This window comes from Perca flavescens, chromosome 22 (genome assembly GCF_004354835.1).
Source record: "Perca flavescens isolate YP-PL-M2 chromosome 22, PFLA_1.0, whole genome shotgun sequence".
Taxonomy (NCBI): domain Eukaryota; kingdom Metazoa; phylum Chordata; class Actinopteri; order Perciformes; family Percidae; genus Perca; species Perca flavescens.
In genome coordinates, this window is record NC_041352.1 from 13159789 (window position 1) to 13303967 (window position 144179).

The following is a 144179-nucleotide window of genomic DNA, read 5'->3' on the forward strand; positions in this document are numbered from 1 at the left end:
GTTATTTTGTCTCCTGTCTCGCCTTTAAAAAAGCTCTCTATGTTTAAAAGGTATAGTGCGTAGTTTCTGTCGCCCCATGAGGAATTGTAAGTAATGACATGATACAAGCCTTCTGTGATGGTGCACAGCCCCCACCCCTCCTCCATGCAGTTGCTAGTAGCCAAAAAAAAAAAAAACACAATGGACTCTTCAGAAGAGGCTTATTATGTTATGGTCTTGTGTTTCTGCGCGCAAAAGTCGCCAGACAACACAATCTTCTGAACATAGCCATACTGAGAAATACAGAGAGAGTTATGTGGAGCTGATAGTCTTAATTAGCTTTGTAACAACTCATCTGGCAATGGCTTTAATGTAACAGACGTTCATTAATATCAAAAAGTTACGCACTAAAGCTTTGATTAGTTCAAAATTGCTATCATTTGGTTGTGTGCATGATGGAGTGATGAAAAAAGATGCAGCAAAAACAGATTATGCAAAGTTCAAGATAACTTGTAATAGTCACCACTATTTATGTAGGCCTAAAGAACTGAACCAAAACCCAATAAGATGAAGTCTAATAATCTATCACCACTCTCTCTCTCTCTCTCTCTCTCTGGGGGGCCTACATGTATCAAAAGCTTTTCCTCATAGCTCTTTTGGGTTCACTTTGTCTTTTCAGGTAGCCGTGAATAAGACTGTCCAAAAGGCTTAGTGAGTGATACTACATCAAGGCTACGTTTGATTCATTTATGCCCAGGACTCGAGTCGTCTTGGCATCTCTCCCGAAAACTATCAGGGTGCTGGGTTATGGATGACCATGGGGCCTCCCTGCTGCACATTCCATTAAAATCTAAACAGGGAACATTATACACCAGAGAAGGCAAAGGGAACAAGGAGGAGAGGAAGAAAGAGAAGGATGTAAGAGCAAACATAAGAATTGTGGAGCAAGGGCAGATTAGGGACTGAAGGAGGCTAAAGAGGAGTAAGAAACAGAAGAAGTAAAAAGTGAAAAATGAGTGCAAGGAGCAGGTAGGAGGGCTTCTGGGGTGGTTACTGGACGTGTAATTAGCCTGTATTCGCACAGTTGAGGCCATATATTTAAAGACACCTGGGCTAAATACATTCAAACCCAACTTTCACAACTCCACATATTTCATGTTACCATATGTTTGCGGTGTCAATAGGTCAAAGGGTATGTCCATAAAGGATAATTTCAAAAATAATAGCCAAGAAAGAAATGTATTTCAGCTTTTACTGACTAGAAGAGATGTTCAGTGGGTCAAAAGTTTAAATACACACTATTATTTGGTGATCTTGCCTTTTAATTGGTTCCATTAAATCAGCTTAGCATAGCCTTCCACAAGTTATATTGGGACAACTGTTATGTCTGATAACTAAGACAAAAACAAATAGCAATCTTAAACTGGGTTGTACTTCCTCTAAAAATCGGACAAACATTTCAGACAGGATATTATAACTGGTCTGGGGAAACCCAATGCGAAAAGTCCAGGCATCTCTAAGTTTCAATGGCAAATTTATTTATTTATTTTTGCAATTCGGGCATTTCCTGTTGCACAAATATTCCAAACAATGCTATAAATATAACTTAGATGCAACAACTGCATTGATAAAAATTTCAAAAACTGGGGCAGCGTCAAGGTTTAACAGGAAATGACTCAATTTACTTTTTAGGCAGACTTCCATTTAAATGTAGAAAAATGTGTTGACACCTTTGCCATTTATTCAGCATATTTTGCAATAACTACTAAGAAGTTTAAAGAAAAATGTCAGAGTAACCGGATGTACTGTGTGTGATTCACTGAGCGTGTTTTGGGAAGGTTCTGAATCATGGAGATTGTTTCCAGGTGTTGTGGAGAGGCAATAAAGCAGAAAGGCCCAGGGGAAGCACAATCATGATGGCTGTCTAAACCTGTGGCATAGCCCACTGAGAACAGACTCCATACAAACTGATGTTGAAGAAAGGCATTACTATTCTAGACATATCACTGAAAATGTCTAAATATATAAAACTACATTCAACTAGAACTTTAAGGGAACAATAAAAGATAAGCCTGCATAACTGAACCAGAAAACAAGTCAGTAGCATTAAGTAGTGCTCACTTAAAAAATGTGAGCTAATTAAGTATTTACTTAAAAAAAGCAAGCTTGATTAACTTACAAACCATGAGCTAATTAAGTGTCATTTACTTAAAATAAACAAGTTGTCTTCACTTAACAAGTATAAGCTTATTGAGTGTTACTTAATCAGAATAAACAAGCTGTGTTCACTTAAAAAAATTAAATTTATTAAGTATTGTTTACTCAGAACAATTAAGCTGCACTAATTTACCATTACTAAGTTCATTGAACTTACTTTTTTCAAGGCAATGAGTTTGCATACATTTTTTAAGTAAAGTCAACTTGTTAAAATTAACAGTTACTCAGTTATACTCAGAGTTATACTCAGTTATACAATTATATTAAAAATGTGAGCTAATTAAGTATTTACTTAAAAAAGCAAGCTTGATTAACTTAAAAACCATGAGTTAATTAAGTGTCATTTACTTAAAATAGACAAGTTGTCTTCACTTAATAAGTTTAAGCTTATTGAGTGTTACTTACTCAGAATAAACAAGCTGTGTTCACTTAGAAAATATAAGTTTATTAAGTATTGTTTACTCAGAACAATAAAGTTGCACTAATTTACTATTACTAAGTTCATTGAACTTACTTTTTTCAAGGCAATGAGTTTCCATACATTTTTTAAGTAAAGTCAACTTGTTAAAATTAACAGTGTAGCCAATTTTAAAAGATCAACAAAATCATGTCATGGGTGCATGTCAGCAAAATGTAAGAAGTTACAAACCACACAGAAATAGAACTATGAAGGTCATCCCAGTGATCAAATGACTCTTAAAGAGCAGCTCATCTAACCACATACTCAAATCACAATCTCAAGCAAATTAAACATTAAACGAGACCATCCTTTTCTCCCATATATCTTATGATTCATGGGACAAAAGATAGAAACTGTGAAATGTCAAGAACAAATAGTGTGCAGCACAAAGAACATCAGTGACTGACAATTTGACTTTTTGAAATGTAGGGGAAAACCAAGACCTTCGAAGAGGCTTACGTTGCTATCTGTAAATTGGTCTACTTTTTTTTTCTTCAAAGATAATTTTTTGGCCTATAATGATAGCACAGATGAATGGGCAGAAAATGGGGACGACATGCAGCAAAGGACCTCGGGTCGGACTTGAACTCAGGCCACTGCGGTAAGGACTGAGCCTCAGTGGGGCGCACGCTCAACCTGATGAGCTAAAAGGGTGCCCCAAACCAGTCTAATCCTGACTTGCTGTCTGTGTCTTTACTGATATCCGCACCAAAAAATCTCACATACATGGTTGAAATTTTACAAACTTGTTTTAAAAAAAAAAAAAAAAAAAAAAGGTCCAGTCAAACTTTCTGAATAACTGTCAAAGCTGTGACCTGCCCTGCCAGACTTGTTGTCAACTAGCTCAAACAAATATAACAAAAAAAATAAATAAGCATAACAGAAGCCTGTACCTAATCTATTAATACACATCCACACACTTGCTCAGTATTTCACTGAGAATGAGATGTAGCCTCTCATCATTCTACTCAAAGTTAAGCGACTGGCTGAAAACCACACGCCCTCTCGATTGAGCAAACAACTCCTCTGCAAAAATGTAACACAACTGTGACCTTATTTGTCTTTCTCTTACTCCGGGACCACAAACTCCACTTGGATAAAATAGGTGACAGTTCTGAGAAAAGGGCAGGACTTTCGCTTTGTGACGCACCACTCTCAGTGTGGCTGCCACTGAGCCATACAAATCTAAAGTAGTTAAAGAGGAACTACACGCTAAATTATTATTTTTTTTAAATATAAATTTTTTTTCTGCTCAAAATTAGCTTGTATGCATCTGCTTGGATATGAAAGTTTGTTTCTGCTGATTTTTCTAGCCCCACCCTAACCGTGACAAATTAGGCAAGTCTCCACGGTCTTTGACGTATGTTAAGCTATAAAAGCTGTGTAGGGCCTACAAACAGTAATGCAACTATGATAAACAGAATGGCAATGACCATGCACTCCCTCACAAAAATCACACACCGGAGAACCTCTAGTAGAAGAGCTGCTAGTCCTTTAATTTGCACGGCAGTTGTATCGTGATATCACAAGATCACACAGAAAACCATTCCATCAGGCTTCAAGTAGTCTGTTTCAACGAAGGTACATTGACACGATAAGCCTGACAAGTCGGATATCCGGTGCTTCACTTTGCCCCTCCCTTGCTGCTATCTGTATGTCAAAATTCCTTCGCTACGGGAAACAACAAAAACAACCTCCGAGCTAGCCAGCTAATGTTACTCACTGAAAATGGCAAGTTTAGATGAGAATTTGAATCGTGCAATAAGGCAGGTCTGCTTGGTTCTTTCTGTGAACAATTGTAAAGATTTAATAATAATATGTTTACGGCATTTACTATCGAACAGGGACGTTTTGGGACCGATTGGTGGGGATTGCTTTGGACGGAATACACATGGTGATACACTGGCAAGAGCAAATTACGTTTAGCCATGTATCCAGCTAATTTATAAAGCTCACGTTACTGTATTGTGTGAATGGTTAACTTAATTTAATATTTTATGTGGCGTTTTTTTAGGGGTACAAATGTTCCACCAAAACCAGTTCCTTTCTGAGACTAGTTTTGCAGAGGCACGGCCACTATGTCCAGAGACAACATAAAGCGTTCTTCCTCCTATCCTGTATAGCCAGACCTTACACCACAGTGCTGTCGAGAGATTTGGTAATGCAAGACAAGGATTCAAGTAATATATTTGTGCCCAATCAGTGTCCTGTGAGGAGTGACTCATTCAAAATAACAATGGTGTTCCATGGGACTGGTGGAGCGAGTGGTGGTCAGTCAGTGTCCCCTGCATCCCCTGCGTAGTGACAATACGTAACCACACCTCCTACAGTCATCCTGTTGCATTTCTTAAATATGCTGGGAGAGCGGGTTCTAGCAGAATTTGAGGGTGTAATTACCATTAGCTAACTTTGAACAAAGTTACTTATTGAAGCTCAGTTGAACAACATTTAAAGTTACAGCAACCGAAAATAGTTTCATAGCAAACACGAAGTCTGCCTTAGTGCAAGATGTGTGCCCAGACAGAGCAACAGAGCAACGAGACCCATCCTAAACCCTAAAAAAAAAAGTCACAAATCACAAAGGTGCAATATCTTTCCTTTAAAATGGCAAATTTTTCCAGATGGAGACAAGTTTGCTGCTATGTTACTCACTCTTTTTGCTCAGTGTACCATACTCAAGTCTCTCAGCCAACTTAAAGATATTATCTTTATTACCAAAACCTTATACAGCCATAATAAAGACATATCCTGTAGGCGCAAAACCACTTCAGTAGTTGACAGGTAGAGGATACGTTTTGAATGTAGGTTGTGTGTGTACGTGGGGGTCTGCACTTACACTCTGTCTCTCACACATCTGATGAAGGTAGGCCCTTCCTCCAACAATGACTATCTGAGCATTGCGTGGGTTGCTCAAGTATGCTGCCAGTTGTCTCTGTCTTGATCGGTACCAGCACACATAGAAGAATATCTTGATAATGATGAATATAATAACAACTCTGTAAAGGAAAGAGGAGAGGGTAAATGAGACATGATGGGCAGCTTTACACATCCATCTTAAACTCCACTTTTATCTACAAAAAGATTGGTAATTATAACTACACAAGAGGCTACTCACATGTACCAGTACAGCTCCATTTCTTGTGAGATGTGAATCAGTAAGTAGACGCTTTCATAGCTGGGGAACAACTTGCTGATCCCTGGCCAACACCACAATTTCCCCTGGAAACAGTAATAATAATAATAATAATAATAATAATAATAATAATAATAATAATAACTTTATTCAGGACACAAATGGAAGGTACGTTAAAAAAAGACTAAATGTACCATCATATAGCAATAAATATACATAGTAACAATTATGAGTAATGTTTCCGTAGAAGGCTAAATTAAATAACGTTACCTTGCGTTTTTAAAATCAATTGTAATAACATAGGTTATGATTAACACAAACGTTACATCACCTTTATAAAACCAAAGCTCAGAGCACCTTATGTTTGAGCTAGGTAACGTTAACGTTAGAGTTAAATGTTAAAGCATTTTCTGTAGCCTAACTTAAAACAGATCGTTTAGCACAACAGTTCCTCGGTTTACTTAGCTAGCTAGCTAAATACAAACACAAGAGCTGGATTTTGAACTTACTGTATCGCAACAACTCGGCCTTATGAGTTAGCTGGAAAGGTGTGCCATTCCCCTCGTTGCTTCGGATATGTGATGCGAGTAGTTTAGCTAGCTAATGTTATGCTATCGTGTAACAGTTAGCAGGCCACAAAAACAGCAACTGCCGCTAACCCTAACGTTACTCTATTTATCCACGCCCGCCACGAACAAAACAACTTAAATTGACCTGCTTTATGAACATTTCTTATACGTATTATATACAAGGTTACTCGCGAGTTAGCTAGTTGGCAAGAGTGCGCTAAGTTAGTCCGCATCCGCCGTTAAACAAGCAACTGAAGAAGAAGAAGAAGAAGCTAGTTGGCAAGATAACGTTACTCGTTAACTTAACAATAAACTAGTCCTACAGTTTTAGCTACATCCTCTTTGCGTTCAGTGCTGCCTTTGGTTTAACAGTGGGCGGTGTTCATAGGACTGTTGCCTTCAGTGCTTCCCGTAAGCTGCTCCCCCTGAACACATACATAATTATTACAATGAATTGGTTGGTTAGTTTGTACGTGCTGTCGTTGCTGTCAGAAAACGTAGCTGTATGTGTTCATAGAAAAGTGCCGCAAACATAGACTGTATCTATGGCCGCAAACAGAACAGTACAACAGTGAAAGGATTCAACATTGTAATAACAAGCTATCTGTCTCCCCAAAGATTATATTCAGCCTTCTCGCACAAAAAACTGATCTTTCTCGGGCTGACGCTGGTTATTGTTAGGGCGTTTCATTGAGGTTCTTCATACTTCCGAGGGTCATGGAAGGTAGCATAGTTTCGTCTGACAAAAGGGTAAAAATGGAACCAAATACACATTTTCATTAATAATGTATATATACAAATATATCAATGTATAAAAAAAACTTTTAATAATAGACGAGATTATCTCAACACCATTAAAATGGGTGTTTATAATATATATAATACAATCAGGCATGTGTTTTCCTGTAATAACTTAATGTGAAATGATACAAAATAATCTGAAAGGTCATATCAGGTTGTTCCTGTCTCTCGACTCTTTGCCTCCATCTAGTGGCCACTGTTTTATCATGCAATCTACCATTTTAAAAAGACAACCACATAAAGAATGCATCAAACAAAGCCGAAAAGCAGACGTTTCAGAATATACAGGAAGCGTAGCTATATGACTGACCAAATTTTTTCACAAGGAATCTGCAACATTTTTTTAAGATATCTAAAATGACAGAGACATGACAGTATAAACAAAGACTTTAAGGTTAAATATTTTGTTACAATAACTGCAAATACCATTAAACAATGCATTCAATTCCATAAAGCTGAAAGAGCAATCATAGGACCATCCATAGTTTAAACCCAACACTGTAAAAAAAAACAACACAAACTGTATTTTTTGCTGTATGCACTTTCTTGTGCAAATAATAGACCAACTTGTTTTATTACAATTTCAAAGCATCTTTTTTTCCGAAAATCAGGTCATCCTGTAGTCTTCTCAAAAAATTTGTAGCATGTGTATTATTTATAAAACAACAACACATAAGAGTCTGTGAAAGAGACTGTACTTTGCAAAGCTATTTGCCAAATGCCCCATTTTTGTGGCAATGTTAAAATCAGCCAAAATAGTTTATGTTTCACATAACTGCTTTTAATGGTGATTTAAAGTTACATTTACAGTAAATCTTCAGCTATTAATACAATAACACAAACACATTATTCACATTCCAGTCCATGCCTTATCTTTCTCATCGGTTATCCTCCACAATAATGGTTCGTCTTGGGTAGGTGTCTACTTCCACAAATATGTAACGGAATTCATATTTTCCAGTTTCAGGATTCTGTGGAATAACAAGTTGAAACAGCATCTTAATTTGGTGGATATCTGTAAAACCACTTTAAAATAACACATAATCACCTCTGTCTGTACATTCAGTATATGCTGTCACGTGGAATTACTTATGACTTTATGTATAATTCTTAAATATTGGGATTGCTAAACGTGAACAGTACTGCTTTTGTGTCACATCCATTTCATAAACTGCATTTTAACCAAGGAAAATACCAACCTCTTTTGACTCTGAGTGTACAGTTCCTTTGAGGCCCGGCTCAGAGCCTTCAATGTAAAACTTTAGTCTCATATGCTTCAGTCCGTCCTTCAGGTACTCCAGATGACTAAGGTGGACACACACACACACACACACACACACACACACACACACACACACACACACACACACACACACACACACACACACACACACACACACACACACACACACATCTATTTAAAACTCAGGAAAGAAATGTGCAATTTATTCATTACCTCATTGACTTAAAATCAACAGCTTTTTTGGACGTATTAACAATATACCCACCTGAGATGCTGCCTCCTTCCTCGACGGGTAGTCTCCCCATAACACTTGATTGGCTCCCCAAATGCACCGATCACCTACATTTTCAATAAGCAAAAGTGTTATTTTGCACTTTACTTTTCAACATGAGATGATTTCAAGAGTCACACTGAATTGAATCTAGAATAGGTAACATACAACACAATAAATGTCCCACTAAATTCATGCATTCAGTGTAACACTGCAACGTAGTTGAGTACTGTGCAGGAGATGGTGTATGTCAGAGAGGTACTAGGGCTGGTCCCTCTTAGTCGATTAGTCAACTAATCGGTCGTTTTGGTCTTAGTCAACTTAGATTTCTTTAGTCATGTTTTATGCTTTTTTCATGCTGAATGACTTATTTCCAAGAAACTTACGAGCACATCTCTGGTAAACACAAGAATTAAAGTGATGCTTTTGCATGACTCTTTGCGGAGAAACTCAGATTTACAGATCGGTCGATTAAATCAACTAATCGATTAGTCGATACAATTGAATGAGTGTTAGTCGACTAAGAATTTCTTCAATCGAGCGCCTCAGCAACCTGTGATGTCATTCTTACCTCTGGGTCTAACCTGACTTTGTTGAAGGCTTTCCCATAGACTTTATTTGGACTTGAGGAAGAAAACAGCTCCTGGAACACCACATATAACAGTCCACCTGAAACACACACACACAGAATAATACTGTAGTGTCCATATCCATTACTTGACTTGAAACGAGAAGATACATTTTCTTAAAATCTTGAGGTTGTAGTCACCTGTCACTCCAAGCCCAATGAGTACAACTATCAAGTAGGTGAAGTCTCTGCCAGCTTCTTTTACTGGAAGATATGAGGGTGAGATTTATTAGACAATCAGTAAACTGTTTGATATCAAATAACTAACAGTGTGGTACTTTATCAAGTAAAATTACCAAAAAAAATGTGTTGGTTACAGTCTCAAGAATGCAAACATGTCCTTGCTATATTCAATAAATAAATAATGCTTTATTTGGCTCCTGGACCACCATTTTTAAGACATTACATTGGACTCTGTTTACTTGTGAAACACACTAGCCAATCACTGTTTATAGTGATTGAGTCTATCAATGAAATAAATAGATTATAGCCCATGCAATATGAGTAATAAAAACGACCTTGAGCGTTTATCTACTTTGCATTTGGGGGGAACTGCTGTTTTGGAAAATATCTTGCAATTTAGTGGACTGGAATGAGAGCAAACGAGGACACAACTCATCTACAGTAAGTAGGTCACTGCTTTGCTTACCTTTTTGTGCAGCTGAAGGTTTGGGGCTCCCACTCTGGTACCTAGAAACAGACTTGTCTCTCTCTTCGGGGCTGCTTTGATTTCTGGCTGTAGAGTCGAGCGAAATACCCCGCCGTATGAAGCAGCTCAGTACTGGCATGGCAGAAGGAGCCTCGACTCTGCTGTGGAAAGTCAGTCTCGACACTGTTGACGCTGTCCTGTGTGTGTGGATGAGCAAACTGACTTGTGTGAGTTTGCATTTCTGAGCGCTGTACAGTGTCGCTGTCTGTTGTAGATTCCGCTGCAGACCTTTCAATATCTGCATGTAAGCCATGTCCTCTGCGAGTTAGCTGTAGTTGCCTTCACAGAAAGCGGAGTTAGTGTGTAATTTAGCACGACTGACAGCTAGCTAAAGCTGGTAAAACTAACATACACCTAATGCAGGCTTAAATAATATAAAGTGACTTATTATTGGTAATGAATGCACAACATACAACATAAAGTGTGCTACAGGAGCGGCAAAGTCGTGTTCAACAGGCGCATTCTTTGTCGTCACGCACCGTTTATAGGAATCATGGGAGACTGAGTTTTTAATGTTGAACTTCCGTGTCTGGACTATTACTGCATTTTATATATATATATATATATATATATATATATATATATATATATATATATATATATATATATATATATATATATATATTATAACAGTGTGCAAGTTGCTGTAATAGTGTAGTAATAATTGTTAAAGGTCCCACATGATGCTCTTTGGATGCTTTTATATAGGCCTTAGTGGTCCCCTAATACTGTATCTGAAGTCTGTTTCTCAAAATCCAGCCTTGGTGCAGAATTACAGCCACTAGAGCCAGTTCCACAATGAGCTTTCCTTAGTAGTTGCCATTTCTGTGTCTGTAGCTATTGAGGAAGGGGGGGGGGGCAAGGTGGAGGGTGGGGTGTGGCCTTGATCAACTGCTACTTTGCTCATTTAAAAGCCATGATGTCTCTTTCTAATGGGTGGGCCAAAGTCTCTGGGCGGGCAAAGCAGAGAAAGGGGAGGTAACCTTGCTCCTTATGACCTCATAAGGAGCAAGATTCCAGATCAGCCCATCTGAGCTTTCATTTTCTCAAAGGCAGAGCAGGATACCCAGGGCTCGGTTTACACCTATCACAATTTCTAGCCACTGGGGGACAATAGGCAGGCTGGGGGAACGCATATTAAAGTTAAAAAACCTCATAAAGTGACATTTTCATGCCATGGGACCTTTAATGCCAATACACTACATGTAGGTTGTATATTTGTATTCTCTACTTGTATACTCAAATACAAGTATACAGTATTTAGGCTATGTATAGATTTATGTCATGATACAGTATCTGTCAAGCAACTTTTCACAATTTAACACAATTATTGTTTAATTCTATTATGAAATCTTCCATTCAATGTTTTCTCGTGTGTATATTGATCCTTGTGTTTTTTCAAGAATGTGATTGGAGAAAAACTTTGAAATGGCTTTTCTTCTGTGTGACTTCATTCTCATGTGGACATTAAAATCATGGCTACATTCAAAATCTTTCCCACGTTTTAGTATTAGCCTTGTCACCTTGATGGATTCTCATATGTGTTAACTACAGTTGAACACTGAGTGAATCTTGTCCTGCAGGTCTTGCAAAGGTACAGCTTCTCACCTGTGTGGATTGTCACGTGGACATTAAAATCATCACTACGACTGAAATCTTTCCCACACGTTTTACAAACGCCTGTGTGGATTCTTACATGCTTAGTCAATGCTGAAAGGTCACGGAATCTTTTCCCGCAGGTCTTGGAAAGGTACGGCTTCTCCCCTGTGTGGGTTTTCATGTGGATTTTCAAGACATTGTTATATTTGAAAGCTTTACCATGTTTTGCAAGAATATGGCTTCTTAGGTGTCTCTGTAATATTGATTTGTATCTAAAAAAAAATTCCACTTGTCACACTTGAAAGACCTTTTACCTGCGTGAGTAACAAGATACATATCTGACAAGTTAGGGTTGCTTACACTGAATTATGCTTTTGTGATGTCTTTTGTGTGGTTCTGGCACTGTATTTCTAGTTAATTCCGAGTCTCCATGCTTGGCTCAAGTATGCAGCTTCTCGCCTGTATGGGTTTGACTACACATGAAACCTCTGCTGCAGTGATACAGCTTTAACCTGTGTGAGTTCTTGTGTGTGTTTTTTTAAGTTACTGCTAGATCTGAAATCTCTCCCACACAGTTTGTAAATCCATGGCCTCTCACTTACACACATACAGCTCAAGTACACACACAGAGGCTGCGGTCGGCCCTGCATACATGAAACTGTGTACAGTATTTAGCCTACATATACAGTATATATACATCAAGCAAGCAAGTTGTCAAAATGGTTTTGTTAATTCCGCAGAATGTTACACTAAGTTCTGAAATTGGAAATGAGGTAGGGTTGTTCCATTTAGAATCAACTGGCATTTCCTGGAAACTAATTTGATGATCGATTAATCATTTATCAAAAATGCTAAAAAAGGCACATACGGTAAAGGTACTTTTTTTTATTGTCATAGCGAAATTCATTCTCTGCATTTAACCCATCCGTCAAGGGAGCAGTGGACAGCCATTTACAGCGCCCGGGGACCAACTCCAGATCTGAGCCAGTGCTTTGATCAAGTAGCCTGACATGGTCATACTCAGATTCTAGTCAGAATATGGCATAAAAGGCCCGGAACCACCTGGATTCGAACCTAGAACCTTCTTGCTGTGAGGCCACAGTGCTAACCATCGGGCCACCATGCTGCCCATAATAACTGAGGTACTGTATTATTATAAATATCAAAAAGGAGGCATGTTCACCTTAATAGGATTTTTTTTAATGGTAATACAAACAGGGATGCCAGTCACTCTCAAATGTAAAATCTTACTTTCTTGCAAAGCTGTCCAGGAGGCTTCATATAGAACCATTAAATCCCACTTGACATGGACTTACTTTACACTTACATTTTTACATCGCACCTTTGTGAAAATATTTTACATTCAGTTTTCAGCTGAATGGTTTCTCCGGTGTATATTGACCCTCAGGTGTTTTTTCAAGAACGTGATTTGAGAAAAACTTTTTCCAAAAGTGTAACACGTGGCTCCTCTCTTCCTCGTGTGGATTCAAATAGAAAATGACTTGTCTGTCTGCACTCTTATATGCCTTTGAAAAGGTGCAGCTTCTCACCAGTGTGGGCTTTGCTCATATGGACCAACACTTCAGTGCTACGTCTGAAATTGTCCCCACATTTCACAAGAATACGCCTTCTCACCTGTGTGGACTCGCATATGCCTTATCAATGCTGACAAATGAGAGAATCTTTTTCCACAGGTTTTGCAAAGGTACGGCTTCTCACCTGTGTGGGTTCTCATGTGGATTTTCAAAGTATAGTTACGTCTGAAATCTTTCCCACAGATTTTACAAATATACGGCTTCCCGCCTGTGTGGATTCTCATGTGGACATTCAAATCATAGATACTTTCAAAATCTTTCCAACAGATTTTACAAGTATGCGGATTCTCACCTCTGTGGATACTCATGTGGACTTTCAAGGTACTATTACATTTGAAAGCTTTACCACATGTTTTGCAAGAATATGGCTTCTCATCTGTGTGGGTTCTCAGGTGTCGCTGTAATACTGAATTGTACTTATAAACCTTTCCACATTTATCACATTTGAAAGACCTTTTACCTGTGTCAGAAACTTTGTGAATCTCTGACAAGTTAGGGTTGTTTATAACGTTACTGTGACTTCTGCTTTTGTGATACCGCTCGCCTCTTTTATGAGCTTGGCTCTCAGTTTCATGAGAGAGGAGCAGGAGGTCAGTGTTTGGTTCTGATACTACAGACCTGTTAACTGGAATGTAGTTTAGACACTTTTCCTCCACCACACACTGAGTTTGATGGATACTCAAGTTCAGAGTCTGATCTTCACTGCGGCCACTTTCCTCATAAGTAGGAGTCAACATAAAGGCATCGGTCTCCTGCTTCAGTACAAGCTGCTCTCCCTCCTGACTGATGCAGAGTTCCTCGTGTTCCTCTTTAATCTGTGGAGGATCTGGCTCCTCTTGGTCCAGACTGGAGTTCCTCTCCTGAGTACACATCTGCTGCTGGTCAGCGAGAACCTCCTCCTCCTCCTCCTCCTCCTCACAGACATGTTGCTGTGGGAGCTCTGGAGGGACACACAACAAAATAAATAGGATATAACTTACTATTATGACACGTTATGTCTTTAATCCATTAGGATGCTCCTTTTTTTAAAGACCATTTAGACGTTTTACTCATCTATGATGTATAACTTTACTTCGGGACCACAAACAATAACGTTAACATTACCCAACAGTCTGCGCTGACGATCGATCTCTTCCTCGTACTCCACGATAGTTTTTTCAAAAACTCTGAATATTTCTTCAGCAGCAGCAGTCAGTCGCTCGTTGACAAACTGTCTCACATACTCAACTGAAGGCATTGTTGCTTAATTAAAACCGAAATAATTATCTACAATACGGCTACAGTAACGTCTTCCCACGATGGATGTATTTATACGTGGATTCAGCTAAAGCTACAACCCTTGTTGTTTACTTCCGCTGGATGTCACACTGTTAAGTTCCGACAGTGAACACACTAGAGCTTTTCTTTCCGCTTGCATCTGATGACATTTTATTCCAAACTTGTGTGTTTAACATCAGTAGCAAGGATATACATTTACCTCGCTTCATCCTACAAGGAAATGTCGTACTATTTAATCTAATTTTAACTAACGGCCATCTTTTTTGTTACATTGCAGGTAATGATATTGTATAAAAACAAACAGTGGTTAAAGAAGTATTCACAATATTTGAGCAGAAATACCAGTGTGTATTCACAGTGCATTCAAAATGTTAGTGAAGTAAAAGAACGGAAGTACTATTAGCAAAATACACATAACGTAAGAGACATTTAAACTTTATTTAGAATGGCCCCCATCAGTGCCATACAATTATATAATTTATTTACTGAGCCGATTAAGTGTAATAGTCAAGTTGGACCTTTATCTTAACCTGCAAAGTAACAATTCTTACTATAGTTATCATATAAATGTGTTGGGGTAAAAGATGGTGAAGAATTATAGTACTGCTTACATGTTAAAAATATTTCATTACACAAATTATTCTATTTTCAGTATTGACTTGTTTTCTACAATCAAACTATCTATATTAGCCTGTCAGTCTTTTGAACTGATTGCAAACTAGAACGACATTTGGCAAATGCCCTTATACACACACAACAACAACCTGTAACCCACATCACACCATTAGTTTAACAGACACTACTGTGCAAACACTGTGAAACAAAGATGCCCAAGATATAGAGGACTGGGATGTTTCCCAGAAATGCTGGCCATACTGTAATGTATATAATAAATACATGTACATGGACACACTTATTTTACGTAAACTGTGCAGTCATACATCTTTTTATTGAGCCGAAACCTCTTCCATGTTTTCTAAGTATGGAGCTTATCGCCTGTATGGTTTTGACAACACCTGAAACCTCTGCTGCAGTGAAACAACTTTAACCTGTGTGAGTTCTTGTGTGGCTTTTAAAGTTACTGATCTGAAATCTCTCCCACACGGTTTGTAAGTCCATGGTCTCTCACTTGAGTGAGTTCAGGGTGTGAACACATACAGGTGTACAGTTCAAGTACACACACAGAGGCTGTGGTCAGCCCTGCATACATTCAAGGAATGCATTTGTTTTTTACAGCATTCATATACATTTTTGTGCTGCCCTTTTGTCTGTCATAATGGTTTTACTTTCTTTTCAGACTCAGGAGAAATGATAAGTGGTATGGTATTGCATTGCACCATCACTTCAAAGTAGCACACTATTTTTTTCCATGACTTACTATGGAGCTATACATAGCACATACTGTACAATACATGGACTCTGATCCAAATCAGGACTCAAATGTAATTTAATCTGGACCCTTAACAAAATGTCAATGCAACCTGACTCAATTTAATTAAATTGCTTAATTCAACCTTTCTGGACTCATGACACTGTAGAAATTTAGCAAGTTGACGTTTAAGAGTTATATTTAAGTACCACTGATATATATCTAAAAATTAGCAGTACTCAAATACAAGTATTCAGTATTAAGACACACACACACATATACATATATATATATATTCACAATTTCCATTTAATTTAATTTATTAGATCCGCTGAATGTTACACTAAGTCCTGAAAGTGGAAATGAGGTAAGGTCTATTCCACTTACAAATATAATTGTTGCCATTTTATTCTTCGAAACAATTGGCATTAACCGGAAACTTATTTAATGATTGATTCAGCATTTGTCATTAATTGAGAAAAGAAAATGCAAAAAATATAGACAAGCACATAACTGAGGAAGTGTATTAAAAATAGCAAAAAGGAGGCATGTTCTCATTAATAGGATTTCTTTAATGGTAATATTAAACAGGGACGCGAGTCGCTCTCAAATGTAAAATCTGACTTCTTGCAAAGATATCCAGGAGGCTTCATATAGATTATACTACTTCAAGTGTACATGGATGTTATGGTCTCGTTAAACTTTAAATTACAAGTGATTCTAGCAAAAACAACTATCAAGATCACCTTCTCTATACTGTGCACTCACTGTGAAACATTTTTCCTTGAGTTGGGAGATCACGATTGTTTCAAAGAAATAATGTTGCTAACAGAAAAAAATAAGTAATAAAGTCAAATGAAGGGAAACTTTACATTAACATATTAACATCTCACCTTTGTGGGAAATATTTCACATTCAGTTACAGAGATGTAGCTATTGCAAACAGGTATTTAATTCAGTTATTAAACACATTTTAAGGAGTTTCAGCTCAACGGTGTATATTGATCCTCAGGTGTTTCTTCAAGAACGTGATTTGAGAAAAAGTGCTGCACGTGGCTACTCATGTGAGGATTAAAATAGAAAATGACTTGTCTGTATGCACTCTTATACTGTATGCCTTTAAAAAAGGTGTGGCTTCTCACCAGCGTGGGCTTTTCTCATATGGACCATCACTTCAGTGCTACGTCTGAAATTCTTCCCACAAGTTTTACAAGTATACGGCTTTTCACCTGTGTGGATTCTTATGTGGACTTTCAAATCATCGCTACGACTAAAATCTTTCCCACATGTTTTACAGGTATACGGCTTCTCACCTGTGTGGATTCTCACATGTCTTATCAATGCTGACAGGTCACAGAATCTATTCCCACATGTTTTACAAGTATATGGCTTCTCACCTGTGTGGGTTCTCATGTGGACTTTCAGAATATTATTACATTTGAAAGCTTTCCCACATGTTTTGCAAGAATATGGCTTCTCACCTGTATGGGTTCTTAGATGATACTTCAATGATGATATCTGACCATAGGTTTTCCCACATGTTTTGCAAGAATATGGCTTCTCACCTGTGTGGGTGATTAAATGATATTTCAATAAAGATATCCGATTGAAACTTCTCCCACATATTTGGCAAGAATGTTGCTTCTCATCTGTGAGGATTCTTATATCGTTACACATCTTTTTACCTGCGTGAGTATCAAGGTGAATCTCTGACAAGTTAGGGTTGTTTACACTGTTACTCTGACTTCTGCTTTTGTTTGTTTCTGGCTCTGCATTTCTAATTGATCCAGACTCTCCATGCTTGCCTCTTTTATGAGCTTGGCTCTCAGTTTCATGAGAGAGGAGCAGGAGGTCAGTGTTTGGTTCTGATACTACAGACCTGTTAACTGGAATGTAGTTTAGACGCTTTTCCTCCACCACACACTGAGTTTGATCGATACTCAAGTTCAGAGTCTGATCTTCACTGCGGCCACTTTCCTCATAAGTAGGAGTCAACATAAAGGCATCGGTCTCCTGCTTCAGTACAAGCTGCTCTCCCTCCTGACTGATGCAGAGTTCCTCGTGTTCCTCTTTAATCTGTGGAGGATCTGGCTCCTCTTGGTCCAGACTGGAGTTCCTCTCCTGAGTACACATCTGCTGCTGGTCAGCGAGAACCTCCTCCTCCTCCTCCTCCTCCTCCTCACAGACATGTTGCTGTGGGAGCTCTGGAGGGACACACAACAAAATGAATAGGATATAACTTACTGTGATGATAGACAATCACAACACGTTATGTCTTTAATCCATTAGGATGCTCCTTTTTTTAAAGACCATAAATATTGTACACACCTATGATGTGTAACTTTATTTTGGGATTCCAATCGATAACGTTACCCAACAGTCTGCGCTGACGATCGATCTCTTCCTCGTATTCCACGATAGTTTTTTCAAAAACTCTGAATATTTCTTCAGCAGCAGCAGTCAGTCGCTCGTTGACAAACTGTCTCACATACTCAACTGAAGGCATTGTTGCTTAATTGAAACTGAAATAATTATCTACAATACGGCTACAGTAACGCCTTACCTCTAGCTAATGCAGCTAAAGCTACAGGAGTGTGTTGTTGTTTACTTCCGCTAAATGTCACACTGTTAAGTTCCGACAGTAAACGTGCGAGAGCTTTTCTTTCCGCTTTTAACTGAAGGCACTTTGTTCAAAACCTGTGTTAACCAATTAGCAAGGATGTAGCCTACATCGCCCACAAGGAAATGTTGGTACTATTTTATTAACTACTTTATAACATTTTTGTCACTTCGACTACACTGTAAAACATAAATAAAAATGCTATTGAATAAACTGAAAAAAAGTACATCAAGGTAACAATGACACAGTGACTGCAACTGCCCTACCAGAGGGTGATGCAGCCGGTCAGGATCATTGTCCAGGGCAAGTAAACTCTGTGTTCGGGCTACTGGAATGCGTCATGCAGTTGTCTGACTAGGCAAGTGAAAAAATGTGATCTTATCTGGAGCAGAGCTTTTCCAGCTGATTGAGCTGCGTCTCTCTCACCGCAAAATGTTGAACAGGACTGATTATAACAAAACTGGACACAATGAGGGCTGCACTCCTGTGCATTTGTATCCCTTTTCAGGCGCTATAATCCTTGAACAGCAGTGTATTATATATATTTATATATAATAAACCCGACACTAAATGTGTTCTAGTGTTATTTTTCAATTTTTTGGTGTTTAAAAAAGTTGTTATTTTTGTTAGCCACTAGCCATTCATAACGTTTTGGTTTGAGTTTGTCGACCAATCAATCCAATGCTGTGTTCCTGACTTGTCCAATCAGAGGCTGTGTTTTTGACTGTGTGGCAGCTCTGATATCCAACAATGGCCTACATTTTATATTTTAGACAAGTAAAACATCTCAGCCACTTGCCCTGCTCTTGATGGTGCATCTGTAGAAGTTGCTGTGTATCCTGGAGTCCATGTTGAACCGTATCTGCGGAGGAAGAAGAGCTACCTGTCTTGCAGGCTTTGTGATGGTGTCAGTGCTGTGACCAGGTCAGGTCCTTTCTGATGTGAACCCAGGAACCTGATGCTGCTGACTCTCTCCATTGTAGTCCCATTGATGTTGCTTAATGTAAGCTCCTTAGTTTTGGTGACGTTGAAATGAAAGTTGTTATGGCACCAAGATGTTAGGGCTCTGACCTCCTCTCTGTAGGCCGTCTCGTTGCCATCGGTTATCAGGCCGATGACAGTCACCTTGTCTGTGGGTGTCCATGCAGTCATGTGTGAACAGAGAGTACAGGAGAGGGCTGAGAACGCAGCCCTGGGGGACTCCAGTGTTGAGTCAGGGTGCAGGATGGTGCTCAGTCAGGAAGCTCAGGATCCAATCACAGAGAGTTGTGTTGAGTCATGTCTGAGCTTGGTGACAAGCTTGGAGGGCACAATGGTGTTGAATGCTGAACTATAGTCAATGAACAACATTTTCAGCTATGTGTTCCTCTGGTCCAGGTGGGAGAGGGCAGTGAGGAGGGCTAGGTTGATAGTCTGTGATCTGTTTCGTTTATAAGGAAATTGTTGTGGGTCCAGTGAGACAGGGAGGGAGAAGCTGATCAAGATTTTGACCAACCTCTCAAAACACTTTATGATTGTGGAGGTGAGTGCTACTGGGTTGCTGTTGTCCAGAGTGCTTTGGACTTTTTTAGGACAGGGACAGTGGTGGTATTTTGTAACCATGTAGGGACTATAGACTGGAGCAGTGAGAGGTTTACAATGTCTGTGAAGACATCTGCCAGTTGTTCTGCAGTCTGCACACACCTTGAGATGAGAGGAATGCCATCAGGTCCAGGTGCATTGAAGAGGTTAATCCTTTTGAAATATTTGCACACATCTGCCCTGGATATTAGTTGACTAAAGTGGCCTTTGTACATTTTCAACCAGCCAGCCCACATTTTTCTGATGTGGCAGCCCTGCTAAGACTACAGAAAACAATTTTACTTACAAGAAGATGGCGCAATTGTCGTGTGTCCATCCTATTTGTGACGTAAATTCTGTCTACTTTAGGCTCTTTAAGAACAATCATATATCTGTGAATGCAAGTTTTCTTGATTATACGCACAAGAGAGATTGCAGATTTGCAGTTTTTGAGTTTTTTTTTTATAAATGCTCCATTGTGTTCACCAGCTAGTTGCTAACTTTGTCTGTCTGCTGTTTGGTGCTGGGCAGGTACAGTACAGTGGGTTTTTGTGTTGCTGAAAACAGCTGCCTGGTATGTCCAAAAGTGACACTTTGAGAGTAGTGAAATATGACCTGAGTATCTGCAATGCCCCAGAACAGAAGAACAGAAAATAATAAAATTAGATGCTACTGACAAAAAAAAAATCACAGTAAATGTTAGTTTATTGGAAACATTCTGTCCAGCATTTTATCAAATACATATGCAGACAAGTTAAAAAAAAAAACACAATGAAATTAGGTTTGACAAAGAGAAAGTAAGTGAATAATGCTCAGACATCAGTGAAAGTGAGAATAAATAAAAGTTACTCGATGGGTCAGTAGAATCAAATAAATGCACCCGTTTCTAAAGTTTAACATTACTTTATTTCAAACATTTACTTTTACCGTCTTGTCAACAGCTTTCTGTACTTGTTTAGATATAAAAACAACCTGATACTAAATAAATTACATCAAAAAAAGATATATAATGTGAAATCAGCAGCTAAAATATACAATTTTGTATTTAGATGGTTACATGAAAATGATTTGAAAAACCTGATTTTGTTTTTTTTTTCTCCATGAACAACTTTACATTAAAGGTACTCTACTTTTCAAAAACCAAAGTTTCCGTCCCATATCTGAAATAATCGGTGTTCCATGGCTCGTCAATCACAGCCACTTGTGGAGCACAGGTATAGGGCAAATGCACTGCGGTCCCAAAGAAGAAAAACTTGCGTACACCACAAACTTTTTTTTTTCTCATCACAAAACTCTACATTGTTAAAGCTGCTCAGGGCAACAGTTCACTCAAGATGCAAGGGAGAGAAACCTTAGCTCCAATTGCTGTCAAACTTGGCAAGATGCAGAGGAATGATGCATCTGTCTGATGTATCTGCAGAGAAATGAAAACACTATTACTTTAAGTCTGTTCTAGGCCCCACACTTTTCTCATCTGCTGCCTGGGCTGCTTGTGATCGAATTGGTTCAGACTTACCTAATTACTGAGCTGTCTGCCTCTATCTATACTAGCAGATGACTTTGTGACGTTGTGTGTGTGTGTGTGTGTGTGTGTGTGTGTGTGTGTGTGTTCCAAGAAATAGAGAGTAAAGAAGAGAGAGGAAGAGACAAGTATTTGTGTGAGCTGTTTTAAACGCTTTTTAAACATCTATAACAGAAGTGTTGGCACCATTGTAAAACAGAGAGACAAGACCCAGACATAAGCGCAGTGTGTGTACAGAAAAGAAACATTTTATTTTTTATGTGCAGAAATATGGGTCTGTGAATGATTGTGTGTATTTGGTGGAAAAGGAGAGTGGAGAGCATGGATGTAAATAATACATACATGACATTGAATATAGAAAAGAATGTACACATTGATGGTAAATTACATAAAAACTGACACAGCAAGAAGAAAATAGGAACTCGGACAATGGCAGAGTGTAAGAAAAGAAAAAAGTCATGATGTTTATGACATTGTGCTCAAAGCTCTTCTCACTTTCCATATATTGCAGCTTGTTTTTCCTACAATAGCAGCCTGCCAACAGTGAGCGTTATTAGAGTGTGAGGCTGATCGGTCCCTTCTGCAGTATATATGGGGTTAATCTCATCAGGACAAACACAAAAAGTCAATTAACTTATCTGTCAGATACCTGTGATTATATCAAACATCTAGGACTAATTTTATTGTCCTCCTTGGTGAAACAAATCCTTTTGACTTGGGTTTTCCTCTAAAGCAAATCAGCAACAACAAATAAACCAACATCTAAACATATATGAATGTGAGACATTGATAGCGTGTGCTGACTGAGACTCTAAAGGGACAGAGGAACTGCTGACCAAAAGCCAATAAAACAAAGAAAAAAGGCAAAGCTTTATTGTTATTTATTTTACAAAGCATCAGTAAATTTAAGTAACTGTAAAAACTGTCATCCTTTAAATTTATAAAAGTCTGTTTTAATACAAAAATAATAAGCTCCTAGATTAGAAGAGAGTTAGAAGACAAACAGACTTGAAGTAAATAGGTTTGCCAGAAAAAAAGGATTCTTTGTCAAAATAAAAATGCCTGTCAAAGTTAGTGAACATATTTAAAAGGGAGTTTTAAAGTGTTATGAAATGAAAATTGTGAAATTCTCTTTATCTAATGATTTGGCTAAGCAACAACATGCAATTAATTAATTTTGAAGATGCCTTTGTTTTTACTACTCTTTATGTCCTTATGACTTACAGTATGTATTAGTAGATGGGGGCTTTTCATATTTTAATGTTAGTATGTTGATGTTTTGATGGATACAAAAGAAGCATGCACAAGCCACATAACTCGCCCTTTATTCCAACAGCTTTAAATTCAATTAGGGTTAGTGATTAATTCCAATTTTCACTAATAAAATAAATCTAGATTTGAACAACTGCAAGCATCATTTCTATAAAATCATAATATGTATGCCACTCATTTGAAAGATACATGCTTAAAAATGAACTTGAAGATGTTTGATCACATTAATTTAGTTATCAGCGAGGGATCCATGACAATGACAGATATGTTTCTGACTAACACCCCAAATTTAAAGTTTAATAATGAATAATCAGTAATTGTGGTCATTTGAGGTCCATTTCTTTCCAGCGAGACAAAAAAATCTGGATTGACTACAGTGCGTACAGAGCTGACACACTTGCAGCATTTCATCTAGTCCTTTGTGTTCATCTGAATACATTTTCAATATCCTTTCGTCAAAGTGTCACTTCATCATCATCAGCATCATGCTGGTGTAAATCTCCGCTCCGCTTTTTCATATGTCAGTGAAGCCCGTTCGTACTGATCCAGGATCGCACTATTCTCAAGAAGTCTACATGATGGAGACAATGCAACATAATGTAGAACATAAGCACACACACACACACAACAGGACAGCACATTTTTCACACTAAAAGACAAAACAATGGGTAGCACTTTATGTGACTGCTCCATTATATGCATGCAGAAAGCTGCAAGCGTGAACTTCTGTAACTGCATTGAAATGTATCTTTTTGATGAAAAAGTTCCTCTCATCAATTATTTGCATCTCAAATGTATTCATCTAACTTCTTTTATATTGTGCTTATCGCAACCTCATGAAAGCACAATCCTGGAGCATACACACAAACTGTTACACACAGGCATAAACACTATGCTTCATAATTAACCAAACACAAAATCAAATATTACAAGTGACATAAATCATGCAAAACTACAGACAACTTCTGTATGTGTGTGTGATCAGTAAATTATTTAATTAGTAAATTACAAAATAGTTTATCTCAATGTGCTTTCTTTAGTGAGTGCAAAAAATCCACTGATGTAATTTAATGAAAATGTGGGCTTGTGTCTGCTTTCCAATTTGTGCTTCAACAAGTGTCTTTACATGATTGATGTGAATTATTTGCTGTAGGCCTACTGGGAGGAAAAATGCAGAGGTTAGAAGTTTGATAACAGCTTCAACTAAAGATGATGGAAAAAAGTCCATGCTAATGAATATCCACTGAATGATACAATGTATGTCCTTGGGAGGACATACAGTAAACTTGAGCATCACAAAGACTTCAAACAAACTCACTGCAAGGGCAAGATGGCTGCAAGCAAGAAAACCATCTTGGTGAAAATGAATAAATACAAAAACATAAAAAAAAAAATATATATATATATATATACATATATATTAACCCGCGCAAAAATCACAGAAAATAAAACATAAAAGTATATACGGACTGGGCAAATGATGACTACACAACAACATATAAAGATTTGGATTTTTGGATAAGGGTGCTTACCTTGAGATTGTCTCTTAGACCCTAGTTGTGTTGTACTCTGATTCATGTTTGCTCAAAGAGCCAATGAGGCAGAACCTGAAATGTCATGGCTCTTTCATTTAATATCAAACTCTTTTTGCATAGAGAGGTCAGAATGCATACTGTGCTACATAACAGCAATAAACTTCATTAGTGCTTTGCGTGTCTCTGGGAGCTTTGCATGTAGACAATGAATTAACAGTCAAGAAAACTCTGGAAAGAGCACATAGAAAGTGCATGCAGGAAAGTCTTATCTCAAAAAATTTACTAATATACCTTCACATTAGTGTTTTTTGTATACATATACTGTACATTTACTTTTCAAGCAGTCAAGGTGCAAGTACACAGTAAAATACTTTTTTTTTAAATAGAAAATCTTGTTCATGCCAAAATGTTGAGTTATATAGAATATAAGTCATATTTTCAGTATCACAGTTATAAACAGGAATAGAGATGCATATTTTATAATAATTTGCATTCATGTCAGTGAAGTTATAGTCGTCTCTATGAGGCACTGATTCAAGCCCTTGTGGTAACAGTCTAAACTGGACTGATTACAGAATTAATATCTTCTAAAAAGAGGTCTGCATTTCCTTAAAGAGCTCTGACAAACCTCAAAGTACAGTAGAGCTTATAGATGTAAGCTATAAACCACCATTGGGATGAAAACTAGCAGGGGGCGCTTGACATGTTCAAGGGTGAGCATGCAAGAGGGGGGAAAATTTAGCCCTTTGTGAAAAAAGCTTTTAATGATAGAAAGGGGAGAAAGAACAAGGATCAATGCAAAAAAAGAAGCTTCTCATAATCTAAAAAAAAATAATGAGAGAAAGTAGAAAGCTAAAATAAGAGGAAAACAAAAATAAATGTAGGCCTAAGTATCCCACACACATTTCAAACATCCCCATTGTTAACTCTACAGTTGCTGTTCTTTCCTCATCAGAAATCTAGGGATACTGACCGCTGTACTGCCTTTTCGTGGCGTGAAAGCCGGTGGCTGGTGGTGGGAACTTCTTCCAGGTCATCATCCAGGTCGCATCCATTGTCCGCTGTCTCTTGCGAGTAGCTGTGCTTCATGACCAAGATGCTCCTGCGGTTTCCAGTGGACGGCAGCAAGGGCCGCACTGCCATGGGCGGCTGTGGAAGGTCTGTGAGCAGAGTGGCGGCTGCTGTGTCTCGAGCGCTCAAGTTCCCGCGGCTTCCTCTTCCACTAAGTGACAGCTGGGATATGTGGGCGGAGCCGGGGTTGGACGAGGAGCCACAGTGGTGATCGTGGACGCAGCGCGAGGAGGCACGGCGAAGAGCGTGGTAGTTCTCAAAGTCTTCTGCCAGATCGACTAAGTCTGCTGAGGTTGCTGCGGCTGTGGTGGCGCTTCGTAAAGTACACAGCTCATAGTGAGGCGGCTCAAAGACCTCTTGGAACATGGTGGGGTCAAAGTCCTCACGCCGCAGGATGTACTTTTTACGTGGCTGCTTGATCTGGACGATGACAGAGACAATGAGGAGGATGAGGACGATGCAACAGGTTACACCAATTATGGTCCCGTTTGTGTTGTTCAGGTTGTCCAAGATGTTGGCTTTCCTCTTCTCTGTACAGTGGTAGAGAGAGAGCACAACAGAAAGGGAGATGATTTTTTTTGTGTACGTATATATGTTTAAAGAAATAACAAATTAGAACACACAACAGCGTAATGAACATCAAAGCACATTGTATTTTTGACGTGAGAGTTTCAATGCTAGAGGGCTCAGGGGTGCAGTATAGATCTCATCTCATGTACTTACACAGTCATGGGTCATGAAAAGTCAAGGAACAGAAGACTAATTAATTGGCAATATAATGCAGAGAAAACAAGCTCATCCCCAGAGTTGTAACACATCTCAGCTAATTATTGGAATAGCATCATACACCGTATGGAGATGCTGCAATAAGAAAATCTCAGTTAGGGGTGTAGATAAATTGTGAATCTGCCACAAGCAAGACACTGGGGATCAATGTATAGATCCAGTGGCTTTAAAATTCAGAATGCAGTGAGGGATCAGACTTCAGAGGAAATGAAGAAATTGACAGTATCACAAAGTCAGGAAATACATAGGTAATACTTGCCTTGAGGCATTAAAATAAGGGCACCTTCAAAGAATGAAAACAAAGACCTGGACCAAGCAAAGGATCAGTTGAGGGTGAATTCAAATTTTAACCCGGAACATAAAATCTGGCCTTCTTAATCATATAATTTATTATATTTAGTAGTAGCGCAGACAGTTTTGTTGTCATTACTTAGAATTCCTAATGTGGGTGGCAGAAACTACGCACTATAGCTTTAATATTACATAGAAAAAAACATCGACAAAGTAACTCAGATTAAGTTAACATGCTTTGTCAATCTAGGAATTTCCACTTCAAAATACTAACACGCATTATTAAAGCCCTTGAAAACTTGGCTTGGCTTTATTCATTTTTAAGTTTTTCTCTTCAACATTGTAGACTGAATCATCACCAATCACAGTAAAAAAAAGTTACCACATAACTCAAATCAAAAACAGTAGCTAAATCTTGATTGGTGCACAGACATCACTTTTTTTCAACTAAGACCCACCTACTTTAAAACCGGTGAGAAGAGCATAGAAAACAGAAATACAGAACTCTCAAAATGAAATAACCAAAACTGTTCTAACTTTGGCAGAGAATGGTGTGTTCATGTAGGATCCCATCATTATACATAGTTTAAAATGAAACAAACAAAGAAAAACAATGAAAGCAACTAGGAAAAACTAAACGTAAATGTAATCGTGATTAATGCCTGCTGCCTGATTTCACCTGGGCTGCAATATGTGTTTTAATAATAGTGCCCCTTTTAATGGCAGTACCAGTGGTGTCATAGTGTTAATAGCAGACCCTGTAGCAACACAGAAAATACTAAAAATACCTCTGTGTCACAGCACTACAAGTACAGTACTGTTTAAACCCACTCTGTTTTGCTGTCGCTCTCCGTGGTGCTGAAACACTCAAACGTAGTGTAGGGCCTTTCTTCATAATAGCTACAAAAGTAACATCTCACCTTTGCATTGGTTCTCATCCCAGGGGTAGACACAGTTCTGCATGCCATTACACACCAGCGTGTTGTTTATGCACATGTTACTGTGACAGAAGAAGGCATCTGCATCACATGGAGCTGGAAAGCACAGAGGAAATGAACACAATAGTTATTACAGAAATACAATGTAGCACTATCTTCGCTTAACTGAAACATTATCCTGTACTTAGTCACTTGTAATCTAATCAGTTGCCATAGAAACAATTGAGTAAAAAGTTAAACTACCTTTTAGTGAATTGTGTGATTGTGTAGGACACTTTAGATATGCTGCAGCACAAATGAGTAATTGAAGTACAGCTGAAGAGATGTTCTGGTGTGCCAGATTTTAAGGAAATACATTTGGATGGGCATTACTCAAATCAGACCTGTTCCCCCCAAACCCATCTGTTATTCATGAATTTTCATCCTCACCCTCCTCTTTAAATATTTGCAGAAACAACCTGTGATATGAATGAATTTCTTGGAAAATGTGTGTACTGTATGTGTGATTGTATGTGTGTGTGGTGACCAGAAAGGTAGCCATGACATTTCACAATCATCTGCACACATAACAAACCCCCAAACAAATGATTTCTATTCAAGCAGGATGTAGTTTATTTCTCCTCGATGCACAGCCCATGTCAACACAAATTTAAACCAGGCCATAAACATAAACATGTCCTCAGACCAGTGTGGTTCAAGACACAGCACCGCCTTCACATCACAAGAGGTAGAGCCACCCATCAGCAAGACATGATCGTAAAATCATTGTGGTAATGTTACAGGCTCCATCGTATATATACTGTATATATATGACAATGGAGCTACATAATTTAAACCCAGGGTGCCCTTGCTCTCAACAACCAACCATACTAATGCATATGCCAGCTCATTGGCCAATTCATTGCTTTCTACTGTCAATCACAGTGAGGAAGAGTGCCACAGCAAGCTAACCACATGCTACAGTGTATAGTGGAATTTTACAGTTACCTGCCAGATAAATGTAGTGGAGTAAAAAGGACATTCATTTGGAAATGTAGTGGGGTAAAACTATAGCCTGGCTCCGCCCTCCTACCTACTTCCGTTCACTTTTCATTTTCCTTCAGTACTCCTGAAATGTACAAGAGTCTGGTAGGACCAGGCTAGTAAAATATGAGGTAGCATAAAATAAATAAATATCAAAGCAAATATTTTGAATTTAAGTGCAATACTTGAGTAAATGTACCTAGTTACTTTTTACTATTGCAGAATTGTATTAAAGAAAACCCATGGCAAGTACTATTCATTAGTAAACATACTGTCCATTATGTGCATGGTCTTGTGGAAGGGTAAAAGTATTTTGAGATCACTTCTGAACGTTCCTAAAGTTACTCTCTCTCTCGGTCATAGTCTCTCTCTTTATCTCTCACCCTTTCTCCTTTCACACACAACACTGGCGTAGGTTCTAAAGCTGCTTGCCAGTGGTAAGGCAGAGCTGGGGACTATTTGACAGTGTACCACCATGATTTATGGCTGTTTTCATTCCAGCACTCATCCCAAGTGAATAATAACACACCAATTTAGAGTGACCTTTCTCTATCTCTCTGTATCCCATCCTGTCTGGGCCTTTGCCAGCATTTCCTGAGTCATGTTGTCTCTCAGTGTGTATGTGTGTTTTCTAGGTTTCCCTATTTTTTCATCATTTCACACACTACATGCCAAAGATTTAACAGTTTTGTTGTTGTTAATAACCAGAAGAGGGAGCCCACTTCTTCTCCTTTCTCCTCCTGTCTCCTCCACACACCACAGGATGAGACCAGACGATATAAAGAGTGAGATCCACACTAATCTGCTAAATTAATTTCAAGACATTCTGTAATAAAAGTGCCATTTTGCCCACACAGAAACATCCCCAGTCACAGCTGGAAGCATACATTAACTAAATGAGTGGCTGATGAAAATAGTCTGGGTATCTCTGCAGAGGGGGGCTCCAAGAGTGAAGAGAGGCTTCTGCAGTGAAGCTCTAGAAGCAACATATGGTTATCATGTATTTTTTTCTAATCAAATAATCATTACAAAGATGTGTTTTTGTTCCATTGGAGTGTAGTTAGGCTGATCCTACGAGATGAGGATAATGTGTCTTCATTTTGTCTAATGTCAATGCTGTTTTCCTTTTGCAATAATGATCCTTTTTTCAGCACACGCCTGCGGTCATATAATCTCTTATTTGCTCTAATTTGGAGCATTACTGTCAGTTACTGGTTATGCACTGCTGATTCTTGTTTTTAAGGGTTGTTTTATAACATTATGGCCATATATTTTTATTTTCCTGCCATCATTGTCTTAATTAATTACCATGAATATGGTTAATAATAAATACAGTCACTCTCTTTATGTGGTCATCCCTATCTTGCCTACAGCTATAACATGCACCTCACTGGTTACCAGTGAAATATACTGTAGAAAAGATTTTTTAATTATTGTTTATTACAGCATGGACTGGCACCAGCATACATCACCGATCTCCTTAGTCCCTAATTTTCTTAGTCTTTCTTGTCCCTCATTTATTACCACTTTTAAATACTACTCCAAATATTCTTAATAATAATAATAATAATAATAATAATAATAAATTTACTTGATTAAATTAATGTGTCAGCACTGCAATAGATGATATTGTATGTAGTGTAAATACAGTGGGAAAAAACAGTGGGCTTTGTCAGTTAATTAAATGGATTACATTTAAAACTTTTGTTAAATCCCAGTGCATGGAAGTTCTCCAAACTCTGGATATCCCAAAATCTACCCATCCATCATTGCTTCTTATCTTACTGTTTGTTGCTGTACAATGCCACAATCTAACCCCATACTCACACATACTCTGTTTAATCCCAAAGTAACTACAATAATGAGTGCGTAGAGATGATATAATCTGATCTAAAACCTAGCAAAGATCCATATGTTAACAGACATTAGCATACTGTGTTGTTCTCAAGCGGTTTCATGAATTCAGCGAGGAAGCTTTGCCAGAAAGAAGAAGTGATGTGTGTAGTGAAGCCAGAGCAAATTTCCATCTGAAACCCCAGAGACGGGTCTCTGTTGATGAGGCGTAACAATGCTGACAGCCGAGATGTCACACAAGCACATTTATCACCTAAGACATAATTGCTTCTTGGGTAAAGATAGGCTTCACTTTCTTATACTCCACATTGGAAATCTTACACTGTAGTACAGCATAGCATGAGAGAGAGAGAGTGTGAGAGAGAGAGAGACAGAGAGAGTGAGTGAGTCAGTGAGTGAGTGAGTCAGTGAGTGTGTGTGTGTGTGTGTGTGTGTGTGAGCGCCTGGAAACAGAGCAAGATCAGTAGTATCAGCGGGTGTGAACACAGCACAGACGATAAAGGTGGATGTTTGCGTTTGGGAATGTTGCTCTCCCCACAGGAGCATCTTGCTGGGAGTCAGCAGCTGTGAACAAACATATAAAGGCTTGGGATCTACTGTGGGGAGGGAGCACTTAGCTGCAAATCCTGACAGTGCACTTGTAACAGAGTACACACACTCACATTTAAAAGTAGTTATACATTGTCTTCCTTTCACCTGAGGACAAGACGTAATTAACTTCTTACTGTACTTCTATAGTACACGGTGCATATAGTACCTCACCTGACATTGTCCCTTCTGTCAACTGTAGTCGCCTGCTCCCCATCTTTTCTAAGTAATGATTTTTATAATTTATTTTTGAGGTTATTAACAGCACTAGCTTTCTGTTCAGCTTATGGGCAAGCCACTCTCCAACTGACTGCGCTAGTCACCAAGAAACTTTAAACACTAGACAAGGCTTGGTCTGCATTACATATTCTTTGTATTGTCACATAATGGTGTCTTTTTTTGAAGTTTTGAACAGATATTGGTAGTTGTTGGGTAGTACAGAATTATTTTGGGTGGAATTTTCCTTTAAAAACTAAATCATATAAATGTCAGGTGGCATCTTGTTCACTTAGTCGAGTCAATAAAATACTTTCCTCCCTTTAAAGTTTCTCAGGGAGCTGTAATGTAATTGACGTCTAATTATTTACTTTTTCAAACATGAACTTGTTACCACATCTGTTCAGCGTTTTGTGCATATGAGTAAAAATCGGTACATGAGATTTACATGTCATTACATCTTGTACACAAGTTTTACCCTGTGAGGAAATGACGATGTATATTGAAATCATTTGTGGCCGGGTTGGATCAGAGGGTAGAGCAGGCGCACATATATTTAGAGGTTTATGCCTCGACGCAGAAGTCCAGGGTTTGACTGCGACCTGCGACGATTTCCTGCATGTCTCTCCCCTTTCTCACCTGTCCTGTCCATTAAAGGTGGAAAAAGCCCCAAAAAATTATCTTTAAAAAAAAAGAAATAAGCTGCCTCACAGCACTTTTACAAATGTAAAGAAAAAAGAATGCTTAAAACAAGTTGGTCTGCACTAGCAGCAACACCAGGCCGTATTACTTCTTCTACTGCCTGTGGTTCCCAGTTCTCTGGTACACCTGTTAATTCACTGTTGACAGGGTTGGTGCAGTGCTGCTGAGCTGTAGTGGATGCTGCTCTAAAGGCTGAGGTCTGGCTGGGAATCGCCTGAGTGACTTAGGCAGAAGCGTTGCCTTGGCAACAGCACATCCTGGCTCTGCTTGGTGAAAAGGCCTTAGAAACGGGGACACTGACTTCACAACACAAACAACTCCGCTGCTAATGCTGCCTGTCCCCTTGTTCTGTAGAATATCACTGAATTATACACAGACAATCAAGCAATATAGACAAGTTGTAGATATGTGAGGAGTGACAACTGATTGTCCTTCAGGGTTGGATGATTGTGTGAGTGTGTGGTTCTAGTTTGTGACATTTAATAAATCCAATCAACCATGCAGCACGATGGAAAAATTAATTCAACCCCCTTATACATAACCACTGACTTTTAAATACATGCCTTTATCCATGATGCATTTTTGTTCTTCTCAATACCCATAATCCCAATATAACACAGTGGCAATAATAGAGTAATCTGAAAGGAAGCATCTGGCATGGTGTTTCCTTTTGCCATCATAAAAAATAAAGCGCAAAGCACCTCTGAAATTTCAGTGGAACTGCAAATGATGTTTAAGAAACTTGATGACCTCAATTTGTAAAAAGTGAGATTTCTGTCTTTTTTTAATTACAGTATAAAGCAGGTCGAGGTACTATATCAATACTGTAACAGTATCAAATCGGTCAACAACACATAGCCCGTATTCAGAAACTGGGCCTACAAGCCAGACTTCCGTACAGTTGTAGAACAAGCCACTACAGTGCTGTCAGTTGTTCCCCAGGTGCATTGATGATGCAGAGACTACGAGAACGCAGACGCAGAAGACCCAAGAAATGCTGACCAATCAGAGCAGACTGGGCTTTTTCAAATTTCTCTAGTACAAACCCAAAATACAAGTATGAACCTAAAAATGAGCATACTATGGGGCCTTTACTGTACATATTGTTTGTATTAGAATTATACTAAAATAAAAGAATTTTGTGCAGCCCTTTATTGTTTTCATTTATTTTTTATCTTATCCAGTTTGCTTTGAGAGAGTTCTCTTCAAGCTTCAAAAATGCAGATGCAACATTCAATCGTGCAGTTTGTGTGTGTGTGTGTGTCATTAAAAGGGGCACAATCCCATTGACATACTGTTTACTCACAAGCCTCAGACCCTCTTCATTCACCTCACTGGTGCAAAGAATGCCCTCTGCAACCCCTGTCAAACTACAAGCTCCCATCAATGAGGAGCCAGGAAGAGTTTGTGTGTTTGTGTGTGTGTGTGTGTGTGTGTGTGTGTGAATATGAATCTCTCCCAGGTGTTTGGCTAAAAGAAAATAGATTGATGTGAACATACTGTAGCTCACCTAGATATTCCTTTGTCTTTCTCTCTCTCTCTCTTTTCATTTTTCTATATCTATTAAGAACAGTACCGGTAGTGCTGTAGCAATGAGCTAAAATCCACCAATGCTGTCATATTCACAATAACCCACAGGCAATATTCCCTATAATGGAAATCGCATTCCTTGGTTTCCGGCTTGCTGCTGTTTAATGGTCATAAAACTAAATGGAAACCTCTGACAGCACGTTTTCTGTTAATGGCATCCAATATAAGTTGCCATAAAAGTGGTCACTGTGTCTCCATCTTCCCTTAATGGTTACCACTAAAGAACATACCTGTTTTATTTTAGGTGTCAATGTCGCTGTCATGGAGTAGCAGTCTGATTAATAAAGCTAATCAGTTTCCCTCAGCAGGTGGGTCATGCTGCAGTAAACATCTTTATGATAAACAGAACATGTGTGCGAGTGTAGATATCTTACGCTCGTGGTAGGTCGTGAAAAGGATGCGGAAGCGGCTTTTGCGGCTGGCTTCGTCTGCCCACATGCGAATGACACCCAGCGTGGAAACCAGCATGATGTCGTTGGCCACCGTGGAGCAGAACTTGCTCTTCAAGTCTTCCACTGAACTGAGACGAGAAAGGATGAGATAACAGTTTATTATCAAGTAACATCAACATTCGCTCTGAATCTCAATGTGAATCTCAATAATCCACATTATTTAACTGAAGCCCAGAGCAGCCATGGTTGCTCATATTATTGTAAGACACACTATCGTGTGATCACAACTCTAAGATAACAAATTAGATTGTTAGGAAGCTCATATTAAGCATATTGTCGTTAATCATTCAATGATATCCCAATCTCAAGATATTAATTATTGTTGTTGTTTTTAACATGACTTTAATATCTAATGATCTAGAGATAAAACTGTTTTACAAGTGCAGTTGCCTATAAAATAGCTGTTTGGCTGTTCTAATAAAGAAACATTTTGATATTTTGGAAAATACACTCGCTTAATCTGTTTATCAACCTTGGTACTTAGTTATCAGTGTGTTAACCATTAAGTCACGTGAGGCTAACCTGCCATGGGCAGACTATAGGGCAAAGGGACTGTATCTTGTAAAAACCATTCATTTCCTGTCTTGACATAATTAAATATTTAGCTCTTCACAAGAAAAAGTAATATTGTAAGTCATGATCCCAAAATGAAGGGCCTAAAGTTAATGAGTAACTATGGCCACCTTGAGCCTTTGTATGATTTATCAAAATGAAGGGTTAAATATGTCACACCTGCCACCATCATACACCGCCACAAAGTTGCGCTTGCATTCGTTGGAATTGGCCATCTCATAGTCAAGAAAACGCAGGTAGATCTGTGCAATGCAAGGAGGCAGAGAGAATAAGCAGAGATCAAATGAGGAAATTTAAAGATGTGGACATGACAGGGGAAAAAGGTGAACAGAAACAATTTAAGTTCCTTTCTACAATGGCCTGTGCATCTTACTAAATTATCCCAGAGCCTGATATAGCAGCTCTGTAATGAAATAAGACTGACAGACTGCAGCTTGTACAAAGTCATTACACACGCATATCAAATGAGGACTCAGAGACAGAGTCTATTTGCTTTAGACTCATCCATATCTGTTGAGATAAAGCATTACACAAAGTCTACAACCTTGTTAAACTTTAAAGGTGTCCTACCCCACGTATTGCATTACTTTGTGGTAATGTCTGAAGCTCTACCGTGGACTATATAACATTTTTTGTGGACAAAATGCCTTGGTTACCTTGTTTTAAGCCATTCTAGCGTGGTATAGAAAGCCAGCAGGAAGACTCAACTCGATGTGTGTCAGTTCTCATTAATATTCAACGAGCTAAGCTGCTTGACTCTGATTGGCTAACAGCTAGCCAATGAGAGCCTGGCTATCAACATCCTTTACCCAGCACAACTGGGCAAGCTCATGAATAGTAATGAGCTCAGGCAACACCACGTCAGACTGACCAGCTTTTGTAATTGGTCTGATTTCTCTGCTTATTTCTTTTCAGTGGCTAGAGCTGACAGAGGAGGTAGCAGTTCATTTTCACATTCACAAAATAACACAAACACATATGGACCTAACATATTTCAAAAAATACAAGTAAAAACGGTGTGGCAGGGCACCTTTAAGGAGACCTTGGACATTTTGCCATAAGCTTTGGATGTTCAGGAGAGAACATGTTACAAACTTACACTTCATTTTAGACCCCCTCTTTGAAATTCATGGACTGCAAACATATACAGTAGCTATATAACACATTTTCAAACCATGACAAATATATGGACTATTTCATTACCCTAACAATCCCTTCTTGTTAGAAATATCCACCTTGCTATCCACCTTGACTCTTTACAACAGCTATTCTAGGTGAAACTAACACTTCCATATTGCCTCCGCATCATTGTCTGTCACTCATTTATCAGGCTGAGATCGCCCAATCACAGCTATGGTTCTGGTCGGCTGGGCACAACACTCGCCATCATTACGGTTAATGAGTGGACCGCTCCCGAACTGTGACAGGAAAATGTGATGCCTCAAATTCCCAAAGACAAAAGCCGCAGATGGAGCAGGATAATGGTTCAGCTAATGAAAACTCGGCTTCAACAACATGACAAGTGAAACGGACCGGAGGGGAGAAACTAGCTAGCCAATTCCCCCAGGGATTTCATATTGGTGTCAATAATCTTCCATCTAATAAAGATTTGTCATATTCAGCCACTATTTTGGCATTTGTCACAAGAATCAGGGCATTTTTATGTCTTCCATGCTGTGATTTTGGAATTAAATACTGCTCAATGCCACTGCTGGCTTCACAATGCAGATGCAGATATGAATGTATGTATATACTGCACAGAAAATGAATGTGTATGGACTTGTGTTGATACTAATGTCTTAATCTAGAAGAGTATGGAAGAGAAGACAATTTCTTAGCAGACGTAACTGTAGAGTGCTGTTGTGATCTATCCAATTTTGGATGTATTTCCAACACAATGCCTTTTAAATGTGATCGGAATATTAAGATGGTGCATATAAAATTTGGTTTCTCAACAGGGTGGATGAACTCAGAAAGACATCATGATTAGGTCAGTGATCAGAAAAGAAACATTGCATGACATTTTAGGAAGTTAGATAAAAAATGCAATTTTTTTTTTATTCCAGAAATATGAAGTTTTAGGAGTTGAAGAAAACTGCAGTAATCACTTACTCTACAGACAAGTATATATATAAGTATATATATACAATAACAAAGCAGTTGTTATGGGTGGATGATGTTTAAAAATAGCTCCAATCATTGCGGCATGTTGCCAAGTAAGTCTGATTTTATGTATTATTGTTAAGGTTATAGTCAAGATAAAGGTTCAAGAGGTCAGTAATGGGAAAAACGTACCTAAGCATGTTAAATAGGTCACTTGGCCCAGTCATTCTATCGTCAGCTAGTAGCAGCCAAATTAAACATGACATTTTCCACCCACAGCACAAAGAATGCAGTTAATGCAACAGTCTGTAACTTATAAAAGGTAATTCAATCAGGGGAGACTAATTACAAATACAAAACTTGTTTTTTTTTTTTTTTTTTACAGTTTAGACATGAAAGAGGGGAGAGACAGGGGGAATGACATGCAGTAAAGGGCCGCGACTGCTGTGTTGAGGACTGAGCCTCTATATATGGGCGCCAGGTGAGCCCACAAATACAAAACATTTTTGATCAGGTGCACACTCAATGTTATGAATAGACTTCATCTGGTGTTAATGGCTGAATAAAGGGATGAACCTGCGATGGTTAAAGAGCATAATCCCCCAGTTTGACCATCATACAGTAACTAATTCTGGATGGAGTCATGAGGCTGGTGGTGGTGTTGGGGAAGGTGGTTGCTGGAATTTTGCTTTGCAAACAGAAATGATGAAATGAATCCTACTGACTTTGGCAGGGCCAAAATGGGATAGCAATTCAGCCCAACCCAATCTCCACACATTCACAACATGCCACGTCTTCAGTTCCAAGAGTTAAGGCCCTTTGAGAATTGTTTGACCACTCACAGCCACCATGCATGAAACATCATCATCCAAAATGGCACCTTAAAAAAGCACTTTACAACAAAACAAAGCATCCTAAGAATTTAAAGATAGATTGTGGGAGGCGATTGCAGAACAGCTTGGAATCGGGGAGCGCACTGATCACAAAACAAAGGATGTATGAAAGATTAGAAAGTAATGATTGTGCTCTAGGCAGCTAAACAATGTCATTCATTCATTTGCTCCATTTTGGATTAGCGCTATCCATGGCACCCACGTAAATCATTCAAGAAACGAGAGGACCGCAACATCATCCTTACCCCTATGCAACTCCATTTTTTTCTTGAAATGTGAATTTTTGCAATGAATAACATATTCAACACACCAGACTCAATTTGCAAGGATTCTTATTCTTTTGTTGGTTTTGGTGCAGTTGACCTTCATGTGGGTAAATAACATGTAAACTGTAATCTCGAAGACTCCCAGTTCCAGGCGCACCTGTGTCATTGCAAATGTCAGCTGCGGAGCGAAAGGGCTGGACTTTAAAGGTCCAGCTTGAAGAGGTTCACAGTAAGAACTACTACTCTACTGCAGAAGCTGAGCAAACCATTAAAGCGCTCAAAGACCAGCTTGAACAGGCCCGCAGCAATGAGACTAGGTCTAAGTCTTACGAGGAGGAAATTCACAAGCTCAAATTGGAGCTGAGTGAGGCTCGCATTTTAAAATCAACACTGTTAACGGGCTGATTATTGCTGATAAGATGATAGCAAGCCTGAATCTCAAACTGGATGAGGCCAAAAACCTGGATGAGGTCTGCTGCAGACAAGGTTATAATCGTTAACGAAAACGAACGAAATAACGAAAACTAGGTGGGAAAAAACATTGTCGTTAACTGAAATAAAAATAAAAACGAGGCATTACAAAAAAAGATAACTAAACTTAAACTGTAATTTAGTTAGTTAGTAACATAGTCTTTGTCAATGTCTTTCACAGAGCAAATAACGTTATATCTTTCAGAGCTGACATTTCCGACAATAGACCTGTTTTATTCAGTCTATGCCGTAGACATATAGTTTCCGACAGAGAACCCAGAAATTGCAACATTCCACGTTAAATTGAACACAACATGTCCGTGCCCCTCGCCCATGCCTTGGCCTGGCATCATGGCGGAACCGAAAGTTGGAAGAAAGCGGCAGAGTCCTATTTGATATGACTGTGTCAGATAAAAGCAAGTGCATCGCAATGGAAGGTGCTAAAATAAGTGGACAATTTATTAAAGGGAAAAATCCCACGAATTTGAAAGTACATTTGAGAAGCGCGCACAAGGAGGCTAACCTAGCTTACCTTAACAAGCAGTGACAGGGCAACGAGAACGCAAAGCCCCCTTTCCCCGAAACAGAAGCTAACCCCGGTACACGGCATGGATGTATGGATACAGGGCCAGGCAGCATGACGGAGACACTACGGGAAGGCTTTCACCGGCGACCCAATAGCTGCTGGTTAGTAAATACGCATGAACACTAAAAGCGGGAGGAAACGTGGGTTAATATGTGTGTTGATACTGGGATGTCTACACAAATGTGTGAGTCGATTGACTTCAAAAAGTTTAAAACACATGTCTTCTTTAGTCTGTTGGCTATTTAGTTTTTTTCCTGGCACACGCATTTTGCACTTACTGCGGCGTCTTATGTAGACTGTTTACATATTTGTGCACATCATCATATGTACATTTTATGTACTGGTGTTATTGTTGAATACATTGTGAATACATGTTTCTAAAATTGTATGATGTTTTTGTTGAGTTATTATTACACAATACTTTTTTCTGACCTTTTTGAATCTTGCCCCCGACAAATAACCCATATTACAAAAAGGACTAAAATTAATAAAAACTAAACTAAAACTAAGCATTTTCAAAAAATAAAAACTAAACTAAACTAGCAAACCTGCTTTAAAAACTAATTAAAACTAAACTGAATTTGAAAACAAAAAGTCAAAACGAAATAAAAATAAAAACTAATGAAAAATGCAAAACTATAATAACCTTGGCTGCAGAGCAGTGTGACGATAAGGTTAAGAAATGAGAGACCTCCCACCTTGAACAGCTGGAGCAGCCACAGAAGGAGAGTGACTGCACTGAAAAGAGCAGAGGAGGTTAAGGCCTCAATTCAGCAGACTCTGCAGAAGAAATATGAGGTGTGGGCTCAGGAAAACCACTATGGAAACCACGCTGGATGAACTCGAAATCAACTGGAAATTGGGTTAAAATGGATTATTTTGGGATCAGAAAAGCATCTATTAGCCTACTAGTTTGTAGAGCATAGGGATTTTGATATTGAAAGAGAAATTACTTAAGGGCCATCTAGCATTATCATCTGGTCAAAATGTGTATTTGTCTAATACTTTGATTAATGACTACCCAGTAGTCACAGAAATGTTAGCATTCTAACCCGCTAAACTAAGATGTTGAAAATGGTAAACATACCTGCTTAACATCAGCAAGCAATGTCATTGTGAGCATGTTAGCATGCTGTTAGCAGCATTTACATTGAAAGCACTTCTGTTTCTTAGGCCACGTCCACACATACCAAAACAATCTTTTTTTTGTCTTCCTTGGCATCTTTTCAAGAATGTTTGCGTCCAAACGGATCCATTTGTAAATGACTCAACACGCTACTTCATATTCCAGGCCTACAGCAAACAGCCCTAGTAACCCTAATAGGCTCAATATCTTCTCCAGCAGGAACACAAGCATGTAGTCCACCATTATTGTTGTTATGAGACGTCGTCGCGAGATAAGAGGTTGAAGGCTAGAGGTTGAGGGGTGTGGCAATGACATCATCGATACGCAAGTATGCGGCTTCATTGTCCAAACGAAGACGCAAGGGTGGCGTTTTCAAATTTTTTCACCCTGAGACCAGGTTTAAAAAAACTGCGTCTTCAGGCAGTGCGTTTACAGGATTCGTTTGGACGATCGGCCAAAAACATGTGCGTTTACACCAAAAGGCATTTCTGTGAGGATGGCCCCTTAGTATCCTCGCAGAGCCGCTAGTGTGGCATTTGACTCTTGGTCTTGTCATTATCTATGACATATTTCAGAGCTGCACACTAATGGAGGGTGCATTACTTGCTATGATTTCATACAAGACTAAACTCAATGTCTTTTCACTGCTAGTGAGCTCTACATTAACATCAATGACGCGTTGCAGTTGTTGCTGACTCCACATGTGGTTTCACAAGAAGGTAATGGGTAATAATTGTTCTAAAAAAAGATAAGAATAATTAGGACTCTCATCTTGCTGTATCATGTTACAGCTAATGGGTTTGTCCTCCACATGCTTAGTATCCTGGATGGTTTTAAATGCTCATATTATGCTTTTTGGCTTTTTCCCTTTCCTTTATTGTGTCACTTTATGTTAGCATGCTGATGTTAGCATTTAGCTAAAGTTAGCTTAAGTACAGCCTCACAGAGCCATTAGTGTGTCCTGTGTCCAAATGGGAAGCAATGTCAAGACATATAACATAAAAAAACATGAGACATCTTATCTCGTAATTATGAGTTAGCCTACTATCTCATAATTACAAGAAACAATGTCATAATTATGAGATCACAGTTAAAGTACTCATATTATGCTTTTTGGCTTTTCCCCTTTCCTTTATTGTGTTATATATCTTTTTTGTGCATGTTATAGGTTTACAAAGTGAAAAAGGCCAAAGTCCACCCCAAAGGGACTTACCATCTCCAACAGAAAACACGGTTCACAAACGGCTCCAAACAGCTCTATTGTAGTCCAGCCTTTACTTCCGTTACAACCGTGTGTCACTTTGTAACACACGTTATGACGCTCGCCTAGCTGCTAGCATGGCACGCCCTCATACTCTGCTTCTGACTGGCTTGTAGTGCTGACCTAGGTACTGCGCATGTGCTGCTCCCAACAAAGATGGAATAGAAGTGAGATGCCTCACTCTGTAGCTAAAACAGAGAGCTCAACACACAGGGTGAAAAGAGGAACTGCAGCAATGTGCAGTACAACCATAGACTGTATATTACCAGTCTGTGAGTACAACAAAAAATATGGTTTTTTTTTTTTTTTATTAAACCATGTAAACCTATTCTGGTACAGTGTCTAAATGCAATTATGAACATGAAAATGAACATAATATGAGCACTTTAAGTAGAATAAGGGTTGTGGTGCAATAGGAGAAGTACAACAGAGAGATGATCGTTTTTTATGTATTAATGCAAAGTAAACCAATCCAGCACTTGCACTAGTTGGAAAAACAGCACATCTTACTGAATCTTATTCATTGCGCCCTTTACCTAAGCACCACTGATGTACTACTGTATCTAAAAATGCAACTATGGTACTGTTGTCCTGCTGCCAGTGTGAACTGTAAAACCTAAAAACACTAGTGCAGGACAGATGGAAATGCCACTTCAGGACATGGCTAGCATTGTAAGTGTTGATAAGTTGCAGGGTAAACTTGAATGAACCAAGAAACAAAAGTATTTTCAATTATTGTTATTTGGCAGAAGGGGCCAACGAAAAGTGATAAAAGAAAAAAGCCCCTACATGCTTCCATATACACCCTTTTATGCTGTAAAAGATGACAGCTTTATTATCCTGGATCAAAAATGTATGTTTTTTATGACATGAAATGGTGTAAAAGGTATCACATACTGCAATTGTTCCCATTTCATTCATGTGCATCCTGCTCAGTTTAAGCATGAAAAAAGTATATTTGCAATTCTTCAAGCCTGTGATATCATTGCTCAACACTTGCATTTACTAAAGTAATGTTTGATCAATGCTGGTTACTAAATGTGACCATCAAGAGGGCCTCATTGTGTGAGAGAGACATGCGCAAAAAACATAAATACATAAATAAAAGCTTTTTTTTCTTCAGCTCTCGTTGCGAACTCTTCTAACTAACTAACCGACGATGAAGAAACATCTGACTGCAGATGGCATCACAAAGCCAAATGGCAGGCAATGAATCAGATAGATACAATCACCAATTTGTAAGGCGAGAGATTGGCTCCAGCAGAAAAAAATAGGCTGCCTTTTCATTGATTCTGCAGCGCCCAATAATGACGCAGAATAAATCACTGACTGATGTTCTCACTGTTGCTTAAAAGGTGCCTGTAACAGTGTATGCGCTGTTCATTACAGTCAGAAATGAATGTCCATATTTTGGCCATTATCGTCATGAAAAGATGGGGAAGGTGTCAGAGAGTGCAGGAATAGTGCGGAAAATGCAGTAACTGCTATGAGTCAAAATGAGGCAACTGAAAATATTCCTCTACAACTAACAGCTGTTAGCTGAATTCGGACAGCTGTCCAAACAGAAACACTGTTACACAGCTGATATTTTGCATATGTTTACGTGTAAAAAGAGATATTGTGTTGCACAGCTTTGTCACTAACTGCATTTTTTTTTCCCAGTTACTTGGATACCAGTAAAAACTAATTAAAATCATTTTTGTGGTAGTTTCTGCGGAATCTATTTATATGACAATAAAATTGAAATGACACATGGTGGCGTAAAGCAATCACATTATGGCATTAAAATTGGTGCAGTCTGTGCTGTCACTTCTGGCAACAACACATGGTCATTATTGTTTAGATGCAGGTATATCTTTCAGTCAGTCTCCCCCTCTTTCTTCATCTTTCACGCAACCCCTCTCTCTCTGCCATCTTTTGTCTCACCCCTAAACTTTCTCCCTAAACATTTAGATCTTTGATGAAATGCATTATTAAGTATATCTTTCCCTTATCCCCTCCTTTCCCATTTTTCCTCCTCCTCTGTCCCGCTCTCCTCTCTTCTCTCTGGAGTGCAGTCTAATTAGAGCCTCCGGTATAGGATGTCATTATCTCTCTACTGTTTCTGGCAAACTGGGTACAGTGCAGTACTGTGTCAGCATTGGGAAATGAAACCCCCCCAGCACATACACAGTGGTTACTGGGGTGGCCTGCATCCTCTGCATCCTTCACTGCAGTAATGTATGTGTGTGTTTAAGACAGAAAGTACACACTAAGTTTATATATATATATATATATATATATATATATATATATATATATATATATATATATATATATATATATATTTCATGTGTAATTGAGTGTGAACAGTGGTGGTGGAGGTGAGAGCTTCAGGACTGTGTGTGACTGAAGATAGATTTGTGCTAAAAGTTTTATTTGCTGCCTTGTCCATCAGTGCCAATGACTGTCAGCCTTTGGCCCATGACTTGCCTTGTGAGACACTCCTGCAGGGCAAAATATGACACTGATTCAGACCAAGGAAAATACATCATACTGCCAGGCTCAATCACTCTGTCGCTCTTTCATGCACATACACAGCTGTTGCCTCACACACATACACGGATGTATGCATGCCACGCTCAAAGAATTGACTTATGGTCCTCTTTGGTTCTGTAGCCGCGATGTACTGGCTGACTTACGCACTCCACTTAGAGGGACTGAGGAATCAATGCTGTTTTTTTTGCATCGATCGTAACATCTGACCAAGGCCAGCGTCCCACTTAATAACAATTTCAAAGTTACATTTATTGTATGGCTCCACGAGTGCTGATGATGAAGAGAATAGCTCTAGGTGGATGACACAGTCTTATAGTTCCTGTGGCCTTGGGGCTTGAAGTAGCTGAATTCCGAAGGACATTTCTGAAGGGAAACGAGGGCATTAACTGGAAATATGCGACCCAACGAATATGTCAGATAAGAGCTAAGCAACTACTGTGGCCATGAATCACAGTCGCACCAATATTATCAGTCAGGCATATCATATGTCAGTGTGTGTGTGTGTAACAAGAATGATGAAAAACCTGCATGAAAATGTACTGTAAAGCAAATCACAGTTTTCATCAGGGATGAAACAACTTTTAATAGCTTCCCTAATGTGGGCTGTATGACTTTAAACAGATCTCTATGGTGGCCACAAAAAGGGAAGGATAACATCGTGTAACATTAATAAGTGCTAAATTAGTGAAACCAATAGTGACACGGTTAAGCTGACATTGCAGCTGCTTTATCTCACTCCTGGGAGAACGCACACTCTGAGAACTGAACACCCCTAATAAAATCATAATAGTTAGTCACTTTTTCATATGTATTGACTTTATTTCTTTCTCCTTAAATATGGTTAATAGAGGGTTGCCTCTAAATTTTTTTATTTAAAATGTAATGGCATGTGTAAATGGCATTTTAAGCCATTACAACATAAACTGCAGGTCTGTTTTAGCTTACCATTTACTATTACAGCATTACAATGGTGACCAAACCAAACTCATAATAATTTGTGTCCTTGACTGAATTGTTCTAACCATAAAAGTCAAAGTAAAAATGTGGCCTTATTCTATTAAATCAAACCCTGCAAACGCACACATCAGAGGGCCAACACTATTTCAGTAGTAGATTTACTGCAGTCGTAGACTGGACTGTGTGTGTGCGTATGATCAAGCATTGTAGACTCATATGAGAAGTTATAGCGTTTGTAAAATGTGGCCCTTTCCTGCACTGCTGCTCTACCCTCGGGAACATTTAATCCTGTAGCATTAATGCACCAAAGGTACCTCTGGTAGATAAGGCAGCATGTCTGGTGCATGTTAGGGGATGTAGCAAAGGTGTGTATGTGTGTGGATCTATGTCAGTAATTGTATATGCATGCAGGGCGGCGTGAAGAACACTGGCAGAGAAAACAAATACAGGCTGTATGAAGCCTCAGGGTCAAACTGCATGGCAACACTATTTCATCAGCACTAATGCTCCCTCACTCTTTCTGTCTGTTCGGTCTACCCACACTCATCTCACTCTCTCTTTCTCCTTCCACCACTCTATTCCTCTTGGCAACAGCTTGCTGATTAGAAAAATGGGCATGACCCCAAGTAAACCCTTCTGCCTATCTGTCTGACCCTAGCAGAGGAACAAGTCCCCCCCGTAGCCACGAACACTCACATTGGGATACTGCTGACAGCTGCACACAAACCCACATGCAATATCAAAGCTTCCTGATGCAACCTATGTTCTTACTGCATGTCTGAAGGAATGCTGAACGGAAACAGCAAATTAATAGGAAAAAAAGAAAGTTGAAGTTGAAAGTTTCTCAAGGAATGAAGTCATTTAGAATTCGCCAAATGAACAAGTCTTGCAGCATCGAATCTTCTTGTTGTCTGACGTTACTGTGTTCTGGTGTCATCAACCCAGCTGATGGAACACAATTTCATTTCCATTTTATTCTGTGTGACATTTCAAGATTTGGCAGTAAATCTAATTCACAGTTGGATGGGAGCGTAGCTTAACGTCACTAACCTTGGAGCGCGGCGGAGCACGGATGTACCATTTACAGTCGACGGCCTCTGCGGCGCCAGCCTTCCCGTCTCTGGTGATCTGATGGGACTCAACGATACCTTCTGGACCAACCATGTCATACTGACAGGCTGAAACACATGCATATGCATAAACACACACAAGCATACACATATACACGTGTGCGGGTCAAGCAAATACACATGGACTCACGAATACCAAACAGGTACAAACACACAAACATACTAGAACACAAATAATATATACAGTATATACCAATATGTGCACATATATATATATATATATATATATATATATATATATATAAACTGGAGGAAGAACAGTTTAAATTTATTTTATTAAGATAAAAAAAAGTGAATATGAAAACAAGTGAGACAAAGACAGAAAGAGATAAAGGAAGAAACAAAGGCAGAAAGAGTGAGAAAGCGTGTGAGAGAGAGAGAGAGAGGGAGTATACCTACAGGGTAGAGGTGGGGGGACTCCCATGTCTGCAAAGTCCGGATCTGAGGAGAGAGCAGAAGAGGGGTGGGGGCATTCATTTTTAATACATGATTACAAAATCAGGATATTTGCATAGGCAAAAACCACCAGGTGTAACAATGTACTGAGGAACTTCCTGCACAGAAAACTACTGCGGCCCTCACTCCTGAATTATTTTGGCTTCCTTTCTCTCTCTAAAGCTGTTGGCATGTTGGCCATGTCATCTTCTGTCATGCCCAGAAGTCCAAACCTGTCGTAAAAAGATGTCATGAGTTTGAGATTCTTCGTTGGAACCTCCACTTATGCATGATCGTTACGCTGTTTGAAGACATCTTTGCACTACATTTTTCCAAAAATCATTCTATCCTATAACATATTTATCCCGAAAACCACAGCCAGTAAGACACATTTTAACCTCAGCATGCAAACACACACACACAATAGCAATGCTAACACACTTATGTTAAGCAGTTACAATGTTTACTTTGTTCACCACCTTAGGTTAGCATGTTAGCAAGTACAGCGTAGGCTGATGTGAATGGCATTACTTTTTCAAGTATATAGGCATAAACCAAAGCATTGGACAAGTGTAAATGTTACCCTGAGAATGGCGTTAGATTAAAAAGTCAGAGGATCACCAACGTTAACAAAACTGCTCATGAGGGAGGCATTGATCTCTAGTCTGTACCGTATTGAACGGCAATCCCTCTGATAGTTGAGATATTTGGACCACAGTGGTGGTGCTAGCATGTTACCACAGGGGTGACAATTTGCATGTGTACTCTTAATGAAATAATTAAACCCTATACTTCTTTTACCACAGTATCTCCACTCCACTAAAATTATGTAAAACGCCCTCATTAGAGCTAAAATAGTCAAAATATGAAATCAACCAAATTTACTGGCAATTAAGACTTTGCAAGCCAATTTAGAGGATCAAGGTCCAACTTCTGCAGTAGATGTTCTCTTGGGGTTTCATTCAACATGCTAATCACTAGAATATGTAGCTGTATTTTACAGCAACTTTGACAGTAATTTGGTTTCATTAAGTTAAGTAGACTGGATACATTTTCTAGACAAAGTAGCTGTCTAACTGCTGTTTGTATGTTGTTTTATAGGGGTATAACAACCGCTCAAACTAAAGGCACATGACAATAAGGTCACTGTCACTTCACTTTTGACTTATAGGACTGATTACACTGCAAGTCTCAATAAAAATACAACAAAGATAAGTATTGTTTGGACTGGCACACTAAATATGAGTAAAGACTCTGAGCTCACCAAATATTTTTTGCCTTATCTTTGTTCCCTTATGTAAGTGTTGGAACAAAACCAAACAGAAGCTTAACAGAGATAAATGGAAGAGCAAAAACATTAGAAATATCCTAAAAAAAGGTTTCAGAACATTTTAGCAGACCGTTGGAGACTAGAAATCTAATCCTTAAGCAAACTTTAACACACTGACTACGAAAAAGAAACTTTAACAAAGCTGAGGCCATATGTTTTGTCTGCTAAATAAGATTAGGGAAGCATCTGGTAAAGTTTTGAAAGTCAGCTTGAAGCAAAAAGGTTTTAAACACTTTTTGTCTGTATAATTTTGCAATGAATTACATCAACAGGCTCGGCCTCGCTGAGGTGTGTTACCTCATCTTGCTAGTAAAACATCACAGTCTTGTCTCTTATCCCCAAAGATGATACAAGACACAAGGCAGAAATTTACTCTTGAACCATCTCCACTGTTCTTTCACATCATCATGTCTGTGTGTGTGCTGTGCAGGGATGTTTGTGTGTTTTATCCACCATGCTCTGGCAGAATTTCAGATATATCATCTTCTAAAGCATAACTGACTTTAAGGTTAAGGTGAATTGTAATCATAATTCACTTTTACAAAGACAAAACAAATGACTGCACTGTTCCTGTCACTTATTTCAAACTAATTCCAAATATTTTTGTCTCAGTTTTCAACATAAACTATGTTGAAAACCCTCAAGTGGGTTAAGTGGGTTATTTCTGAGCTAGAATTCCACTATAATGGCACTGCATGTTGCCATGATTTATTACATACAATATTGTCTTTGAAGTAAAAAACACCATTTATTACATTCCATCTGATTCCATTATAATCCAGCCTAGTGTCAGAACAGTTGTGCTCTCAAAGATACGCCGCTAGCTGGGAGCTCTGGGCTGCATTCATTTGAGGACAGAGAAATAGGAAACACAAAAAAGGCTTCACATTAAATCTGATTGTTCCTTGCCAAATCGAGACATGGCAACCACTGACTGAGCTCAGTGTGGAAAATGAGGTCTGATTGCACAGCGTGAACACCTTGCCTAAATGTCACAGTTTTTTTTTGTCTGTATGTGTGCCCTAATTTTTCTGTCTAGACATGAGTCAGAGCTTCAGTGTGTGAACGCCGGACATGAGGAGCAAGTCCTGTATACCTGGAAATTATGCATGCCTGGTGATAGAACAAAACCAAAAAAAAGTCAATGGAATTGTGGGTGAGAGAGGGTGAGCATTCAGTGTGTTTGATGATGATACTTGCTGCATAAAAACTATAATCAAAGGAGAGAGATTCTTGGCCCGATTTAAGCGGTGCTCTAGTGGGGATTCAGATAAGGTGAACCTCCCGTTATGGTGGAAAGAAGAAAAGCCTGTTGAGTGCCTGTAACAAATCTAGCAAGGCTGCAGAAAAGCCTCTCTCCTTAGTGCTTTCAATACCAACTGGAAAGTAGTAATACATTCATGTGAACACAAAAGCAGTCAAGAGAGGTGCTCAGAGTCTATGTTAGAGCTTCCCCTGAGGCTTTCACTACAATTTCCTCCCCATTAATTGTTGCTTTCAACTAAGGCTCAAATGAGCTGATCTATAAAAAGCTAAATGGGGACTACCTTGCAATTTAAAAATACAGGTGGCTCCTCTGGCCTTGGATAGCTAACTGGTAGTGAACAACTTTTTTTATCCGCCTTTGGGGTAAAGCAATGCTTTGCTTGTACAATTCAAACAAATCCACCCACGTGGCCACTCCATCTGAGGTTTTGAGTTGCAAATGTTGACACAGAAAGTGATTTTTTTCTTTCAAGAGAAAAACCAGACATCAACTGTAATTTGTCATCTATTGCTTCCCACAGAAGTGAATCAAAGCTGTCCAGCCTCTTTTTTTTTTTATTCAGGCAGTATTGATGTCCCTCACTGATGAATGTGACTCATGAGTGTCATTGTTTGAACATGTGACTTGGAGTGAGACAGCACATTAGTCACTGTCATGGGGCTTCACTTAACTATTTTCATTATCAATTAATCTGCTGATTATTTTGATACCATTTGTACGGTAAATATGAAGAGCAAGGAGATAGTTAGCTTAGTTTAGCACTAAGACTGTAAATAAAGGAAAAAGTTAGTCATGTTCTGTTTGAGAGTTAGCCCTGTTTGCCCTTTCACACAGGCGCAGTGAGAATAAAGGCACTGACCGTGCTTCAACTGTGCGAGAACGACCAAACTTTGGGACATGTCAGAAATGTATCCGAACATCTGACGCCCTATCGGGAGCAGTTCATTGGTCGTCGCTCCCCCCTGTACACTACACTGCCAAGGGCATAAATCCCAGGGGGGTTGAGGGGGTCAGGACCCCCCCAATCTAAGGGTTGCCCCCCCCCCAGAAATATCATTAAAACAATGCTGTGTATTGTAAATAACATAATGATGTATACTTAAAATATCTGTGTAAGTAGTAAAACAATACAAACCCCAAACAATGCTTTTTAAGTTTAGAAACATTTTGAGTTCCCCCTCCCTTGCCTCACAGTGGTTTGGTCCACTGCCTGCTGTACGTTAGGAATCGGATCTGCACTCGACTCACAGTCACGTTGGGTCGTGACAGGAATGTAGGAAGTAGGCAGTTCAAGGCTATTTTAATTCATTCATTCACATCGGATGAAGTTTTTCTTTTCTGAAATAGAAATTATGCTGAGTAATTAATGAATTTGTCATGACAACATTTTTTGCTATGTTAGTGTAATATAATGTAACGTTACCTAGCTTGTTTAATAGCTTGTTGGATAGAAATGCACCCACTACAACTAACGTTACCACGGCGATAAGCCTAACGTTATGTGTGTGAACTGATATAAGGGTTAATATTGAAGATCTACAGTTGTGTTTTGCTCAATATGAAGTTAAGTGCCTGATCAGTTAAATATATATCCTCTGTCCCAAACGAAACCTAATATTGATGTAGAGGACGCAAGATCATTTTATAATTATAATATGACCGCGTGGTGAAGGTCTGGACTAAGGTCACTATGTCACAGGCAAAGGAGACAGAAAGAACTGAGGAACAGGGAGACCAGGGACAGTCAGGTGTAGAGTCTCAGGTAAGTGTGTTGAGCTTAGTTCATATTTTTGGAGGTGTGTGCTGTCAGGGTTAGCAGATGAGCTTTACTAGTGGCTCACTAATTTACATGATCAGCTAATTTAACAAGTGTACAAAAGTATTGTATTTCTTTTATATGGGGACACTTTCTCAAAATAAGTCTTTAGGGTTTTTTTGTGGCTTGATTGTAAACAACTTAAAAATAAATACATGGTTTTAAAGAAGATTATTTTGGTCAATTTAGTCAGTTTTTTCATTGAATCAAGAAAAACACTGAAAAGAAGGGTAATGGTACAGTCTCCATGCTACACTAATGATTGTATTAAGGCTTTCCTCTGTGTACACCTGTCCTCTACGAATATAATTGTGGCTGTATTATTTGTGTCCCCTTCAAAAATTGCTCTTCAGAAATTTATTTTAAGTTTATTGTCTATGTTTATTTATTCCATATAGTAGACAAGCCTCCTTTCTATGTCCATCCATGTTGCCTTCCACAGGATGCTTAAGTGTGTGTAGCCAGCAGGTAGGCAGGCAGGGAAGCAGACAGGAACAAGGGATGAGAAAATCAAAGTGGAAGACAGTTAATGAAACAGTGACCTTCAGGTCATCTGTGCTTGTTGCGCCAGAGATTTATTATTGGGCTTTGGCATCACTTAACCCAGCACGATCACAAGGCCAAGCAACCTCAGAGAAATAGATGCATGATGTTTGCAGGCACACACACACACACACACACACACACACACACACACACACACACACACACACACACACACACACACACACACACACACACACACACACACACACACACACACAAACACAAACACATGTATACTTTTGATAACGGCTATTCTTAACATAGCAACAAAGGTCCTAGCAAGAGGCTGCTGTGCCTATAAATGCCTCTCGTGCGACCCTTGACCTTTTAAGACGCTCTGGAAATTCAATCAGGTGAGTTCCATCCCCTCTGTCATCAATCAACCCCTCTCCTTGCTGCCGTCTTTGATTAATCGATTCAATCAATTACATGGACTGATAAAATGATTGATAACCTACATAAAGAATGTATACTCTTTACCACAGCATATAATTTAACCTTGTTATTTATAAGCTGGATGCCTCAGCTAGGTCACACAATTTACCGTAGTATATGATTACAGGGTGAACATGAAACTTCAAAAACCCCACTGTATGTTGCTACGATGAATGATAAATACTATAGTTACACACAGGTAAAAAAAAAATCACCACAGCGTACTGTATGTGCTGACATATGGCGTATGTGCTGACATTGTATTCACACTGCAGCTCTTCTATAGCGCTCGCTCTCTCCACTGCATTGTATAAATGGCTTTGCCTGACTGAGCTGAATTCAGAACACATCCACACATGGCCACACCCTCTCCTCTCTTCATAAAGCTTGACCGAGAGTGTAATCTTCTAGAGCTTACTGTATTTACCCTTTGCAAGCCAGAAAATGCTCACTTTAAATCCCGGGACACAGACTTTAAGTTGCCCCACAGCATTTTGTTCATGCACATATTGAGCTCCTCTCATCATCATCCTGACAAAAGCAACTACACTCACACCAATGCCCAGCAGGTATACACCTGTGTATGAAAGCTAGCAAAGCCGGAAAGATGCACAGAGAGAATTTACAGAAGTTATGTGCAAATGCCCCCAGAAGCAAACCTGAGCAGCTTGCAAATGCCAACTCAAATTTGCTCATCACATTGCTTCAAAAACATGTTTATAATGCTAGCAGTGCGGCAACAGTAATTCAGTTTGGCAGCCAGGCGCAAAAATAATCATTAGGAATTTGTTCTAGTAAAAAAATTTGGAACAAATGATGAGTAGGCCCTGATTAGCTCTGTGTGGCTGTGTAGTGGGAAATGTCCTTTATTGAGAATGTACACACACATACACACACACACAAAATACAGAATATCACAGAGATGACTCACAGCATCGCAGAATTGTCAGATGTAAATTCCTAGTAACTGTACAATCCCAGAAGTATTGTATTGCTTTTCATAATACAGGCACAACACTATCTTTTATTAATGAGACACACTACATCTCATTTCAATTGAACATTAGGCTCCACTGCATCCCTTCAGTATTAGCTGCTAAGCCAAATGTATGTTAAACAGCATATGAATGAGGCTTTCAGTGTATGCCAATATTCCAGGAACCAAGGGACACAAACATGCAGAGTGCACACACAAAAACTCAATTTCCCAGTGGCCTCATTTCCTCTCAGCTGCGTGGCGGTGACATTTAAATAAGCATCTGATTAATAATCTCAGCTAAAGTGGTTGATCAAGCTAATGAATGGCTGCCATTAATCACACCCGGCACAGCTGTGGATGGAGTTGGAGAGACAGACAGACAGAGGAAGAGTTAGAGAGAGGGGAAAGGAAAACATTTTCACTCTACACTATGATTACTTCCAGCCCTTTCAATCACAACTAAAGCACAATTTTGATAGAGGGGATTGTCTCTGTCATATTTTCACATTTCCTTGTATTGAGTGTGTGTCTGCAGTTTTCAATCTAGCAGGTCACCTAGGTTTCATCTCCCAAAACAAACATGCATGTTGCATTCTAGACTATTCAAAAACACTGCCAGAGCAAACAAAATGCTATTGTGATAAAAACCTCTTTTTGATCAAATGGTGCTCTAAAGATTATCTATATAGCTAATACCCGCTCGACAGGGCTTTGTTGACCCCACGGATGACAACCCGACTACACAGAACAGTAGCTGTGAAAAGATGAGGCCACAGGATCTGTCGGGGACTGATAGGATTCACCACACCCTGGGTGTCATGGTCAGTGAGCTGGGTCTGTGCCCCGAAAAGCGATTAGCAGCGATGTGTACCCCAACGCCACGCCCACAAGCAACACCAGCTACAACAATCCTGCTAAGAACTGTACTCAACTAGTCTGCAGAGGAAAAAAAGAGAAAGAACAGTGTGTGTCTCATGCTTATGGAGCACAAAGTGACATGAATAACAATTCCTGTTGTTTATCCAGGGAAGCTTAACTCACTCCGCTTCACTATCATGAAGCCTGCCCTTGACCTGTATTTATCACAGCAGCTGCCGTAACTATAATACACTGAATGCAAAAATGGTGTGTGACACAGTGGTGGGTGGGGTAGCTTAGAAATCTCAGTGGAAAAAAGCTGCTTGGTAATCCAAACCCCCATCTCAACCATTAATGGTTCAAGTGCCCTTGAGCAAGGCACTTAACCCCAATACTGTATGTCCAAGTGAAGGTGTTCAGTATCCAGAAATATCAGTTAAAAAAAATAAATAAATACAAGATCATCTGTCGGAGCTTGGAGGACGGACCGTCCCAGCATTTCAGATATAGATTACAAGAACTGTGTGATCTCTGCCCTTGTGTGCGAACTAATGATTCATGTGATACATTATTGATCTCCATAAGGGAAGCAGCTATACTGTAGGACAGATCGCAAAGCAAATAGGGATACAGTGTCTTGCTCAAGGCCAACTCAGTAGGGCAAACTTGGACACTCAGGGTCATCTTGTTCATCTCGAACCTCTAAACAGTGGTTCGCGAGCGGTTTTAGTCCAATGTAACCCCATGGCCCGGTCAGATTACTGTAATTAGTACCCCTTCATCCACACCAAATATATTTATTACAAGTGGATATGCAGTAGTTCAAAAGTGCTGTGGGGCTGATCGTATATACACAATGAGTGCAGTCAGAATTTTCTATACATTCATGTGTGAACTTAAAGCACAAGACAAGTTTGAACAATGTGAGTATTGTAATCATATCAGATTGCAATTAAACTTTGCTTTTTTTTAACATATTAGGAAAATTACACTGGCTCGAAGATGAGACTGGCTGCTGTATGTGTGTGTGTGTGTGTGTGTGTGTGTGTGTGTGTGTGTGTGTGTGTGTGTGTGTGTCTGTTTGTGTGTGTTTGTGTGGTTCAAATTAGATGGAAGAACAGGGTTGTTGCCTTGAATATAAAGTTTGAGTGTTAAAGAAAATATGGTCATTCGCCATGTAACAGCCTGGATTTGCACTCCTTAAGTAAATTAATGAGTTTCTTTTGACCTGTAAGGGTCAAAGTAAAAACAGTGCTAATGGATGAATCAGTTTAATCACAACTTGATGACAGGCAAACTTGACAAATAACACCGGAGTCCATCAATGGTCGTCGTTATGGACAGGGGACACCCAGCACCATTGAACTTTGCATTGGCACCCCTTGGGCCTTTGGCTGCAGTCATCTGTACCCTTTGACCCCCCTGCCTGACAGTGACTGTTGAAGTCAATCACAGGTTTTTATTTTTTTTTTTTTTTTTCAATTTAAAGGGTTAACTTACTTAGGTAAACATATTTAATATAAGACAAACTGGGTGCATTGATATCTATATATAAATTGCAGGAACGTCTGTCTGTCTGTCCATCTGTTATGCTATTAAGTTGCTGTGAGCTGGCAGAACATAACGTAATCCTTCACAGCGCTGTGCAATGCGAGAAAATCTCTGAGTTGAACCGGGCAGACACAGCACTTTTCATCAGACTCACCCTGGGTCAGTTAATTAAGTCTACTGCTAACTTACAACACTAATAACATTACCGTCGCCAAAATACCACCGCGAATCAAATCCATACTTTACCGTTAACCATCAAACCTCTAAACCTGTATGGACATGAGCATCTCTGCTGAAGTGTTAAATTCATTAACAATCATACGACACAAGACAAAGTCTCTCTCTCTCTCTTTTCTCTCTCTCTCTCTCTCTTGCACACACACATGCTCCTGTTCTGGTGGTTGATGAACACAGATATGTGCTGATTAGCTCTCATAACGGGCAGCATGGGTAGCACACTGCCATGAGTCCATGAGGCTAATGTCTGATTACTCCACATTTTCATTGTGATATTTTGTGATCTACAAGTTTAGTTTTAGTTTTGATTTCATTGACCAAAATGTCACTCAGCTCACTGAGCAAACTGGTGTTGCAGCAGAAAACCTCTTATCTTGTTAATGAATGAATCTGCTCATTTCATCCATTAATCCATCTCTCTGTCCACACATCCCTCTATAGTTTGTTTCTATAACATTTCTAATGTTAGGAATATGGTGCATACTGCAGTTACCTATAGACTAACAGTTTATATGCCATATACTGTAGATTGAATAAAAGTGTACATCATGATTTTAGCTTTGAGAGGACTGCAAGAAGTTTGTTTGCTGGGATGGAGTTTCACTTCATTTTGCACTTTTATTCACAGTGACGGATTTGAGAAATACATTTATGGTCTGTGTGTAGTTATGCATGTGTGAGCTCTTCCATCTCTTCTATTGGTCAAATTGTTAACTGCTTTCATTCTTCTCTTCTCCTTCCTCCCTCCCTCCCAGAATGCCTCTGGGAAACAATGACATTGGGCACAGAGCAACGCTACTCAAGCACCTTGTGAAAAAAATGTGAAATGATAAAAGTACCCCATCCTACATGAATGTGTGTGTATATGTGTTTGAGCATATACTGCAGTGGTGTAGTGGTGTCTAGCTACATGGGCATGCTGCTGCGGAGCTATTATTTTACTGTTGGGTAGTTTTATTTGCAACAGTGCATCAATAAGACATCATATGTTTTGTATGTAGTACTTTTCCATGACTGGTGTTTTCACAGACCAACAGAGGAAGGTACAGCATGCTTGTTAATAGATCTTAAAATCTTAGCAGATGTTCAGGTAAAAGTGTTATGAATGGCACTGATCACCAACACGTGTAAAATTCTGAGGTTCAGCGGCTGCTGATGTAGCGTTGTTAACCAATGTTAACGTGGGGATAATTCTTCCTATAGCTTGTGACTGTTGTTGACTTCATATTTGTAGCTGCATACCCGTCCACTAAACAGGTTATGGGACGACAGCAAGGGAAATAACTTTTGTTCCTTGTTGTTATCCAGAAGATAGTGCTTTACTGCACCTAGGGTGGTACAACTGTTGCCTGAAAGGAGGCACTGCCTCAGGTGATGTCACTTGAGTCAGAATTGGTAGGGGCTGAAGACTAGAATCTGTGGTTGTGGAGTTACGCGCCCCATCTCTACTTGAGGCTAGAAGCTACAATTGCTGCGACGAGCATAACACACCATCATGTCCCCCCGCACTGTCAGTGGTTGACAGTGTTGGGAAAGTTCACTTTCTACATGAACTAGTTCAAAGTTCAGTTCACAAATTTTAGTTTCAGTTCAGTTCATAGTTCATACTTCAAAATGTTGAACTAAGTTCATATTTCCAAAAATGAACTAGTTCATAGTTCTTTTTTTCCATATGTTGCTGCGAGCTATTATTTTTCAAAATGATTGCCACAGCCCATATAGAACCACAGACAGCAATTATTTTATCAGTTTTAACACTGAAACTATGCGTAAGATTTCATCTTCATATCCAATCAGTTCAATGTGCCGTTTCAGGTTTGCTGTGGATGTGACTGAAGTGCGGATTTTCCTTTTGAAAGCTGGCGGGCAAAGTTTGCACAGAAATGTAAGATTTTTCCATCCTCACCGACCTTGTCATAAAACTAGTTTAAATGATCATACGCCTCCTTGCTGCTTCGTCGCCTACATGCTGCTTTTTGTTTTGATGACGCATGCGGCGGTGCGACACTGGTGGCTGGTGTTGCCAGATTGGGTGTTTTTACTATTATATATTATATATTAAGGCCTGTTTACGGTGTGTTTTAGCCAGGTTTTTGCCTGGAAGGCTCTATAGAAATCTGGCACCCTATTGAATGAAGTTAAACTGAGAGAGCGTGCCGTTCACTGAAACCAGAATGAACGAGTTCACAGTAACGTTCATCAGGCAGTAATACAGTACGTTCAGTTCATGAACTATTGTTCAATGAACGTGTTCAGGCACAAAACTGGTGGTTGAATTGTATTGTGGGTAATAGGGGCATCAGATTTTGACAAGGAAGAAGAAACAAGACGATATCTCTGGTTCCGTCGCATCAATTTCAACAGTGTTATTTTTAAACTGTCCATTGTGAGCCCGACAACATTGTTGGAGTGTAGTGCTAAATCAGTGAAATACTGTTTTAATGCCATAATTATGTACATTCATATATATCTGCATATACACACCACTACACCTCTGGCATACTGTATATGCGGCTACATCTGATTGCAAGCCAATTTGTGCAAATGACGTCAAATTGTCAATGGTGTTTGGTGTTTTAAGCCCCCAATGTCATCTTCCAGGCAACGCTGCCTAGAAGGCACTAGGATTAGGCAATGGTTAGGGTTAGGTTTTTGGGTTAAAACGTAACGCCTGGGATAGGGTTAGGTGCCTTGAAGTTGATGGTCGCAGAGCTGCCTTGAAGTCGATGTTGGGGGCTTAATACACCATTGAGCTTTATCAATGCAGATTGCACGTTTTGTTTTTAGTGCTCGTGCATTTTATTGTGTATCTGTACAAACTCTTGTGTGTGTGTGTGTGTGTGTGTGTGTGTTAGATGCACTGGTGGCTCAGACGGGAACCCATTCCTGATGGAGCAGTTAGTTGTCCCTAGGCATCACAGGTGTTTCTATCTACGTGATGCCCCAATGACAGACACATTCCATCCAAGTTCCATTTGGGCAACCATGCAATAAATCAACACAACATCACCACTCTGTCACTCATTACTGTACACAGTGTCTGAGAGAGAGAGAGAGAGAGAGAGAGAGAGAGAGAGAGAGAGAGAGAGAGAGAGAGAGAGAGAGAGAGATAGATAGATACAATGACATAAAGGGAGAGAGCGAGGACAGTTCTGCTGATCTGCAAACAATGCACCCCCAAGAAAGGTAATTTGAGAGTCTGATTGCTTTCTTGAGATAGTGTTTCATTTTGCTGTCATGGAATTATGAGAGGTAGCAGAGTCCTGTTTCAATTTTCACTGCCGCTCTGCATCTGTTGCAGAGGGCCCAGGGGGGAATCAGTGGCTCACAGACTTTTCTATGCCAACCACAGGCTACAATTTGACCCAGTGGGGTGATAAACTGCAGCCATATACACTAACTAGTGGCCAATACAAACACAAGTGGATTTAAGGGAGGAATGCAGAACAAATTGTTAGCCAAGTTAGCGCAGTAACAGTTACGGTAACATGGTTTAAGATTAAAAATAAAGTGATTTTAAGGTGAAATTGTGTGTAATATTAGCCTAGACTGAATCAGTGAGCAGAGGAAAATAAAGGGTGTGTGTGGAGAAACATTAAAATATGCGGTTGTTAAGAGAGATGGAAAGACTGACAGAGGCAAATAAGAGAGAGAGAGAGAGAGAGAGAGAGAGAGAGAGAGAGATTAAGAAACAGGGAAAAAGATGTAGATTGATACTTTGGCCTCAGGGCTCCACGGTTTCGTTCACTCTTCCATCTCTAAAGTTACTGACAAATTGTTGAAAAGAACTGTAAGAGGATTTACAGTTGCATTAAGAATATGACACCACCAGTGCAGCAGTATAGCACAACAAGAGCTCCAAAGGCAGAGTAAGCTGTAAAACCTACAGTTCTGGTAACAATCACAGCTGTCAGCCGTGCTGGATACATTTCCAACATTCATGTTCCCTTTGAGAACATAATCCCTACAGCACATGAGCTACTACGACAGCTACTTCTAACATCTATTTCTGGAAAACAAGGCTGGGCGGTATGGAGTACAGTTTACTACTCCAGTACACAAGTAAGTCATTTATAGAGTAGCACATTTCCTTTGAGGAACAATCAAGATATTTGAACGTTGAGCACTTGAGAAAACAGCAGTACCCAAAACTGAGACAAAGAGGGAGATAATGTAATTAGACAGCGGCTTTGGAGAATGGCTGTTAAAATCCAATTTGACTGCATTAAGTATTTTGCACCAGTGGTGAATAAATTAATGAGTATTCTAAAGTAATTACTGAGACCAGTAGCAGCAGATTTCACTTAATATAATACACATAGGAATTTTTCAATTTACATTTAAATTTCACTGTTAATTGTATCATTTAAAGGGGGCACTTCACTGGGCCTGTTCTGACCTGGTATTAAAATGCGATCTGAGTGATCCGATCGCAAGTGGAGAGCTCTAGGTGCGTGTTTTTTAAACTGTCTGTAGAATGTGTCTCCAAATGTGAATGTTAACGCCAGGTGAAAAACAGGGTCACTAATGTTGACGAACTGACCGAAGAGCCGGTTAATTAACCCGACTCGTGTCAATGAACCGGGAGAATCGAGCGCCATACATCAATGAACCGACTCACTGTTTTTTTCTTTTACTTCATTCGTGCTACTGTGTGTGTAGTAATCTAGCTCATTAGCACCTCCACTGGACTGGAGTGGTGGTGGTAGAATCAATCAGGAAATGAGCTACCTAGACCGCGCACCAGGCTACTGAACGAGACCGAATATAACCGTGCAACCAGCCGGCCCGCTCAAGTCTAATGTAACCATGCAACCGGCCGGCCCGCTCAAGTCTAATGTAACCGTGCGACCGGCCGGCCCACTCGAGTCTAATGTAATCAAGCGGTGTCTTGGTTCTCTGCAAGTTTGAGTTATTAACCAAGTCTTGTTTCTGGTGCATCTTAGAGGATTGTGTTCATGGCAATTCACACATTATCGATGGGGAAGTACAGTACATCACCTACAATACACATCATGTTATTTTGGTAGTTATGTTAAGTTAAATGTTGCTTCGTGGTAGTTAGGCTAGGCTGTCACGAGGAGACTGCGCACCAGGCTACTGAATGAGACCGTAAAGACCGTAACCGAGGTACTGCATGAGTATATATTGAAACGGGTGTCTAGGTTCTCGGCGAGTTTGAGTTATCAACCGATCCCAGAAGCCTTTATTTCTCGTGCATCTTAGATGATTGTGTACATACAAATTCATAGACTACATTATCGATGGATATTACATACAAATGCACGTCATGTTATCTTAGTAGTTATGTTAAGTTAAATGTTTGTTACATGATAGGTAGGCTGTCACCAGGAGACTACTGAACAAGACCGTAACCGTGCCTAATACATGAGTCATGTAATCAAACGGGTGTCTAGGTTCTCGGCAAGTTTGAGTTATCAGCGATAGCAGAAGCTATGAAAATATCTTGTGCATTTGAATTGTGTTTATGGAAATTCATATGCTACATTACCAAGGGGAAAGTATTATATCACATACAAATACACGTAATGTTGTCTTGGTAGTTATGTTAAGTTAAATGTTAGAAGAGAATGTTGCTACATGGTAGTTAGACTGTTATGAGGAGACCGCCTACCAGGCTTCCAAATGTAACCGTGGCCAGTGCGTGAGTCTAGGTCAGTATGAGTGTGTAAATAGTATGTCGAGACCAAATGTAACTGCAACCGCTTGAGTCTTCCGCGGTGTCTTGGTTCCTGGCGGGGAAACGCGATCACCCCTCCCACCGAGGGCACGCGAACCGGTGACCGAATCTATTAACTCGGTAGGCCAACCAACGACCGTCCGGTTGAACCGACTCACGTAAAGAGTCGGTTGTCCCATCACTAAGGGTCACTGATCCAGAGCCAGTTTAATAGTCATAGGGAGTACTCCTTAGTTTGACAAAACAGCTAATGTCTTCTGAGGCTGTGAAAGGAGCTTAATCAATAATAATCTTTATTGATCCTTAATAATAATAATCCTTATGTCACCACAAAGATGTGGATGTTGACCAGGCAGGGAAGGTCAGTGGAAAAGAAGCTATCAAGTTGCATTATGGTGTCCAGTGATTTTGGAGCTTGACCCATTCTCAGGACTGAAATGCAGGATATCCTCTACTGCAAAAAAAAAAAAATCTGTTTGTCATGAGACCCCTGACCTAACTAATTTGTACTCTTTAAGACCTGCAAAACCATTTTTTGGTACTCTCTTTTAGCTCTATTTAGGTCTCCACCCACTCTCTTTTAGCTGCTATTCTCTAACTTTGTCTGTCTGCAGTATGGTGCTTGGCAGGTAGCATATAGAAAGATTTTAGAGCTTTTTGCTAAACACTGTGACCAAAAACTATGCCATCAGACCAGTTAGACTGAGCCACAATGCTAAAGTTGTGGCCTGGGAAGCCAAAACTAGAGATGAAAGACACTAAAACGCTCCGTAGAACTGAGTGGAACTGCGAAATATGTGAGCTCATCGCTACAAACGACCCCCATACGTACACTTAGCTGTGATCAATTGTAAAATATTGATTATAGCAGCTTTAACTAAATCCAACTGGACCTATTACTGTACATCATAATACATCAAAATGAGGCTAACATCTTGTGTGTAAGTTGGAGCCTGGTTGGAAACAGTTCCTAAGACTTCTTCCCACCTGATTAGATGTTGAGCTGCAACAACAGTTTTTAGGGACCGTTCTTCCTCAGCAGCATGGCTCACAACTAATAACCAGCCCACCTTCTTCACACATGTCAGCAAGGCGCTGCTTTCAGTTGTCACCAAGGACATGCAGCTTGTTTTAACGCCCCCAACACTGGCTTCTCTGACCACACAAACACTGCAGGTAACCGGGCCAAGTGAGCATGTCATAGGGAAAGATGAAGTGAAGCTGCTAGACCCTGCACAAACCCACAAGCTTAGATTTCCTGTCTTCATTACTTTGACCCCTGTCTTTTGGGATGTACCAGGTTTTAAATAGTCTGAATCAGAATGGAAATATTCTGCATGGTGGGCTTTTGTTATTTAATTCCACATTTGATCAAACTAAACTGGATCAATTTCCTCTTTTACGTACAGATTTGTTTACATAATCGTTTCTTCATGACGATAAAAGTAGGTTGGATCAGTTAGAATTGGATTCTTTGGAATCATAAGCTCATAATAAAAGTGATATACTGTACTCATTTTTCTGTGTGCCATTGTCTGTTACTCTGCCTTGCTCTTACACTTGCTGACATGCAGTCTATTTCCAAAACACTTTTCCTGCTAAATTTCACCAACAAATATGTATTGTGCATTAAGGCCATAACAGGCAGGACATATTTATGCCAGTCAGCAAATTATTTTTGGAAAGACTGCTCGACAGAATGTCTGGCAGTAAACTGCTGAATCTGGCTTCACACCAACTGGAACAATCATTTCATTGGATTTTATTTAGAGAAAAAGAAAATTCACTTTGTGTACATCAACGATTGTGTCAATTCTCCCAAAACGTCATATAAAGTATGAAATTGCATACAATTGCCTGGTAAGTAATCACCTAGAGAGGTTAAACATTATAACCAGGCTGAGTGCTTTACTTGCAGCAGAACATATTTTTAAGGCATGGTCATAACACCCAAATAAGTGAATGCAATCAGTGAGTGAGAGAGAGAGAGAGAGAGAGAGAGAGAGAGAGAGAAAGAGAGGGATGCTGGAGAAGGGCAGGGTGGTACTCTTAGTCACATACTAATAGAAATAAAATTTCTATCTGCACACCGAAAACTGCATTTACACTTTCAACTTTAGGTTTTACTGTTTCCAACAACTCCCAGCAGAGCAGACTAGAGGGTAATGGAGGGTGAACGCAGTGTTGGACTTCATTTTGCCAACGATTTGGGAACAATGAAACAGCTAAAATGCCTTAACGCTGAATCAAAATGGGAGTGGCTTTGGAAATCCAAATGCCTTAAGTATTTCAGTAATTTGAACCCCTCTTTTATTTGCATTCCATTCATTATATTATTGACAGTTATAGACATAATATTATTGACAGTTTGATAAAAATACTTGATCATCAAAACATTTTGTCAAGAAAAAGTAAGGAACTTTTATTGTTTCATCTTGCTTTATACATCATATGCCACTGTAGGCAGGTTCAAAGCAGCCATAAGCACTCAAGCTTGAATTCATCAATCACAAATTCACTTCAGATAAATACTGTATGGGCTAAATATTCACGAGAGCCAATTCGTGTAATACAGAAACTATGAAATGAAGCAGCCACTGCAGAAATCCCACATTTTACACACTTTCTTAGCTGTTGCTTCACCCTCAAGAGGACATTAAAATCCAGCAGGTGTTTCTCAAGGAAAAAAGGAAACGCAGAGGGAAAAGTCTTCTACTGTGTGTAACCGTGTGTTAAAAAAAAAAGCTGAGTAAAGTATTTCCTACCTGGAATCACAGCGGAGCAGAGCAGGTCAGAATGAATATCTGTCAATTCCTCTATCACACTGATCCAGGTCTTAAAGCTCAGCACTTCTGTACGTTTACAGTCATGGTTGCTCTGCTTTCATCTTGGACTACAATCTTACTTATTGATGGCACTGGGAGCCAATAATCAATAACACATTACTGAGATATCAGCACTTCAAAGCCAGTGCATGCACCTACCTGCACACATGCAAGACAAATACAAATTTCTGGGGCTTTAAGCAAGGTGCGAATGTATATTTAATCTATATTATAGGTTTGTAAACTACAGAAGGCCTAAATGTAAATTATTTTTTATTAAAGTTAGAAAGGTAGGCAGAAAATCAAACTGACATTGACACAGACATTAAGTTTCTCAAAGGAATACTTTTCCTTTTGGGGAAAATTTCCCTTTTATTTTCTTGCCGGGATTTAAAAGAGCAGATCGATACCTGTTGTATGTGTGTAAAATATTAAAAACTACAGCAACGATAAGCTTACCATAGCATAAAGATAGCATGAAATTAGGGGGAAAGGGCTAGCCCGAAGGTAACAAAATTTGCCAAGAAGAACCACTTAAACTCCATTAACACCTTACAACTTGTTTGATTAATCTATCCAAAAACTAGTATAAAAACAGTACTTTTGGAACCTCCAGACAGAAACAAGCTTGTGTTTCCCTCTGTTTCCAGACTTTATGCTAAGCTAAGCTAACCCACTACTGGCGGTAGCTTCATATTCACTTTAAAGACAAGAATGTGAACAAGCGTATTTCAAAAAATGTCGAACTGGCCCATTTAATCAACACCCTCACTGTAAAAGACAGATTTATTCACTACAACAAAACAACATGGTTAATACCTCCACTTTCTTGCAAAGACACAAATAGGTTTGCACATATAAATATACCTCCACTCACTGCAGTGACACTTGATAGAGTCCCTGTTGGCACAGCAACAAATATCAGTATGCACATTGATCCACTGATAAACTATCAACTAAAACCCACCCACACTCTATGACCGTCTTCTGCAGTCTCACCATCATCATGCTATAAGGGAGAGCTGCTTCAGTGTCACACAATAAATTTCAGTGCGGCCTCATCCCAGCACATGACTGATCACTGCTGACACTGACCGATTTCATTGAGAGGAGGGTGAGATATGAGGTTGTTATGGTGTTGTGGTCGATCATACTTTGTCTAAGAGATCCTAGAGGGAGAGTCCATGCAGGAGCCTGTATGTACAGTATCTGTATGTGTAAAAGAACTGTATGTGAGTGCATATATTAGTACCCTCAGATTTGAGCGTCCAGATGTTCCATTTTGTCGTCCTGTGTGCTGTCATTGTTTTTATGATTGCACTGACTGCTCCCATATGGACACATCATTGGTGACAGGCTCATCATTTCAGTCAGCGAAGGCCACTGAAAGGCTTTCTAAAAAGACTGGAGTGCTGCCAGAGACCGCACTGTGACCACTTATGGACAGTCATGTCCAAATCAGTTAAGTGTTGCCAGTCTGAAAATGTGAAAAACACACAAAAAAGTATGAAACTATTTTCCTTTAATTTCTAAGGTAAGCATATTATGGTGTTATGCAGAAAATTCATATTGTATAATTAACAGCTACAAGCAGGCTGTTTTCATGAACCAGTCATACCTACTGTATAATAGCTGTGACAAGTAATGCACTGTAATTTTTATTCAACATATGTTCATGTCCCTGAAGAAGGTCATGGGGTACAAGATGTACACCCAGGAAACGGGTGTTGATGTCCCAGGAGTACTAGGCTACTTAATTTAACCCAAACCACAAACTTTTTCTTAATCTTAACTAGTCGTTATTGGGCCTTAACTTAACTGGCTGCTGCCACGACCGTCAAATCACAGTGACCAGTACCCGGCTCACAGTCACCTTTTCTGGGCTGAACTTAACTTCAACGGCCACTAAACTTAACTGTCACATGACCGGTCGCCGTCACATGACCTGTTGGTTAAATGTATAATTACCACACACACACACAGACACACACACACACATAGTTATCTTAATACATTCATGATAATTACAGGCAAAACTAAAGACATAACCCACAGCCTCAGCTTTGTTAGCATGCACATTCTAGCATGCTAACCATTACCTGCTGAACATCAGCATTTTAGCGCTGTCATTTTATGTTAGCATGCTGATGTTAGCATTTAGCTAAAGTTAGCTTAAGTACAGCCTCACAGAGCCACTAGTGTGTCCTGTGTCCAAATGGGAGGCAATGTCAAGACATATAACATAGAAAAACATGAGACATCTTATCTCGTAATTATGAGTTAGCCTACTATCTCATAATTACAAGAAACAATGTCATAATTATGAGATCAGAGTTAAAGTACTCATATTTTGCTTTTTGGCTTTTCCCCTTTCCTTGATTGTGTTATATATCTTTTTTGTGCACGTTATAGGTTTACAAAGTGAAAAAGCCCAAAGTCCACCCCAAAGGGACTTACCATCTCCAACAGAAAACACTGTTCACAAACGGCTCCAAACAGCTCTATTGTAGTCCAGCCTTTACTTCCGTGACGAACGTGTTTCACTTTGTAACACACGTTATAATGCTCGCCTAGCTGCTAGTGTGGAACGCCCTCATACTCTGCTTCTGACTGGGTAGCAGTGCTAACCTAGTTACTGCGCATGTGCGACTCCCAACAAAGATGAAATAGAAGTGTGATACCTCACTCTGTAGCTAAAACAGCTCAACATTATCAAACCATGTAAACCTATTCTGATATAACCTCTACATACAATTATGAACCTGAAAATGAACACAATATGAGCACTTTAAGGTATATTGTCGCTAATCTAGGCTACTGGATAAGGCAGTGGCCAATGATGGCGCTTTACCATTTAATTTGCTTATATTTCATTCTCGGTATGATACCCTGGGAAATATTCATGTTACTTAATGTGGATGGCATTAATATATGTATGTCAACACTGCATAGGCACCTCAAGTGGTTGGGATTGTTCATGCAGAAAGCCCAGTCTGACTTGCTGTTAGTCGCTCTCTTCCTGTAGGAGCAAAGCTTCCGTTAACTTTTCTTTTCTTTTGTGAATGCAAAGCGCTTCTAGAAGACTGCTTGTAGTGAGCATTTCCAATTAAGAGAAGTTTATCACTATGTATGAATGTAAAACATAATCTTACTGAAAACGAAAACAACTTGGTAAAAAAAAACAAAATAGTAATTTAAAGTTTCTGTGGTGCACCAGGGATAGGATTTGGTGAAATATTCACTGTAATATTGACTGTGACTTTAGGAAGTATCCAGAGGCACTGCCCCCTCTCCACTGCTATCCTTAGTCGATGCAGAACATTAAAGCAGAATCTATAATCAGTCAGTACCAATGGGCTCACTGTGAGACTGCCCTTGAGGGCTAATCTACTGTATATGTTTCCCTAGTGCTTAGGATGTCCATGAAATGTAGCAACTCCAAGCCTGGACACTCAGAGAACTCAGAGGTGTGAGAGCAAGGGGGAAAGGTCTAATAAGTGAATTGTTGCTGCGTCTCTTTCCGACCTTATTCATATCCTTTTTTATTTTTTTCATCCACCTCTTCTTCAGTATCCATCTATTTTCAATTCTATTGTAAGCCACTGCACTCAACCCTCGGGCACCTCACTGAAATATCTGCTTCTTTTATGGATAAAAGGAGACAAACTGTTGCAGTAGCTATCAATACAGACATCTGTTTGTGCAGATATATTAAGATTGCAGATGTTTTACTGTAGCCTATACTGTGGAGGCAGATACTATTAGGATAACTCAGTTGTATAAAACGGATGAAAACATTTTTTTAGTCTCTAAGTTGTATTTTCTTTTGGTTTTTTACACATTTTGGATTCATTTTAAAACACTATCAGCCGCAAAACAACACAACCTACTTATTTATCATTCATACTTTAAAAGTTTGGCTGATTTTAATCTGGAAAACAATGTGAAAAAAGGTAATCCTTGGCAGATCCTCTCTACGGGCTCTGCCTACTTTTAGTTTTTGATAGCTTTGTCCTCTATCAGTTCCTGCAGTATACTTTTAATATTATCCTGCAACAATATTTTAACAATGCTCTTCCAGGCGCTTCTGGCACACTTTGCATCCAAAAACCTAACTTTATAGTTTACTTGTCAAGGTGATAGCGTGTTGACGGGGCACCTATGCTTTTTAACAAATTATGATGAAAAGAGCCATACACCCGACCTTCGACAGGCTTTAGACAGTGCAGATTTTTGTATTAAAATCAGCCCTTCTTCTGTTTATATGTAAATACTTGTGTGTGTGAAGGAGAGAGAGAGAGAGAGAGAGGGGAGCTGTCAACATGCCAGCCTCTCTCCTTCCTGTCCTGTCAAACTCTTCCGCTTGTGCTTTCTATCCCATGGTGCAGAACAGAGAGGGGTTAGGAAAGCCTTCTTCTCCTTCATCCTTTAGCCATCATTTTTGAGTTGAAAGCATCAAACAGGCCATCACTGAACCATTGTATGACATACTGTCAACATTTACACCCCTCAAACCTTGTGTCCGACACAAGCGTTGTATTGGTGACTGTTTAACATCCAAGCCCTATATCCTGGAGTTCATGTGTTTGACATAAACAGTTTGAGCGTAAGTTTCTGGATCTGTGGTCTCTGTGCTCTGCTGTCATTGTGAGGGTCTAAGGTCATGGACTCATGAGAGTGATGACAACCCAGAAACAAGGACACCAGACTTGCATCATTTCCACATGCCACACTCATGCCTGGCATCACTTTGCATCAGGGATGTTGAGTGTTCCCTTGTTAGTAATCTGACATTTATGTCAGGAGAGACAAATTTATGGGCAACAATGTCAGTGTGATACACAATGTTGCAATGGCTGTTTTTTCTGTTGCTTTTTTAAAGTTTAGTCATACATACATTCACACTTTCACATGATGTTTTATGCACTTGAGCTTATATTGTTATGCACACAAAATGTGGTACTGCAAAATAATGTTTCCACAGAAACCATACGATGCTAGTGTTTCAAAAGTTATTCTCTTTTTTAAGTTTTAATATTGGAGCTCTGCATTGTCATCTCTCGATAGCTTTTCAAACTGAAACTACTTCTCTTCAACTTTAAATAGAGGGGTACTTTTCTGTCACTCTCATCACACCAAGGTTAAGTATGTTAGTATTAAAAAGTGTCCTGTGGAGTGTTACTCACCAAAACACAATGGGCCTCATTCACCAACCGTTCTTACGAAGAAATGTGTTCTTAAACCCTTCTTACGAACTTTTTACGAAGATTCTGGCATTCACTAATGTTTTCTTAACTTGGATTTGTTCTTAGCTAAGAACAAAATCTACGAACACTGAAAAGCACTCTTACGCACATTTGAGTGATGACAATTTGCTCCAAATGATTGCTTACTGCATTTTATTTAATTCTACAGTCGTTTACAATGATAGTATTGTACTGTAATGAATTTCTGATCATTTGTTGAAAAAAAAACATATTATGCAAAAAAAACACTGACAATACAATTTACATCAGCAATTAAACGGATAAAATCTTGCTTATTTGGTGATTGATCGCTATTTATAGGGCCAAAATCCAGTGGTAGAATGTAACAAAGTACAAATTCGTCCTAACTGTACTTAAGTACATTTTTCACGTATCTGTACTTTACTTAAGTGTACTCAATAGTGCATAGCCTACTTTTGACTTTTACTTTGTTACATTTTGCAGCAATTATCTATACTTTTTACTCCACTACATTTCTACAATGTTCCGTTACATTTTCTGATCAGTTTTCCCCCTGCCAAAACGTCTTCCTGACCGTCACACGTTTGTCTCACCAGTGAAGTTTGGTTGCCGTAGATACTGTATATGGGCACCGCTGATCCAAGCCGGCTCTAGTGCTGCAGAGCCGGGCGCAGCGCCGCTGACCCTCGTTTGTTTTTTTATTATTCCCGTTTTTAAATCAAAGTTGCCATCTATTTCTCTCCACAGCGTCGTTTACTCCTCCGCCAGGCTGTGTAAGACGCGTTCATATCTTATTTATTTGGCTGGACCTCTTCACATCTCCCCATTTGCGCTGCTTCACACACTTTATTTGCTTACTTGCATGGTTAGAGAAAATAAAACTGTCTTAAAATACATCCATGAATAAAACCAACCGCATTCTGATTCTAACAACACATTTTCGTTTTATGCTGGTTAGGATAGGAACTTCTTTTAAAAGCCATGCCTTGTTTGTGGTAGTGGACACCTTATACTTTTACTAAAGTAAATATGTCTCTGGTTATTTGTACTTTTATTTAGGTACTGAGATTCAGTACTTCCTCCACCGCGGCTCCGACAATCTCCGAAAACCTGTCTCCCAGGAGGGGCACAGGAAGTGTCATGTCCTTATATGGGAATTTGCGGGGTGTTTTCTTATGCTAATTAGGAACAACTGGCACGCGCTTTCAGTTACGAAGGCGTGGGATTCATCAATCCTAAAACACAGATGCGAACAAATCTGCTGTTTAAGAACACGTCATGAATCCTGCGTAGACTTTTTTTAGGAACCTTCTTAAGAACATATTTAATAGAAAACTTAGGAAGATATTGGTGAATGAGGCCCATTGTGTGTATCCTTGAGGTCTAACTAATGTGTTGAATGCATTTCCGTCCTCAAAACATTGGCAAAATTGTGAATCGTTTATGGTCATGCCACCAACTGTTGATCAGTGAAATAACGTGAAAACAACAGGAGGATGTGAATGCCCTACATTTGCGTCCTCCTGTGTGTATTGCCAAAAAGGAACCCATTCATATAAACATTGCTCTACAGTGCTATTAGTGGTGAAAATCTACACCGGGTTCCTTTAATTTAATATTGTCACATATCACCATATCATATAATCATTTCATTATTGAAAAAGGCTGAATTGCAGACCATGATGACGTTGCTATTCAAAAAAAAAAAAAAAACGCTCTGAAATAACATCTTGTGCATCCAAATTCAAATGAAGGCATGTGGTTTTTTACATTTGATATTGCCTCTCAATTCATCTGATTAGACAATGGGAAAAATGGAAATAATGTTGCAAAAGCAGTGAGCTACGGCTACTAAAAAGCTTTCTGTCTGATCAGGGCCTTAGTCTGCAACTCTCATCAAGTGACTAACAAATAGAATGTCAGTTTGAATGATTCAAGGCTTTTAAGTCACATACTTCCCGCTGTCAGATGTATGATTAAGATGACAATCAATAAAGCTGAATCAAAACTGGTGAGTACAACAAGGTTTTCAAATGACCTCCAAAACCACTTAGTCTCTTCTACATTGCCTTCAGGTCTAGATGTGAGTGTTATCACATCATGTTTATTTTGCAAACCATAGTGTAGCACTATTACATGCTCTTTTTAAAACTAGATGGCAGCTAAGTGTTTTACAAAGCATAGAAATTACCTTTAAAAGTACATTTAGAATTGTACAAATGGTGCGCGATAACTTGCCTGAAGTGCCTCAAGTTTCCCGATATGGCAAATATACCCATCTCTTCAAATAAACAGATGTACATTATTGTACTACTTGTGTCTCACAGACCAATTAAGTCCACCAAGACATTAAGACATGATAAATATACGAGTACTCTTTCACTTCATAACATTTTCATCAGAGCATGGCACAGAGTGTAAATGAACAACTTTTTTTTATTAGTGTTTGTTTATGAGTTTGCATGAGCTTTATGAGGTCACATTTGAAAGCACTGTTCCATGACATTAGTGGAGTATCTGTGTGTATTTTACAGTACAGAGGGTATGCATACACTGTGGCTACATATGTTTAGTATATACATTTACTAAATATCAGTGTATCTGTGTGTGTGTATCCATTAAATGAATATCCAGCTCCCCTCGCCTCTGCGAGGAGCACATCACTGGACCTCTCGCCAGTGAAGTTAAAAACATGTATAACCTCCTTCACTGAGAGAGTCACATTTTAATCATTACTTACACTAAGATCTGCAAAAATCTGCTCTCTGTCAGTGCAGATTCTGATGCAGTTTCTGCGACAGGCTCTCCTCCCTGTGTGTGTTTTACTGCAGGTGTGCTTGGTGTGCATCAGTGTATACTTGTTTGCAAGGTGTAGGGTGTACAACAGAAGAAAAAAAAGAAAGTGCAGCCATTTGCCAGTTGAGAAAAGCTAATGGGAGAGCACAACTAAAGTGTTTCTCCTCCTTAGGCTTTCTTAAACATTTGGCAACATTAATACATTTAAATTAGGCTTATTTTCCTCTTACTGTCATTGGAAATTCAAATTTGTTAGCAGTCACTATTTAAAATAAGAGTTTGGAGAACGCACACAAGTACAGCTTTACTTAACAAGTGTATCATTTGTAAAGAGAATTAGATTTTATAGATATTTAAGAAGAAACTCTGACTTTTTGAAAAATACAGTTCAGCTGCAATTTGAGTTTAAAAGAGTTAAAATCTCCAACCTCATTTATAAGCAGTGACAGTGCTTTTTTCCCCTCCAAATAATACTTGCAGCTTTAAGGAAGGATAAGACCTACTTGGCAGTGGGACTCTTGCCTGCCACCAGCACAATAAGAAGGCAACAGGAAGCTAGCCAAGCACAAGCTCATAGCACTAGCTGAAGGGGACTGAGCAGCAGGGAAGCTGTACAGCAACATAGCTTTTGCTACATGTCTGCCAGATTCGTGCATGAATAAATAAACACAGCAAGATCCGTCCAATTTTCCTCAGCCCTGAGGCTTTAAACCAGAATACTTCTGACACCTGCTATGATCATTCATTATCATTTCCTCAAATGCATTATTTCACAGGTGCCAAGTTAAAAATAGTTCCATCTATTTTTGATGGATGCCAACGAATAAGTGAAATAAAGCCCACTTGTGCTTGACACGGCACATAGTGCCAGATGAGGAGATTACTGCTTGTTAAGCTGTTCCGACTGTGGTTCCCACAACCAAATTACTCAACAGGTCACAGTTCACTTGTTAGACAACAAGGGAGCCTTCTGGGGACAAGAAGGACGCCTAAAACATCATTTACTGCTGCATCAATGGTCAAGTTTAACAGAGGCTTTTTAATAAGCAATTGTAACCATGCGGAGAGGTTTAACACAATGTTGCCGTGTGCATTGTGTTTGGGACTTAATTAAAGGTGCTGTAGGTAGGATTGTGAAGATCCAGAACTTAGCCAAAAAAATTGAAAATCGACTTCTCAGTCCCTCCCCCCTTTCTGCTAAAACCCAAAACGGTCTCCTAAGCCCCTCCCCCCACAAGGGAGAATGAATGTGTGTGCATGAGCAGTGATTGACATGCAGTTAGACACCCCCCCTGGCCCTGATTGGTGCATCTGAACAGGGAGTGGTGGATTTTTGCAAATCGCACTACAGGCTGTAGGTGGTGCCAGAGGAGCTGGATTTTTTTTTTTTAATTACCTGCTTCATGTAGTTCTACTGGAACATAGGGTCAGTTTCAGCAAATATGACAGAAAGTTAGTTTTATAAGTCTTACCTACTGCACCTTTAAAATCTCACTTACGCTGCATCTTTGGAAGTTTTTCTGTGACTTCTGAAACAACGCTCTTGCATTAATTGTACAAGTTGTAAAAGGACAGCATTCAATATTCATTTGATTGCATCCCAAAGCTCTATTTCCTCCATTGCCTATTTCTCCAAAAGCAGTGTAATACAGTGTAAAAAAAAAAAAAAAAAAAAACTGCTGGTGTTTTTACTCCGAGAGTCCAAACAGCTCCGTTGCTAGAAACATGCCTGTGTGCTGTCTGTTCAATAACCCAACAAAAATCTACATTTTGAGTCTGAAACATACAGTGTGTGCGGAGCTATTTAGTACACTTGTACCCTACAATATGCACACATTATTTTATATTTTTAACATGAAATACGTAGTCAAGTTGAATAATAGTCAATGAAAATGATGTCTCTGGATTATCCTGAGTAAACAGATTATTGTTTCTAAAAAGAGACTGCTCTTTTCACTTTCTATCTGTTAATCATAACAGGTTGTACTTTTATGAATATAAAAAGGAGGATAATGGTATAAATATTTGCCACAAATGTTTTCACACTTCCTTTAGATGCTGTATACAGGTTAGAGTTGAGGGGATTATTCGATGAATTGATTACTCAATCACTAGAAAATGAAACAGCAAATAATGTAATAATCAATTGATTGTTTAAGTCATTTATGAGGGAAAAATGTGAAAAAAAAAAGTAGTTTCAAAGTCTCAAAAGTGGAGATTTGCTGCATTTCTCTGTTTTATATCAGTGTATACTGAATATCTTTGGATTTTAGACTGTTGGTCGGACAAAACAAGGGAATTGAAGATGCGTCGTTGGGGGCACAAAAATCGGCATTTCCTGCCATTTTATTACCTGACGAGCCAGATGGTTTGTTACACAGAACCATCTGAAAAGCCGTCATTGGAAACCGTTTGGAAAAGGGCAGGCACTTTCAAAAAAATACCTGGCAGGTGATAGGATGAACCATCTGTCTATCACATCCTCCATTGTTGTTTTGTACTAATAGTCGCGGACGCCACACACACACCTAGTAGGCAGTAGGTGCAAGTAGCTCCTCACTGGACACTGATTTGGTTTGGCAAGCTGGTAGTTCGGACACAAACATTACTTGAAGCCTGACAAGATGGATTTTCGTGTGATAGGTGATCCCATGATTCTCGCATGATCTTATGATATTGCAAGAATCCAGCTACCGTGCAGGGTAAGCCATTTTATAGACTTAACAATGAATTGCTTAATCAAAACAATAATCAGAGTTGCATCCCTAATTCAGGAAATAATCACAACAAAACAGTACTGTCGGGAATTATGTGCTCTTAATTATAATGAAGTTTGGTAATGAAGCAGTAAAAAGGAAGACAAACAGTGAAGCAGCTTTGTAAGTCATCTAGTATGACAGAGACAGTATCAACCAAGGTTGAGTGGTAAGTCAGTGAGATGCCCAGCGTGGTGCTAAGAGACAGAGGCAGGGTACAACCTGTCCACTGCAAAATGGCATGAATAACAAGCTGACACACAAAGAGTGACACGGGCGAGAAAAACTGGTCCTGGCTGTTGAGAAAGTGAGACAAGGAGAGAGAGGGTTTTGGGGAGTAGAAAGAGAATAAAGAAACAACAGATGGTGGAGAAATGGCAGGGGCTGGAGAGAAGGAGGGAAGTGAAAGAAAACACGCTATAAACATTATCGAGAAATGGAAAAAGCAAGTTATGGGGAATGGGCAGAACAGAGGCTGACAGAAGCAGAGAGAGATGAGGAAAAAACTGTGAAGGACTGCAAGCTGTCTAAATTCAAGTAAGAGAGGCAGCTGATTAGTAGTGATGTGATGACTCGAGGTGAGCATGTGTGTGTGTGTGTGTGTGCTGATGAAGGATAGCTATCTAGCAAGAAAGGGAGAGAGGCAAAGGGGAGAGAGGAAGGCCAACAGCCAAGTGGTCTAGTACCATCCTGGGAGAAACAGCATCTGTCTCAGCAAAATAGAGAGGAGCAATCAATAACTATACAGTTAAGGTGTGTGTGCATGTGTATGTGTGTCACTGGTGCATTGGCCTTTGCAGTTAGCTTACACTGCATCTACACTGCTGCATTTCGGTAGAAGTATATGGTATGTGGATGATATGTGCGTGAGCAGGTTTGTCCCGACCAATACTGGATTTTGGGGGCTGATACTGATATCTATTAGTTAAAAAAAAAAACAGCTAACTATATTGGCCAATAATATATATATATATATATATATATATATATATATATATATATATATATTTATTCTATCACATAAAACAAACCTTGACATGTATCTCATTGATTAAAATAAATAAATCAATAAATAATTGTGACCAAGATACATACAAACATTTTTATCAGCGCCTATGGTGGACAAACTATTGTTTCTAAATGGCCTTTAAAATATCTCATCATCTGCCAGATGTACCTTGTGTTTAGGGCTAATTAACAAATGTTAGCATGCTAAACTAAGATGGTGAACATGGTAAACACCTCATACACATGAAAACATAAGCATGTTAGCATTGTGAGCATGTTAGCATTTAGCTCAAAGCACAGCGGTCTCTGAGTGCAGCCTCACAGAGCCCCTACTGTGGCTATAGACTTTTGAAATGCACACAAGTAAATTAAATGTATTTTCTTTTTTATTATGAAGGCATCATTGTCATGCCTATGGCATTACTAAGTTGATTTGTAAGCACTTTGAGGAAACCATTTTAATGGATTAGAACAGATTATATTGCTTCTGGGTTAGGGTTAAGAGACTGAGCAGTTTCCTGCTCCACTCGGCTACAAACTGAAGCACACGGTCAATATGCTCCCTTTATCTCATCTGTAACCTTGCCTTTCACAATATTACAGCCATAAATGCCCCCAACAAGGGTGGCTGTAATCGCACCGCGCAGCAGCATAATACCAAAATCCATTTCTATATGGTGTCCAGTTCTAACCTGGAAAGCACCATTTAAGAGTGACAACATATGGGTGAAGATGATATGTAACTATGCAATTCAAAGTGAAGCATGATCAGCCTTTTGCAAATATCTGTTTCTGTGACCAGTGGAGAATGTAAAGTGCAATTCACATAATAGATTTTCATCACTTTACATGGGTTTACTGTGCACAACGTCAATATTTTATTCATTATAAAAATACACTTTCATTTATCACTGCCAGTAAAAGTATGCAAACATTACTCTACATCCAAATGGACACATGCACAACATACAGATTCATGATGGATTAAAGTGCATCCACATCAATCAAAAAGATGAATATATATACTGTATATATACTGCATTTATTTCTGTATGTAACCTTTGAAGTCTAACAAAAATGGGGAGAAACACTCTGATCTCCCAGAGAGAATAACCCTGTTGGTCAGATTCACTGCAATCAAAAGGACTGTCTGTTTCTCAATGCGTGTCAGGGGGAATTAAGACCCCTGAATGAGAAATAAATCACACAGCATTTCCTTTCATCTTCTCTTGAATCGATAGCATGTCATAAAGTATGTTAGAGCAGACCTTGCAGCATTCTAGCATAATTTACAGACGAGGATGACTGCTCCTTCATTTTTTTCCGCACAGTTTCAAATATAAAGGAGCTTCTTGCGAAACCTCTGTGCCAGCTTCCCAAAATTTCAGGTTTTATCACAGTCACGTTAACATGCTGGGATTAGACCTTCATCAGAGTATTTGTCCTTACAATGCAAAGATTTCCGTCCTCCAATTTAGTCAATTTAGGCTTTCCCCTGCCTCTGTGTTTGATGGATGTCCAGAGTAGTTGGCAGTGGAGTGGAAACTAGGCTTTGATGTTCGGGCCCAGACTGTTAGAGTATTCAGGTTGACTTTGATAAACCCCATTAGAGTGTCACCATCTCTCCTTCTCTCACTCTCACTTTCTCGCACACAATTACAAGCTATTAGCCTCGTAGGAATGGGTGTGAGGGCAAAAATACAAGGTTGCTCCTGCACTGCATAAAGCCTGGGTAAGTGAGGAAAGAAGTGGATGATGGATAAGATAAATAACTGGCATTCGCTTACAAAAAAGGAAAGGCAAATTGATTGAGATGACTTAGAATGAATAAAGAAATATGATATGTGGCACAGAGTTGTGCTATAAAAGATTTACATATGCAATTTCAGGCTTTTGTCACCATAAAAGATTGAGAGATGCGTATCTCCACGTCACTGGAGACAGCTGGTTCTTTGAATGTGCCGGCAGAGCTGCAGCGGGTGAGCACGAGCTTGATCATGAAAGAATGAATGATTTGTCAAGAAGTCTGGCAAAGGTCGGTACTCTACATGCACAGCAACGCAATGGCCCATTCACTACTCACCACTATCTAAATTGAAAAGAGTATTTATACCAACTTAGGGATCAGAAGTTAATGGAAGCAGTCATGCATCAATTGAGTTACATAAAAATGTCCGTTGGAAAAGCGTGAGATTACTACATCCTTTTAAAAGATTTTTAATTTTCTCAAATTGGCTTTTTGTGTCTGATAGAGGGAGTGTGTGTGTGTGTGTGTGCGTATGTGTGTGTGTTAGGGGTGGGGGGTGTTGTAGGCACATTACTGTAAAAGTTTTAATCAGACATCAGAAGGGGTATTAACAGGGAAATGTGCTAAAAGAGTAGGATCAAATAAAGATCCCAATCCAATGAAATGAAACGCTGCTCTTTGGTGAGCTAGCTAATCATGCTGGACAAGTTGCCGCACAGATTGCTCAAAGCAAAAAAAATATAGGGTGCAATGACAGAGATGGGAAAGTAATTAAGATGGAGTTTGCCCTGTTCCATTACAAACATGTAAAGAAACCATTGGCACAAAAGACAGACTCATTGGTGGACATGCCCTGCTCTCATTTTGTGACTTGGTATCTAATGCCTCTCCTATAATCCCATCTGTTAGTTTATAGGAGGGAAATACTATCATTACGCAGCTTCACACATCTGAACCCGAAGGCAAACTGTTGCCTCTAGCTTATGAAATCCTTCTGACATCTGTCAAAAACCAATCCCAATCAGGATTTGCACAGAAAACACCCAAAAGAGATTTTGAGGCGTGTTGAAAAAACACAAGCTGTGCCAAAAAAATTTAACATTACGTTCACTGATTTAAAAAACAAACAAAACAATGTATTTTACCACAGTAAAGCAGCAGAGGTTTATTTATTTTCAAAACTATAACAATAACTCAACTGCCAATTCAAGAACTGCCATCATTGCTGTGGATCATATCATAACATCATTGCAACTGCCCTTGCTGCTGAAGAGGGCAACAATGTGTGGAAAGTTATGGATTTACCCTTGAAATAAAACTTTATAATGGGCAGAGTTGCTAGCAGTGGTATCTGAGGCTTGGCTGCACATTTCAACATATTGGGAAGCCAGTGAGGGATCATGTACTTGGCACTGCACTACAGGCGGTGGTATCTTAATGGTTAGTGTCAACCTACAACATACACACTCAAACACTAGAGGCAAAACATTCATTCAGTGTGAATGGAACCTCAAAATAACAAATATAAAAAAATCCTGGAGTAACTACCAATCACGCTTGTTTTGACATTTTTGGAAAACACAAGCACAGCTGGGGCTGGGCAATATATCAATATTATATTGTCTCATGAGACAATACATTTTGGATATGGTAATATGACACAAGTGTTATCTTTTCCTGGTTTTAAAGGCTACTTTACAGTAAAGTGATGTAATTTTCTGAATTTACCAGACTGTTCTATTATTTGCCTTTACCCACTTAGTCATTATATCGACGTTAGTGATGATTATTTATCAAAAATCTCATTGTGTAAATATTTTGTGAAAGCACCAATAGTCAACCCTGCAGTATCACTGCAATATTGACACTGATGAATTTGGTAAAAAAAAGATTGTAATATTTGATTTTCTCCATATGGCCCAGCTCTAAACATAGCTGTTTTTTACTCCAACTCAATTCTGTAAAACCACTTTAAACAAATTTGGAAACAACCTGTCGTTGTGGTTAATGGCTTCCCCGTTCACTATGATAGAGCTTTATCAAGCTACCTTTCCTGAAAAACATCGTCCAAGAAATGAACTACTTCGTTGCTCGTCAGTACAAAAGCACCGGAAGAAAATAACTATAATGCAACTCAAAAGTAAAATGCAAGATTTATTAAAATCAACCTTTGTTTCAGCTGAAAGGGGCCGAACCACAGAGGTTTGACATGTAGCATCAAGACATCCACTGCTTGGAGCTAAAACCTCACTTCAGAGCTAGTGCCACCAGCAAATGAATATTTAAGCCACACCAAAGCCCTTCTCTCCGCACACTCAATTTAAGCATTTTCACTGAGCTCTGTCTAGCACAATCTAAGTTTCCACAAAGCCTGGCCTCTGCTGAAGCAGAGCACGATCAAATCAATGATTCAGACTTCCCTGCTCAGTCAATCTCTCCTATAAACTACAAACACACAATGAGTTTTTTAAGGGGGATTTAAACCTAATCCCACCACCATCTCCTACCCACCCACTTTTCTTTATTTCTCTGTCTGATGTATGACCCTGGGATTCTGTTTCAGGCCCTCTTACCTTGCTCTGTGCTGTGAAATAAATGCTGTGGCAGATTAGTTCACGGCTTAAAAATACAATACATAATGCTCCGTGCGTGTGGTGGAATGGCCTTTTGCATGTGGTTTGAGATGGAACTGATTGTATAACATTTTGCTCCATGTCAAAGACCAGAGTCAAGCATGTCAAAGGTCTTTGAAAATAGTGAAGTTCATTTTGCACAAAGGCAAATTATTTTCCTTTGTATGAATCACCAGTGCAGCCAGCACACATATTTCCACGTTCTGTAACAAAGTGACAGAGTTAGAGAGAGACTGCGAAATATCAACTAAATCAGAAGGTAAAGTTGGCAGACTTTTAAAATACCAGGATATAAAGTGTTGCCCAGAGGGCCCCACAGATTCAACCTAATCTTTTATAATTTAAGAAAAAGAAAATTATGTCCTTGTGGCAAACGGCTATCTAGGAAAGGGATGGTGATTTCAATCTCGAATTTTATATCTTGCCAGAAGAGCCCCAAAAGGAATATGGCTGAATATTTAAGATTGCTGTACATGGTGAGGGTGGTTATAAATTGAAATTAAGTATTTGGAGGGAATCTGACATTGTTTTCTCTCCCAAACATGTACGTTTTTTACAGCCAGCATACAAACTAAGAACCAACGTTACCTCTACAAACAAGTACAAAATGCAAAGGATTTTTTGATCTGAGGGCTCCGATGTAGCTGCTCAGTGGAGGGCCAGTGTGTGTGTACGTGTTCCTGGATTAGGAGAAGCATACAGACTTGAGTAGTTTCCCGCAGTTAGAATTCAGCCCAACGTGGATGAGAAATGTCTTCTCTGCACATAAAGGAAACAAAAATAAGAGCAGGCTTGTATTTTTGCATGACTCCTCCATTCATGTGCACAACGAGCATGAGTTTAAATCTACTCTCTTTAAACAGACAGACTCAGCATGGCTGATCATTGCAAGATGCTGTTTCTGTAGATTTTCCAGAAAACAAATTTAGGTTTAGTGTTGTTCTCTTATTACTGTAAAACTGATGATGCAGGATCATACCCGAAGAAAATATATATAAATGTGCTGAATGGAAGAATAATCTCCTTTTTTCTTTAAACTGAAGTGTCTCTCAAAACAATGTGATACCTCTGTAACTGATCAGATATTTCTTTATACAGAATGTAAGTGCATGCATAAAAGATAGAGTCAGTACGTTTCAATTTAAAATTTTGGAGATATAAAGCAAAATCTGTTACCTAGTAATGCGTTTTTCTTCATGCACGGCAATCTAAAAGTACAGAGAGCAAACTGTTTGGGCAGCAAGAGCTGTTTATAAGGAAGTGCAGAAATGTGTGTCTGTGTATCATGAAGAGTCGTTGTATGCATGTTAGGCAAAGAGGCTTATTAGTGGCCACAAGGTAAAAGCCAATTGGCATCCTTTTATAGACGGTGGCGAGAAAAGCCAGTGTCAGCTCAATGAATATTCAGAAAGAAGCAGAGCCTTGAGGGGACATGGAGCAGCCCCAATCTTTTATCAGTCTTCCTCACAGCGTAGCCGTACCCTATTCACAGCAATCCAAATCTCTCTCTGTATCGTTGGATTCTTCTTTCCTTTCTTCTTTCTTTGTCTCTGTGCATCGCTCATATATACAGTACATGCAGCAGTGGCATTCTTCTTGCACTTTCTCCACCTCTGCTTCTCCTAGCTGTACATTTTCAGGCATAGGGGAACAATGAGAGCCAGCAGTGGTGGGTGGCCATGTGCGTCGCATTGTATAGGAGCGTTGGGATTAATCGAGCTTGCCAAATGGAAAATCAAATCCCAGCAAGGCCATGATGTTCAGCAGGCTGTTGGTGTTGGTTTGAGAAGAGATGAACACACATGATCGACTTCCTGACTTTTCCAGGTCCTTGCTCTTGGCAATCTGCCAAAAAGACTTCAGAAGTCCAATGGAAGACGATGGTCTTAACTGACTTGCTGGACTCCATTGGTGTAAAGTTAGTGGTCTGAGGAGGAAATAAAAATTTTCTCTCGTACCCTCCTGCACCTCAATAATCACAGATGGATAAGCAATGTGAGCTTTGACAAGGATGAAAGAAGACAAAATGTGCGAGAAAAGATGATGGAAACCAACACCTCACTAAGAACGTGTTTATGTTTGTGGCGCTATCATCCCGACAGTTCTCTCAGCTTTCGTGACTCAAGGTTTCAGAGCCAAGCAAATGCTTGACACCTTCAGCAAAGAAAACAACTGCATAGAACATTGCACACTCTGTTTCACAGACCCAGAAAACCAAATGTCACATGCACTTACAGGACGACAAACAGTAAACATTCAAATTCAACCTGGTCTTTCCAGTAGGAGCTATTTAGCAGCCCGCAAGCTCACATAATGGATCCTCTGGGTGCAATAGCAATCCTTCACACATACAGGGGAAAACAGGGAGAGGCATGAGAACCTAGCAGGACTTTCCTTAAAAAAACTAACCTAAGCCTAACCCTGCCTGGAAAGTCTACCATATTGGCTATGAACGAGAAGGCATCACTTCAACCACCTCTCCAAACCCAGCACAGACTATTCTGTTATGCTTTGTATACAAATTCTATTGCATTATTATTACTACATTACATTTTTCTTCCTTGGTTGAACCTAGGAAACCCTTAAATAAATAAAATATGATTGACTGAGAGGAGCTGGAGAATTACAGTCGGTTTGTAAACCATAAACTAAGTGTCATGGCTTAATCTATAAATCTATCATGTGGTAATGATATGCATGTACCCTTCAAAACAGTCCAAACAGTATATGACCAAAGCTGCACTTTTATTTCATGAAATGTACCATCAACATTTTATTATCATTTCCTATATGGAAGTATTATTTGTTGTTTTTGCCGTCTGCTTGAATCTAGAATTGTGCTATCATTCTAAATGGTATGAGGATTACTCAAATTCCACATTTCATAATCCCATAACGGTCTTACTCTCCTCTGTTGAACGTTGACATGATTCTCCCAGTGGCAAAACAAAAGCTTGCCATCACCTATTAGATTACCCTGATGCCAAATGTGATTTAGGCCCCTTCAGAATCAGATATTTGCTCTTAGATGATAAGCTGGGAATGCAGAGCGTAATCCACTGCCAAAAAAGGATGTAAGAAAATTGGGGAGCGACGTGTATATAATAAAAACAGACCATTCGTCATTCATACTCCCTTTGAGGCAGTTATTGGACTTTTTCATCCCGTGTGTTAATAAAGGAACTCCCTAAGGAAGCATCCCACTGATGAGAAGATGAAAACAAACGCAAAACTCGTCAAGCATGGAAAGCAATCTGCTCTGCAACGTCCTTCGAAAATCAGAGGTACAAATCAGGAGCGATGAGCAAACAAAACTCATTCACCTTCCAAAAATGAAAAGACCTTTTCAATCAACTCCTAAGAGAATAATTCTCCAAGACGTTTTCAATGGGTTGAGGCCTTAATGTGTGCAGAGATAAAACACACAGCTCAATCTTATTGCTGGCTTATACAGCATAATGGAGAGAGTCAGGCTCTCAGCATGACAGCCATGGATCTACCACAGTGATAGGCTAATGAAACAAAAAGCCCTGTGCGAGCTGTTATGCCTACAGAAAAAGGGAGTGGGGGAGGAAACACACACAACCTAGCAAATTTCTAATGCAGTTCTGAGAGCAAAGACCATTTGCATCATGTGTACAATGTAGAAAACGCTGCGTGAATACACAATAGGTCGCTCTATTGTGGATGTAGCACAAGAAGGACACAGGGGTTTGAATAGGAAGGCAGCCAAGATTCTCTTGCAGATTGGACAGATGCATGATGTAGACAAACACACACACAAATACACATGTTTCAGCATATTGTATGTACACATGGGTATTGATACATATGGTGTGTGTGTGTATACAATACACACAAACAAACACACAACCTGTTCACTCCAATCCCCAAACCAGGCCACAAAAAAAAAAAAAAACACATCCAGCATGGTTTACATTACTGCAGTCTTCCAGCCACAACAGAGAGGTGCCCTGACCCCCACAGCATCTGGAACTGAACAACAGGCCTGGCTAACAAACTGCCACAGAGGATGGAAGGAGGAGACAGCCTGAGCCGCTGATTGATCTGCTGGGTAATTGGCTAGGAGCGGCTGAAACAGCCAAAGGATGTATATCCTGTTGGATAGTGAGTTAAGTTCCACGGGCCAATAAACTTTGTTTATGTCCCCTGAGTGAATGCTCGTTGTCTGATGCTGGTGAAGATTTTGTGCCGGGACTTTTCTGCTATGCAGGATAGAGCAAGATGTGACGTCAGAGGAAGGATGGGAGAGAAGTCAAGTAGGGCGGAAAGAGAATAAAGGTGCAGACACACCAGAAAGTAGTACAGCAAAATTCATCCATACATCTTTGTGAAGTGTGTAGTTTTATAAACTTGGTGATGTACTGACAACATGCAGGTCTAGTTGGTAAACCACTGTAGCTAGCCAGTGAATGGATAACACGCTAGCCAGCTGGGAACATGCTGTTGCTAGTCAGTCTCAGCAGCTCTTTGAGCTAGCTAGCTTGTTAACCTTTGTTGTCAGTCATTAAAATAAGTTGTCAGTTAACAGGCTAGTTAACTTGGTCGCTACATAAATTTACAGTTTGACAACTGTCTCTTAACAGTTTACAAACCACACTTATTGAATATTAAAAATGGATGATGATGTAACACATAAGCTAGGACAGCCTCTGTTTTGGACTCTCTGGACTCCTTAAATGTCAGCACTGTAAAGAGGGTTCTATTGGTCAACAAAACCAACTGTGTCAAAGTTCCAAAACATTTCCACTGAAATATTAAATTGTGCTATTTTAAATGCAGGTGAAGTATAATTCCAGTTTCTTACAACTCCTGTTGGTTATGATAACATAACAGTAATAGCTGAGATTTTGGGACATGGCAAGTAAGATGAGTTGAGATGATTAGACGGGTTGTAAACAAGACAACATTTTAGCCACATTACTGCACTTTAATTATAAGGTAAAACAGAAAGTGAGCAGAGCTGGAATGGCACAGGAATAGTGTGTGCACATACAACTGTGGTAAGTAGTCTACAGTTTGTCAAAGTTGAAAAAGGAAGTCAGATATTTCTCTATGATGGATCTTTGTAACATAACCTTTAAGTGTTATGAAAATAAAAACCAGGTTGTAATAAACTGGAATTATCCTTTTATGTGGATATTGGTGGTTTCATAGTTGAATTTCCGGGAGAACCACAGAAAGCATGTAAAACATGTATGCCAAGGTGTGTGAATGGGACATCTTGCTTTAGATAGATCTGGTGCATAACACAGAGAGCATGAGCCAGGCATGTCAGGGAGAAAGGCAAAGAGAGAAGAAAAGAGGTAGTGTTGGCTGAAAAAAAGACATAAGAGAGATGAGTGAGTAGAGCGAGGGTGAAACCGCCCTCTTCCACAGCTGCAAGAGGTGTGCCTGCAATGCTAACTCACTCCATCCATCTCGTTTTGCTAAAACAGAGGCAGTGAAGAGGGAAGGGAGTCTTCAGCTGAGCTCAAATGTAGCAACCGTCATTCTTTCTCACCCGCATACGAGCACAGGATTGTTTTGGAAATAAAATTGATGTGGGCAGCCCTAACTCAAAAACACAAAGCTAGATGAGGGACACTGGAAAACAAAAACAAAAAAAACAAAAAATTCTCCAAACACAGGTCTGTTTCTCCATCTAGACTAATGTCAGCTTCATTCTAACACATTGGAAAGAGTCAAATGAAGAATAAACAAAGATACCTGCTTATTTTCTCTTTGCCAAAGCCCCTTCAGCTAATAGCATCACTTTGGAGAAATTGCATTACACATTAAGGGAACATACCTGTGAGTAATGTACACCTACACATTTTTCCCAGTAGAGAAAAGACAGACCCAAAACAATCAAAGAAACAGTAGGCAGCGCTGAACAATCAGGAAGCAAAGTCCCAGAGAATGTGACTTGCACTGTAGGAAGCACTGATGAGCATTAGAGCAAAACATTGGGAGGCTTTTTTGTTTTGTGACTTATGAGGAGGGACTATATGCAAGCAGCTCATTGAGGCAAACACACTCTTCTCTCAGATCTTGGGAGAACAGCAGAAAATGCACCACAGGAGATTTCTCTCATGAATTTCAACTAACTTTCATCTATCTGTGCTCCTTTGTGAATCTGAATCCCTACCAGTGTTGGGCCATGGAAAATGAAATTTTACTCCCAGTGCCTTAGGTGCTATAGCAGTGAGGGACCAAGTGTTGACAGTGTCTTTATTGGATTTAGGTTGAGAGGTTTTACAATAGAAAAAGCCAGACCACAAACCACAAGCTCAGTTTTCACTGTGAGACATCTATTTGGACTGCTGTTTGTGTATTGACTCTGTAACTGCATGGCCTGTTTCTCACCTACAACTTTTTAAGATTTGGGTAAAGAGTTTAGAAGAAATTTGACATTTCCGTGTTCTTCCTTTCTGAAAATTTCAGCCCAGCAATTCAGTCCTCAATCAGTCAAATTTGAGTGTGTATTTGTTTTTTCATTTCCATTACTCATTTTTCCAAATCTTGACTCTTTATAAAACATCTGCATCTTCAAAATAAGAACCCGAGATCTAACTCTCATCATCAACTTCATCTATTTTACACACTGCAGTCTATATTTTGACCTACTTTCCTAAATCTACTTCTGTCTTATACTATGTGGGTTGGAGAGTATGTTCAACTCTGTCTTAAAATACAGTAAGTGATAACTATCATGAATTTTGACATGCCTCCTGCCAATCTGGTGAATGTCAGTGTCTTTGGAAACGTCATTCTGTCAATGGATGCAATTGAACAAAAAAGCAACTCAAACATTTAAATGTCGGGTGTTGCCACTGGCAAATGACTTTGTAGGCAGATGTGAAACTGGGAAGTCGCTGAACTTTCTGTGGGGCAATGGTGCTGCCGAAGTCAGTTACTTCCAAGAGCGAGGAGTCGATCTCTGCGGTTCAATTTTCAATTTTCCAGTTTGAGCCCATCTAGGTTCAATCTCATGGCCCTGCCTCTTTTATGATAGACCCATATATCCTATTCCAGCTATAATCTTAAATGCCATTTGACTCATTTCATTCCAAAATGATTCTCAGTCCAGTTTGAGCTTGGTTGGGCGATAAGGCACTTAGATCAATCAGTGTCATCTTGATTATAGATACATTAGTCATGGCCTGAATGCTAAATAGAAGAAAACATACAGTAACAGTGCTACCGAAGGTGCCTCGGGTAACAAATGAGGCTGAATGGCATGCTGACCAGTTTCTATTTGATTATTTCTTTTCATGAGAGATTTAAATTACAAATGTTTGAGTAAAAGTCCAAGAAATTATATCAAGCATTTTTCACAGTCCACACCCGCCAACCACTAATATGATAACAAACTGCATTTAAAAACAAAAATATGTTATATACTCAAAACTACACAAATCCAATTTAGGATTTAATTTTTCTTCAAGCAACACAGAACAGTCTTCATATTCCATCTTTAAATGTATTCACAGACAAACAAAAACATCACATCTAAGAAGCAGCTGAAAACCAAATGGGCCCCATTAGTATGCTGTATATACATTTTCTTTTCCACATCCACATAATATTTTCAATAAAAGGAACAGATATATAAACTCTTCTTGAAATGAGTCTCCATAGAGCAGCATCTGCCTCACCACCAGGTCTTGGCTCTGCACACAGCCAGGGACCAGAGAGCAGGGAGAAAGAGGGGGAGAACTTGCAGCTTTTATTTGCTCTGGCTTAAGGTGCTGAAACACCACTTAATCTACCAGTGCAAAGGGTTCTAAGGTCACGGCTTCGTAGGATGAACTGAAAAGCAGAATGCTGCTCAAATCCCCCAACAGCCGTGCACACACAGACATTTACACATGCTTCCTCCACTCAATAATTCACCCTGCTTCACAAGCTGGATTCAACTTTTGCAATATTACATTGTGTCAGTGGTACTATAAGGCTGCCTGTCACAATGTAACACCTTGGCTGTGTCGCTGAACTCCAGAGATGATGTGAATTTTACAGCAAGCAACTTCACGTGCTATGAAGCCTGTTACTGTTCTGGTATGACTCATTATGCTTTGGTTGTATTTGTATCACCATACGACTGATAGTAGCATGTACACTATTTCAAAACTAAATTTTTGTTCCACTGTGAATATATTTGGGCAGAATAATGACAAAGGCGGTGGCTCAATATTTCACTTTCAAGTTGCCACTATTTCAAAACTAAATTATTGTTCCTCCAGGAATATATTTGGTCAGAATAATGACAAAGACAGTGGCCCAATATTTTACTTTCACTTTAAAGTTGCCACTATTTCAAAACTAAATTATTGTTCCACCATATTGTTCCTCCATACAAATAATGACAAAGACAGGATGAAATAATAAAAATAGAAGTCATCCCAGGATTTATTTTGCAAGTTTATACACAGCTTTGGCCTGAGGCTTCCAGCCCTTTCCTATGCCAATGTCCATGTGTGGACTTGGTTGTGGAGCAATAGACCGTGATGGCTGCTGCTATACACTTACAGTATGCTCTGCATGATGCTTTAAAGTGGCATTAGGATAATTTGTTAAGGTTACTTGTAATGCATCTTGGCATTTTTGAGACTAACTAATGGTGCATGAACATGCACTAAAGGAACAGTTTGATATTTTTTTCATTTTCGTGCTAAGATAAGAAAGATTGATACCACTTCTATGTCTGTACAGTAAACATGAACAGTCAGTTAGCTTAGCATAAAGCTAAGACTAGAACAAAAAACAACAAATCTAGCTTTGTCTAAGGCCCCGTTTATACTTGGTGTTAATATGTGATTTCTATCTGGATAGTGACATCCAACGTACAGGCCTTTGGATTTACATCTATTATTTAGTGATATCATTATCCTGATTCTTCCTGTATTGTGATCAGATCTCAGGGAGGACCATTTTGGTCAGGTGGGGCTTGTGAACTTGTCAATGAACATGGCACATCTCAGTGTCAAGGGAAGTGTCCTAACCCTAACCTGAAGATGGGCTAGCTGATCCGATTGTGTTCCGATCCCGATGTGCGCATTTACACCTTGCATTAACATGCCTTTTTTTCCCTCATCCTGATCAAATATCCAAATACAGATTGCACGCGTCATAATGCATGACGTCCTGTCTTGGTGTAGTCTATATCCATGACGTTCCACTTCTGGGACTGTTCAGGTCAATATATATATATATATATATATATATATATATCAATATATGAGGACTATGGTCAACTGCTCCTCAGATCTCTGCAGGGTAAATCCAGACAGCTAGCTAGACTATCTGTCCAATCTGAGTTTTCTGTTTCACGACAAAACAACTTTTGAACATACACGTGTTCCACCAAAACAAGTTCATTCCCGAGGTTATTTTGCAACAACACCGTGGCTCCGTCCGGCGCTTAGCGCTGCCCAAGACAATTGTGATTGGTTTAAAGAAATGCCAATGAACCAGAGCACGTTTTTCTCCCATCCCGGAATGCTGTGTGGACTAGCCAGACCCTCCTCCACAGGGCTTTGGAGGAAGGTCTGGCAATGTGAGACTAGTCTTGGTGTTGTCTTGTTTGTGTAATATGTACAAAAACTGTGTGAAAAAATATTTTACTCTTTGGTTTTTGTACAAATTAAAGAAAGGAGATAAACCATGTTAAGTTTGTTTTATAGGTGTTTTCATAGGCAGATTATGTTTCCGGTCTTTGAGCTAAGCTAGGCTAACTGGCGCTAGTTTTATATTTAACGTACAGACATGAAGTGGTATCAATCGTCTGATCTAACTCCTAGCAAAAAAGTGAATAAGCGCATTTTACAAATTGTTGAACTGTTCTTTTAAGTGTACACTTGTGTGACTATTAGGACGACATCTGGGCTGCATGAGCTGTGACTACGATGAATCAGGTCAGTCAGGTAACTAAAGTGAGTCACACATGCAGCCCGCCACGTGGACTCCACCGCCTGGTTAGCTTTTGTATACTGATAGCCGGTCTAATCATTGTCTTTGTAGCTGAATTAATTCAGGAGATAGTTGTATGTATGGTTTTCAAAAGAAAAGGCTTCAAACCCTTGAAAAAACAAGCTACAGTGCATTTTTCACAGGTAAAAACAGACTAATGTAAAAGTTCTGAGACGCAAGAAAAGACAAAGAATGAGGCATCTGGGTGTAATTTGTTTTACAAATAAATAAATAAATTGCACATTACATCACTGGGACAGCCAAGTTCATTTAGTGACTGTTCTGAGTGAATCTCTAGTTACCCCAGCATTTCTTCCTCTGACGCCACATATACATGGACCTTATTCACGGCAGACATTTTGACTTGTCATAGTAGGAGAAGCACAGCTGAAATTGATAACCTTAACAATGGCTCAATTCCATCAAGTGTCCCAGTAAGCTATTTCAGTGAGTCAGCATATGCACAATACCAGGGCCTCTCCTAAGTGGAATGCAGCCATCATTAAAGGTTTTGAATACACCTGTGCTTTTCCTACTATGACATGTCAACATGTCTGCCGTGATAAAGGTCTATTGAACTCATAACATCTGCAGACTTTAAGTGCTTCACTGAAGTACGTCAACATTTAATATGACTCTGGATATTGTGAGGGTCCAGTCCCTGCTTCTTTATCCACTGCCTGCTGTACTAACCGCATTAGTCATCAGCAGCACAAGGCTCTGAGAGGACACTGGCAGAATGTGAAGGAGAGGCATTGGAGTTTTTATCTTTCTGCACCTTAAATGACTGAGGAAAGAGAGTTAAGTGGAGCTGATTCATGTCACCTTTGTTGCCTCTTTTTTCTCTCCCATTCATCAGAGGAAGGCTGTGTGAATTTGCAGGGTTAGCAGAGCAGCTGCAGATGTGAGACACTATTCACATTGCCAGATTTCAGAGTATCAAGTCGAGTGAGTTCCAGACTTTTATCTTCTTTAATTATGTAAATCATATGCCACATCATGTCGAGAGGCAGGTTTTTTCTTTTTCTTTCCTCTCAGCAAATTTTCAATGAAACTCCCAAAGGAAGCAGCGGAAACAATGCTTCAATTGCACATCATAGAAAATGTGCTTTGGGTTCTTTATCTCTGACTATCGAGGGTGGAAATAAATTATTATGCTTTCTGTGTATCTGATTTCTTTGTAGTGACATTTCTCGCATTAATATACTTACATTTTGAAATCTATTAGGGAAGACAGTTTTCCACACTATCCCTTACTACATCAGGAAACCCAGACAAATACAGTATTATTAAATGCTATCATTTATTAAAGAAGTAGTTAAACATTTTGGAAAATATGCTTACTTGCCAAAAGATCAATAGGCTACTGATGTTTGTATGGTGAATTTAAATCTACAGTACACCAGCTACAGCTGCTCTTACGCATGCACGCACACACAGTGTGTACATTTCTAGCTAACGTCTGTGCAGCTGGTACATGGGCTTTTTGGGGGGAATCAACACGGACTGCACAACAGGTCCAATGACCCAAAGTGAAAATTTGCTTTCTTTCGGTTTTCAGCTTTTGTGCTAAGCTAACCGACTGCTGTCAGTAGCTTTGTTTTTACTGTACATGAAAGTGCTATCAATCTTGTCGTCTAACACTTAAACTTAGAATAAGCATATTTTCCAAAATGTCAAACTATTCGTTTAAAGGTAACATGAGCTAAAATGCTATTCATTCAATGATATCATTGGTATTATTATGGTAAAGCCACTCAACTAGCCTTGCTGCTGAAGAGCACAAAGTCACATACACATATGCAACTAGAAGCACAACGAGAGCCCAGGCATGCCCAATTCACAGCGTTAATGCAGGAACCCAATTATACCGACACCACATGAATGCAGCACAAATGCCCTATCTCGCAATGTTAATAAAAGTAATACAAATTTGTGCACTTCGGATTCGCGCTAAAATGTAACGGGTTTTGGCCCATGCTACACCATTCCACCAAGTTTCATGAAAACCAGGCCAGTAACAAGCCAAGCCGAAAATACGACCTCCTTGGCAGAGGTAATAAATGTCTTTATAGTCAAATAAAATAAATAAAATCAAAATTAATAGAGCTGATGTGTATAACACAGCTGCAATATAAGAGATTCAGCAGACTGCAATCTTTATAACACAGCATATATCCATGCATGACACTGCCTTCTCTCTCTCTTGTATCTGACAGCCTGTAGCTGTTACGCTGAATACTTTGAGCTATACAGCAGCTTTATCTCAGTGTAGTTTTACATGAGCAATTTAACTTCTACTTGCAAATGTCAGAAAGTAGCAGTATTTCTGCTTAACAATCCATGGTCCTTCACTTTATTCCTTTTTTTTCATTTCCATTTACTGCACTTTTTCACTGTGATTTCCCATGAAGAGCTTCAGCGTTCTGATTTCTTGAGAACATACAGACAGACAGACAGACAGACAGACAGACAGACAGACAGACACACACACACACACACACACACACACACACACACACACACACACACACACTCAGGTGGTCGGAAGGTTGGTGGTTTGATCCCTGGCCCTGCATTCCATTGTCAAAGTGTCCTCGGGCAAGGCGCTGAACCCCTAATTGCTCCCGATGCAGCACTATATGTGTGTGAATGTTTATCTGATGAGCAAGTGGCACCTATTATGGCAGCCACAGTGTGTGAACGGTTCCTGTACTGTGTAAAAGCGCTTTGAGTAGTTGTTAAGACTAGAAAAAGAGAGAAATCTATAGTCCCTCTTAACCTTTTTTTAACAACTAGCTGCATGTTTTTCGGATGAAAGCTTGATGTAAGTGTTTATCATATAAATAATGACACATTCAAATCTCTGATGGTAAACTACCCAGTGAAGGTGCAGTGGATGTGGAGACAAATTGACAAACTGCTTGTGGTTCCTGGCACTGTTCCTTTCAAGGCTCAAACACACTACAAAGTTGACAGTGTTATTAAACCCAGTCGAGTATAGGTGAAAGAATATTAAATCTTGGTTATGCCCTGATTCCTTGTCATCAATCCTCACGCTGCTTCAGTAATGGGATCTCAACCAAAGATAAGGTAAATTAAGAAAGCCAAGGCTTAACACACAACCATAATTGCCACGACTGTGTTCGACAATACCGATTAGTTTGCTACGCTCCTCGGCTTCTTCCAGCCTTGTAAACTGAGGAGTGGTGCAGCTGAGCTGAATTAAAATTTGACACTGCTCCACATCACTCCAGATATAAGAGAGAGAAGAAATAACAGCCCAGTCACAAGAGTGTCCCAGCCAATGATAGTATATTGCCAATGGAAATACAGAGTGTGGGCAGACAGACAATCAATAAAACTGCAAGAGGCTCCCACAAGGGCGAGTTCCCTGGATGATGTTTGTTATTCATTCGCAGCCTTGCTGTTAAACCTATAAAGCATGGACATACTCGCAAAGAAAGGAGTGAATTGACAAGAGCAGTGAGGCATTAACAACTACAAAAATTTACCTGCAGTGAAGTTGTATCTTGCTGAAAATCCCACCGCTTCCAATTCACCATCTGTAACAAATTTTATCCACAGATATCGGCCGCTACTCCTGATATCAGGCGGGCTGTGCTGACCGCAGTACCGTCCGAGTATCGGGGAGAAGCCAAACGGTCCATCCCGAACCTCAATGTTGTCAAATTTACATTCCCAAGAGGACTCGATTGAATAATTCTCCTCAAAGTGTAGATCAATACACTGCCGTGGAGGAGCTGGAAGACACAATGAAAATAATTACCAACTAGCATACAGCAGGGAGTGAAATATTAGTCATGCTTCCATTGATGAACGTTCAACCTGTTTCATTATCAGCACTGCTCAATACTTCCAATCCTGGCTGTTAGTCAATTTATTTCTAACACACCAGTACTGTGATAGTTATTAGCCTCTACATTCACTTTGGGGATTTTAATATCCTAATTATCTGTGCTGATCAATAAAATACCACCTCCTAATGTGAAAAATACCAGCCTGTCCAACAGACCAATACATCTCATCACGGTCTAAAAATATACTGTGATTTCCCCCACAGGATAAGCCCAGAAATGCTTTAGCTTTAGAACAAATAGCTGAATCACGTCGCTTTTTTAAAGAGAATATTTACCTTCAAGGATGTAAACACACTCTGTGTCTGGGGGGTATTTGTTTGGGTAATTGGGAGAAGTGAAGAGCCCTCCTTCTGGTTCTTTTACCCAAGTTCCACATTGACCCGCAGGCTTCACTCCAGAGTTGTTCTTCACTTAAAGTAGAAACAGCAAAAAGAAAAAGACAAAGTGAGAGATTAAAGCTTGGAAGAGAGGATATTTAGGGAGTAAAGATGTGCAGCTTTAGTGATGGCGATTACCTGCTGTATCCTTCCTTGTTGCCCCAGACAACCCAAGTATGAGAAGACTTGCAACAACTGTAAGGACATAAAGACAATGCATTTTTGATAGGAACCTGTGACATGCATATGTTTTTTTTTTCTGGGATTTCCTCTGTTTTGTGCACAGTTTGATTTCAGCTGATGGAGGGTTGAGTCAGCAAGGAGCACATTTCAGGTTCTAGGATTCATTTACAGTGTTATGCTAATGATAAATGCTAATTTATGCTAATGCAGCCCTATGCCTGACAGTAACATTAAAGAATCCCCAAAACAACACACAATACCCAACTAGTTACAGTAACGGGCAATTCTTGGCATCTCATCAATTATGATTTATATATTCTGTAATGTCAAAACATAGAAGCATTTATAGCGCTAATAGACTCCACATAACCAACAAGCCTGTACTGTAACTCTGTGCAAACACATAATCTGAGTGATTCACCAAACTCCTTCCAAAAATAAGTATTTAAATATTACTAAAAAGAAAGTGAACTACGACCAAAAGAGTACTAATAAAATAACCAGAAAATAAATACAAATGATAAAAATAACAAAAAATGACCCAAAATGAGGGAAAGGTAAAAATAAAACCACAAAATTATTGATCAAAAATAACTAAAACATGACTAAAAATGTCCAAATAATACCTACAAATGATAAAAAAATAACTAAAGAAAGTAAAACCAAAAAGGACCATAAAATAACTAAAAATGACTAGTGTACCTAAAAATGACTCAAAATGATATCAAAAAAAACTAAAACATTGACTTAAAATTACCAAATTGACTACAAATGGTAAAAATAAAGAAAATTACCTAAACATTACTAATAATTATCAAACTAAAAAACTCGATAAAAAAAAAAACATCTAGGCTATAGGCTATATGATGAGTTGTCACAAATCAGTTTTCTTAATGAGTCTTTCCTCCCACAAAGCGAAGTTCATTTTAAAAAAAGAAACGAAAAGAAAAGGAAACCCTACAAGAACTTGCAGTGACCTTCAAGTTACAGGTTGCAGGATGCAGTATGTCTGTATCACCTTATGATATTCGTTCCATCGCCATTCTGCTCCTATTTTGAGTTTATGCTGTTGCTCTGATATATAGCGTCCGTTAACGCCGATTAAAGGATTACTCTACTTCTCCTTCGTTAGGGTACAAGCAAGCAATAAGAGCTCTGAGCAAGTGTGCTTCAGCTGATGAACACGGATGTCTTACCGTGATGGAAGATGTGCCCATGTACCATGTCTGTTCCTTTCACAAACGTCTTCAGATTCAACTAATTCCATTTAGATTTAGGAATACTTGAAGAGAAAAAAAAGATTGAGATGAGAGTTTCTGAAAATGTACTCCGGCTCATACCATACAACCTTTCGGTGGAAAAACAAAAACAAACAAACAAGGGAATTTACTCCTTAATAAAATCTTCAGTGGGCGAAAAAAAATCCTTGCAGATGAACTAATCACCAGTTTCATATAAAACCAGAAACAGTTCTAAACACTCTCCCAATTTCCATCCAAGCGTTTCTAATTCCCTTTGGTGCTTTTGATGCACTGAAAGGATTAATAGTCCCGTCATCAGCCCTCCTCTAATCGCTCCACCTTTCCAATCTTTGGGAAAATATCATGGACAGCCTTGTTTTGTCCTCTTTGGTCCCTTTATCAGGAGAGCGGATCCTTCAGGAGCATGTGAAACCACGCACCACGCATTTCTGCAGCGTTTTCTTCACTCTTTTGCGGTGCGTAAAATCCCCTGGAAAACACCGGGTCGGGTAGCCCACACAATTAAGTGGGTTTTCGTTTGGGTTTCATTTGACGCGTTGTTCTGCATCCCATTCCTGTCTTCTATCAACTGGAGAGTCCCCGCAGCGAGCGGGAGTTAATGTATGATCTCCCTCCTCTTCCGTTCATTCAGCACTACAGCTGAGCCGTCCAATGCGCCACAATCCTCGCGTACTTCTGAAGCACGCATTCAAAACTTCTCCAGGACACGGCTTCATCCGCACACGCTCACACGCACCACAAAGAGTAGATAAGGAAGCGCTTATGTGTGCGTACATGAGTGTGTGTTACATTATACGCACGCGCCGCAGAATTCATTTCAGCTCGTGGAGATCTGCCGCGCAATGGAAAATGGAAAGGTAAGCAGAAAAATACAATGAGATATGGAATGGAAATGGAATAAAGAAGCACAATTATGTCAGAGGGTGAGTTCTATCCATCAGCGTTATCAAACGTGAAGCTGCAGAATGAAATAGACCGGAGAAATACAACATTGTTATGTTTAAACAACTAGAAGCGTCAAAGCACGTCTTTCATCCTGCTTTTGCTCATCCACATCAGGCTTTGTTAAAACTCTTGCTTTTACCATCATTACAATGTATTGTATTTGGGATGTAGCCTAAAATACTGCCCACTTCAAGGTTATCATGGACAACAACTTCAGATTCCCTTTACCTTTCCATGTTTCCAATTTTATTTTCAAGAAATGGAGAGGTAAAGTAGCCCTTTTTCCTTTTCTCCCCCCCCACATAACGTTCCTGAGGTGTGAGTGTCAGGTGTAGCCGCTCCCACACCTGATGACAAAGCTGATCAGAGGGTGCCCAGGGACAAGTCAAGGGGCTCAGGCTCCCAAAATAGTTTTGGCACCCAGCAGATAATATCCATCTTCAGATTCTCCTGCTGCAGAGGCAATCTTGGACCCAGCCCCCTCTGTGTGTGTGTGTGTGTGTGTGTGTGTGTGTGTGTGTGTGTGTGTGTGTGTGTGTGTGTCTGTGTGTGGGTGTGTGCGTGTGGGTCTGTGCGCGTACATGCGTGCGTGTGTTAATGTTACTGGTTAGCATCCGCTGGACAATTTGGATCAGCTTAAAATACACTGTTAATGAACCATCCTCCTCCTTTTGTAGTGTTGTTATGCCCCTGACAGACTTGAGTACAAGGCTCTTTTCTGTCTCTCTTCCTCGTGCGTTTTATTCTAAACCCTCTTGAGATTTCGTAGATAAAGACGCACCATCATCTCTAACTTACTGCTCTTAATTACATCCTGTCCCAGAGATGGGCCTGTTACTCACTATTCTAAAAGTGTTTGGTTTTTACAGCAGGTAATGCAGACTTTTCAGGAGCCACGCTGACTTTGAGAATACGTGTGGGAATGGGAAATCTCAGAACTCTTTTCTACTAATAGGCTCCTGCTAATCTGTTATACAGAACAATTTAATGGACTTGGGATTTAGACCTCCCTAACACGAGAACTGAAGCTAAGCCAACCACTTTCTTACCACTGTACAGTCAACTCCCATGGAGCTTGAAGCTCACAGTGTAGCGTTGCCCGCTTTGCTTTCTCCAAAATTTCACAAACACAACATGGCTGAAAAAAATTTAAAATGTCAATTTCTCTGCAAAGCCCACAGTCTGAGGGGACATCAATAATATCCACGCCAAAATACAATGCAGTGCCCAAAGCTAGTTATTGATTAACAGTGGTGCTGTGGTGTCTGACAACTTTATAAGCACAACACCACATGTTTCTGATGGGTAAACTCTGAGATAAAACAGCAGAGCTATAAGGGAATTATTCAAATGAGGCTTATCTGGCCCACTGTATGCAACAGTGGCCCTGGAGAATTTAACAGCAGCCTCTGGTTTAGCTCTCCAGCATGTATAAACTGTTTGACTGAATGGCGCCGAGGCAGTGGGAGCATCTCAGAGAAATAATTCATTCAACAGCAGCCTTAAAGTCTGCCATTTTTAATTAAGGAAGTCTATCATTTGGCAGGAGATAACTATTGTGCTGTGTCGGCCTAACCTAAATTTGTAATTGTAATCAGTTCGGGGAAATGGGACATCCATGCAGGCCAGGAACCACATTTTTAACATGCAGCACACACATGACTACAAGGACAGGTAAACATATCAATACATTACACAGGTACTGCTCTGTTTGCCATTTTATCTTCAATTAAATCTCATGATTGCTCATTGTCCATCTTGACTTTAATCAATTCAGTTTCTCCAGCTTGTTTTCCCAAACATCAAAGATCATAAGCTTCACTTAAAACATGTAAACGAGCCGTCACAACAAGTACATTATCTTGTAGCATATAGAAAGCAGCAAGTAACTTGTGATTGCAGTTTGTTCATTTGGCTCAGACCTGATGTGCAAAAATGGGGATTCACCTTCCACCTTGTATCATTCTAATGACACTGCCAGCACCGTTTCTTTTGTCAGTGTAACAGGGGACAGCACTAAAGCGGATAAACACTTAGGCTAATGTCTCCTGCCCGGTGGGACTGAAATTAACCTTATTAGTAATGCATTGAGCAGTTTGTTGGCCTTCAAAAAAAAACACCATTTATTTGTCATTCAAGGTGCCTTGTAGTTCATTAATCAGGACCCAGTTACAAGAAACGGTTACTCTGACCACGGGCAAATTTTGAGCTGCTGTTTATGCTACATTAGCTGTCTGGGTCTCTGGTGATAGACTGCCTTTATCCTGGCCCTAACACCTGGGGCCAGTGGGAAAATAATTCCATCAGATGATAGCCCATAAACTACCTGTGGCTTCATTTTTGTTGAGGTGCCTTTGTTAGTTTGCAATGCAGCATGCCATTATACTGTAAGTCCTGTGTTCTCTCACAAAAATGCACTAGGCCATCTTTTACTGTACAAAATGACAAATAGTTAAAGAAAACTATATCTCACACAAAAATACTGATACTAAGTATCTGCGAGTTGCCAGTTATTTCTTTATTGATTAATCTGCCAACTATGTATTTGATTAATCAAATAATCATTTGGTCTAAAAATGACAGAAGATAAAATTTAAATGCACACAACACATCGCTTGTTTTGTCCAATCAACAGTAGAAAACCTAAATATATTTGATATTTTGGAACAGCACATTTTTTGAACAAATAGTTTTCCTGTCAATCAATTATTTGATTGATCAACTAATTGTTTTAGCTCTACACTATTGACGTATGAAGGTGACATATGCAAATAATCATAAATTATGCCAAATTATAGTATACATTTGCACAATTGTGGCTAACCAACACTGGTTAGAGCTGAAATGTTAATGATCTGGTATGAAGAGGTCATACCGTTATTACTGTATAATGACTGCAAGCCTTCTAATGAAGGGTCAGGAAAACTAATTGCATTTTACATTGACTTCACTATGTGTTTAAACAGTCCGTATACAGTATAGAACTAGCCTGGCTCCGCCCTCCTACGTACTTCCGCTCAATTTTTATTTCCCTTCAGTACTCCATCTGGGTTTGCGGTATATTATTGGGTTTTCTCTGGCCAAATATTTGGCTGTCCAATCAGCAAACAGAGGGAGTGGCTGAAAACAATGACGTTGAGGACGTGCGATAGAAAGATGCGAGCAAAGCCATTCGGTCCGTTGTGGCAACGCTGCCGAATATCCAGAAGTTAAAGCCTGATCAAGAACAATATTTGCCGAGTTGTGTTGGGGGTTCGGGAAAAGTTAGATTTTCCAGCTCGCTCCGTTAGTGGTGAAGGAGTTGGCTAAGGCTAACGCAAGTGATAATGCTAATGCTAAATATAAGCTGAAAGTTGTCGGTCTCCCCTCTTGTTGCACATGCGCATGACATACGTCACAACCAAATGTTAGCCCAGATCCAGAGTGGCTCTGGGCAGATCGGATAGTTTTAAACTTCAACAGAGTACCCGACTTCAAGGAAGTTAACACTTGTCAATGGAGAGTGGCCAGACTCTCTGTACAAATGAAATGTACAAGAGTCTGGTAGGACCAGGCTAGTATAGAACATCCAGAAGGTCAAATGTGCTTTGTTACCTGCACCTTCTATCACATTTACAGATGGAAGCAATATGTGCTCCATGTCCTTTGGGTGAAGAATTTAAAATGCAGGGCCACTACAACACACAATTCTCAGTAGCCTATATGTGCCTACAGTTAAATCAGAGGCATCAGTCCATAGAGTAGTTAATACTGCATGGATATCTGGTTTGAATGCACAATCAGAACAAAACCCCACACATCTGGGACATCAATAAATCGCCCATTGTTCCTAATGCTGATGACTAAAATCACATTTTGCAAGATAAACTTCAAATGTTTGATTCTTGAATAGTTTTGTTTGAGTTCTTCAAAGTGCTCAATTTTAATTTCACTTTGAACTGCTCCACATTCATCTCTCTCATGTCTCTTCAATGCTGCAACTCATCTGTCAATCACTGTGGCTTTATCCATCCAGCAATTAATCTCAGCCCAAGAGGGGCAGCTGCACTGTCTATGAACCTAAAAGTCTGCTGAATTGCTATGCCTGGTCTGCAGATTTTGGCTCTAGTTATAATATATAATGAGAGGTCTATTTTCTTAGTGCTTTTTTAACAGATCTATTGTCCTCGTGCTTCCTCTGCATGTCTTACACTCCGCCGTCCTGTCCATATGATCAGGCATGAAGAAAACAATGACTTGCTGCTTCACAGGTGACCTGGATTTGGGCTAGCATACCCTCTGCATTATGTTCTGTTTCTAAAGCCCCAAGCCCCTGGGTTAAACTGACTGTGTAATTTGTCATTTGACCTCATTAGCCACTTGGTAGGGGTGCCATAGACACTGTGGAGTGACACTCTGTGGGCCATAACACCCCTGATAGGGGAGTTAGATTCACCAATGTCATACAACCACACAAACAGATTATATTTTTGAATTGAGGCTGAGAGAGTGAAGCCAGAATCACAGCCACCACTGATTCAGCCCTGTGTTTGTTGACAGCCTCCAACAAACCACAGTCAAATCGGATGCATTTCAAAACAGTAGAGTATGTTGCATGCATTTAATTTAATTTGCATTTATTAGAAACCCTAGTGATACCCCAGTCAGAACAGCAATTATCCAATCATAGCTTAGCAACAATAGTCACAGCAGGCCTGTCCAGCTTTGGATTCCTCTACATGCCGAAACAATGTGCACGTGGCTCTAACAAGAGCGATACTTCACATTTAATGACCCAAACAGTATAAGGAATGGATTAAATGGTTGACATGAGTGTTGTCTTTTACTGGTTTTAAAGGCTGCATTACAGTAAAGTGATGTACTTTTCTGAACTTACCAGACTGTTCTATTATTTGCCTTTTCCCCACGTAGACATTATGTCCACATTAATGATGATTATTTATCTAAAATCTAAGTGTGAAGATATTTTGTTAAAGCACCAATTGTCAACCCTAGAATATTGCCGCAATATTGATGTTGAGGTATTTGGTCAAGAATATCGTGATGTCTGATTTTCTCCCTATCGCCCAGCCCCCAGTTTACACTTAATATTTCATCTTCTCCTCATTGAGCTTGTAGACTTTTTGACCTCATGCACACATCAGCCAACAGATAAATGACATCATACTCAAAGTGCGCACATTTAGTTAACTTCTGTATAGTCACACTAGTGTGTCTTTAGATGAGTTTGCCTTTGTTTGAATTTCTATGTCTTTGAGTTACAAGTGTTGAGGCTGTTGCTGCTGGAAGACTTCTTGGCAAGCTGAAGCAAAAGATGCAGAGCAGAGCTCTTAAATACAGGAAGTGACCAATCAGAACATACCAAGTGCCCACCACATCATACGGGGGATTGTGTATTTTAGGCAAGAGATTTTTTTAGGGCACGTTCAGCCCCGACAAAACGTAACCGACCGTTTTGGTTAAACCTAAATGGTGGTGCTGTGAACACCCTACACTGCCTTTTTATTACCACAAGTTTACATACACGTCGCTGCTGATTGGGTAACACATCAGACACACCCACCAAACGAGATAAAACATACCTCAAAGCTGGTTGCACACTGCTCCGAGGAAACATGTCATTTAACCAAGGGGGTAAGCCAGCTTCCACAAAGCATACCTCCTATGGCGCCGTTTTGATGATACCTAGCACTCACCCGCATTTAGTATTCCATTGACTTATGATTTTGGTTAATGACAATCATATTTATACTGATAGATGCATTTTTACTGTTTTGTTTTACTTGTAAATTAGCTGGTAGTGTTTGTCTTTTGAAACCCTTTTTTTTTTTAAATCCACCTGCGACTTCTTATGACTACTAGCTCAGTCCCTCAAAGTAACAGTAACAGCGCTGTACTGTTTTTTTCATTTGGTTTAGAGAAGTTTCATCAGTTATTTGTCATTCTCAATGTCTTTTCTCTTGTAAAGGTGAACAACACTTTACAAATTCAAACTTAAATTTAACTACTATTGCTTATCCAAATATTTTTTCTATAGAAAGCAAATCTTTGGTTATTTTAGAGTGATAATAATTTCATAATACCGTACTTGGGCTGACTAGCTCTACCCTGTATCATGTCTTTTACATGGATCATTAGCTGGTGAGGATGCAACATTTTAACCTTGGACCTGTTAGGCTCACCCTCTGTCTTTTATATTATTTATTTTGGATACAGTGTTTTCAACCAGTATCACTGCTGATACAATCTGCTAGAGATAATCATTTCAGCTGAGACAATCCACATTCATTGGCTAGAACTAAGAAGCCTTTTTGTTAACTTCTGTGTGAAATCAAAGATCCATTATTTAAAACCATTATGGAAAATAGTTAGTGGTAAATTTGCCAACTTTATGCTGAGGTCATTGTGTTAATGAAAATGATGAATATGTTTTTTTTTTAAATCACACTTTCTCCCTCCCCTCTGTGGAGGTGTAAAAATGTTATTCATGCGGTGTTAAAGGAGCCCCGCTGCACACTAGCATGGAGAGAGATCGTCTCTGCTGAAATGCAAGGTGGGCTCTGTGTAGTGGTGAGAGATGACCTTTTCTATTGCCCTCAATGTTTAAAGACACGGCTTGGCTGCAAAGATCCTCTCACCCTTAAATATCCCCGCTGCGTTTCCACATTGTCAGGTACCTCAGTGTTTGCTCATGGTACATTTCATTCATTTGAACTGCAGTCAATGATGTTGCTCTTGAAAATGTCACAGTGAGGTGAGGAGTACATTCACTTTAAATCAGGATTATATAGATTCTGGCTGTGAGGAATAAAAGTCAGTAGGGGTTAATTTCTTTCAGCGCTATAAACAAACTGCAATCTGTATTTTCTTGTCTGTTTGTTGTATAAAATGACTTGAATTCCCAACAAGAGCTTTCTCATCTTCCTTATAGCTTTAGAAACTGTGCGATGTAATAGAGTCTTAACCTTCTCATTGATATGAAGTCAAGTCATGGGTGTGTGACCAATTCAGTTTTCTGGGGCACAGGGCAGCAGTTAACATCTATAACGTAAGAAAATTATTTTGTCTAAGTGAAAGAGGAAAGTTTTATATACACTTTGAAGTTTAATCTCACAAGTTTGATTTCATAGAGTAGAGTATCTGAACCCATACAGCAGAAGGCACTGAGTTAAAAAGCCATTTAGCTATCACTGTTCTAGATGTTACAGTCATCTTTTTTTTGTTACCTGCATTAATAAAAGCAGCTTTCTTAAAAAATATCCAATATGGGCAGAAATGTAGTTTCTCAGCTTAGGTCCTAAAGTTTTCATGCATCTTGAATCATAAACAAATTTGTGACATAAAAATGAGAGAAATCTGAAATCTGCAGTCAGTTTCTCTGGCATTTTTGTTGGGTATTTTACTGTAATTTATCATTAAAAAAAAGTTCATAACTCCCTGTTGTCATACACTAACCTTATCTCCTATTAAATTACATTCATACATAGGTTTTGCCTAATATGTTTTGAGGCAAAGGTGATGCTGCCTTGATTATATTCAGTGAAAGAAAGAAATCTATAAAACACACACACATATGTATATATAAACTGTATGTATATGTGTGTTTTATAGATTTCTTAAAGATATATATATATATATATATATATATATATATATATATATATATATGTTTCCACGAGCTGGATTTCTTTCAATGCATTTATTTAAAAAACCAAACAACCAAAAGGACATGGTATTGGTAGCATGGTAGCATATGGATTCACGTCTGCCCAAATGTTGCAATATGGCAGATAAATAATTCATCTCCAATGCGGCTCTTGCCATATTGCCCTGATCCCATACCGTGTACACTTCATAAGATGCTGGTAAAAAATATTTTCCGGTGCAGCACATTATCTGTATAATTTGTTTCTAGTAGGTTCTTTGTCAACTTTACTGCATTCTTGCCATTAGGCCTGTTGGTGTTATCTCATCACTAGTCTCACCAGACTAGTCTCTGCCAGACCTTCCTTCACTGCGGCGCTGCGAAGGAGGGTCTGGCTAGTTAACACAGTATTCGGGATAGGAGAAAAGCGTGCTGTGGTTTATTGGCATTTATTTAAACCAATCACAATCATCTTGGGTGGTGGGCACCGGGAAAAGCCGCAGTGCCGCTGCAAAATAGCCTCAGGAAGGAACTTGTTTTGGTGGAACGTGTACGTTTAAAGTTGTTTTAGTTGTGCAACAGAAAACTCATATTGGAAAGATAGTCTAGCTAGCTGTTTGGATTTAACCTGCAGAGATCTGAGAAAAGGTTGACCATAGTCCAAGTAAATCGACCAGAGTTTAAAATGCCAAGACAAAGGAAGCCCAAGGCAACAGATATTTGGCCTAAATGAGTGAAATCTGGTGAAATTTCCGTCGGCAATGGAGCAATCCCAGAAGTGGAACGTCAAGGATATAGACTCTCATCTCATCTCATCACTGCAGCTCTGACACAAAAGCTGAAGCACTATAGGCAACAGAAGAGAGGAGAAAATATAGTATAGAGGAAAATAAAAGAGGATGTGGGGGAAGGGTAGAGAGTAGAGGAGAGAAGAGGAAAGGGAAGTAGAGGGATGATTAATGATGACTGTAGAAAAGATGGCCAAGGTGGTTAGTAAAATTAACAGGGGCTTAGCCAGCAGCAGACCACAGGGAGTAGAAGATGCTTCACACGTGCATACCAACTCAGATTCAACTTGTCTGTTCAGAACTGTTATTGCATAAACACCCATGCAGTTAGATGCAAATATAGACATACGTGCTGCAGCAATCTGAAAAATAGACTTGACACAGCCTGTAAAATACTGCATAGCAATTGTCAGTTGCTAATCGCCCCCTTGCTTATGCACGTTGCAGTTTACGATGATAACAATGTCCGATTTAACAATCATAATGTTTGGCTGGACCGCAGCAAAGCATGGACAGCCCTATATATGGAAAGTCTGTCCCTGACTTACTGAGCGAGTGATGAAGTTTCACCATTTTTCTTTGAGTGTTGGAGTTTCCACCTTGTCCAGTGCTCTTTCAAAATTAATAGGTGCAAACAGGCCTTGGGATGTTTTTTACTACCAAAATTTAGCTCATTGGCCTGTCACAGTCTAACTATATACTGTGGTTTAACATCGTTTTAAGGGGTCCTAGATTTCAGACAATGGTAGACAGAAGCAGGCTTCTCATTTCCAGCTGGCAACCATTGATTTTGACGGCTGAAACTGTCACTAGCATATTTTACTGTAGTTACTGTAACTAGCAAATTATCGTTGAAAGCTCTGTGTCCAGAAACAAGAACAAAATATGCACTTGGCGGCTTTCTACACATCATGCTAAAAAAGTGAGGCTAAAACTAAAGGTTAAGTACAACAAAAAGTCAGCATCCTCACCAGCTGATGATCCATTGTAGAAGACATGCATGGAAATAAAAGCAGCAGCATGGTTTTGTACTGCAGGGTAGAGCTAGTTAGCACAGGAACACACTTTATTCTTTCAGAAAGACTGATGAAGGAAATGCTGAATGAAAGTTAATTTGTCACGACAGGCTTGGACATGTAGACAGGATGAGTTTAGTCTATATCCACGACGTTCCACTTCAGGGATTTTTCAGGTGCCGCTGGAAATTCCGCCGGATGTCTTTAATTTCTGTCCATGCCCATTAGCTAGACTATCTGTCCAATCTGAGTTTTCTGTTGCACGACTAAAACAACTTTTGAATGTACACATGTTCCACCAAAACAAGTTCCTTCCCGACTCTATTTTGCAGAGGCTCCGTTTCTTTGTGCTGCGCTTAGCGCCAAAACCAGAGCACGTTTTCTCCCATCCCAAAATGCTTTGTAGACTCGCCAGACCCTTCTCCGCAGAGCTGTGGCGGAATGTCTGGTAATGCGAGACTAGGATGAGTTCAGTGATTTATATATATATATATATATGGGTCTACTGGCAGCAGGTAAGTATCAAAACCGGAAAGGCAGTCCAAACTGACGGGACAGTAACGAGGAGCAGGTTTCCAGTAGATTACGGAAGCCAGAAAACACAGGCAAGAAGCAAATGGCACCTCTGATGAACTGGTGAGGAGCGGGTGAAAAAGGGCCGGTTATGTACTGCAGGGCTGATGAGGAAAGTGGGAACCGGTGTGTAGGTGGGAGAGGGAATGTCAGGTGAGCCAGAACTGGCAAATAAGTCTTGAGGGCATTTATTGGATGGTTCAAGGATGGCAGGTCTGGGGGAGAGAGAGGAGAGCACATGGCCTGGGGGGATTGAGCAGCGGCTGGAGAATGGGATAGAGAGCCAGGCAAAACCACTAGAAAGTTCTCATGATAGCATTGAAAGCGTGAAAGTGATGTCATCCATCCATCCATCCATCCATCCATCCATCTTCGTCCGCTTATCCGGTGTCGGGTCGCGGGGGGAGCAGCTCCAGCAGGGGACCCCAAACTTCCCTTCCCGAGCAACATTAACCAGCTCCGACTGGGGGATCCCGAGGCGTTCCCAGGCCAGGTTGGAGATATAATCCCTCCACCTAGTCCTGGGTCTTCCCCGAGGCCTCCTCCCAGCTGGACGTGCCTGGAACACCTCCCTAGGGAGGCGCCCAGGGGGCATCCTTACCAGATGCCCGAACCACCTCAACTGGCTCCTTTCGACGCAAAGGAGCAGCGGCTCTACTCCGAGCTCCTCACGGATGAGTGAGCTTCTCACCCTATCTCTAAGGGAGACGCCAGCCACCCTCCTGAGGAAACCCATTTCAGCCGCTTGTACCCTGGATCTCGTTCTTTCGGTCATGACCCAGCCTTCATGACCATAGGTGAGGGTAGGAACGAAAACTGACCGGTAGATCGAGAGCTTTGCCTTCTGGCTAAGCTCTCTTTTCATCACAGCGGTGCGATAGATTGAATGCAATACCGCACCCGCTGCGCCCGATTCTCCGACCAATCTCCCGCTCCATTGTCCCTCACTCGCGAACACAACCCCAAGATACTTGAACTCCTTCACTTGGGGTAAGGACTCATTCCCTACCTGGAGAAGGCATTCCATCGGTTTCCTGCTGAGAACCATGGCCTCAGATTTAGAGGTGCTGATCCTCATCCCAACCGCTTCACACTCGGTTGCGAACCGATCCAGTGAGTGCTGAAGGTCGCAGGCCGATGATGCCATCAGGACCACATCATCTGCAAAGAGCAGCGATGAGATCCCCAGCCCACCAAACTGCAACCCCTCCCCACCCCGACTACGCCTCGATATCCTGTCCATAAATACTACAAACAGGATTGGTGACAAAGCGCAGCCCTGGCGGAGGCCAACCCTCACCTGAAAAGAGTCCGACTTACTACCGAGAACCCGGACACAGCTCTCGCTTTGGTTGTACAGAGATTGGATGGCCCTGAGAAGAGACCCCCTCACCCCATACTCCCGCAGCACCTCCCACAGTATCTCCCGGGGACCCGGTCATACGCCTTCTCCAAATCCACAAAACACATGTAGACCGGTTGGGCATACTCCCAGGCTCCCTCCAGGATCCTTGCGAGAGTGAAGAGCTGGTCCGTTGTTCCACGACCAGGGACGGAATCCGCATTGTTCCTCCTCAACCCGAGGTTCGACTATTGGCGAACCCTCCTTTCCAGCACCTTGGAGTAGACTTTACCAGGGAGGCTGAGAAGTGTGATACCCCTATAATTGGCACACACCCTCTGGTCCCCCTTTTAAAAAGGGGAACCACCACCCCAGTCTGCCACTCCTTTGGCACCGTCCCAGACTTCCACGCAATGTTGAAAAGGCGTGTCAACCAGGACAGCCCCTCCACACCCAGAGCCTTGAGCATTTCTGGGACGGATCTCATCAATCCCGGGGCTTTGCCACTGTGTAGTTGTTTGACTACATCAGTGACTTCCGCCTGGGAAATCGGCGACAATCCCCCATTATCCTCCAGCTCTGCCTCTAACATAGAGGGCGTATTAGTCGGATTCAGGAGTTCTGCAAAGTGCTCCTTCCACCGCCCTATTACCTCCTCAGTTGAGGTCAACAGTGTCCCATCCTTACTGTACACAGCTTGGATGGTTCCCCTTCCCCTCCTGAGGTGGCAAACAGTTTTCCAGAAGCACTTTGGTGCCGACCGAAAAGTCCTTCTCCATGTCTTCTCCAAACTTCTCCCACCGCTGCTTTGCCTCTTTTCACGGCAGAGGCTGCAGCCCTTCGGGCCCCGCCGGTACCCTGCAACTGCCTCCGGAGTCCTCCGGGATAACATATCCCGGAAAGACTCCTTCTTCAGTCGGACGGCTTCCCTGACCACCGTTGTCCACCACGGTGTTCGTGGGGTTACCGCCCCTTGAGGCACCTAAGACCCTAAGACCACAGCTCCTCGCTGCAGCTTCAGCAATGGAAACTTTGAACATTGTCCACTCGGGTTCAATGCCCCCAGCCTCCACAGGGATGCACGAAAAGCTCCGCCCGGAGGTGTGAGTTGAAAGTCTGTTGGACAGGGGCCTCCCAGACGTTCCCAATTTACCCGCACTACACGTTTGGGCTTACCAGGTCTGTCCAGAGTCTTCCCCCACCCTCTGACCCAACTCACCACCAGATGGTGATCGGTTGACAGCTCTGCCCCTCTCTTCACCCAGTGTCCAAAACATACGGCCTCAGATCAGATGAAACGATTATGAAATCGATCATTGACCTTCGCCTAGGGTGCTCTGGTACCAGGTACACTTATGAGCATCCCTATGTTCGAACATGGTGTTCGTTATAGACAATCCATGACTAGCACAGAAGTCCAACAACAAACAACCACTCTGGTTTAGATCAGGGAGGCCGTTCCTCCCAATCACGCCTCCAGGTGTCTCCATCATTGCCCACGTGTGCGTTGAAGTCCCCCAGCAGAACAATGGAGTCCCCCACTGGAGCCCCATGCAGGACTCCAGTCAAGGTCTCCAAGAAGGCCGAATACTCCGAACTCCTGTTTGGTGCATATGCACAAACAACAGTCAGAGTTTTCCCCCCCACAACCCGCAGGCGTAGGGAGGCGACCCTCTCGTCCACTGGGGTAAACTCCAACACAGCGGCGCTCAGCCGGGGACTTGTGAGTATCCCCACACCCGCCCGGCGCCTCACACCCTGGGCAACTCCGGAGAAGAAAAGAGTCCAACCCCTATCCAGGAGTATGGTTCCAGAACCAAGACTGTGCGTAGAGGTAAGCCCCACCAGATCTAACCGGTAGCGCTCCACCTCCCGCACCAGTTCCGGCTCCTTCCCCCACAGAGAGGTGACGTTCCACGTCCCCAGAGCCAGCGTCTGCTGCCCGGGTCTGGTCCGTCGAGGCCCCTGACCTTCACTGCCACCCATGTGGCATCGCACCCGACCCCAACGGTTCCTCCCACAGGTGGTGGGCCCATGGGATGGAGAGGGAGTTGCCACGTAGCTTGTTCGGGCTGATGTCATATGCTCTTTAAACCAGATAGTGGATGGCCCGATCCTGAAGGGGGCTTTTTTAACGTAACTTGTAACCCCAGGAAAAATGTAGTTAGGTAGTGATATAGTGCTTGGCTTTGGAAGTAATGCTACGTTATCATAACTATTGTAGGCAGTGTAACGTGAGGGTTCGATATGTGGTGGTTGTATCACTCTAAATTAGAAGAAACAGCTGGATGGAGACAAATTACTTTGTTGAGCAGCACTTTCCTGTTTTTCACACTTCATCAGCTCCACAACAAAAACACTTTCTCATTTTACTGTATTACATGTAGCTGAACTAACCAATCAGATGCTAGCAGAACTTAGATTCAGGCAAATGTGAGGAAAACCACAGAGGTAGATTCATAACTGCTGCAAATACTGACTGTGTAAACACAAACATGCAAACTGTTACCTGTGTAAACATTGCAAAAACACCCTTAGCAAATCAACTCAAATAAATTAATTAATTTGTAAACCTTACAGTAGTAAGCTAATTAGCCAAACAAGCTTGGTTTGGTCATGTGAAGAAATCCAAGTAAGACTTGCTTTTTTATATGAAGATATAATGAGTCTAATGTACAAACTTCACTAACATTGGTGAGGTTTCATCACACCGAAGCTTCAATTCCATGGAAATAATCAACAAATTGGAATGGACAATCAATGAGGCTAGAAATCCCTTTAAGCCACACTCTAGAAAATCAATGATTTTAATTGTGCTGCGAGACTCATCATTCTGGTGTTTTAATCAATCTTTTCAGCATTCACCGAAAGCTCATCATGAGAGCAGCTGAACCCCCTCGGACTAGGGGAGGAGGATAGTGCTGTGTCAGTAAAAGATACGATTTTTGCTTGCTAATAGATGACTTTAATTGCTAAGAGGCTACTCTGATGTTAGAACAAAATGTTTATGTTGTAAAACCCATACATCAGACAACTAATGAACATCTGAGCAGTAAAGTGAAAAACATTTGTAATTATGTGTTTATCATATTACCCCCTGTGAAAATGGCAGCACATCTCTCTGATAAACTAACAACAAATGCTTTTCACCTTCTAAATCACCCCTGAAAAAAAGTAGATTTTATTTTAAATTACTTCCCTGAAAGCTGTAGGCAACTATAGATAATATAGTTGCCTACAGCTTTAGCATTATAGATGTGAGGAAATAAAAAATATTACTTTATACAAATCTCATCCTCACTGATATACACTCACAGCTATAATTTCTTCTGGTTTGGGTTTTCCAAGTAAAATGAATTTACCCAATGCCCCAGTGCGGCAAGTAACACTAAATTTCACACTCATCAGAGCAATACAGTGAAATGTATTTACAATTCCAGTTAGAGTTAAGAGTTGGCCCTAAATGAATGTAAAAGGTTATTTGTTAATTGCTGATTTGAGCTAACTGTTGCGGTTTCTCTGTCCTTCATATTGACAGCTCAGAACCCAAGAGACAGCAGCAGCAGCCTTGGTGGTCCCCGGTGCTGCCTGTCTGTAATGAATTGGTGTCACTTAAGACTGAATGTTTTCAGAAGTTGAATACTGATCGACAGGTCAGGCCACAGGCCCACACAGGCCATCAGGGACTCTGTGTGATTATTTGGAGGCATGCAGTCCAAAGTTTCTAATTAAATGTTTAGGCATAGACAAACAACCTGTTTACTGCTTAATTCATTGCTTTCAGCGGTGCAGTGCGGACAACAAGCACATAACATTGTCAGCTGCCACTCTTGGCCTGGCTGTTCATAGTGTCTGACTCTAGCATTGGCAGCAGGTACCACAGGACACAATAGAATATACAAAAACACATGCACACACACACACACACACACACACACACACACACACACAAAGATAGAATGCTCATATCATGACCTCACAGAATATTCTGATAATTGTGATAATTGAGACAGATTTAAAAAAAGCTTTTCTGAAAAGTTCTGATATAATTTACAATACTTTTTTTATTTTTCTATTACAAAAATAAGGTAATAATCAGATAATAATGATAACACACTATTGGTTCCAAAAGTTATAATTTAAGTGCAGAATAATGAGTAATGTTAGTGTTTGTAATTTTGTGGCCCAAAATAAAATTAGGCCTCAAGTATTATGTAGTTCCTATTTCCAGACCTTGTGCAGCACCAATAAGCTCCTTAAATGAAATAGAGAGTTTTAGATGTTGGCAGTGCAGGTATAGTATAGGCTTACATGTAGTTTTTTGACATCTTAATTAGTGGAGCTTGCTGGGAGTTCCACAGTACACAGTGAGTAAACACTGCCTGAAATGCCTACTTGAGAAGCCCTATAGACTCTGGTAAGTCAACAGAATGCAGTCTTGTGTTGTGGTCGCAGTTGATTTTATTTGTCTCATAATAGTAGTTATGAATTGGGTAAGTTGAGGCAGAAATGGGATATAATTGGTAGAATCTTCCAAACAATTTGACTCTGAGAACTGAGAACTCATGAAAACACATTTCTGGAGGTGAAATAATATGGATACTAAAAGGGGAAAGAAGGAAACACATAATGAGAGGGTAAGGAAGTTTTCATGTTTAGCCACTTTTGTAGGACCTTAAGGACCCTTATGATAGAGGTGAATTTAAGATTTTATGGATCACTTTTAAAACACAAGATTCCTGACATTTTACTTCCTACAGTACATGTCAGACCTTACCCAGTCCCTTTCCACATGCAGGTTAAACTACAGACCAAAGGAGAGCAGACCTTAGTTATCTACAGAAGGAGCCTGGGTCCATTTCCGGCTTGAATATGTTTATTCAGTTCTGGAGACTCTTTGGCTGTAATCAGCTTGCATAAATCTCTTTGATGATAGCCACTAGAACATCTGCTGGAGCAATAAAAAAAATCCAGGGAGGCAATAAAATGTCTGGCTGAACATATGCGAATGGAAATGTGAGTTGTTCTGAAAAGTTTGTCCCAAAGTAATTGCCACCATGTGACTATGTTATTTATGAATTCATATAAGGATCATATTGAATGTCGCAAAGCTGATGTTATTCCTGTTTCTGCGGCATGATGATCCCCCCAAAGCATGATGAGGTTATATGAGGTTGGTGGTTGTTGAGAGTGCTGAGCCAGCTTTGTCCTTCACCAAGTCTTTTTCTCTCTCTCGGTCTTTCCCTCTCCTCCAATACCTATCTTTCTTTTCACTAAAAAAACACACACAAAAGTTCAGAGTGTGCAGCACGATGGATGACTGCACGCTCTTTACCTGGAAAAATCAGGGTTGAAAGGTACAACGATTCATCAGAGGTGTGCATCTGTGTGGATTAGTTTATGTGTATCCGTATTAGTGTTGAGCAAGTTACTTGAAAGATATAATCAACTATTTATCACATTTTACTCAAGAGCAAAAGTAATTAGTTATATTACCTTACTTTGCTTACTTACTGAACCCAGCACCATCAAAGCTGTCACATATTTGCATGTACAAATGGAGCAAATTGTCAAGTAAGCATTACTGGGATCAGCTTTGATGAATTTGAAATTGTAACCTCACCACTTGAAAGCAGGAGATCCACGGATACTCGACGCATATACTCCAAACAATGACAGAGGCATTATTCCAGGCTTGACTTTAATATTAAAGCTATAGTGCGTAGTTTCTGTCGCCCCCATGAGGAATTCTAAGTAATGACAACATAACTGTCGACGTGTCCACATGATACAAGCCTTCCGTGATCGCCCAACTGCTTGTAAGTCTGAAACCTACTATAAGAAAAAGGCATTTCCTCGCATTTCTGTCTGCTCATGTGATTAAATGTGACTAAATTAATTTAGGCCAACTAGGACATGTTAAGTCAAACATTATGAGACTGTCTAAGCTAAAGGTCTATGAAAAAGTCTGCCCGCTTGCCTCAGTGTGTCCGTTATAAAACAGCAATTAAAGCAACATTGTGTTCTCGCTCAACCTCAGGAAATGAACCACAGGGGGCGTTCACATTCAAAGCATATTGCTTTGTTACGAATATGACTTTGCCAGTTCGGTCAATGCTGGAGACAACTGTTTTGACAACTGAGATGCAAACAGTCTTAGAGCTTTACTCTTGTCTAATTAAATCCAAACAGTTTGTCACATTCCTACATATGCCAGAATTAAGGCAGCATTACTTCTACTGATACAACATGAGGCAGCCAACCACAGATGGACTCTGTTGTGATTACAAGAGAGCTAGAGTAAAACAGAAAATAAAGAGATTTGTTATTTTTGGAGAAGGTTGCGAGGGTATGCATTTAGATTGATTTTACAACTGAGGAAGCTGTTCCCAAATCATCCAGTCCCCTCTTATCATGTGTCAGGCCGAGTTAATTGTGTGAGAGTGGTGTGGATGGGTGTCTGTGACTGGATAATTGATCCATTTTGTGGGTGTGAAAACCATCCACTGAGCAGGGGCGAAGATAAAGCTTCAGAAAGCATACACAATGCTGTAATCTCACTCTCCGCTCGCCACGGTGCGGCATAGAGCTGTGGAATTTTTGCCATGTAGCAGCAGAAGCCCTGCTGAGGGCTGAGGAACAATTTGGATGCTTTGCTTTCATTTTTAGTCTGAACTCTTTCAAGGGAATTGCCAGTGCATCTAGGTACAAGAACCCTTCAAAAAAATAAACAAAAAAAGCTTTATCCGTTGTTAAGTAATCCAGCACAATGCATGGCAATGCAAACACAGCGTATAAATTGTGGAATATGTCTCAGCCTTGTGTGAATTATTAATCTGCTTTGTATTTCACAAACACAATGAAATCACCTCCTGTGACACGGGGCAGCCTCTGAATGTGTAGTATATTTTTTTGCTGAAATGTATTTTCTAAATTTCAGCTGGCCGTTTATCAAAGTGTAGCTGCAGTGTTGTATTAGTGTGCCTTGGCTCAAACAGGATATTTTGCTTCCATGTGTTTAATGTCTCCACCACAGCAAACTCCCACAGTGCCTTTGGAAAGTGCTATTTCTCTGTGTGTGTGCACTGGTGAGAGACAGCAACAGAAACAAAAGTATGGAGGGTTGTGTGTAGCTTTCTTGCTCGGACTTGTGTGTAAAAATATGTCGGAGAGGACAGGGGCAGACAAATATTTGTGTGTGTGCAAAAAGTTTGTGATGCACATGTGGCAGTGTTTTGCTGGAGAGCTGCAGACAGCGGTGTAATAGATAGTTGATTAGGGAGGCAGTAGGGGAGATTTCAGATTACTCACAGTTTGGGGGGAGTAACAGAATGAGAACCTTATGTACCGAAAATCTAACTTACCCATTTGATCTACCAATTGACATGACAATTTTCTCTGGGCATGTGCATCTCTTGTGCATTTCAGTAATTTTAGCTCAGTGAGCCTTAAATCTGCCTTATCTGTATGGATATCTCTTGTGTTATGCTGAAATCTCCACAGGTGCACACAAACATGACTGTGACATGTTTATGCCATTAAATTCTTATTTTTCTCATTCTTGTTCATGGGCTGCTGTTCTATGTGATCTGTTATGGCATACAGTATGTGCTGTGCACACCACCATCTGAAATGTCCACCAACATGCAGATTTGCTTGATGGGTTTATTACAATGCTAAACTAACCTGGGCTTGTAGAACAACAAAACACAGCTACTAAAGGCTATTAAAGCTCGTAACATTAATTATATTGTCTCCTCTCCTTGCGTGTTGCATTTAACGTGAGAATAAGACTTCGCTGGCCTGGATGAGTGTATACTTTCCTACCTAAGAGGGCTTGTGCTGTGTTAAACTGACTCACCCAGCCGTCGTGTCGTTTCCGCTAGAGTCGGTTATCAGGAGTGACAGCCGGCTTGTGTGTTCCGAGCAGCTCCAGCGTCTTGCATTGACTTCTTCGCCAGCCCATTCCTTGGTGTGTAGTTCAGGTTTTAAAAGATGTATTTACAAAAGTTGTGTTGGTGGAAAACAAGAATATGCTTTCAGAGTCTTTGTCTTCAATAGTCTTACCATGTGGTAACGTGTCTTTTCAGCATCAGCCCGCAGTGTGCCCACTTCCGTCTTCCTCCTTCCAGAATCAATCTCAATCTCACACACCTGCCAGCTGGGTTAAATCAGCTTCACACATACACGCCCCCTCATGTGTCATAAGTCATATCATTTCTGACCCTTAACAAAACTAACCACATAACTTCCTGAAAGACCTAGACTGATATCATTACCGGTTCCTCAAAATGATTTAAACTTATCCAGTCTGGGTGTTGTGTGTTTTAGTGATTTGTGCGTGTGTGAAAGAGACAGAACGTGTGAGTGTGTGTGTGTGTGTGTGTGTGTGTGTGTGTGTGCATGTGTCGTTATTTGAGCCCATTCCTCTGCATGCCGGTCTCAAGGCCACATCATTAGAGTAAGAGGGCTGTAATTAGTGAGTACATGCATATTAAACAGCACCCCACATCTCCAGACCCGGCAGCCTTGAAAAACAGCACTCTGCTGTCACTTGCAGTCAAAAAGCCACTGCTAATGTCCAGAAGGTTGCACATAATACCCACAGAGCACTGGTGGTGATTAGCAAACCAAAATCAGTATTCAGAGATTCCTTCTTTAGCTGCTAACCTTTTATCGTTATATTGGTTATACTGTAGTAAGATTAAAAGAAAAAAGAAAAACAAAGGGAAAGAGAGGTCCTCCGATAGCTGATAGTAAAGGCAACATAGAGGACTGTGTACAAGAAAGCAGAGATGACAGATGAAACAGCAATCAGAAGGTGCCGTCAGTGTGTCAAGTTATGACAGAGGTGCATCCATCTGTGTTGTGTGGGCTGCACTCAACACAATAGAGAGGAAATAAAGAGGCTCCACTTTTGAGGTGACCCACTACAGCGTCAATTTAAAAGGTGCTTGTCTATAGGAAACAATGGATTTAGAAAAAGCTTGTGTACTATAGTGATGGCCATGTGGGAGAGCAATTCAATCTGAAATTCAGCTGTTGAGTGTTTGCTCCTCAGACATACATGTTTGAGTGTCCCTATCCACATTTCCTCCACATATTTACTACCTTGGCAGACCTTTGTGTTGAGTGTAACAGCCACACAATCAAACTCAAATTATTTAGGGCCAAAGGATCTGGAGTTGGGACAACTTGTAATTAACAAGCACATTGGGTACATATAGCACGTGAATGCACACACATATTAGCCACTTCTTCCACACATACACTGACACATACAGTACACACCACCAAGTAGTGGCAATCAGTACAGCCGCTATATGGTTATTTAGGACTTCACAGCCTTCATTTCTTGTGCAGTGGCATCTCTTTGTGTGCAAGGTCTTACTATTTCCACTACAGTTTTGCTTTATGGTCCCTTCAGCGTGTGTAATTTACTGCATAATTGAAGATTATAATAATAGATAGAACTATATTAAGGGTTTTAACAGATGTCACATTTGCAATTATAACTGTTGAGATATTATGTGGTTGTCATTGACTCTTATTGTTGTGATGCTGATGTACTTAAGCCATCATACAAGCACATAATAAGGTATCAATTAATGCCATCTAAATGACAGCTAATAAACAGCTCAATATAAAGAGAGATTAAATACACATAATCCTCTCCACCATGCCCATGTTTGCTTATTGCATGGCACCAGCAATTATCAGCAGACTTGGCAAATGATTCCATACTTTCAACAGTATTAACACAAAATTATGAGATAACATTGACTAAGATAAAATAATTATTGTTCTGTACATACTGTAATGTGGTACTGCGTCAGTGAGTTCATTATTCAAACTGTACTAAAATGAATGGAAACGTGTCTGTCTGGAGCAAGTGTTTTGGCAATTAAAAAATTTGTGATTGCAGGGTAAAACATAAACTGGTTAAGCTGACAAAACTAGTATAATTTGGAAAGAACAATGCCTCCTTCAGACTACGATTATAAGGAGCAAATTTGCACCATAAAAATCTGCATAAAGGACATTATGTATGAGCTGAATAAGCTGCTTTGGCTTTTGTATAACCAGCCTATAAAAGGCACTGTATTGATTATTGCTGCAGTACTTAATTGCGTTAAAGGTATAGTGGAGGATTTTCTTTTTCCCGGTTGGATCATCAAGACTATTGGTCCTCCTAGTTGTCAATCATTCTGGTGATATGTTTACGTAAGGCCGTCGTACGTGCACGTCCCTAGCTTTCAGGTGTATATGTGTGGTGAGCTTGAACTACGGTTTCAACCATTCATTGAAGCATTGAAGCTTTTGGGAGAATATTTCACACGCTGGCATGCGCTAAAAGCACAGGTTGGGCTTCCCACTGATGCCTCAGTCGTGAAGTTTCTACTCGACAGGTAAAGTTTGGCATGCTATTTGGAGAAATCCATTTAAAATCACTGCTACTAAAAGTTGATGTAAGCTATGATTAGCGATGCTAGCCCTGGCACAAGTCATGCACCGCGCACACACGGTAAACATCTCAATTTGTGAAAAAGTGCAAATCTTCTTTTGGAAAGTAGGCTTGTATGAGCCATGCCGACAGGAACTTGTAAAGAGAGCACTCTCATGCACACGTTTAATAGCCATTCCCTCTCGGGAGCAGGCAGAGTGTTGCGCATGTGCATTTTTTCAAAAAGTACAGAGGGCAGTTCTTTTCTAAAATTCGGGAAAATCCTCCACTATACCTTTAAGTTAATGAGTGAACTACAGTAAGGTAGTGTTTAGATTCAATTTATTTCAAATATGATTTATAGGGCTGTCACAAGTTTGTACACATTTGATCTAACATGTAATTTGTTTAAACTAATTCAAACGCAACCCACTTAGCCTAAGGTGGAACTACTTCGTCAAATTGATGTGATTCTGTTCATTTGCTGTGCCTCCACTGCCTCATTGAGTGACAAGCTAATGTTAATGTAAGGCAGTTGCATTTTATGAAGTCAGCCTTACAGGCCTCATAGCCTTACCTTAATCAATGCTTTTTTCATGTAAATCAAAAATGCCTCCTCACATTACTTTGGTTTGGTCTCATGATTATCTGACAGCTAGTTTTCTACATTTTGCATTTGCAAAGACATTAACAATAGTCAATAATTTACTGATATGCTAACAGGGCAGGCAGTGTGTCAGATTGCTTTTTTAGGAAGACAGCAGATTAAAAAGGCACATCCTGTTGCACTTACAAACTGAGGAATTTAAAATTGAACAAATTACAAATAGAAAATTTAAAATTGAATGGAATTTTGAATAAAAACTGCCTGAATAGGACATGATAGTCTCTGTTAGCTTAGATTGTTTTTTGTAATAAGTCATTTGGACTGGCACCCTTGGACAAATGACACACACAGACCCATTAGTAACTAGGTTACAAACAGAAACACCTCTGTGCCGTGGAGGTTTGAAGGTCTGAAGTCATTATAATGTCTGACTCATAGCCGATGCTGATGCTGCCTGCTAAACACAAGACATTAAATGTCTCTGTGGCTAAAAGTATATATTTGAGGTTACCTCTTCATCTTCTTCCTGTCATCTCTCTTTCAGCTACTTTCTTCTCCAATCACACAAACTCAAAAACAAAAATGGTCAGCAGTAAAACTGAGTCCGAGTGTAGATGTAAAGCTTTTCTTGGTGAGTCAACAGATTCCCTTGAAGAAAGAACTCATTACGAACCAAACAGTAAACAAAGAAGAAGAAAAACTTTATGCAAGTGCTGAAATTTAATGTCTAATGGGAAATCAATAAGATAAATAGGTTTCACAGAAATTCAAGGGATGGACTATGTTGATAATAAAGAATCACAATCCACTCCTCAATTGTATATTATTTTAATGTGCATCACATTAAAATAATAATATTAACCAACACAATCAATCATGTAGTGTAACCACCACCCTTGTTGAAACCATTATTAAATTAGAGATAGCAGAGCAGTGACAACAGGCTGTAATGGGCTGAACACACATTACCATTTCTCAGTGACTTTTGAAGATGAATGAGTATTTCCATTATTACCTACAGAATTGTTGTATTTCTAAATGATGAATAGTTTTCCATATCTTTATGCTGTTCATTCAGATGTACCTGTAATTGACTAACTAATACAACTCATCACTCAACACACTAACAGCATAGCTATGCTCTCTCTACCACACTTTAAACTTTACAATCCCCTCTTACTTTGCCACTAATCCTGTGTCCCGAGGCACATGTGTTGTTTTGGGGTTGCTAAAAAAATAATGTAAGCGTAAAAATAATGATTGTTTCCTAATATTGCACCATCAAAAAAAAAAAAAAAAAAAACTGTAATCAAGGAGCAAATAAGTATTTTTTTGTGAAATGAACTGTCAACTGTAAATGCAATTTGTAAGCCTGTAATGAGCTTGTTGTTGATATCGTTCACACTCAAACAATTTCTAATTAAATGCTGCTTCACCGAAAATACAACAGCCATGAAATTGCCATACATGTTTTTGCTAAAAATGTCCTGAAAATGTCTCCTGAGTTTATTGGGTTAGACTTAGTGTGAAAGTAAAGGGAATATGTCTGCAATTAATTATATATTATATATTATAATTATAATTATATTTTTTGATGATGTGCAAAAGCTGGTAAAATGCTAATATTATGATGTGCCGGACTGTATGTATTGTTGGTCAGTACAGTGCTCACAGATGCACACATAGAAACATGAAAAGAATGAACAGAAAACTTTCATCTTTTAGCTCATTGTTTGGGTTTTCCAGGCCCTCAACACTGTTTTTGTTCACTCTCTTTATCTCATTTTTTTCAGCCACAGCATGCAGATGTTTTTAGCAAAAATACTCTTAAAAACCAACTGTACACTACCTGCCGAGCAACAAACGACGGACAGGCAATGCTAGCGACTAGCTGGTGAACGTAGTGGAGCATTTAGCAGCTAAAGAGACAGATATTTTATTGAGGAGTTGGTGGAGACCAAAACAGAGCTAAAAGGAGAATGACGATTTCACTTACATTCACTTATAAGGTGATATGATATGTCAATGTTGCATTCATTTGTTTCCACTGCATCTGTCCCACGCAAATCCCACAATCTTTGAAGATATGAACACTCACCTGCAGCCTCACTGCAACAAGAAATAGATAGAGCGAAAGAGAGAGTGATGGTGGGAGTGATGAAAGTCACCTGCCAGTCCATCTTCCCCATCCCGGTTTTAAAGAGTTGCTGAATTCCTCTCAGTCTGCTGTGACTCTCATGATCCTGTATCCCTGTCTCAAGGGCCTCTGTCTTTGCTTTGTTGCAGCTCACAGTCAAGCATGAGCTGCAACAGACACATACAACAAAGATCAGGCAGAAGTAGGCCAAATTAAAGCCATACCTGTCCTCAGTGCACATTGACCCCAACTTTCTTCTTTAATTCACCATTTATTCTTAAGTCTTTATTAAATCCCATTTTACACTGGTCTATGTCCATGCAGGTGATTTGATGGGGTTGTTAATGCTGAAACTGGTTTGGTTCAGAATACCTGGAAAAGAATCACAAAAGAGAGGTTCAATTGATTAGTCTTGCAAGTTGTAAAATAAATTGGTTTTGATATAAGAAGAAAAATTTTCATTTTCAAACTGGACATTTGTTAGGGATGAAATGGGACTTTTTTATGTAAGGTCTTATCCCGGAGTATCATTATGATGCTTATATATAGTCTCTAGAGAGGATGCAAACCCAAATATTACAGACATTTAAGAGAAGCCAAGGTAGTTTGCTTGATCCCATGTAATTGCACAGCATAAATTATGCATTGGGAACAACACTCCATGGTGGGTTACAACGGCTGACAACTATCATTCAGAGAAGCGTTAATAATACAAGATATCAATTATCGCCCACAGTAGGTGTAATATAGGTCAACTCCAATAATTTATTACCATTTTTCAAATTTTTCGTCTTATCTTTTGATTTTTGGTGGGTAATTGATGGTTAAACTTGATTTTGTGTCTGTCATGTATTTGTTTTGTTGTTTGTATTTGTGTTTGTGGAATGTATGACTTTTTTGTGGAATAAAAAAAACAAAAACATGTTGCCATGTGAACTTATACATAATCATTGAAGAGGATATTTGCGGGCTGTGGCATGTGTGTCCTGATGATTTGCTGGACATTTTTTTCCCACCACAATTCTGGTATTTTAGCTTGAAGGACCATATTTAACACTCAACCTTGATGTGAACCCAATGCAATGACATAACAGGCTGCCTAGCTCTCTTTTGGCTTTGGGCTTCTCTCTTATTTATGGGTCTAATTGCTCGCTGCTCTTCCTCATTGGGAGATGAAATGTTTGAACTTCTTGGCCAAAGCACTGATTTTGGATGTTGTGCTGGCAAGCCTTTTCAGCTGGAAAAGGTCAGAAGAAAGAAAGAAAGAAAGAAAGAAAGAAAGAAAGAAAGAAAGAAAGAAAGAAAGAAAGAAAGAAAGAAAGGCTACTTTTTCACAGAATGCTCACTTCTGAATCGCAGACTCAGCCGCTCTCTATTAAACATTATCAGGCCGATGAACAAATGATTGCCAATCAAATAGGCAAGGAAAGATGTCTGAGTGGCAAGGTTTGGCAGTAACTGAGGTAGCTTCCTAAATAATTAATTTCTAATTGAAAAAGGTGAATGGAATTGATACAGTCATCCCTTGTGTATCATGTATTAGTCATAAGTCTGTAAGAAACGAACAAAATGGAGAGTAAAATCAAGTAATGCAATGAAAGAATCAATCGGCAAAGCTTTAATCATAGCACTCAATTCCAGGCATCTGAGACTCATTTCTATAACATCTCTTATTTGATTTACAAAGACTGACTCTGCAGCATTATTCATGAATAAGGCAATGAGTCCTTATATCTAAATGATAAAATAGGCTGTTTGTCAGTGTCTTTGAAAATGACATCTGTGAGAAACCCAGACACATTTTACCGTCACCAATATGGTTAAGTTTAGATCAACAAAAACTACTACTAAGGTTAGCAGAAGACCGCCTATATGGTTTATAGAAACCTGCCGTTGATAGACGATAGGATGCAAACCATGGTCTCTGGCATCAAAGTCAACTGCAACCTTCAGGCTACGTTACTACGACAGCATTCATTTACGACTGTTGCTGGGTTAAAAGTGGTACTTGGTCCAGCCTAAAAGTCATTTGGGTGCTTTTTCAGACATGAAAAATGTATTTAGATTGCCATTGAATGTACATAAAGAGAAGCATACACTATACTGTAATTTTAGGTGTTTGAATAAATGATTAGTCTTCTTTTAATGCACACATTGTGCCAGTTAATCTTCTTTCATTTCTGTAAAACTCCTCATGCTATAAAAAGCACTTTTCTAATTTGTTCAATAAAGGCAACTTTGAACAAGAAATTGTGTTTTGTGTAGTTGAATTAGAATACAAGACAATATCCAAAAACAATTTTACAAATTCATTCATAAATTGTGAAATATATTCAGTGCTCAGAGAGAAAATAATGCATAATTAATTGACTGATTCATTAATGAATGTTTTGCAAATTTTGTTTATTAACTGCTTTATTGATTGTGCCATGCAAATATGCTCATAATCACATTATAAATTGTTTTTTGATATACTATTTTAATCTGTTGTAATTAACCACTGAGCAAGTAATTAACAATGTGACTGGCAGACTCTGCTCTGCAGGTCACATAGCAGCAATTATCTGCATATGTTATTAAACAATAACTGACTGCAAGAAATGAGCAAAAGCTCCAAATACACTGGAAATGAAACACTATCAAGGATAAGGAGAGGAGGACTGAGTGACAGGCTCATCTCTGACTGGCAATCAATGTCTCTATACTCTGAACACAATGCAGTTGATTTTTTCAATGCCCAACAGAAGATGTTTTCCCCGTCTCCCTCCTCCCAATGCGAGGCAAAACCCACAACGCGTTGTTTGAAGGGCTGGGATGGTTGTTGGCTGATGGCTGAGTTCAGTGTCAGAGCAAACCAAAATGAAAAAAATGATTATTTTTTACGTCTACCATCTGAATGTGTCTTTGACAAATCAAAGTCGCTTTGGGTGCATTAGTGTCAGCAGCACCACCTGCAACTGGACAGTGTCACTCCCACAGCATTCAGCGTATCAAGTCAACACACACCACATGCACGCATGCACACACACATGCAACTGTTGTACTGCAGGCTTAATGCAATAAAATGTCATTACATTTTTTTGGTCAGTGTACCATACCGGCATTTTCATGGGCAGTTGTTGTAGATAGTGAACATTTTAAAATTGCTGTTATTGGACCCACCAGTGGCTCAGAAAGGCTGTGCTTGAGCTAAATGCCAACATCAGCATGCTAATATATGCACAGTGACAATGCTAACATGCTAATGTTTAGCAGGTATGACTATAACCAGGTTCATCATCTTAGTTTTTCATGTAAGCATGCTAACACAACATTTTAATTAATGCTTATTAGTGCTAATAAGCAAACACAAAACACATCAGATTTTCACTTATTTGGTCATAAACCATAAGTGTTGGACATAATAAAAAGGTTGACCTGATGATGACATTAAATGAAAGTCAAGCGGTCATCGAAGTCATCAAAATTCATCCTCTGGGAATCATGAATATTGCATAAAATGTAATCCATAAAATAGTTGCTGAGATATGAACCCACAGAACAAATGACAGACATAACCACAGTGCCACGCCGCTAATTTGGCTAAAAAGAGTTGTCAATCAATGTGTTCCGGAGTTTTGCAGAATTTTCCAATATCAAGTTAGTTGTCTGACAATATGATTACAATGAATGACATTCTGAATACTGTATCAACTTTTAGTAAAAAAGTAGAATACAAAATACACATACAGTACATCAGCTTCATTCAGTTGATGGTTAGAGTTTTTGTCCTTTAGATAGTGGCTTATATTGTAACGCTGACTCTTTCATGTTTATCAAAGTAGGCTATATCCAAATTTGTATATGAAAGATTGTCATGTTATCTACATATTCACACATCAATGAAAGAGGGAATCCCCCTGGAATTATCTATTGCATAGGCTTACCTAAGATAGTGCTTATGTAGTTTGATGAAATCAGAAATGTTGCCTAAAGTAGTGTTTTGCAGAGATTATCTGAGTGCAACCACTGAAATCAACATTGAAACATAAGCTGTTTTATCTTATTTTGTTGTTTTTTACAACGGAATTCAACACAAGATTTATTTGACTACAATCTAGTGACATAACCCCCAAATATTGAGATTAAATAGTTTTAATAGTTTTGTTTGCGACCTGAACAGCCACGTGAATCTCCTACAGTAGCTATCTCATACTTGTTTTGGCCATTACTAGTATATATTACTATTTACTTATGCCACATTTCTGCAGAAATTAGGCATAAGATACCAAATTGAATATACTGTATATCCTGCCGCTCATCTGAGAATAGCTGCTATATGTCTTCACTGAAAACAAAAGTAACAAAAGAAAATACCCAGATTTAAAATTAAAAGAGTGATTTTCAGATTTTCTGGTGTAATACAGGAAAACCCACCTCTATCTCCATGTTAAGGGGAGGATAGCCTGCTGCAAATGAAAGAATCTTCTCGTGAAACCAGGCACCGAGCCAAGCACAATGTCTGTTGGCACTGCCAGCCCTAAGGATTCTAGCGATTTCTTTTTATGTTTGGCACACAGGATACAAAGAAAGGATTCATTCAAGACTGGCAAAGGAGGTTGACTTTTCAAATGTGGCAATTAACCTATGGCAAAAGATTTTTGGTGCAGATTTTGGATTTGTCAAAAAGAAGCTAAACTCCTTAGCTACAGTTTGGTTCGCCTTAACGGAAAAAAAAAAAAAAAAAGACCAGAAAACCTAATTATAGAACAGATGAAATAGCTTCAACAACACAGGTGTAATGCAGTTAAACAAAACGTTAGCACAAGAGGGAAAGTTTTGCATAGAGTAGAAACAGTACATCAAACAGGGAAAGCAATTCATTTGAGCTGCATTAAAGATATTTCAATTGCAGCTCTGAGGTCATGGTGCTCTGTCACTACATATTTTAGCAATCACTTGATTACCATATTGCCTGAGGCAAAGCATCTTTACACAAAACTATTGCTTCTAACATAATAGGAAATAGTACAATCCTTGCATGTGCTCACCTGCTGTGTAGTGTGAGATTGTGTAGTAAATTACAGTCTGGCAAGATGTTCAGTTCAAAACAACCTTAGGCACATTGAAGTCTCCCTTCCCTTTTGCTTTTTGGGTGCCTTATCCGTGACTGTTAGCTAATTTATCGTATGAAAACCAGCCTGTCTACTATAATAAACAATCAACGTATACAGTGGACGTGAAAAGTACATTAAGGACACCTTTACCTGCCCTGATTAATGATGATGTTTCTTTTCAACATTGAGCATCTGGTGCAGCACGCTCTCACAGATCGTGCACCCGTGGGAGTCAGGACCCAGAGGAGACGGCAGGTCAAAGGGCACATGTACATAGCAGGGTGTCATGCTTTGTAAGGTTCCCCATTTCCCATTCAACAACACTGTCATTAACCTTCAGTCACGGCTATCTGATTGTAAAGCTCATTGGAGCAGCAACTCATTTGCTTAATAACGACCCTATCTGCGATTGAGGGATGCAAGTAGAAAGTCAATCAGCAAAGAAGAGAGAGAGTGAGCATATCATTGCCTCATTAACACGGGGTGGTGTGTGTAGAGTGAGGCTGGCAGCACCTGCTTGCTTATGGAAATGGATAAATGCAATGTTTAGGAAATGTTTTTGTTTAAATTGCTCTATATTTGACTGAAAAATGCTAATAGTGCACAGAGTAACGTTAAGACCGATGTGGGTGACTTTTACTTTTGAAGTGTCAGAATGCAGGCTGAGGCGTTTTAAGCTATTTCTTTCCCTGTTATATTATTATTTGATGCCAAGTTCAAGAGTTGGACTGTCACCTCAGTAATAAGCCAGATTTGCGAGTAGCGTGCTGCCTGGCTGCAGCAGAAAGCGTATAGCTGAGGTTTGTCACAGACAGACACAGACATTAGTCATCGGCCCAATCTGCCTCTGATGCCTGATGAATTGGCAGGCCACAGTGGAGATGGCAGGCAGGCAGGCAGGCCACAGTACAGCAATTATCAATCACACACGCTGTTGGGCCACGCTCATTTTTCACACCACCATTGTCAAACGGGATGGATGTTGCGCAGGTGGATTGATATGCAGTAAAAGCGCTATTGTCTTATTCATCTTCAAAAAGTTAATCTTTGTAGTTGCTATCTTTGAATTTAAAAGACACTATTCTCTCTTATAAAAAACAAATGTCATGTGAAACATTGACAGTGATCCATTAAGTATGACAGCATCACTAATATTAACCACATCTCACCAAACAATTTATCAGCCAGCCACTATACTAGACCCAGACTTAAAAAGCTCCTCAAGGCACTTTATCTGACTCCAGAGAGGTACTCATTGCCACTTCTCTACCAGTTGCTGGACCAACTGTTAAGTTTGACAGTCAGTAGATAACTGTATTATAGTCCTCTAAAAGCAGCAAGGGAGAATGTGTTGGAGTAAATTGCAACCCACAGGTAATTTGGGCCTTATTTCAATTATAAGAGTTTGGGGTTGTATGAGAAGTTAATGATGTCTGTGAATCTATTTGTTCAATAAACATACATAATGAAGCCAGAATGAGCAATCAGAGGCAGCATGGCAAATGGCTCAAAGTATAACTGACATCAAACAAGAGAGACAGAAAGAGAGGGAGAGAGAAAGAGAGCGAGAGAGAGAGAGAGAGAGAAGGGAGAGACCTTTAATTACATTTGATAGGGATAGATGGCCCCAGAAAAACAATTTGAAGTATATTATGAACCTATAAATGGTTTTGACAACATGTTTGAGTGTCTTTATAGAGCTACATAAGAGACACTAGCTTTAAAAGCCCCTTCCACATAATGCTTAGACTACAGATATCTCTTCCCGTCCTTACATGACATTGAATGGACTAAATATAGGCAGTGCAAGCAACCTGATTATTGCTGGAGAGCATAAGAAAACTTAAGTGATAGATGTGGGCATCAGGAAAGGTGTCAGAAGACCTCGTAAAAAAAGGAATAGAATGGCTGGGAACTGGGAATAACTGACAAATAGTCCTTATCATTTGTCTGCAAGTTTCTCCTTGTTACACTGGCATGGGAATAAAGAAAGAAAGGTATTCAAAGGTTATACAATAAACTATACCCAGGCAGAAATACATGAATCCACTTTGAGGTTTAGTGGAAAACAATACATCGTTGGCAGGTTGGAAATGAAGCTAAGAAAATTGCAACAAAACAATCTGTAGTGCTATTTAATGATGATAATCAGCATTATTCAGTTAAATTTCAGAATGAAATCAGACACACTTCAGAGGGGATAATTGGACAAAAGATTATTCAACAGCACAGAAACTTGATGGATAAACATGTATAATAAAGACACATTTGCATGAGATATATTTTTGGGCTACATTATAAGTTAATCTGAAACTAAGAGTCACGTCCTTGCAGTTTCCTTACATTAATTACCTTCAGTTCCTCATGCCAAAAGGTGATTATGAACATTATGGTTTTCCCTTCATTCTGTCAAATGCAGTAATATGCAGAACAATTACTTAGTGATCTCAGTTCCATCCTGATTTGATGTGCTTCATTTCTAACTCAATGCAGCCTGATTACTTTGAGTTGTAGTGCTTTTGTTAAGCTAGATGGAAGCCTACTGCTCTATGTGAGGACCAAACACTATACAGGACAGAAATCCTGCAGTGTCCTCACATGTGTTAAAATCTTATGACCGTTTAATAATTAGCAGATTGAATGCATTATACAAAACTGGTGGAGATTTCAATAGATTCTGGGCATTTAACATTTCTCATCCAGGCAGGGGAAACCTTCAACTTCTTGTCTTCACTTTAATATTTTAATATCTCATTTGCGCCACTCCCTGAGCTGGATCATGCCTTACACTCTCAGTGACTTTCAGATCTGCTCAATGCACTATGGGAGGAAAGTACTGGTGCTCTAATGGTTACACCATCAAAGAACAGCAAGCCAGCAAAAGACTACAGGTGGAGTATGTGTTTCATGATATTTATTTCATAATAATAGACTGCTAACTAGGTCATTACATTTATAATCCTTTAGGTTTTTTGTTTTTTTGACAGTTTATAGTCATCATTTTTTCTTCAATAGCCATTTGATGAATTAACATCAAGTAATTATCTCTCAATATAGTCCGCCATTCCCTGCATTGGATTCAGCTTGCCTACCTAATCACAAGGGATTCTCAAAGAAAGAAAAAAAAGCATTCAACTGTCAAAACACTGGTGGCTTTTATTGTGGAGCAGCCACAGGAAATGCAGTGTGTCTATCACACGGCTACCAGCTAGCACAGACTACAATTGTTCATTACTGCATCTACAAAACTAGACATGATGATGAATTCAACAGTGGTTATGTGTAAACTTTTATTTTCTTCAAATAAACGCTGTGTTTTGTGTTACTGGGTGAGTTTAACTAAAAAATCTGGCTCTTTAAAACACACAAGTGTCTGCTCCATGACACTGTTTTTTTTCAAAATTCTGTATGATTTGTAGCGATGCAATATGCCAAGCTGAGATTTCTTGTCTGTGTAAGAATAAAGTAAATAACTATAGTGTCTTACTCAAGTGACTGTGGTAAACAAAGTCTGACCTGTGGTTGAACCAGAAGTTGGTATATTTCTGTTGTCAGACAGTACTAGAAGCTAGCTTGCCGACAAAAGATAAACACGACTATGTTAAGGAGACATTGTTAAGAGGAAACCTACCAAGACCTTTAACCCCACATAATTTGTAAAGACATGGAAAATTTTACCCATTTCTTTATATTATGGCATATATCACAAAATGAGGATTATTTAAAATTTTGTTTAGGTTTTTGATTACCTTGGCAGTATTGATCTTATTTTCAAATCTTATTAGGATGTTTTTGTTTCTCTCCCTTTACATACTTTCCATTCTTATTCTCCTATCAACAGCGGTGCCTCAACACTAACAAAACTTGAAATGGCAGTGGACCATCTTTTACATTAGGGTTAAATCATCCATTTGATTGCAAATGACATAATTGGAAATGATTACAATAATGTCTTTCCAAAATAGCAATTAAGAGCAGAGAAGCCATAGGCAACCAGAGAAGACCGAACTGAGATGGAAGGCAGAGAGGAAATGATGGGAAGCAGAAGGAGAGAAAAAGAAAAGAGAAAGCTTTTTACGGGGCCAGCCAAGCAGCAATTGCTCTGCACAGTTGAGCAGTGGAGATAAGCCACAAAGCAGATGCCTGCATATCAAGTGCTTGCCTTAGTTGCCACATTTCCAATAGCTGACTCACAGCTCTGATTCACCGGAGGACAGGGGTGTACTGTATGTTTGTGAATGTGTTGTATTTCCTTTCCTACAGAGAGAGTGTGTGCGTGCATGTGTGTGTGTGTGTGTGTGTGTGTGTGTGTGTGTGTGTCAGTGTGTTGTGGTCTGGATGTTTGTGGGATTAGGATGTGTTCAAGACAAAGGGAAACGTCTTTGAGAGGGTCATGGTCTGGTTATTACCTTTACTCAGCCTCTGCGACAGGAACACAGTAGGAGGCATCGATCATGTGTGGCTCCATGACTGCAGGAGCCATTCAAGATGCTCAAGGAGAAAGATCAGTGGTCCACTGCTAACTTTAATGATTAAGAGCTGATTGAAAACTGAAATATAGTGGCTCCTTGTGCTGACATATGTGAAAGGCTTGATGCTGATGGTACATTTTTGCAAGTGAAGCAAGTAAAAAGGTGAATCATATTTGCAGATATGTCAGTGTCAGTGCAACTCCGTTGGATCAAATAATTTTTGTCTTCCATCCTTGGGTGCACAGACAGTTCTGCACTATCATTCTCAATGATGATTTTTTTTTTTTTCTGTCTGCAGCATTGATGATTCCAATCATGTTTTTATCCCTGTTCAATTTTGACTGTTGTCAACAAGTCCCGGTGAGGCTCTGACACTTCTGACATTAAAATGCAATCTGTAGCCACTTTTCATGGAAGACAAGCCACTGAAGAAAATTAAGAACATGAGCATTTTTCCTGTGCTATGCAAATTTCATCTGTCTGATGTGATATGTAACAGCTAATAACCCTAGGTTTTCATACACAAAGTAATTACCAAATACATGCCTTGTGCTCTACAGCATGAAGAAAAAGACAAAGACACAAACGGCATATGTGTGAATATATAAACAGGTTAAGTGAGTGAACAAAGATAAAGCTGAGACCAGTAATTATTCTCAAGATATTTATGGTATTTCCAGTGTCCACTCTCTGCCTTAAAGAAATATAGAGAACTTGAATTGATTATAGCCTAAAAGGCTCGTGACATGTGTGTATGCTAATTATGGAGCGTGTTAGAGGGTCTGTGAGACTTAAAGAAATTAAGAGGAGACGGTGGACCGAAGCTATAGCTTTAATAAGCAAACATCAGGTCGCTGTGGTCAATTAACAGGCACTCTGCAGTAGAAAGTGCCAGAGCACATGAGATAGCAGATTAGCATTAGAAAACAGCATTATTACTGAGCGGGGCCTGTGAGAGTTGAACCGAGTGTCAGGGATTTTGCTATTGCTGATTAGGCAAACGTAAACACCAAGATGAATGTTGTGTGAAAACTGGTTATTGATTTTGCCCATCAAGAAACACACACTCAAAGGGACTATTGAACCACTTCTAGGCATCAGAGATGCAGAAGGATTTGTCTTTAAAGGTCAATGAAGATGGTGCATGCTTAGTTTTGTCTACATTTAGACATTTAGAAGAGTTGCAGCAAACTTTGCAGGATTTAGGATGTTATGGACAGATGCTTAGAGAGGAAGGGATGGAAATGGCGACCACATGTTATTTGTCTTCCAGCAACATCCTGCTTCACCCTCATGTTCCCAGCAGACAAGTGCTCAGACACTCTCATATATATTTTTGATAAATTGGAATCTTTCCATTGTTAGTGATTGGATACAAAAGACAAAATAGGATCGTAAATTAAATTTAAAATATAAACAATGTTTGGTTCAATTCAATTCAATTCAATTTTATTTATAGTGTCAAATCATAACAGGAATTATCTCAGGACACTTTACAGATAGAGTAGGTCTAGACCACACTCTATAATTTACAAGGACCCAACAATTCCAGTGATTCCCCCAAGAGCATGCATGAATGCGTAAGTGCGACTGTACAAACAAGTGTGGTAGCTGTGTGATTTTAATACGTTACATTTTGTGTGGAAATTTTTTTAAAGCGCTTATCTATTTTTAGTTGCATGCAGTTTCTGCTCAAATAGGATTTTATTCATCAAGAATTTAAAATGTATGTTAAACTACTTTATAAGCCAGTATGGAGATTGAAATTACCCAAGCTGCTAACAACTAAGGCACAGTGTATAAACAGTAAACGAATGGTGTATTGCACATTAAGGATATATATATATATAAGGATATTTTAAGATCATAATTTTTTGTGTTTATAAATTTAACCGTTAACATTTATAACTCCTCCTGTGATGCATCCGTACGGTTATATAAACAGATAATCAGTGATTGACAACATCATATAACACAGTTGTAATTATATAAGATATATACAGTATTCCTCTACTTAATGATTATGTGTTTTTCTATTTATAAATACTTCACTCATCTTCACTCACCATTAACAAACTCCATCTGCTGATGAAGGCCATGAGGTGTCGCTGAAATCTTTTTTAATTTGTATTTTTACGATCACGAATGAACCTTCAAATGTAACATGTCTTTGTGCAATATGAGCACATCCATTAACAGTTTTACACCCGCCGTTGAACAACAGCTATGTTATATTACAAAAATCAAGTATTAACTGTTAATACACCAGTTATAATTGTTACTAAATATAAGTTCAAAATAATACCGGTATTCCTCAAAAGATTAGCCTACATTTGTTTGGGACTTTGAATCAGGGGGATACACACACTAGGGCTGAGACTGCTTGCACAAGTGAGAGCACAGAGAGGAGAGATGGACCATCTCCTGAATAATGCATGCTGTTGCCTGTCCACAGTGCTGTACACGTCATTTGCCTAATAAAGATTGGCCTTTCACCAAATAGGTATGGCAGTTAAGTAAGGTGATCACATTACAGATCTGACCTTAACAAAACAAATGCCAGATGTAATCACTGAGCCTGTACTTTACTACTTCTGGTTTTGGAAGTCACTGTCAATCACCCTTATTCCAATTGTTGACACCAGCTTAAAGCTTAGATTTGGCCCAAACAAATCAAGCCTGACCCGTGCACGTTGTGTCCGAGCCCGGTCTGACACATTAACTGTAATTAAGAGCCCAAGCCCAATTTAAACCCATCCATCCATCCATCCATCTTCGTCCGCTTATCCGGTGTCGGGTCGCGGGGGGAGCAGCTCCAGCAGGGGACCCCAAACTTCCCTTTCCCGACCAACATTAACCAGCTCCGACTGGAGGATCCCGAGGCGTTCCCAGGCCAGGTTGGAGATATAATCCCTCCACCTAGTCCTGGGTCTTCCCCGAGGCCTCCTCCCAGCTGGACGTGCCTGGAACACCTCCCTAGGGAGGCGCCCAGGGGGCATCCTTACCAGATGCCCGAACCACCTCAACTGGCTCCTTTCGACGCAGCGAGCAGCGGCTCTCTCCGAGCTCCTCACGGATGACTGAGCTTCTCACCCTATCTCTAAGGGAGACGCCAGCCACCCTCCTGAGGAAACCCATTTCAGCCGCTTGTACCCTGGATCTCGTTCTTTCGGTCATGACCCAGCCTTCATGACCATAGGTGAGGGTAGGAACGAAAACTGACCGGTAGATCGAGAGCTTTGCCTTCTGCCTACCTGGAGAAGGCATTCCATCGGTTTCCTGCTGAGAACCATGGCCTCAGATTTAGAAGTGCTGATCCTCATCCCAACCGCTTCACATTCGGTTGCGAACCGATCCAGTGAGTGCTGAAGGTCGCAGGCCGATGATGCCATCAGGACCACATCATCTGCAAAGAGCAGCGATGAGATCCCCAGCCCACCAAACTGCAACCCCTCCCCACCCCGACTACGCCTCGATATCCTGTCCATAAATACTACAAACAGGATTGGTGACAAAGCGCAGCCCTGGCGGAGGCCAACCCTCACCTGAAACGAGTCCGACTTACTACCGAGAACCCGGACACAGCTCTCGCTTTGGTTGTACAGAGATTGGATGGCCCTGAGAAGAGACCCCCTCACCCCATACTCCCGCAGCACCTCCCACAGTATCTCCCGGGGGACCCGGTCATACGCCTTCTCCAAATCCACAAAACACATGTAGACCGGTTGGGCATACTCCCAGGCTCCCTCCAGGATCCTTGCGAGAGTGAAGAGCTGGTCCGTTGTTCCACGACCAGGACGGAATCCGCATTGTTCCTCCTCAACCCGAGGTTCGACTATTGGCCGAACCCTCCTTTCCAGCACCTTGGAGTAGACTTTACCAGGGAGGCTGAGAAGTGTGATACCCCTATAATTGGCACACACCCTCTGGTCCCCCTTTTAAAAAGGGGAACCACCACCCCAGTCTGCCACTCCTTTGGCACCGTCCCAGACTTCCACGCAATGTTGAAAAGGCGTGTCAACCAGGACAGCCCCTCCACACCCAGAGCCTTGAGCATTTCTGGACGGATCTCATCAATCCCCGGGCTTTGCCACTGTGTAGTTGTTTGACTACATCAGTGACTTCCGCCTGGGAAATCGGCGACAATCCCCCATTATCCTCCAGCTCTGCCTCTAACATAGAGGGCGTATTAGTCGGATTCAGGAGTTCCTCAAAGTGCTCCTTCCACCGCCCTATTACCTCCTCAGTTGAGGTCAACAGTGTCCCATCCTTACTGTACACAGCTTGGATGGTTCCCCCTTCCCCCTCCTGAGGTGGCGAACAGTTTTCCAGAAGCACTTTGGTGCCGACCGAAAGTCCTTCTCCATGTCTTCTCCAAACTTCTCCCACACCCGCTGCTTTGCCTCTTTCACGGCAGAGGCTGCAGCCCTTCGGCCCTTCGGTACCCTGCAACTGCCTCCGAGTCCTCCGGGATAACATATCCCGGAAAGACTCCTTCTTCAGTCGGACGGCTTCCTTGACCACCGTTGTCCACCACGGTGTTCGTGGGTTACCGCCCCTTGAGGCACCTAAGACCCTAAGACCACAGCTCCTCGCCGCAGCTTCAGCAATGGAAACTTTGAACATTGTCCACTCGGGTTCAATGCCCCAGCCTCCACAGGGATGCACGAAAAGCTCCGCCCGGAGGTGTGAGTTGAAAGTCTGTTGGACAGGGGCCTCCTCCAGACGTTCCCAATTTACCCGCACTACACGTTTGGGCTTACCAGGTCTGTCCAGAGTCTTCCCCCACCCTCTGACCCAACTCACCACCAGATGGTGATCGGTTGACAGCTCTGCCCCTCTCTTCACCCGAGTGTCCAAAACATACGGCCTCAGATCAGATGAAACGATTATGAAATCGATCATTGACCTTGGCCTAGGGTGCTCTGGTACCAGGTACACTTATGAGCATCCCTATGTTCGAACATGGTGTTCGTTATAGACAATCCATGACTAGCACAGAAGTCCAACAACAAACAACCACTCTGGTTTAGATCAGGGAGGCCGTTCCTCCCAATCACGCCTCTCCAGGTGTCTCCATCATTGCCCACGTGTGTGCGTTGAAGTCCCCAGCAGAACAATGGAGTCCCCCACTGGAGCCCAATGCAGGACTCCAGTCAAGGTCTCCAAGAAGGCCGAATACTCCGAACTCCTGTTTGGTGCATATGCACAAACAACAGTCAGAGTTTTCCCCCACAACCCGCAGGCGAGGGAGGCGACCCTCTCGTCCACCGGGTAAACTCCAACACAGCGGCGCTCAGCCGGGGCTTGTGAGTATCCCCACACCCGCCCGGCGCCTCACACCCTGGGCAACTCTGGAGAAGAAAAAGAGTCCAACCCCTATCCAGGAGTATGGTTCCAGAACCAAGACTGTGCGTAGAGGTAAGCCCCATCAGATCTAACCGGTAGCGCTCCACCTCCCGCACCAGTTCGGCTCCTTCCCCACAGAGAGGTGACGTTCCCCGTCCCCAGAGCCAGCGTCTGCTGCCCGGGTCTGGTCCGTCGAGGCCCCTGACCTTCACTGCCACCCATGTGGCATCGCACCCGACCCCAACGGTTCCTCCCACAGGTGGTGGGCCCATGGGATGGAGAGGGAGTTGCCACGTAGCTTGTTCGGGCTGTGCCCGGCCGGGCTCCGTGGCAAACCCGGCCACCAGGCGCTCGCCGACGAGCCCACCGTCTGGGCCTGGCTCCAGACGGGGGCCCCGGGCTTCCTCCGGGCAGGGTCACTCCATCTCTGCTTAGCTTTTTCATTGGGGTTTTTGAACCATTCTTTGTCTGGCCCCTCACCTGAGACCACTTTGCCTTGGGAGACCCTACCAGGAGCACAAAGCTCCAGACAACACAGCCCTCAGGTTCACAGAGACACACAAACCTCTCCACCACGATAAGGTGATGGTTCACGGAGAGGAATTTAAACCCAACAATTTTTTAATACGTGGGCCGTTATAACTGATGTTCTCAACTACAATTCCGAGTTGTTTGAATTACAATAATCTGTTTACAATTATCTTAATGAATATTGCAACAAGGACAAAGCATAAACTGTGTTGTTTGTTTATTCAGAATGGAATGGATCGCAAATGGAAACGAATGAATGTAAAAAAAAAACTCAACCCTAGCTCCCTCAGCCGAATAGTGTGGGTAAAAGATCAAGGCAGTAACATAATCAAAGCCCTGGAACCATATAGGAGACTTTCTTGTCTCGATCACTGAATTAATACTGTCCTTCGCCACGGTCTGCATGCCGATGCACTGGCCGACAACGCGCAGGATCTAGGAGAGACCATATCTTCTGCTAAAGGACTTGTGAGATATCTGAAACAATCTGGCCTGGTTGCTCAATTATCGAAGACAGGGCTACAGATCGGGGAGAGACGATTTAGCAAAGTTTACCTCACACTCAAGTCAGTGCAGGACATATACCCAGAGCTACGGGAGAAGCTGGAGAGGCATAGCTTTCTCCCCACCCAATTAGGCTAATAAAGTAATGATTAAAAAAAGAGAATCCAACTCTACACCAGCTAGAGCACCTGCAAGGTGGTTGTGATTGACCATGGCAGTTAGTTCTGATGACTAACAAGCCAAAACAGAGGTAAAGCTGTAGATTCATATTTACTGTACAGACATGTATCACTCTTCCTACTCTATCTAATCTAGAGTTAATCCAACTCTTGGCAAATATAATGGATACTTGCTCAATGGAACAATACTTATTTCATAATGGCAACATATTAATGTTGTATACAAATATAATAGATATGTCATGAAAAGTTTCAACCAAAATGAAAAAAAACTTCATTCAAGTTGGGGGGGTTGGAAAAAATGATCATCTGTGTCCTGTCCATGTCTCATCTGATGCTGAATAATCAAGTTTGAAAGATATATGATGTAGCACATAGGGTAAATTACTACGTTTGATGTTATCTCTCACTTTGATTTATTTGCACATCCACAGACAGTTTGTAAACGAGTAAAGGCTGCATGGGTTTAGCCTTTTGATCTGACAGATCATTAAATTTATGACCTTGAGAATAATTTGTACACAGCAGCCGGGTTATGGACAGATTCATAAATGATGACATCACTGGGTGGAGTCCTTAGCCAAAGAGAAAACATGAACAAAAGAAGACATATTACTAAAATAGCAATGTACATCAGACGTTGTCTACAGTAGTGTAGTCTATATCCACGACGTTTCACTTCTGGGATTGCCAGACCCTCCTTTGCAGAGCTGTGGAGGAAGGTCTGGCAACGCGAGACTAACAGTAGTACATCTAGTGCAAATTTTTGTCCTTACCCGCAACTGGTATGTTGCAGTCTGAACAGATTTCACTGATCTTTAAGGGAGAGTATTAAGTTGAAAACGTTAAACAGTGTTTATAAATTAGGTCCAAGTTCAGTTTCTAACACTGTGTGTGGGAAAAGTCAAAGAGCATAGCATTGCACAGTCGCATGAGCACACATTAAACGCACACAAATGGCAAACAGAAGTATACATATGTTGTTTCATTATTCAGCAATGACAAAGACATGTATCGTGAAACATCTTTATCTTTCCTCACAGTAAATCAGATCCACACAAAATGAACACTGTTGCCATGAAAGCTATTTTACACTCACAGCGTCAACTCCATTTGTTTAATCGAGTTATGATTAGTGACACAAAGCATTTAATCGTCCTAATTATATAGATCTGACTGCAACTGTGAAATTAAATATATATTGCCTCATGCCAAGGCCGATGAGGTGGTGGGGCGCTTTGACGAAGCTGGACAGGAAGCTTGAAAAAGTGCAAAAACCGGTGTGTTCATTAACAAAACCACAAAAAAAACATACTCAGACAAAGGGCACAAAATGAAACCCGGGAAATACAAAAAAAAACTTAAACTGAGGCAAAGAAACATACAACTAAAACAGCAACCTCACAGTAAGCTGCCAAGTCCCTTTTATCTTTCATTCTTCTGAAGGCACTTTAAAAGCTCTAATGCGTAGTTTCTGTCGCCCCCATGAGGAATTCTAAGTAATGACAACAACTGTCGGTGCGTCCACATAATACAAGCCTTCCGTGATCACACACACGCCCCCACCCCTCCTCAACGCAGTTGCCACGGAGGATTAAAAAAACACGATGGACTCTTCAGAAGAAGTAATTATCTTCACTCGACCTTGTGCGCGGTAAATTCACCGGACGACATAATCTTCTGAACATAGCCATACTGAGAAATACAGAGAGAGTTGTGTGGAGCTGATAGTCTTAATTAGCTTTGTAGCAACTCATGTGGCAATGGCTGGAATGTAACAGACATTCAATAATATCACAAAGTTATTCACTAAAGCTTTAACTAGGATCATTTGGGTTTTTTCCGATACCGGTGCTAAAATGATACTTTTAAAATGGTGCCGGTGCCTAAACTGTGCCTGAACCGATACTTTTAAAAACATTACAATATATATATATATATATATATATATATATTTTTTTTTTTTTTATAAAAAAGGAGCACAAAACAGCTGTCAGCGACATTTAAGAACAGTTTGTTAATTGCTAAGGCCATATGGTCAAAATTAAATGATTTATTAAAAATGCAATAACAAAAACTTATAACAATAACTTTTGTTTAGGTAAATTGCTGGTAAACGACCAAAACGGTATTTTACAATAACTTTGAATGCACCACGAGGCTGGCGAAGCGAGTTTAAAGTGAAGTTTGTATTGTTTTTCTGACAACCATCCGTTTCAGAGCATTAGAGAGCAGCGCAGGCATTTAAGTGGCATCGAAATGAGGCACCGAAATCTGTGTAGCTATTCCGTCCAGTAGATACTGGATGTTAAGGCACCGGTGCTGTATTAGCACTGCGTCTCGGTACCCAACCCTACTTTTAACCTCTCAGCCTCACCTAATTGGACCCTACCACGGCACAGGTGATTATTTGGTGAGCTGAAATAGCAACTGTAACACTGTATGGTTACTGCTGTGATTATTATTTATACATTTATGTGCACCCACACCAATAGGCACCCCACATATTATAAAAAGGTCATTCACTGCAGAACTACCTTACCTAATTGTTCTACACCTTAGGATTGCCCAGCCCCCCCTCCCCGCTGAAAGGACCTAATCAGGCACATCTGTATGTACTCTCCTTGATTAGCTGACATCACAGGCAGAACCATAGCAGAACCACTATGATCCCATAAGCCCACTAAACAAGCCTATGTCAAATGATAAAGTAGCAAATAAACCAAAACATTAAACTAAAACATTACACTGAAATTAAGGATTTAGCAAACACAAAAACATTGTTAATTTTGGGAACAGAGGAAAAGAAAAGGGAGAAAGGTAGCTTTTTCACACATATACTGTACAAAATGATGCCATGTACAGTTTCTACATACTTCATTCCATCACAGTTCCACAGTTTGCCAAAATCACATTGGGGTAAATTTACATGCACATAGGCTTGTTATTTTCTTGTTTATTAGTTTATTAGGCAAGGAATGGGACATAATGTGCTAATGAGCTGCAACAGATCGCTGCCAGCAGAATTAATTTGTAAGTTGCTCTGGACCGATTTGAAATGATTAATCATCAGATTAATGAAACATAATAATGAAGTAGAACTTTAAAATGTGCACCTTGATCACACAACATCCAGAGTTCAGCAAGGGCAGGAAAGCAAACCTGCATGTCTTACGAGTTGTAAAGCCGTAAAAAAAAGAAAAGAATGAACTGCTAATTGGACCTGGTTAAATCTGGAATAGTAGGGCCCAGACATTATCTCTACACTAAACATCTGTCTTTTTTCTTTTCATCTCTCAGGTGATTATCACAGAGACAATTGAAATCCTTTTCAAATGATGGGGTATTACTGTGTTTTAGTTTAAATTGACACGCTGCATCAAAGGAGTGATGCTGTGTTGTTTGATTCAGGAACATTTTGTGGCTTTTAGTCAGACTGTGTGAGTGACAGCAGCAGGGAATCAGAGAGGATTAACTCAGTCTTTAATGTTTCCACCCTGCATGCAAAACAGTTGAGCTTGTCAGTTAAGATTGCATTCACAAAATGCGGCAAGGGAGGTCATGAGAGAGAGATATAGAGAGAAAGAGAGAGAGAGAGATAGAGAGAGCGAGAGAGAGAGAGCTCAGTGGAATTTAAGCACAGGGAAGTGTGTGAAGCCTCTTTACATGCATTGTAGTAGTAATATAGTGAATATTATATAAGGATAAAAATGTGGATGTAGTTAGTCTCATTAGGCTAAATCATATCATATAATATATTTTATTCTATGTGCTACAGTCACACAAATTACAATTCAATACAAGATAAAGCTTTGACAGTTTTAAACAAAGGGGAGACCAAATGTATTCAGTCTTTGTTTCGGTGAGTGCTGAATAAAACCTTTACGTTTAGATAACAGATGCAGAAGAGATGCCAGAGACTAAAGGCAGGAAACGCCAGTGACTCAGAAATCAGAAATATTTAGCCACTGACAAATAAAGTCTGCTATATAAAAAAAGATGATGCATCTGAACAAATGTCGAACTCCTATTAAAGTATGCATTCATTATTTTTTTGCACAGAAGCATCTCCGCAGCTGGAGATTCAACTCCACTGAACTAAGAAAAGGCTCAGCTTTCTGGTGCTGCTTAGCCTATTTACTTGCGAGTGAAAGGGTGCTATATGAATAAATGAAAGTATTTTGAAAAACAGGACAATTTTAACATTTTCGCCATTTTATTCATCACTAAATTCACTTCTGAGTACGTTTTAGGCGAGAAATTAACTCTTTAGATTTCGAATGTAGGCAGTCTTGCGAAAATCGTTGCCGAATTGACAATTTGCTTCAAAGTTTTCGGAATTGATTAGCTCCATAACGTATTGTTTATGATTTAGCTCAAACACCGCTAACTTATTCAAAAGAGTGGGACGTGATCCCGACTATTAGTGTATTGCATTGTATAATGTTATTTTAGATACTGGTAACACTTTACAATAAGGGTAAATATGTAACTCATGCATGCCTTATGATTTAGGGAATGTAATTACAGTATATCCTTGGTAAGAAAAGTCATTATGAGTTTATGTGATTAATAAACCCTTAATGGATCATCAAATAATGAATTCACAGTTGTTTCATATATTAATTTATATGCCACCAAATTAACTGGAATCCAGTTACATAGAAAAAGGCATTTCAGACCAAACCATTGGTCCAGCCTCTCTGAACGCACAACAGCACATATATATACATCAAGTAGTCATTTGCACATTAGTATAACAACATGTCTTAACTTTAGGGGACACAAGTAAAGCACGTACCTTGTAGGAAATGGGGATCTCGTGTGAATTAATAAAATAATGATGAGCACGCTCTTGTCTTATTCACTCAGTCACTCATGGGAGGATATGGCCCTTTCTTTACAGTAATCACCTGCTGGAGGGGTTTCTTTTAGTTCTAGTCTCTTACATGCACTTCTTTTAACAACAAAAAATAAAATACCTTTTTTCAAACTCACAGTTTTCACACCTTCTAGCTTGTGACATAAACAAAGACTATCATACAGAAACATGTAGATGTTTACATCTGACTATGCCCTGAGAGGCCACTGCACGCAACAATAAGACAACACATGCAAATAAACCACAGCACGCAACAATAAAAGACATGCAAATAAACCACAACATGCAACAATAAAACATGCAAATAAACCACAACACGCAACAATAAAACACATGCAAATAAACCACAACACGCAACAATAAGACAACACATGCAAATCAACCACAGCACGCAACAATAAGATAACACATGCAAATAAACCAAAGCACGCAACAATAAAACACATGCAAATAAACCACAACACGCAACAATAAAACACATGCATATAAACCACAACACGCAACAATAAAACACATGCAAATAAACCACAGCACGCAACAATAAGACAACACATGCAAATAAACCACAACACGCAACAATAAAACACATGCAAATAAACCACAACACGCAACAATAAAACACATGCATATAAACCACAACACGCAACAATAAAACACATGCAAATAAACCACAGCACGCAACAATAAGACAACACATGCAAATAAACCACAACACGCAACAATAAGACAACACATGCAAATAAACCACAACACGCAATAAGACAACACATGCAAATAAACCACAACACGCAACAATAAGACAACACATGCAAATAGCCCACAGCACGCAACAATAAGACAACACATGCAAATAAACCACAACACGCAACAATAAGACAACACATGCAAATAGCCCACAGCACGCAACAATAAGACAACACATGCAAATAAACCACAACACGCAACAATAAGACAACACATGCAAATAGCCCACAGCACGCAACAATAAGACAACACATGCAAATAGCCCACACCATAACAGAAGTGTTTCCAGGGGACACTTTTAAGTGATGCACACGTGCCTCAACCATTGGCATTTCCAGTACATAGACAGAACAACAACAGGACAATTTTAACATTTTCGCCATTTTATTCATCACTAAATTCACTTCTGAGTACGTTTTAGGCGAGAAATTAACTCTTTAGATTTTTGTTGTTGGTCTGTCTATGTACCGGAAACGCCAATGGTTGAGGCACATGTGCATCACTTAAAAGTGACCTCTGGAAACACTTCCATTGTGGTGTGGGCTATTTGCATGTGTTGTCTTATTGTTGCGTGCTGTGGTTTATTTGCATGTGTTGTCTTATTGTTGCGTGCTGTGGCCTCTCAGGGCCACCGTAGCTATGTATTAGGTAAGCCTTTGTGAGCCTACAGAAGCCTATTATAAAGTCTTACCACCATTTTGGATCACCTTAAGTGTTGTGGCAATTGGTGCGCCCTTCATTTCTGACCTTGTACCTTAAGCCCATAGAACTCATTTTGGTAATTACTGTATCTTTGTGAAAAACACCTTGTCTACAGTATATCAACACTCAAATTAAACTGTTCTAAACAGAAAATAAGAATATTACAAATCTTATTATGAATTATATCTTATCATTTCTGCATATATACTATGCAAAGTCAAAGTCAAATTTAGCCTAATACAATACAATACAATGTAATACAATACAATACATAAATACAAAACAAAATTAGAGCATACCGCTTGTATACAGGCTACAATGAATTAAAACAGAAACAATTTATCTTAAGATTTGTAATCTACCATTTCTTTCTACTTCTTATCAATGTTGCAAGACATGTGAACTGCACAATCCCCATGAACCATGTCGTAGCAGCGAGGTAACGTTATTAAATTATCCGACGAACCAGCAGAGGAGAATGGACAGGGGGTTATCGCTGCTTTCTTTTTGAAGAATAAAAATCATCTAATCCTGTTTATGTTTCAAACAGTTCAATTTCACTGTCAGCCATCTGAAATTCAAAGAAAGCCCCGGAGGTGCTTTGAAAATGTTTAGGCCTGTG

At 39.9% G+C, this 144179-nt stretch overlaps 3 protein-coding genes across 6 annotated transcripts; all 3 read right to left on the minus strand.

The window, feature by feature from the left end:
- Positions 1-7531: 7531 nt before the first annotated feature.
- Positions 7532-10478, minus strand: timm21 (translocase of inner mitochondrial membrane 21). Its single transcript, XM_028569641.1, has 6 exons — positions 9951-10478; positions 9443-9505; positions 9245-9342; positions 8668-8741; positions 8359-8464; positions 7532-8130 (listed from the first exon to the last, which is right to left on the minus strand). The coding sequence occupies exons 1-6, from the start codon at positions 10261-10263 to the stop codon at positions 8038-8040; spliced, it is 747 nt and encodes a 248-aa protein (XP_028425442.1). The 5' UTR covers positions 10264-10478; the 3' UTR covers positions 7532-8037.
- Positions 10479-12787: 2309 nt separating this feature from the next.
- LOC114549101 (zinc finger protein 391) lies at positions 12788-18479 on the minus strand. Of its 4 annotated transcripts, XM_028569268.1 has the most exons (3): positions 18180-18479; positions 17657-18055; positions 12788-13748 (listed from the first exon to the last, which is right to left on the minus strand). In XM_028569268.1, the coding sequence occupies exons 1-3, from the start codon at positions 18355-18357 to the stop codon at positions 13198-13200; spliced, it is 1128 nt and encodes a 375-aa protein (XP_028425069.1). In that variant the 5' UTR covers positions 18358-18479; the 3' UTR covers positions 12788-13197. The 4 variants fall into 4 exon arrangements, with proteins under 4 accessions (XP_028425069.1, XP_028425070.1, XP_028425068.1 ...); XM_028569269.1 differs by lacking the exons at positions 17657-18055; positions 18180-18479 and adding an exon at positions 14309-14590 and having other exon boundaries at positions 12788-14144; XM_028569267.1 differs by lacking the exon at positions 12788-13748 and having other exon boundaries at positions 16403-18055; positions 18225-18479.
- Positions 18480-22919: 4440 nt separating this feature from the next.
- On the minus strand, positions 22920-96290 carry neto1l (neuropilin (NRP) and tolloid (TLL)-like 1, like). The gene is made up of 12 exons (XM_028569538.1): positions 95536-96290; positions 94295-94351; positions 94055-94189; positions 93414-93662; positions 46175-46216; positions 45696-45823; positions 34604-34686; positions 33794-33939; positions 27429-27542; positions 25334-25961; positions 24358-24432; positions 22920-23396 (listed from the first exon to the last, which is right to left on the minus strand). The coding sequence occupies exons 1-11, from the start codon at positions 95561-95563 to the stop codon at positions 24372-24374; spliced, it is 1671 nt and encodes a 556-aa protein (XP_028425339.1). The 5' UTR covers positions 95564-96290; the 3' UTR covers positions 22920-23396; positions 24358-24371.
- Positions 96291-144179: the final 47889 nt, after the last annotated feature.

Bases quoted from the DNA above. Each gene is read 5' to 3' on its own strand.
- neto1l (XM_028569538.1), bottom strand. From the start codon at position 95,563: ATGGTACATGGGCACATCTTCCATCACG. The intron at 94,352-95,535 runs GTAAGACATCCG...ATGTCCTTACAG, and splicing joins TGGGCACATCTTCCATCACG to TTGTTGCAAGTCTTCTCATA. The intron at 25,962-27,428 runs GTGAGATGTTAC...ACCACTGTACAG, and splicing joins GGATGAGAACCAATGCAAAG to AGAAGAGGAAAGCCAACATC.
- LOC114549101 (XM_028569266.1), bottom strand. From the start codon at position 18,357: ATGCCTTCAGTTGAGTATGTGAGACAGTTTGTCAACGAGCGACTGACT. The intron at 18,056-18,179 runs GTGTGTACAATA...GTGTCCCTCCAG, and splicing joins AATAAAGTTACACATCATAG to AGCTCCCACAGCAACATGTC.
- timm21 (XM_028569641.1), bottom strand. From the start codon at position 10,263: ATGGCTTACATGCAGATATTGAAAGGTCTGCAGCGGAATCTACAACAG. The intron at 9,506-9,950 runs GTAAGCAAAGCA...CATATCTTCCAG, and splicing joins ACCTTCAGCTGCACAAAAAG to TAAAAGAAGCTGGCAGAGAC. The intron at 8,742-9,244 runs GTAAGAATGACA...TTGAAAATGTAG, and splicing joins AAGTCAGGTTAGACCCAGAG to GTGATCGGTGCATTTGGGGA.